This window comes from Rousettus aegyptiacus, unplaced genomic scaffold (assembly GCF_014176215.1).
Source record: "Rousettus aegyptiacus isolate mRouAeg1 unplaced genomic scaffold, mRouAeg1.p scaffold_m13_p_12, whole genome shotgun sequence".
NCBI lineage: Eukaryota > Metazoa > Chordata > Mammalia > Chiroptera > Pteropodidae > Rousettus > Rousettus aegyptiacus.
The window spans coordinates 63,816,501-63,950,522 of record NW_023416287.1 but is presented as its reverse complement, the minus strand read 5'-3'; the positions used below and the strand labels follow the sequence as shown (position 1 = coordinate 63,950,522).

The 134,022-nt window shown below is 34.1% G+C and overlaps 1 protein-coding gene and 1 non-coding gene across 4 annotated transcripts; one reads left to right on the top strand and one right to left on the bottom strand.

Annotated features, from left to right (window-relative positions):
- The first annotated feature begins 19,439 nt into the window (after positions 1-19,439).
- On the top strand, positions 19,440-96,640 carry TRAPPC8 (trafficking protein particle complex 8). 3 transcript variants are annotated; one of them, XM_016166740.2, is made up of 29 exons: positions 19,440-19,973; positions 25,838-26,032; positions 37,506-37,595; positions 38,403-38,577; positions 40,658-40,811; positions 42,935-43,028; positions 43,657-43,916; positions 44,264-44,379; positions 45,095-45,245; positions 48,718-48,818; positions 51,751-51,856; positions 57,831-57,962; positions 61,936-62,160; positions 63,127-63,235; positions 64,663-64,857; positions 65,274-65,404; positions 66,579-66,653; positions 67,128-67,254; positions 69,363-69,517; positions 75,030-75,472; positions 76,738-76,885; positions 78,019-78,115; positions 79,332-79,385; positions 79,490-79,548; positions 81,627-81,800; positions 84,663-84,764; positions 88,077-88,222; positions 94,568-94,657; positions 95,600-96,640. In XM_016166740.2, exons 1-29 carry the CDS (start codon positions 19,817-19,819, stop codon positions 95,832-95,834), a joined length of 4,296 nt encoding a protein of 1,431 aa, XP_016022226.2. In that variant the 5' UTR covers positions 19,440-19,816; the 3' UTR covers positions 95,835-96,640. The 3 variants fall into 3 exon arrangements, with proteins under 3 accessions (XP_016022226.2, XP_016022225.2, XP_016022224.2); XM_016166739.2 differs by having other exon boundaries at positions 19,441-19,973; positions 43,660-43,916; positions 79,332-79,400; XM_016166738.2 differs by having other exon boundaries at positions 19,441-19,973; positions 79,332-79,400.
- Positions 96,641-115,729: 19,089 nt separating this feature from the next.
- LOC118610135 lies at positions 115,730-115,914 on the bottom strand. The gene has a single exon (XR_004953795.1). It is a non-coding gene; the product is annotated as a U2 spliceosomal RNA (small nuclear RNA).
- Between the last annotated feature and the right edge of the window lie 18,108 nt (positions 115,915-134,022).

The following is a 134,022-nucleotide window of genomic DNA, read 5'->3' as shown; positions in this document are numbered from 1 at the left end:
AGTCAATAATATTGCACAGCTCACAAGTAAAAGGAAGACTAAAGGGATATAGAGGAGGAGTAATTGCTAAATCATACACCAGTATTAGCTAAGCAGTGTTTTTTAACTGTAGGCTGTGACATATGGATAGATTGTGCAATCAATTCAGTGGATTTAAAACTCTAGTATACATTAGAAAAAAAAGAAAGTAGACTTGAAAATATGTACAGCACATATAGAAAAGGTAAGCATTGTTTTATGAAACATTTATTTCAGTTTTACATTTACATGTATGCGTGTACTGATTTCTGATAAGAAATCTATCCCTAACCGAAGTCACAGCAAAAACAAGTTTAAAAGACATTGTCCCCAAGTATATTCTTTGGAAAAATAAGTCCTTCAAATCTTAAGAAAATGTAGAAGGTTTATGGCGTTAAAAGATAATTGAAACATAGCGAAAAGTCAAATAGTTTACTTGAGCAGAAATTGATTGGAACAAGGAAGCACCAGAAGTGGTTAAGAATGCTCAGCAAACAGCAGCCAGGGGAAAGACTTACATAGAGAGAGTGTGCAAGCAAAGAAAGGAAACTATTTAATTGGCAATAGCATAAAGCCTAGGTAGCTGTTTGTAATTGGTTTTGATTTCTTAACTCTGAGGCATTTACAAGCTTAGATTTGGTTTGCTTAGTAGGTCCCCACAGCATTTGAGCCCCATCTGATGGCTCCTTGTTTAATTAATTTAACAATGGTCAAATAAATTCAGCAAAGTCTGAAAACCAATTTGCCTTTTGTAGATTAGAAACTCATATTAGTATGTTAACAATCCTATAAAGTCTTGCAGTGAAGAAACCTGTTTAACTGAACATTTTCCTAAGATTGGCTGCAGAACTTTTTTTCTGTATTTCGAAGATAATATCTATTAACATCCTCCAGTACCAGTATTGGGAGAAGCACACTTTCATCTGTGCTGCTGCGGCCTCTGCTTACTACTGGCAAGTTGTCGTCTCTGAGAATGACGACTCCTTTCCCCGAGTTTGATCTACTTCAGTCTTACCCAGATTATTACGAACAGGGCACTATGGAGAGAAATGCAAGTCACTGACAGTAAGATAATAACAGCACATTTCAATTACTCAGCCTCAGTCTGGTACTCAGGATAAAATTGCTCCACCATGCCTTATTTTTCATTACTTAAATAAATCACAGGATTTCTTCCAGATCGGTGGCTAAGACATCTTTTCAAACTTCCTACAATCCAAACATGCTTAGATGACTAACCTGGGGCCAGAGTGTGAGATCCCAGGGCTTTCCCTCGGTAATTTCTTCTGCAGCTCCACTAAGTATTACATAAAGAGCTTGGAATTAAGAGTCAATGACGACGTCTAGTAATGACACAGTAATTAACTAGGCTGAGACATTGTAACTCTGGACAAGTTATTTAACTCTTTTGTGTCTCAGATTACCATATCTAAAATAAAGAGGTTGGACACTGATTTCAGAGATCCCATCCTGCACCAGTATTTGGGTCTTTAATCTGGTGTTCTTGATTTTAAAGTAATGATGAAATATTTTTCCTCCAATTTTTCCTCCCTTCCTCCTTTCTCGATTTATTTTCCAAGTTTTTTGAGGGTCTGTTGTTTGCCAAGCATTGTATCAACTGCTGAGGAGATGATGGTGAATAAATAAATATATATCCTGTTCCCAGCAATCACCTGCTTGGACAAAATGGTGATTTCTAACTCTGATCTCAGCCCAAGAACATTTTGAAAAGTCAGTCTTTTACTTGATTACTATCAATAGTACAGAAAACATTTCTTTAGTTCACAGAAACATCTACTGTGCTCAAAAAATAAATATGTGACTCATATTTATATTAGAAAATAGATAATGCCAGCTTCTTGTTTGGGATGCTTCCACAAATAAAACCCCCTTTTTTCCCCTTGGAGAAGAACCATGATATCAATTAGTGCTGCCCCCCTATAACAATAGCTGGCCAAGGTCTATGCTACACTCATGCTCTGAATAAGTCCTTTCTGGTGAAATTCTTTTCAGGCAAGAATCACTTCTGAGCTGCCGATAGACTGCTTTAAAATTGAGTTAAATGAAAGTGGTTACTTACTGATGCTAATGCAATTATTCCTTAGAAGGGTGGAATACCCATGGTAAGCCTAAATATCAAATACACTGAGGATATGGATACAAAATTAAATGTTCCGTAAGCCTTTAATGGTGTATTCTGCAAGTTGTCTTAAAAATACACATGTGTGGGTACACACGTACATGTGTGCTCACACACACATACGCACACCTAAACAAACAAAACATGTTGGCTTTTCATTTAATAACATCCAGGCATACTTTTGGAGTGCCTGCTACATACATGGCAGTTACTGTAAAACTTTTTTCTTTTTTTAAAATTTCTATTTGTTAAAAAAATATACTCTTCAGATGATGGAAGATAATAGTTGCATTGTACTTTGTACTGGTCAGATCACATCTGGAACACTGTGTTCAATTCTAAGCACAGAATTTTTAGAGGAACACAGACAAATGAAAGTATTTTCAGAGAAGTGAGGGGAAAATGGAGAGGGAACTTAAAATCATATAAAACAGGAACTGCAAAAGAGGGTGTATATTTTTAGACTAGAGAAGAGGAGATTATAACGGCACACAATAGCTAGTGAGCTTCTTCAAATATGTAAAAAGAGGTATCATTCTTATTATGTATTGCTCTGGAAAGCAAAACGCAGACAAAAGGTTGAATGTGTGAGGGAGCATGATTCGGCTCAACCCAATGTGTAGATAGATTATCTTTGCTTTGGTACCATATCATTAAAGGTAACCAAACAGAGGCTAAGCTACCACTTGGCTGGAATATTGTAGCTTTTACATATATTTTGCATATTAGGGTTTATGTCCTCTTTTGCCCTTTGGTCAATGTGAAACCCAGAACTTGATGAAAAATTAGGCCACATCATACAATTCTACAATGCATTTAAAATCTTCAGCTAGTACAGTTTAATACAAAACCGAAGTCTTCTTTGGAATGATGTTCCTCACAGCTCTAAACTTACTGCAACGTTGTGCCTGATCTCATTCATATTTCTGATGTATATTTCCAAGCATAAGTAGTATAAAATATCCCATGTTATGTTCTCAAGGATGTAATTTGAGGATATGAATAGCTTGCAGAGCCAGAAAGGTAGCCTTTCAGCTTTCTGAAAATTGAAATTTTAAGAGTTTTTCTTAAAATAGATTGAGCTCAACTTGCCCTGCAATTTTCCGGAAGAAAACCCGTTAGAAATTTTCAGAGAATCATCCCAGGAAGTGCTCTCTGACATTCAGAAGTAGGATGAAAATCACATCCTGTGCGTACATGTGGGTAGGGTACCTTCATAAAGGATTACTTGTGGATGCATTGCTTTGAGTGAGGGATGGGGGCATGGGTGACAGGACAGAGCCAATGAATGCATGGAGAGGGAAGAGGGAAATACATGATAGGAGGGCCGAGTTCCCCAGAAGGAGAGAGGAGGGACTGGCAATGCTACCGCAAGCAGCGGTTACTGCAGTCAGCGGAATGGTTTAGATCACGCACAGATGCATGCAAGGAGACTGCAAAGAATGAGAGTCTCCTTTCTTTTCCAGAAGGGGGCTTTAGTAGATGAAAGGAGAATTATATACTCTCAGATTTCAATCCATTGCTGTTGAAAAATAGAGAAGTCTGTAGGTTCTGATGATGATAAAAAACATGACTTTATATTTCAATGCTATATTTTTCAAAGTTCTCCACATTTTGTGGGACCAAAAACTTTAAAATGTTCTTCAAATTTCTGAATCTCGAACTTGGCTGTCAAATTCAGGGTATCAAATGGCCAGTGAGTTTAGTGGTACCAGTGATGATCTGTTATTTTACTTTTGTAGTAACTAATACAAAGATTACGTCCCATATTTTACATTCTGGCCTACTGTGTAGTTTGGAAGGTTAGAGTTAGTTTTGTGGTGCATAATATTACTCAGATGGAAATTTGACCAAGTGATTGCTCAAAAATACATGAATAGTAGGCCCATGATGCATTTTATAAGTTTATTCTGGTTTATTCTAATTAGCCGTATGTTCACATCATTTTAGGACACGTGCCAGTGACTCCTCAAACTAAAGCAGATATATTGAGTAATATTTTTCAAATTAATATTCTTTATACCTTGTGAGCTTTCTCGAAAAATACCAATTCTATTATTTCTCAAATATAATATTAAGAATTTGATTCTGACCTATTTAAAAAGTATTTATAGATGAGAAGGTCAAAATACAAGTTATAACATTATAAAGAGTCATGGCAAAAGAAGGTGCATAGCATATGATAGAAAAGACTATGGAGTCAGAGCATGACTGTCAGAGTCTGACCTTTGGTAAATACCTTGTAAGTGCCAGTTATCATTATTCAAGGATTTCTACTTGGAGTTCTAATAATTAAGCACATTTTTTTTAACAGCATATATTTTGAAATATCAGGAAAGAATTTTAGATCCTAGACCTTTTTAGAATTATACTTCTTACTGTTTATGAATTTCAAACCAATAGACAAATGTAAAAATAATAATGTTTGGATATTAAAACGAAAGAATTTCATTTAAAAAAATTAGAGAATTTACTCATATGTAGATTAAGGGGCTTTCTGGAGATGAGCAAGAGGAAGACTATATCAGGGATTCTGTCTTCTGATAATATCCAAAGCATTGCTGGAACATGCAAACTATAATCTGCAAACAAAAGCAAATAAATACCCAGAATCAACTCTAGATCGCAGATAACTGTTAACACTTTTGTGCCCTTCGGTGTTTTTTTATAAACACAGCTTTAAATGCAAGTCCAGTTAAAGTCCAGGGTGAGTTTAAATGAGTAAGGTGAGTCATCTTACCTTCTGGAAAATGTATTCATTTGCTTTTCCATGCCAGCAACCTTAAGGCAGTATCTATACATAGGCAAGGTAGAATGATTAACTGGGAAAGCAAACCATATAATTCAAACCAAATGACCCCCTTTGGTCTGAACTACCCAAATAACTATGACTAAATTGGTTGCTCTTTTTTTTGTGTGTTTGTTTGCTTCCTTTTGGAAACTGTGGGATCGGTAGGAAAGTGGATGAAGAAAGAACTAAATTATCTAAACAACTGTCTCAATTTTCTACCCAGGCACTCTCAGTGTTGACCCTTAAAATAGATAATAGGAAGTGCTGTGTAAGTGTTTTGCCTGAAAATAAGAACCCTAGCTCCTGTCATTTTACTGCTATAGCTTAACTTCTATTTCAATTTTATGTTTTTAAAGTATTGCCATTATTCATGTTTACTTTAAGTTGGTCTCAGCCAAAACCTATATTTGCAGCATCAGCAGAAAGAAAGGCTGGCACATGAATTTCAAATGCTTGTCTAGGAGGAGAAAATGGGCTCAGATGTGTGATGTGAGAGAGGACCTGATTCTAATGTGCATGACTTGGATTCAGTCTAAAATGTAAACCAGTCACCAATTGATATGAAACTAATTAAGTGAGTTCTTACATGTAGAAATGAAGTTGATGGCACAAAATCAAATACTAGTTGCCATTACCTAAAAATATTAGAAACCTCTTAAAAGTATTTGTCACTATAGTTGATGTGAACTAAACTACCTTTATCTGATGTTGACAGAGCACTACACCTAACAATTGCAGAGTTGTTCTCTTTAATTGCATCATTCAAATTTTCAAATTTCTTTTTAAGTTAATGTTGACTCAAAGATGTTAACTTATTAGAAAACATCTAATAAAAAAAATACACATGTTATTTGACTACAACAGAACTAAGGTAGAAATCGAAAACAGGATATCTTCGTGTCTTAGGCTACTCAGGCTGCTACAACAAAATATCACCGACTAGGTGGATTAAACAACAGAAATTTATTTTCTCCAAGTTCTAAAGGCTGGAAGTTTAAGATTAAGGTGCCAGCATCTTTGGTTTCTGTTGAGTGCTTTATTCCTGGTTTGCAGACAGCCATCTTTCTCCTATGTTCTCATGTGGTCTTTCCTCAATGGTGCATGAGGAGAGCAAGAGTGAGGAAGCAAACAAGAGAGATCTCTGGTGTTTCTTCTTATAAGGACACTAATCTTATTGGATCAAGGCCTCACTCTTGGTACCTTATTTAACCTTAATTACTTCCTTAGAGCTCCCATCTTCAAATGCAGTTATATTGGGGGTTAGGGCTTTAACATATGAATTTTAGGTGGACACAAACATTTAGTCCCTACTACTTGGAAAATCTCAAATGTTTAGAAGTTAGACAACAAAGTTCTAAGTAATCCGTGGGACAAATAAAAAATGACAGGGGAAATTGGAAAATATTTCAAATTGAATGACAATGAAAGTACAAGATATTCATTTGGGGGCAGGATGCAATAAGGCAGTCCTCAGAATAATTTTTAGCTTTAAATTCTTATATTAAATAGGAGAAAGGTCTAAGATAGACAATGTAAGAATTTTCCTTAAAAAGCTTTAAAAAAGAAGAGCAAAGTAAATCCCAAAATTGTAGAAGGCAGAACATAAAACTAAGAGCAGAAATTAATGTAATAGGAAACACTGAATAATAGAGAAAATTAATAGATGTAAAAGCTGATTTTTCATTATTCACTAGTTATGCTAAAATATTAGCATGAATTAGTCAAACCTAAGAAAAAATAAATAATACAGATTACCAATAACAGGAATGATACAGGAGTTATCACTACAGATCTTACAGAAATCAAAATAAGAAGATATTATTAAAACATATGCCAATAATTTGAAAAATAAGATGAAATGGAAAAGTTTTTAGAAAAATGTAACTTACCAAAATTGGCAACGTTGAAACAATATATAAATAGCCTTGTATCTATTAAATAAATAGATTATTAAATCAAAAATCTTTCCATAAAGAAAACCCCAGTCTCAATGCTGAATCCCCAAATATTTGAGGAAGAAATAAGACCAATCTTACATAAACAATCTCAGAAATAGAGAAAAAAAGAACAGTTACCAATTTATTTTATTATATTATTTGATAATATATTATAAAATATATTATAAAAATAAAACTATATACTGACATCCTCATGAACAAAGATGCAAAAATTCTTAATAAAATATCAGTAAATCAAATCCAACAATATATAAAAAGGATACTATATCACAATTAAGTAACATTTTACCCTGGAATGCAAACTGGGGTGACATTTGAAAATTGATCAGTATAATTCATCATATAAACTAAATAGAAAACAATAGAAATGTTATTTCAATAGATGCAGAAAAAATGTTTGGCAAATTTCAATATCCATTCATCGTTCAGTTAACATCTGAATCATGAACATAACCAGTAAATATTGAATGTTTTCCTAAAGTTTAGGACTAACTAAAGGACTCCCTTTTTGATTACTGTTATTCAATTTTGTAATGAAGGTCTTAGTCATTGCAGTAAGGAAAGGAAAATAAAGCATATAAATCAGAAAAGAGTAATGCTATTTCTATTTGCAGATGATGTGATTATTTATTTATAAAATGCTAGAAAACCACGGCTGTAAATAATAAACTTTTAAAGTACAAGATCAATATACAAAAGTCCATTATATTTTTATATGCTAGTAACAAATAATTAGACATTGGGAAAAGGTTTAGTTTATAATATAATTACAAAATGTAAATACCTAGAATAACTTTAACAAAAGATGTGTAATAACTCATCACTAAAAAATAGAGAATATTGCTGAGAGAAGTTAAAGACTTAAATAAATGGTGAAATACAGTATGTTTATGGATTACAACACTAAATGTTGTTAAAATTTAAATTCTTTTCAGATAGATCTATAAGTGCAACACAATCCCAATCATCATTATAGTGAGATTATTTTTGTAGAAATTGTTGAGCTGAATCTAAAGATTATTTTAACATGTGACCTAGAGTAGCCAAAGTAATTTTTAAATGTTGTTAATTCAAGAAATATTTATTGATGGGTGCTATGGAACAAAGTAATTCTAAAACAATAAGAACCACCTTGGAGTACTTAAATGATCTGATTTTAAAACTTAATATAAAGCTATAGGAATCGAGATGGTACAGTATTGGCATAAGAATAGACATAAATCAATGGAACAGAATAAAGAATCCAGAAACAGACCCTCAGATATATGGTAAATTGATTTTCTACAAAGGTGCTAAATATTCAAATTTATTGATATGAAATAGTTCCTTTCCTCATTATGCTTAATGTCTCTAGCATCTTTTCGTCCTCTTTTTCATGCCTGTATTTGTACCTTCAAACTTTTTTATTGTTAAATCTTGCTAAGGGTTAATTTTATTAAAAAATTTTAAAAAATAAACATTTTGCTTTGTTAAATTATCTCTATTGTACATTTGTTTTCTCCTTCTTTGATTTCTGATCTTATCTACATTGTTTCTTTCCTGTTTTCTTTAGATTTAATTTGCTAATTTTCTTTTAGCTTTTTTAGGTTGATGCATAACTAATTAAATTTGGCATTTTTTCTTAAATATTAACTCAAGTCTAAAATTTTCCCTCTAAGCACTACTTAGCTGAGTCCTATAACTTTGAAATGTATATTTTCATCAGCATCCAGTTCAGAATTTTTCTAACTTCATTCTGGTTTCTTATTTGGCCAAGAGCTATTTAGAAGCATGATGCTTAATTTTCAAGCATTTGTGGATTCTCTAGCTATCTTTCAGTAATTTATTTCTAGTTTAAATTCTTTGTAGTCAGAAAACAGTCTCCGTAATTGTAGTTTTTGTTGGTTAGTCTTGATGTATGACTTAACGTATAATTGATTTGAATATTTGTTCCATGTGCATTTGAAAATAATGTGTATTCTGCAGTTAAATGTACTTACTATATTTTATATAACGATTGGGCTAATTCTATTAATTGTATTATTTAAATATCAAATATCCTTATTGACTATCTTTTTCTGCTTGTTTTATCAATTATTAAAAAGATTTATCCTTTTTTTTGTTTTAATTCTTCACTTTTAGCTTGATATGTTATTAGAAAACAACTTTATTTTTATTTTATCTCTAAATTAATTTTATTTCATTTTAATGAACACTCAATGTGAAATTTACCCTCTTCACACATTTTAAGTATACAATGTATTATTATTGACTATAGGTACAATGTTGTACAGAGATATCAAGAACATATTTATCTTGCTTGACTGAAACTTTGTGCCCATGGATTAGCAACTTCCCATTTCTTTCTCCTCTCAGCCCCTGGCAACCATCATTCCACTTTTTGATGCTATAAATTTTACAGTTTTAGATACTCCATGTAAGTGGAATCATGCAGTATTTGTCTTTCTGTGATTGGCCTATTTCACTTAGCATAATGTCCTCAAGATTCATCCACGTTGTTGCATATTGCATAATTTCTTTCTTTTAAAAGCTGAATCATACTTCATTGTATGTACATACCACATTTTATTTACCCAGTTATCTGTCAATGAACATTTAGGTTGTTTTCATTTCTTGGCTATTGTGAATAGTGCTGTAATAAAATTGGAGTGCTAATATTTCTTCAAGATGCTGATTTGAATTCTTTTGAATAATTTTCCAGGGTAAGATTGTTTGATCACATGGTAGTTCTAAATTTTTGAGGAACGTCCATATTGTTTTTTTTTTTTTTATAGTAGCTGCACCATTTTGCATTCCCACCGACAATGTACAAGGGTTCCAATTTCTCCAAATCACTGCCAACCCTTGTGTTTTGTTTTCCTGATAATAACCACTTGGACAAGTGTGAGGTTGTGAGGTGTTATCTCATTATGGTTGTAATTTGCATTGTCCTGGTGACTTGTGATGTTGAGTAATTTTTCATATGCCTGTTGATTAATTGTATTTTTTTTGGAGAAATGTCTATTCAAGTCCTGAGCCTATTTTATTAGTTATTTTCTCTTTGGTTTTAGGAGTTCCTTATATATTTTTGAGATTAAGCCTTTATCAGATATATGGTTTGAAAATATTTTCTCACATTCTATATGTTGCTTTTTCATTCTACTGGTTGTTTCCTTTGCTGTGGAGGTTTGCAGCTGAAACTATTTGAAAATTTTGAAATAAATCTCCTTTTTCTGACTGAATCTCTGAGTGGCTAAGCCTTTGTAATGATTTCTCTTCCTCTGTATTATACATTTCTCTTTTTACCATCTCTTCCCTACTCGGCTTCAGAATTCTAGGGAAAGATTACACAGGAAATATTAGTGAACTAGACTTGTGTCTTGATGGGTTAGATGGTTCAGAACCATGGAGAGCAGCCCATATGGTTCAAACTACTAACAGTCATGATCTGATTATGGCAGGTCTTTGTTGGCCCTATTTTAAATCCTATATTTTAGAGCAGAGCTTAATACATAAAAAGTAATCAATAAATATTTGTTGAATGCAATGAAACGGTATAAATTCTTTGTAGTGGCATCAATCCATGCAGGACTACGAACACTTCCTCAGCCAGCTCTTGCTACATGTTACCAAATTGCTTTTCAAAAATGGGACATTAATTTACACAGACGCCAAGTAAAACTTCTTTGATTTTTATCTTTATATACTTCACTCATTTATATTTTTTATGGTAGTCGACGTATGATATTATATTAGTTTTAGGTGTACAACATAGTGATTCAACATTAAGATTCCTTACCATATGATTACCGCAATAATGCTAATAACCATCTGTCACCAGAGTTATAATAATATTGACTATTTCCTCTATGCTGTACATTACATCCAAATGACTTTTTTTTTTTTCATAATAGGTGGTTTGTACTTCTTATTCTCTGCCTTCTGGCAACCATCAATTTGTTCTCTGTATCTATGAGTCTGTTTCTGTTTTACTTGTTTATTTTTTCCTATATTTAAGTGAACAAAAAGACATTTAAGGGTCTTTTTCTCCCTGACTCACTTCACTTTGTATACCACCATTTAGGTTCATCCATGTTGTCACAAATAACAAAATTTCACTTTTTCGATGACTAATATTTAATTGTCTATATACCACCTCTTCTTCATCCATTCATCTATCAGTGGACGCCCAGGTTGCTTCCATATCTTGGTTATTGTCAATAGTGCTACAGTGAACATGGGGGTGCATATATCTTTTTGAATTAATATTTTCATTTTTTTGGATTAATATCCAGAAGTAAAATTGCTGGTTGTATGGTAGTTCTATTTTTAATTTTTTGAGAAAACTTTATACTGTTTTGCACTTCACTTGTTTATCTTATGTGAGTAATAAGATGAGTGCTTACCTCTTCACTAAAAACTTAAAATTTAAATGGGGGAAAAGATGTAAAAACAATTATATTACAATGAGATTGATTCTATATTAAGTAAGGTATGCTATGAGACTCATAGAGGAAGATCTTGTTACTAGATTTGAAGGTCAGAGAATTTTATCTCATGAGAAGGTAAAATTTGAGCTGAATATTGAAATAATAAGAATTAATTAGCAAAAAAAGGATAATGCAGAAGTAGTGGTGGAATTAAAAGAAAATTTCATATAAATTTCATTGCCTGTCTTTACCATAATACTTTTTATAGTATATGACTGTCACTGACCATTGGAACAATGATGAACACTTAAAACAACTAATCCTTTTATCTTTAACAGAGGGAATAATTTATTACATCATGTAGAACTGAGGTTTGTACATCTATTAAGTATGGTGCAAAATGAGTAAAGAGAGAAGTAAGTGTGTGTGTTCCTGAATGTGTGTAGGTGTGTGTGTGTGTGTGTGCATGTGTGTGTAAAAAAGAGAAGGGGAAGGAGGAGAAGAAGGGGAAAGAGGAGAAAAAGTCTTAGGAACAAGACTAGACTCTGTAAAAGAAAAGAGGCTGAGATGAAAAGAACAATAAGAACCCTGACTGAGGAAGGAATTTTGGTCTAACATTTCTATTTCTGTTTGCATCAAGCCCAGTTGTACTTTAATTTCTGCCCTTGGATTTTAGGAGAAGCCTGTATTGTAACACTTTACTTTCCCCTGTATTATACCTGAGTTATTTGAGGGGGTCTCAATTTTTCTGTAACTAAAGCCTTAAGGAAAATGTGTTCTAATTAAAAGGAGTTAATAGAGAGAATTAAGAAAATTTAAGTTGTTCAAATATGGTTTTCATATAAATGAAATCATATGTAGTTCTTTGTGATTAGCTTCTTTCACTTAGAATGTTTTCAAGATTCATTCTTGCTGTAGCGTGGATCAGTACTTCATTTTTTGTTCTTGCCAAATCATGACTGTATCACATTTATTTTTCCTTCATCAATTGATGAACATCTGCATTGTTTCCACTTTTTTTCACTGTTCAAGGTTTATTTGATATTTTAATTTGTATGACACTCAGATAGTTGGCTTTATTATTTATATGTAGACATTTCTTTTTACATTATATGTCAATGTACATATAGTACACAAAATAAGATCCTTTAGAATAGTAATGCACAGGATATGGAATGTTGGATTTATACATTGGATTCCAGGATGACTTGTTTTTTTTATATGCTGTGACAGAAAACTTATTTGATTTTTGTTTTGTAGAGATAATCAACTATTAAAGCACAATTTATTGCACAATCTGTCCTTCTAAATTTCTTTGTTCATGTTTCAAGTTGGTCTATCCTGCAAGTCTCTATGCTACTCCATTAGTTCCATTTGTCTACCCATCTTTTAATAACTGTATTATAACTTTAATATGTCTTGCTTATTTGTAGATAAATCCCTGCACCTTTTAAATCATTTTCAAAATTATTTTAACTATTCTTAGAACTTTTCTCTTCAGTATGGATTTTAGGATTAGTTTATCAAATTCTGTAGAATCTCTGTTGGTATTTTAATTGGAATTGCATTGAATCTCTAGATGAACTGAAGTGGAACTGAAATCGTCATGGTGCCTTTTTAGTTGAGGTTTTTTGCATGTCTACATCTAGCTGATAAAACCCAAGTCAAATAATGATGACTTAGCTATAAGAGAAGTTGAAATTTTGAGTACTACCTTCTACTTTTGGGAGGGCAATTAAAGAGAAGACAGTCACATAATATGATGAAAGTACACTATATATTTCTTATTGTATCATTTCTAAATAAGTATACAGTAGTCCCCTCTTACCCACGGTTTTACTTTCTACGGTTTCAGTTACCTGTGGTCAACTGAGGTCCAGAAATATTAAATAGAAAATTTTAGAAATAAACTATGTTTTAAGTTGTACCTGTTCTGAGTAGTTTGATAAAATCTCATGCTGTCCCGTTCTGTCTTGTCTTAGAAGTGAATCATCCTTCTGTCCAGTGTTAGTCACTTAGGAGCCCTCTGGGTTATCAGATGAACTGCGGAGGTACTGCAGTGCTTGTTCAAGTAACCCTTGCAGTCGCCTAAATCTGTGTCACAACATCTGTCATTCACCTCACTTCATCTCATCATATAAGCATTGTATCATCTCACATCATCACAAGAAGAAGGGTGAGTACAGTACAGTAAGATTTTGAGAGAGACCACATTCACATAACTTTACTATAATGTTATAATTGTTCTATTTTATTGTTAGTTACTGTTATTAATTTATCACAGTACCTAATTTATAAATTAAACTTTATATGTACAGGAAACAAAAACAGTATATACAAATATAGTATATATATAGGGTTTGGTACTATCCATGGTTTAAGGCATCCACTGGGGGATCTTGGAACATATCCCCCACCGATAACGAGGGGCTACTATAGTTTTGTTTTTCCTTTTGAAATTCCACAAATTTTCTTTTTTCTTTTTTTCCTCTAGCTGCTTTTGGAAGAGCCAGAAAAGTATTAAATAGAAATAGTAATAATGGACATCCTTGTCTCATTCTGATTTTAAAGGGAATAATACTTACATTCCACCATTAGGCATAATACTATGGATTTTTGCTACATAATCTTTATCTGGTTAAGAGTTTCCTTTTATTTATTTTTTTGAGGTATAATTAATATGACAATATTTTAGTTTCAAATGTATAAATAATAATTCAACATTTGTATATATTGTGAAATGATCACCAAAATAAATCCACTTAATATTTGAAAGTTGCTAAGAGAATAGATCTTAAAAGTTCTCATCACACACAAAAAATTGCAACTGTATGTGGTAATGATGTTAACTACACTCTGTCCATTTTTAATTGGGTTGTCCTTTTTATCATTGAGTTGTAACTGTTCTTTATATCATACTAACGTTTTCCCCCCTTATATAATTACATTTTTGGTACCCAAATCCAATTTTTGGGAGTATTTACACTTATCAGATTTTTGTGAGATTTCATTAGGTATATGATTTGCAAAAATTTTCTCCAATTCTGTGGGTTGTCTTTTCATTTACTTAATGGTGCCCTTTGAAGTAGTTTAAAAATTTTGATTATGTCCAGTTTACCTCTTTTTGTTGTTGTTTATGCTCTTGCTGTCACACCTGAGAAACCATTGCCAAATTCTAGGTCATGAAAATTTACCTCTGTTTCCTTCTAAGAATTTTGTAGTTTTAGCTCTTACATTTAAGTTTTTGACTAATTTTGAGTTAATTTTTATATATGGTGTGAAGAAGGGGCCCAACTTTATTCTTTTACATGTAGATACCCAATTGACCCAACACCATTTATTGAAAAGACTATTTTTTCCTCCTCTAATTGTCTGGCTACACTTTCAAAAATCAATTGCCCTTAAATATAAGGGTTTATTTCTGAACTTTCAATTCTATTCCATTAATCTGTATGTCTGTTATTATGCCAATAACACCCCGTCTTGGTTATTGTAGGTTTGTAGTAAGTTTGTAGATAATGTGAGTCATTCAACTTTGTTCTTTTTAAAGATAGTTTTGGCCATTCTAGGTCCCTTGAATTTTGACATGTATTTTAGGATCAGCTTGTCAATTTCTACAAGAAAGCCAGCTGGGATTTTGATATCAATTTGGGGAGTATTGCCATTTTAATTATATTAAGTCTTCTGATCCATGAACATAAGCTGTCATTCCATGCGTTCTGTAATTTCTTTTAAACTGCATATATTTTTTAACTTTAGCTTAAAAAAATGTACATAGCTTTTGGGGACTGCTATATATTTTAGCAGCTATTCTTTTTATTTTTATATAGAGAAATAATTTTTAATGTGTTAGAATTAAAAAGTACTCATTAAAACATCTATTGCCTTAAATAACATCTGAAATAAGGAGAGACAAATAAATAAAAACAAGGAAGTATAATTAAAAGTGCTTGAGACTGGAAGTCAAGAAACTGGGACTCTTTTACTAGGTATGTGCCTAACTAGGTATATAACCTTTGGAAAATTATGTTACCTGTTTCCTCAGATATAAAATGATATTGTAATTTTTCCTAAATAGAAAATCATGAGTCTCTGCTACCAACCTACAATATGGCATGTAACTATGTATTTATTTTTAGACTAAATCTTGAAGATTAAAACATTGATAAAGTTGTTTGGAGTTGAGATGTTCAATATTTCCACCACCATCCTGCCCCCATATCTTTATTTTACATATTCAAATCCAGTTTTTGGAAGCAGTATATATAATTTAAAACCAAGCAGTAATATTATCTCCAACCTTAGGTACATAAAGGAGAAAAATATTTATAAAAGATTTTTACTTGCTGTAGATTAAATGAGAAGATTTATATGGAGCTTAAATACCTATAATAAGCATAAAATAGAATTTTGAGCTTTAGAATGCAAAATTATGGTTATGATTCATCCTTAAAACAATTGAAAAATGGATGCTATCTCTTGTAGTCAGAATTTTAATGTTAATTAAGTTATTTTAAAACATTCAGTCAGAAGCTAAGGAAGGTTGGGTCTGGTTAGTATTAGGATGGGAGACCAACTAGGAAGACCGGGTGCTGTAGGCATAAAAAATAAAAAAATAAGGGATTGCGAGCTGACAAGGTCCTTGCAATCTGTGAGGTCAACCAAAGGTTGCCTTGCCTAAAACAGAAAAACAAAAAAACAAAACAAAAAATTCAGTACAATAAATAAAATTAAAAGTACTGGGCAATACATGGATTATATGTTTAAATCTTTATTTTTTTTAGTGTTTTAAAGTAATGTAACATAAAATCTTTCAGCTTAAGAAACGTTTAATGTGAAAATTTTCCGAGCATTTCTTGAACTCATGCTCTGATATATAGGTAGTTATCTCCTATGTGAGAACTACGTACTCAGGAATTAGAACTGCTTCATTCGTTTTTAAAGCCAGTACTCAATAGCACCATCTACTGTTACCATAGTGAACTTTAATAATAGTGGGAAGAATAGTAGACTTTCAGATTGCAATGAATATAAGAAACCTTTTAGTCCCAGCTTTCTAAGCTTACGGATAAAACATGTGAGGCTCAGAAAAGATAAGTAACTTGTAAAAAGTCACAGATTTCTTGCTAAAGTGATATATATTATTGCAAACTAAAATTTCTGTAGGCACTTTCAAAGCAAGAAATGTATGGAAAAGCAATTTATCCTAGTGATCAAATCTCTAGGATTAAACACCGAGCTGGCTCTGTTGCTGGCTCTAGTGCTGTGTCTTTGGGCAAGTTATTAACTGCTCTGTGGTTCAGTTTCTACATTTGAAAATTGGCGACACGTGCTTTTCAGGGTTTGCGTGAGAAGCAGTAGTAGTAGACATCTGTGTAAAGCACCATGCTTGCTCCATGGTGATTCAATAATGGTGACATTATTTTTATTCACAAGTGATGGAACTGCTTTTGAATCCAAGCCTCCCTGACTTCAGTGTTTATGTTCTTTAAATCTAATCTCACTAGCCATCAGAAGAGACTGGCCATATTATACATACAAAATAAAACAATCCATGAGTGTTTGATAACACAGTATATCAAAATGTAAGCCCACTGACATAGCATAAGTTTTACGGGAGTCTTTGACTTGGGAGAGAGAAGGAAGCTAGGTCTCATCTTTAGTACTTGGAAAAGAGGACCTTAGTTGCTTGTGGTATTATGATATTTTGTCCAGCAAGCATCCTCTCTTGGATCCTATCCTCTTGGCCTTGAGGGCAGGCACATGGCTAAGGCCTGATGGATCATAGCCCTTCATTTTTCCTGAACACCGTGAATGGTTCAGAAGACATGTGCTACCAAAAAGAAGTGTCCAGAGGAGTCATAGAAATGAGAGGTGTGATATCTTAGACTCCATGCAAATACCTTCTGCAGGGACCTCATTCTTAATAAAGTATGTTGGAGACCCTTGACTGTCATCCCATATTGACTCTCCTCCTATTCACTTAGCAACAGAATCCAAGGACCTACATTTTCCAGTCTCATGTGGAGAAAGGTGTGACCAATATACTCACTGCGGCCAGTAGGATGTGAGTAAAATTGTTGAACTCTATTTCTACCATTTGACCTTAAACCATTAGTCACATGCTTCTCAATTCTTTCTCCATTCTCACAGGCTGGAAAACAAATGTGGCAATGATTCAGCTTTAACCTTTAGGCGAGAACGACACCTTGGAAAATGAACACCTTAGACTAGGATAGACTAGAAAATATATTTTTACAGTGAAGTCACTCACTGGAACACACTGAGTGGATGTGGTGTTAGATTTTAAAGTAAATGCAAACTTCCATTTACTTAGAGGAAGATAAAAATTCATTTAGGATCAGCCTTAAAAAGGAAACTTGAATACGTTATGCTAAGTGAAAGAGTTCAGACACAAAGTCACATATTGTATGATTCCATTTAAATGAAATGCCCAGAATAGATAAATCTATAGAGACAGTAAATGAGTGTTGCCAGGGGCTGGTGTTATAGGGGGAGGGAGTGACTGCTTATGGACACCAGGCTTCTTTTGGTGAAAATGTTCAGAAATTAGACAGTAGTAATGGCTGCACAGGTAGCTGAATATACTAAAACGCAATGAATTGTATACTTTAAAGAGGTGAATTTAATGGTATGTGAATTATAGCTCAAAAAGTCCATTTAGGCTAAACTGCCCTTAAAAGTCCTTCTTAAAAAATCTAATACAGCCAGTTTTACTTTTAGTGTAATAAATAAATTGCCTTTTTAACATTTATTTTGAGTTGAGTACTAGACAAAGTAGTATGCTTGCATTTAGGAGCCTTGTTACAAAAAACTTCGGTCTACTCAGTTGCATGAGATTCTCAAAATATGACGTGCACGTATTGAAATCAGAGGTATTCAAAAGGGAATATACATACCCCTGGAGGTACAAAAAATTTCCAGGAGGCTCAGATAATTTTCCAGGTCCTCAACTTGTAAGTATTATACTTTCTAAACTGATCCGTGGCTAAAGCTGCCATGTCATTATGTCCTACTGTCATTTCCTACCTCCCATTTCTCAATTTACGAAAGGCATACCTGTCACCCATTAAGAATTCTTAACCACGGTAAAAACTTCACGGTGCTCAACAATCCAACAATTTCAGATACTGATGTTGGGAAAACCTCCTTTACATCAAGGTACATAAACTACGATAGTGTCGCATTTTTCTCTGCCTTATACTTTTGGTATATAACTCAGAAGGAATTCAAACTGTTGAGTGACACTATAATAAAATTCATTTCATTCACTTCCACTTACTTAGAGGAACAATTTATAAAAGTGAAAACTAGGAATAAAAGCCAGTTCAGGACTCCATACGCACATAATTACTGGCTTCCTTTACCTCCATCACTTAAGTGAACACCATAGCAGAGGGTAAAAAGGAAGCGGCTGAGGACAAAATGACTCGGACGTTTGCAGGCACACCCCTTCTGTGTGATCAACAAAAATGCAGTAGCGTCAGAGTTTCCCTTTACTCATGTTGATTGCAGGACACACAAGAGTCCACATTCTTGGCAGTCCGTTTCTAAAAGCATGGTTGTATTTAAACGAAATATATGACCTGTTTGGGCCAGCTCCAGGGAACCCTCCAAGCACCGGGACCAGAGGGCGGGGGCTGCACACTGTCGCCCGTGAGCTGTGCTCCTCAGCGCTCCACGAGGAGCGTGGGAAAGGCAGGACGAGGAGAGAGGGCTAGAAGCAGCGCAACAGCCACATAATTTGCTCACTGTTTCCAGGGAGAGCCTTTGGCGCTCCAGTAAAACCGCTTGGCGTGGAAGGAGAGTAGGCGTCTTCACCACTGTGACAACACGGATCTCGAGCGCCGACTCGTCCGCTAAACCTTGCGCCTCGCTTGGGCCTTACCGAATACCTGCGTGAGAACCGGACCTAAAGTCCCCCGCATGGCCCCGCCCAATACACTCGTAGCCACACCCCTGCCCCGCCCAGTGGTGGGGCCACCCATTGCACTACTTCCGGCGCTAGCCTTCCAAACTGCCTCTGTCGCTCTTCATTTCCTTCTCCTTGGCTCTCTTCTCCCGCCCCTATCGCGTTCTTTAACACCGTCACGTGAGGGGCGAGCGCGGGTGCTGTCGGGACTGGTACTGCCGGTGGGTCAGGGTTCGGCCTCAATATGGCGGTTCCGGTCGGGCAGTGAGCAAGAATTTGCCGTCCGGAGGATTAACTGGTGATTGTCGGCGTTTCCATCTATAAAGGTGGAATGTGAGGACATCGGGGAGAGCGCCGAGGAGCGGCGGTGACAGGGAGGGGTCGGTGGTGTGTGTCCCGTGAGCCGAGGCTGCGGCGTCTGTTCCTTCTCTTGGTCTCGAGGCTTCAGTGCGGGGCCCCGCCCGGCCGGGCTAGGCCGGCGGGCGGCGGCAGTAGCTGCTGCAGCTGCTGGATCAGCCTCTGAGAGTGGGCCGGACGGCGGGCGCCGCCGCTGCCTCTCCCGCGGCGATGGCCCAGTGTGTACAATCAGTGCAAGAGCTAATCCCGGACTCTTTCGTCCCCTGTGTGGCCGCGCTGTGCAGCGACGAAGCCGAGCGGCTCACTCGTCTAAATCACCTTAGCTTCGCCGAGTTGCTTAAGCCCTTCTCTCGCCTCACTTCCGAGGGTATGTAGTCTTCTCCCTTTTTCACTGAGCTCCCGCAAAGCCGGGGCCCGGAAAATAAGTTGGGGGCGGGTGAGGAAGAGAAGGGCTATGTTTACATCGCGGAGCCAGTGGAGTGGCATTTGGGGCTGGGGCTCCGCGACGTCTTCGGTGGCGGCTGGAGGAGGGACTGTGAGTGAGGTTGTCAAGACAGTGCTGCCCTAATCTCCAGTTTTTCTAGGTACTCTCTATCCCCGAACAAGCCGGACTGTTAGGTAATTATTGTAAAGAAAAACGTGAGCCCCAGAGAAAGGCATCGAGAGTGTTCTCAACGGCATAAGAAGGACATTAGGAAGTTACACGGCAGGTAACGGTAGGAAGATGCTGCCTCTTAGATCCAATACGAATCGTCTTCCTCTGGTGTTAAACTGGGCCTTCAGAGGTGTTTTGAACATTACATGCTTCTAGCAATGATGCTCATCTCTCTTTCTAAGCTTCTGTCTAGTTTAGTTTTTTCCTTGAAAATTTAAACATTAGATATATAATAATTTACTTAATCTCTCAAGAAACTAAAAAGTATTATAAAAATAATAAAACTTGCAACATCTTTTGCCTAATGGACAAGTTGTCGTTAATTTAATCTGGAGTTGTCTAGATTAATCGGAATGGAAAAGCCCTTAAATTTGATTTTTCAGATGAAAGATAAATGGACAGAACTGTCTTCTATGGAGGAGCTACCTTTTTTTTTCTAGCTTTAGATTCTTTATTAGGGAAAAATAAGTTTAAGAAAACCTCAAATATGATTTAACCGAAGTCTTTACTGGTACTTTGCAAACAGAACATAGCCAAGTATAGCTAAAGTTTTTTTAGGTCTGTATAAAATGCAGCATTTATTAAAAAGCTTTGTCAAATGAAAGACTATGTTGTTTATTTGGTTATGATTACTTCACACACACAAAAAACAACAGTGATGTGCCATAAATGTATGTATTTATATGCTTCAGGTGTGTATTCTAGAGACTAGCTCCATTGTAAGTTCACTTTAGCATTTAAAGGAGAGGGAGCTGTCCAAAAAAAAAAAATCAAAGTTTGGGAAGTCTTGGATTTTCTTCAGTTTGTACCATCACCAGCTCCTCCAGTGTTGTATTGTGTCAACAAGAACAGCAGAGTGCACTACATTCTTAAAATCTTTAAACACAAACAAAACACGAGAGCCAGTTTGACTTCGATGTGTGTGCTCTTTTTTGCTTTGTTAGTAATAATGGTAATACTTGATACCTGCTTTATGTAGCTTTCTCTTTTAGTTCTTATTGAAGCCTGAGGTAGTTACTGTTACCACCATTTTAAATTTGAAGACGTTGAGGCAAAGATATGTTAACTTGTCCACAGTCTTAAATGTAGGAAAGATTTAAAAACAGGCAATGTAACTCAAAACAAGGTATTTTTAACCAAGTCATCTCCTGGCAATGCTTAGAATTACTTGTTCACACTAGAGAGCAGCACCGTCCAATGGAAATATAATGTGAGTCACATATATAATTTTAAATTATTTAGTAGCTGTGTTATAAAAAAAAAGAAACAGGTGAAATTAGTTTCATTGATATATCTTATTTAACCCAGTATTTCCAAAATGTTACCATTTCAATATGTAATCAATATGAAAAATCTTAATGAGATATTTTACACTTTTTTGTTGCTATCTGAAATTTGGTGTGCATTTACACATATCACATCTCAATGTGGACTATACATATTTCAAGTGCTCAATAGCAACATGTGGCTGGTGCCTCCTGTATTGGATGGTGCAGTGAATAGAGGCTCAAATTAGTTTTCTTCTGATTTCCTTTTGCACATTGCAGAAGATTTAGAGGAGGAGTATAATGAGTTGATGGAAAGGAAGGAGGGTCAGTGTTTCCTGTTGAGGGGGATAAGGTTAGACTATTATGGACAAGAGGTATAAATTATGAATTATGAGTGGTTGAGAAACAGGAAAGTATCCCTATTAGTACAGAAGAATAAGGGAAGATCATAGATAAGAGAGGATCTTGAATTCTAGGAAAGAGATTTTGCCTTTCATTTCAAATGGTAACTGTGACAGTCTTAGATTCTTGAGCAAGGGTGTGAAATTTTGTGAGAGATAAGAGTTGATATAAATTTTAAAATTTAAGATGATTAGAACATGATCTATGGGTGGTGGCATTAGAAATCTGGCAAAAAGGACTTAATTTTTCATGTGGTTTAACTTTTTGCTAGTAAGTTTTGGGGCTCTTTACCATCCAGAAGAGGCTGCTTTTTTGTCTTAAACATGGGGATTCTTTGAATTATGCTGAGACTTAAAGAGTTTATATTTAACAAATTTTGTGATCCTAACACTAGTTGAGAAATTTATAGTGGCTATTTCAAAGAAAAAAAAATAGTGGTAGTGTTACTTATTCAAATCTGTTTTTGCCATTTTAGTGATAGTTCTTTGATAATTTTAAGCCGTTCTAACATACTGTTTAGACATTTATGAGATTTAAGTAAATTTCACTTAAATGCTAACTTTTGAAAGTACTTGGCTTTCATTTTTGAAAAGTATTTTAAAATTTATTGTAAAATAGTTTAAGGGATTAAAAAGATAAGAATAAAATGTAATTTTAATTTAAATCTTGAATATTTCCTGAACCATCATAAGTGGCAAATTAGACTTGGAGAATGACTTTTGAAAGATATTTAATGCCTCTAGTTTTATGTTTCTTTTAAAAAGTTAGAGATATTTCATCAGTCTTAACTACCATGTTGGTTTAACTAGGTAACTAACCTAAGGTTTTTAAGTACCGAACTTTGAGTAAAATTTAAGTCAGCTTTTCAGAATTAGATTGTTTTTGTCATTTTTGTACAAGTTTCAGCAATCGATGTTTTCTTTATATGGTAGAGTGAAAACATGAAAGATATTTTAGTTTTCAAAATATATTCCCTAGAACACCAGATATGTTATATGCTCCCTAAAAATGAATTTTGTGATCAGATAAGTTTGCTTTAATATAGCATGTGTTTGGGAGAATAACTGTCATTTTAGCACATTAAAGGGATGACCTGTTATAAAGAGACTTTAAAAACTTAATTCAATATTTCCCAAATTTTTTTGAACATGGAATCAATTTTTTAGAAACAACTCTTATCCTGAGGGAATGGTATTCCAAGGAACAGCACATACTAGGAAATATTACTTCATAATACAGTATTCAAGAAATATATGGTAACATAAATAAAAGTAAGATAATGTAGTGTTGAATTTTACTTTGAAATTGAGATGTTATATGACAAAGTCACCTTTTGTGTTGTTATAATCTTAAAGCTTTAATATAATCATTAGTTCTTAAGCTTTTGAATTTCATATATGATTTAAGAGCATTTCTCTTAATCATTCTTAGCTCTTATCTTACTCCTTATTAGATTGGTTTTGCAATTCTCCAGTGTATATTGTTGTGTAACAAATAACCCCAGTGCTTAGCACCTTAAAACAAAAGCTTTTATTATCTCTGTTTCTCAGGAATCCAGGAGTGACTTAGCTAGATGCTTCTGGCTCAGGGTCTCTTTTGAGATTGCAGTGGGGCTACAGTCATCTGGGGCTGGAGGATTCTCTTCCAAGCTCAGTCATATGGTTGTTGGCAAGTCTCACTTACTGGAATGTTGGCTGGAGACCTAAGCTCTATGCCACGTGGGCCTTTCCATAGGCTCCCTGAATATCCATCCCTATGCCATAGCAGTTAGCTTCTCCCAGATTGAGTGATCACAGAGAGAATCCAGGATAGAAGCAATACTCTTTTATAACCTTATCTCAGAAGTGTTATACCATTGCTTTTGCTTTGTTCTGTTGATTACACATATTAACCCTGGGATGTGGGAGGGGACTACACAAGGGTGTGTATAACAGGAAATGTCAGGATCATTGGGGGCCATTTCAGAGGCTGGCTGCCACACCTATTAACTAATTTCTGGATTTATTAGTCGGATTACTTAATAACTGATAACTCCAATCTGAATATAGGGCAAAACTAAAATATCCTTTTTGTGTCAACACTTATGAGTACTAAAGATAATTAGCCAATTTAAAATTTTAAGAGGTTTAATACATACATGGCTACTTATGTTATTCAACAAGTATGGACCAACTTTAAGGAAAATACTTGTGTATTTCTAAAAGGATCAAAAATGCACCAGAGTATTCATGGTTTTGGTTTCTCTGTTTAATAGACCAGCCGGAAAGTTTAATTAGGGAGAGAGTCCTGTATGTCTTTATTTAAATTAGAAAACATAAACAATTACAGAAGAATGCAGAGAATACATCCAGCTCCCTCCTACTCAGAACCAACAAATATTAACCTTCTTATCATATTTGCTTTGTATCTTTTCCTTTTAAACATCAAACATAGATGCATTTGAAAGCATCTATGAAAGATGAAAGATCTCTTTACCGTTCCTTAGTCTCATTTCCTTTCCTCCTTCATAGGCAACCATTATAATGGGATTTACATGTATTTTATCTGTACTTTTTGTACATATATTTATATTTGAAATGTAAGTACAAATACTCCATATATAGTATTTAAAAAATATTTTTGTTTTGTGTTTTTTAATTAAAAATTTAGAAATCAACAGAACACACAGGAAATTTAGGAAGACAGATTTTACAGTTGTAACTTATTTAAAATATAGGCAGTCCTAAACTTAAAACTTTGATATAAAGCATTTTCCAGTGGAAATAAGTGTCATTTTTTTAAATTGCACCCAAGGTCAGTTTTCCAAGATTGACTCTTATTTGTATATGGTGAAATAGAGTGTATTGCACCTGCTGCCTCCCATCACATCCTGAGCACTTAACTATATAGTCATCATGGTGGTGTTCAGTGCTTTACACTTATCTCATCTAACAATATCTCACCTAAATCTTTAACCCTGTGAATTAGGTATTAATTACATGTTATGGATGAGGAAATTGAAGAACAGAAAAGTTATTTAGGATAACCCAGTTAATAAGTGCTGACTTATTACTATATTAATATTACTATAGAAACTAATCATTTTATCTGATTATATGAAAAAATTGCTCAAATTTCCTACTGTGCACAGCGGATACTATCTTCTTGCTATAATCTCGTAAGAAACTATTCCTTGGACTGAAGCTCTGAACCGCTGGTTATAAATCCTATAGCCTATTGCAGGGTAGAGGCAGGAGTATTGGGGCTGGAGAAGGGATTTGAGCATTTATTTTTTCAAAATAGATTTTTGTTTTTTAGAGCAGTTTTAGGTTCACAGAAAAATTGAGTAGAAACTATGGCAAGTTTCCATACACCTTCTGTTCCAACATGCATATTATCTCCCCCACTATCAACATCTTCATCAGAGTGGGCATTGATTTTTATGATAGTGGAATAGGGGCTGAGAATGTAAACAGCACACTAGAGAAAGTAGAGGAATCCCAAATGTAGCATTTCATTCCCCTTTCTTCCCTTTTTACTGTTTTCGTTGTTAATACCACAGACTTCACACTGCCCTGGACCAGCCTTAGAGTGAAGTGAAAATTAGAGATCTGGTGGATGGTGGTTGGCTGCTGGCAACTCCAAATGAGGAAAGAAAATAAATAAATAAATAAAATGGAGACCTACTGTAGCTATGTTGTGAGCAGTAACATTGGGGGAGAAGGTCACTGTCTGGCTAGCCCTTTTGATTATAAGGGAATGTTATAAGTCAGTTGTATTTATGGAAGATTCTTCCACTTGGAATTTCTGGTTTCTGATTTGAGGATCCTTTTTGTTTGTAAACCAGTAACCCAATTTTTTATTATTGTTGGGTTGTTATGCATTGTATAGAATTAATTTCAAGTTTTTTCTTTTTCTTTTTTAAAGTTCATATGAGAGATCCTAACAATCAGCTCCACATCATTAAAAATTTGAAGATAGCAGTAAGCAACATTATCACCCAACCACCTCAGCCTGGAGCCATTCGGAAGCTTTTGAATGACGTTGTTTCTGGCAGTCAGCCTGCAGAAGGATTAGTAGCTAATGTGATTACGGCAGGAGATTATGATCTTAACATCAGTGGTATGTAACAAGGTTTATTATTATTTTTTAAATTAATTTTTCTTTTTTAGAAAAAAGTAATTCTGTGACTTGGAAATTATTCAACAAACACTTAAGTGCTTACTAAGTGATAGAGCCTGGAAATTGAATATTTGAAATAAACAGTCTTTACCTTTAGGGAGGTTACAATCAAGTGAGTAGGCAGCCATTTAGACTATGAATTACATGATTTTATATTTTCATAATGAAAACATTTTTGTAGTTCTAATTGTAAAGCTAATACAAGCTCCAAGAAGACAGGAACTTTATTTTATTCCCAGTACCTAAAGTAATACCTAGAACATGGGTATAATAAATATTTTCTCAGTGAAAGAACTAACATAAAAAATATTCTTTTGTGACATAAGTAATACTAAAATAAATAGAATTTTTATTGTATTTTTTATCTTGCTTAGTGTTAAGTAGAGAGAATGTTTATAATGTATGAATAAATCTTTTCTGAGTGCTTCTAAATCTGACTTGAATGGTAAATATTTTCATAATAAGATTGGAAGGTGAAATGATATAATATGTAAAATGAGTTAGCAGTATTTGGTGTGACTTTTTCTATATGAAAAAGACTTAGTAGAGGGACATGAGTTTGACTTTTAGAGGGATAAGATTGAAAGTACATAATCTAATTCAAAATATTTTAGCAATTAAAATCTTTTTAGGTCAGTACAATTTATAATCTAATATTTTAACACCTCTTAAATGCGTATTTAGAGATTTTCCTCTAGATACGAAGAGAACTTAAGTGATATGTTTTAGGTTATGATGTTAATTGGTTGCAACTTGTATAGTTAGAAATATATGGAGAATTATTTTATTTAAATGTTCATAATTTTTTTTATGTTAATTCCAGTAAGATAAGTTAACTTGATAATTTTAAGGTTAGAATTTTTACAAATCAAAAAAATATGAATTTAGGGCACATAAATTGAGCAGTTGTTTTTAAGATGAGGCAAAATTTGGATTTTTGAGAGAAATTTGAACTATTATTTTCCTGTCATCAATGGGAAATTCATGTTGAATTGTGAAGGGTAGTGAATCAAATGCCAAAGTGTCCCAAGTTTTTATACTACTGTAGCCGTTAAGTATAACTTAAATAAGTCACTTATTCACACTCAGTTTCATTCTTTGGAAACTAGAGAATTCTCAAGGCCTCTCCTAGCCTTTAATGCCATGATTCTATTTTATAGAGTCTTTTACATTTTTGTTATTCATGTAACAAATATTAATTGACTTCCTACTATATGCTTTGCATTGAGACATAGAGATAAATAATATATGTTGTATGAGTTCATAATCTGGTGGAGAGACAGACACTTAAATCAGTAATTATAATACATTCTAATTTACAGTACCTTTTAAATCACAATACATTCTAATAGGGATATGCCATATCCGATATGCCAAAGTGCTAATGGTACACAGAGAGGGATTTACTGTCATATTTAAAAAATAAAAAAATTTTTATACTGCAGATATCTTCCTAACCTCCAAAGCTCATAACACCTTTTATTTTTAAAACATTAATTTAGCAAAATGATTTATGCTCATAGACATAATGCTAAAAAGCTTACTATAAGGAAGAAACAACAGTGATCTGTTCTTTGTACTCCAACCCACAAGTCCTTTCAGCGGTTTTTATTTTTTGTTTCTAAGTAATATTTTCATATGGCCATCTATAGTTAGATCCGTTTAAAATTAATATATTGATTTCTCATTATAATTGATGAAGATTTAGCTTAATTATTTACCTTCCTCCTTTTCCCATCTCTCTAATGTAGTTTTTAAATTTTTGGTTCGTATTCATTGTTCACTATATTATGATTGAATATTATTCACTTCATTGCTGCACCAAATATTGGGATTTTAGTCTATTCTTACATAGCATTTTTTTTTCAAAACTTAGTCATTGCCTTTTAAAAAACAACTTAGGCAGAGTTTTTTGAATCTTTCACTAGTCTCAAACTTCACTAGCCTCTTAGTAAGATATTCTACATGCAGAGTACAGTGGAAAACCTCAGTCTTTCACCTTCTGTAAAAGGAAAACCCCAGCTCTTCCCTACTGTGTCTTTCTTTCCTGTGAGTCTCCTTTACTACTCACACAAAACATTTTACTTCTGGTCACCAAATAATTTGAGTTTTTTTTCCCACATCACCAAGCATTCTTGGACATCATCAGGGTGTTCAAGGATTCAATGCAATTCTAACACTACCTGGAGATAGCATCAGAAACCATAGGTTATGGGTTCAGTCCTACAAGATACTTTCCCCCGACACTCCACAAAAACTTCAGTTGCTAGTCACAAGCCCAGGTTATCACTTGTGCTTCTGATCAAGTGGCTATAGATTAGGGGTTCCAACGACTGCCTCCTTGGGCCTGATTAATTTGCTAGAATGGCTCATAGAACTCAGAGAAACATTTTACTTACTAGATCACTAGTTTATTATAAAAGAATATAATTCAAGAAAGCCAGATGGAAGAGATGCGTAGGGGATATGGGCAAACGATGTGGAACTTTCATGCCCTTTCTGAGCATGGCACTCTCTTAGCACCTTCACATGTTCACTAACTTGGAAACTCTCCGAATCTTACATTTTTGGGATTTTTTTATTTTTTTAATTTTATTTATTTTTAAAGTTTCAAGTATACGGTACATTGGTTAGACATCTATATAGTTCATAAAACAATTGCACCTTCCCTCCCCTGACCCTCTACCTAGCCAATGTATTAATGCTAACTGCATTCTCTATGCTGTGCTCCCCATCCCCATGACCATCCATCAGCTCCTAATTTGTACTACTTTAACCCTTCACCCCTTTCTTCACCCCCCCAAATTCCCCTCCCCTCTGTCTGACACCAAATTGTTTATTATATTTGTGAGGCTGCTTTTGATTAGTTCTTTTTATTCCTTAGGTTCCACATATAAGTGAAATCATATAGTGTTTATCTTTCTTTGTCTAACTTAAATACCTTTTAGGTCCATCAAAGCAATATCTTTTTCCATCCCCTTCCTTTTCTTATATAGGGGTCTTGTTTTCTTGTCCTTTTGGCCACTCTATCTTTTGTTTGGAGCACTCAATTCTTTTCCATTTAAGGAAATGTAGTTGATAGGAATGTAGTTGTTAACATTCTTTATTCCTGTTTTTGATACATGTTTTTTTTCTTCTTAAAGTAGTCCCTCCAACATTTCCTGTAATACTGGCTTGATGGTGACAAATTCCTTTAGCTTATTTTTTGTCTGGGAAGCTCTTTATCTGTCCTTCAACTCTAAATGATGTAGCTTTGCTGGATAAAGTATTCTTGGTTGTAGATCCTGGGTCTTCATCCTGTCGAATATTTTGTGCCAAGCCCTTCTGTCCTGCATAGTTTCTTTTGAGAAATCAGCTGTAAGTCTTATAAGTAACTATCTGTTTTCCCCTTGCTGCTTTTAATGTTCTTTCTTTGTATTTAAACTTTGGCATTTTAATTATGCTGTGTCTTGGTGTGGGCCTCTTTGGATCCCTGATTTTTGGAATTCTCTGAGTTTCCTGGGGTTTTATGTCCATTTTCTTCGCCAGGTTAGGGAAGTTTTCCATCATTTTTTCTTCAGCTGTTCAACATCTTGATTTTCTTCAGTTACACTGATCAGATGGATATTTGGACCCTTAATACTGTCCCATGTTTTCTCCTTAAATTATTTTTATAGTCTTGGCATCTTCTCTCTTGCCATTCTGATAGAGTGTTTTGGCTTTCCCATCCTCTAGATAGGGTATTTGATCCTTTATCCACTTTGTTTATTCCTTCATTTATTCCATTTAATACACTTCTCATCTCAGATAACGTGTTCTTCATTTCAGACTGGTTCCCTTTTATAATTTCCATTTCCATTTTTGTTTTTTATCTCTTTGTTAAAGTTCTCACTCAGTTTATCCATACTTCCCAAAAGTTCGTAGAGCATCTTTATAACTAGTGTTTTGAACTCTGCATCTGTTAGATTACTTAACTCCATTATTTCTGGATCTCTGTTCTCTTCTCTCACATGATTTCTGCGTCTTTGTCTTCCCATTTTGGCTGCCTTTCTGTGTCTGTTTCTATGTACAAAGCAAAGCTCCTAAGTCTCCTGGTGTTATTAGTGTGGATTTGAGTAGTAGGTGTCCAGTGGCACAGTCCTGAGAGGATTCAGCTGCAGGCCAAACTTAGCCCAAGCCTTTGCCCCTCCGGGATCGCCTGTTAAGATTCAGCAAGTAATCCACAGATGCTGTGCTTATAGTTGCCTCAAAAGGCCACACCAGAAAGTGAGGTCAACTGCCTCCAGTATGAGTCTAGGCGCTGCTCAGCAAGGAGCACCTGACTCGCTGAGGATACACCTGGATGTGGCTTGGGTAGGCCTGCAAGTTGGGGGAGGCGGGGTTTCAGGGAATCCTTTGGGTGGAGTGACCATGTTATCTTATCGTACACCATTTACAACTATGGTGGTGCCGTGTCTACGTACTGGGAAGGGGGAGGGCTCAACAGGGAACAGGATACCACTGGCATTTCTGTACAGAGAGAGTCTGGCCTCGGCCCTCACTCCGACAATGTCTCCCTGTAAGCCCCTGATGCCTCCTGTGCATAGCTGAATCGGCACTGGTGCTAAGAGCAAGCAGGTCTGTCACCCTGAAAATCTGCATGCGGTTGCGGCCCCTTGAAAAGGCCTGTGCTACTGCCATATCCTCCATCTTACTCAGCTGCTTCAGACTGGGCAACCCCACATCCTCTCCCCATCCTACCTTCTGCTATTGCAAGGTGATTTCCTAGAGTTCTCCCTAGTTGTATGGCTTCATCTAGATCCCAGGTGATTTTTCCTTATTATCATCACAACTTTGATTTGGTTGCCAGAGGGCCGAACAGAGCTTCTGTCATCTACATCATTTTTTAACTCTCCACATTTTTGGGATTTTCTGGAGGCTTCGTCTTGTAGGCATGATCAATTATTAACTCCATTTTTAACCCTTCTCCCTTCTCAAAAGAATGAGGGGTGGAGCTGAAAATTATAAGTGTCTAATAAACTTGATTTGGTCTTTCTGGGGACCATACCTCATCCAGGAGCTATCTAGGAGCCCACCCAGAGTCACCTCATTAAAACAAAGGACACTCTTATTACCAAGGGAATTTACAAGGGTTTCAGGAACTCTGTGCCAGGAACTAGGGTGCAAAGACCAATATATATTTTTTATTCTCTCACACAGACTTAATTTATCAGATAATCCATTTATCAAGATCTCCTTGAAGTCTTCTCTTTCTACTCCATGTATTTTTAATGGAGAATGATATTCTTCTGTGCGGGGAGGATATGATTCTTGGGGGCAAAAAAAACATAACTATTACAATGGTTTGTGGTTCTTTAAAGGACTATGGTACATAAATAGATACACAGTATATCTGTGGTGTTATTTTAAAGTATTTTTTGGGGGGATGGAAGGACCAGATAGGAAAGAAAAAGGCTCATGGGGGAGATAATGAAGTGAAAGTTGCAAAACACTGTTCTATTTCATCTTGGACTGAGGATTTCCTTCCCTTCACTTTTGTAGTCTCTGATTCATATCTTTTTTGTATATTTTCTTGATTTGGTGGAGGACATCTCCAGTAGTTTCCTTAGAAAGCAGGTGGAGGCACTACTGTAGCTGAATTCTTTAGGCAGATTTTAAAAATCCCAGGTGATTCGGATAGACTGCATACCAGAAGAAAAGTTTCTTCAGCTTCTTTCTCTGCTTTTTTAAGGCATCTTCCTTCAGCTCTGTTGTTCTGGGAATGTGGTATGCTAAAGCACTGAAATCATTGTAATAAAATTCTATTATAATAGTAATACTTTTTGGAGATTTAAGAGTGATTTTGTCCATTTTAAATAAGATATTCTTTATATGTCTAGAAACATGCCTCTAATTTTTGCCATTAATGTGAGTCAGCATACTTTTTACCCATTCTATTTAAGAAACAGATGTTAGATATTTACCTCATAAGCCTAGCTTAACAGTGCCATGTTTTCATCAGATCGGTCAATTAAAGCTAGTGTTCCTAGGTACAGTAATTGTAAAGACACTTTGATGGAATTGAAAGAATCCTTGTTATACATAGGTATTTTCTATGGTAGGCTCAGTTTTCCAGATTGTGCTTCCTCTACTCCTTGCCTATTATCTTTTTTTTCTACTTAGCTACTACTGTTTTGTATTTGTCCCAATTAATATGTCTAATTTTTCTAACACAGACGTTATCTGTCCTATCATCTATTTCTTATACATATTCTTGACTTACAATATTTTCTGCTAAATTGAGACATCATTTTTGAATAGGATAATTTGAGTCACATTTTGTTTTGATAAGAAGGAAGAACATGTTTTTCCCCTTTTAAGTGTATAGTATATATTTTCTGGTTGGTTTCATATTAATTGCTATTACTCTAAAATACCATGATACTTTGGAGAGTAGTCATGTGTAAATATTTTTTAGAGGATTGTTTAATCTTTAATATTTTTTCTAATTTTTACATAAGAGCTTTAAAAAATGACAATTATTTAAAATATGGCTAGTGCAGGATATAGGAACTTCATGTTATTTTTCCAGTATCTTGAAATATTTTGCTATTTTTCATCATCCTATGAATTACTTATTCTTTTACCAATCATCAGTTACTCTGAACTATAAGAAAGTGGAAGAATGATGAAATTGCATAGAAAGATGATACAGTAGTGAAATAAGTCATCACTGTTATATAATTTTTGTTTTAAATTTTGTGTTGCCCAAAGTATATTGCATCGTCTTTCAGAATGGTATAAAAGAAGTCTGGGGATCTCATCGTTGTGTTATCTTTGTTTTCATTTTTTTTTTCTTTCACCGAATACAGTTGTAAATTGAGAACTTTTTCTTTTTAGTCCATTTTTGCAAAGAAAAGAAAATTTGACAATGGAAAATAAAATTTTTCACAATTGTTAGACAAATCAGGAGATGAATGTTGTGAGACAGCAGCATTCAGGACTACCACTGTCTGGTAGAAATATGCGAGCCACTTATATAATTCTCAGTGTTCTGTAGCTACAATAAAAATGTAAAAAAAAGGTGAAATTAATTTTAATAATATATATTATTTAACCCAGTGTATATGAAATATTTCAAGTTGTGATCATTAGGAAACATTTTTTAACTGTCTTTGAAATCTTACGTGTTTTTTACACTGACAACACATCTCAGTTCAGACAAGCCTCATTTCCACTCCCCATTAGCCACATGTACTGGTGGCTGCCTACATATGGACGCTTACCTCTAGACTCTAATGACAATGGTGAAATTGATCATATATAGAAATCCCAGTTTTTAAGTCTTCAGATGACAATGTCTAATGTGAATTTTTTTTGAAACTCAAAAAACTTATTACTGAGAAATGTATTTCTAATTTAACAGGAAGGACTTCACATAATATTTTGAGACAAGAACCTAAACCATCCCATTTTGTTAAAGGACATGCGACAGTGTTCTTTTGTCTTTTATGATTTTTGTTTAACAAAATTTACTTGGTATAGTTTGTAAGTGACAAATGCTGAAGGCAGGCATGTTTATGAAAATGATTGGAAGGAATTAGATGATATAGAAATAAAAAGTTCATTGGATTGATCATTTTGTTTGCTGTTACGAAGTCTAAAAAATGAAAATGTTTTGCAATGATAGGGCAAATAAAGATGACCTTTTTCTCTTCGGCAAAATTACAAGCCATCAAATTTTTCCAAAATGTTGCACTTTGACTATGCAGGTGCAAGAAGAACCAGAAGTAATGATAAAACTAGAACTTTAATAACATATGTTTGAATCTGGACAGTATTTACATGATTGATTTCTTCCAGGTTCATGCATGACAATAAACAGCTGCATTCAAAGAATGTTGCCTAATCGAGGCATTTACGTTAAAAGCCAGGAATATATGGAGTACAATTTAAGTTTACTGTGTTTAAATTCTTACTAAAATTTCTAAAAAGTTTTTTTTTTACTGTGCCCTTATTCTTAATTCTGTAAATAATTTGTCAAGTGAATTAAAAATATGGTAAACTATCAAGGGTCAATTAGATCCAGGTGGTAAATATCAGTTACTATTTTTTTTTCCTGATATACTGAGGGTTAGAAGGAATATGGTTTAGAAAGAGGACAATTTATTTTTAAAAATCTTTTATTGTGGTGTCTGAGAGATTTTAAAATTGGGCGTAAGTAATCGTGACTCTCATCTCTTTAGAGTACTTTGATTTTTGCTGATTTTTCTGAAAACACTTGATTATAAATAGTCTAAAGAATAGTTCTCAAGGGTATTGTTAAAACACAAAGTTAGCATTTCTTAGTTCTTCATATTATATAGGATCTTTTACGATTTGCAAAATGTTCAAATTTTATATGAGTTCTGATTTTAGTTTGTAGCTTTTGTAATCTAAGATCCTCTAAATTAAACCATACTTTCTGATAACCACAAAGTTTAGTGTCAAATGTGTTTCACTTCGAGGCTGCACATCAATCAGCTTTAAGTAATTTACATCTAATTATTTAATACCTTTCCTTTCATATTTTCATTTTGATTGTATATTAAGTTTTGGTACATCTACTACTGTTTTTCTAAAGTTATAGTAATATGTGCCAACATTATTTGGAATTTATTAGTATTTCTTAATTTTTTTTAGTCTGAATAGTGACTTCTGGTACTTTCAGTTTTTGTGAATGATTAGGAAGAGAAAATATGTGATGTTTGTATTTAGGATATTCAGTTTGTTTGACCTGCAGATTTGGGGTTACTATATATTTTTGGTTTCAGTAGGATTAGGACCAGAGTTACTTTAGTTTAGCTCATTGCTATTAGCCCTTGTTAGATGTTTATTGGGAACACTAATAATACCGTGTCCCAATTTACTGGCATGAAGAAGGGAACAAAGAGGGTGGCAGATGGAGCATTATGCCCTTTTCTAGCTCTTAGCTTCCTTCCCTACTCTTCCTTACCAAGACAGAGTACATTCTGCATAGAAAAACTGGTAAGATATGTGGTTGCTCTTTCAGTTACAAAGAAAAATGGAAAGGGGTATGGGCAAAATACTGACTTTATCCTGAAATAAGTATGAGAATTTCTAAAGGAAGAGAATTTTCACTAAATGTTCACATCTTTTGTTAATATAAAACATTTAAAAACTATTATTTTTCCCACTTGGTGCGAAAATGTCATTTGAAAAAATAAAAAACAGAAAGATACTCTTGATTTATCAGCATGTAAGATAATGGAAGGAGGACTTGTTAGTACCTTAAGGAAACAAGAGGCTGAAGGAAAAACTTACCTTAACCTAAATATTGACCTACCTGAAGGATAAAATCCACTTCTGCCATACATATTTAAAAATTTTTCCTTCGTTTCCCAGTGTCTTCTTGCACCAGTATTTAGAAAGATTTATTTCAATTTAATTAAGCAGTTGTATATATGCTTTTTTCTTTTTATTTTTTAATTTTATAGACATTTGTATAGTTCCAAAGTCAAAATAAAACAAGGTGAATTCAGTGAGGTCTGGCTTTTATCCATGCCCTATTTTCTTTCTCATTTCTTCTCTTGTCTTCCTTATATGTAATGGAACTTATTAGAATTGTCCTATTATTTCCTTGACAATATGAGCAGATACATGTATGGCTCTTTATATTTTCTTACACAAAAAATGCATACTTTTCTGTCGTGTTGCCTTTTTTTCACTTAATATATGCCAGAGAGCACTTTATAGTAATATATAGAGATTTTCTCTTTTCTCTTACAGCTGCGTAGTACATCCACTTAATGGTATCCCCTCTTGATGGACTTGTGGGTTTTCTAGTCATTTATTACAGATAGTGTTGTAATGAATAGCGATTTTAGAAGACCCCATTTGTTTATTTGTAACTCCCCAGCTCACTGTGAAGCAAAACCGTTTTCATATGTCTACAGTTTATCTGTTATTTGTTAAATTTAAGCAACAAATAGAAAAATAATCAAAAGAGAAAGTCATTTCCTCATATCTATGACGATTCCTTCATATTTAACCAAAATTTTCATTATCTGTTATTTTTCTTGTCATTGGTACTAAATGAAAATATGCATTAATTTTCTAGACAGACTAATTTTGACTGACTTTGGGGGAAGATATATTTATTGGTTGGTGAGAAAATTCTTTTCATATCATAAGTAACAGACTAGTCTGTGTCTTTTATTCTCTAATTTTTCCCACTTTTCATATAGATTATAATATTTATGGGAGTGTTTTTTCTCTCCCATAACATGGAATTGTTATAGTAATAGCCCTCCTAAACAAATATAGGTTATTCTCATAAGGCATTTGTTGGAATTAATTTTTTATGTCTATGGCACCAGGTTAAATATGCTATTTAGTCAAGATGAATAGCTTTTTTCTTCAACCGTCCAAGTCCTTTAATATAATATTATAAAGTAAACAGAAAATATACTTGCTGTGTTTTCAGTGACTAAGATGAAAACAAAAAGTATATAAGGTTTGGTAATCAGTGTAAATAGCTAGGAATAGAGTATTCTTTTAGTAGAACTATAATTCAAATAGTCTGCTTAAACCTAGTGAAATGACTAAATTTAAGTTCAAATTTTAAAGATAGGATTGTAATGTAAAATGCTTAGCATGGAGCAAGAGAGATTTTACATTTTAAGAATCACGCATGTATGTATATGAAAAGTAAAAATACACATCTTTGTATTTGATTATAAGGTAAGTATGCTTTGAAATTCCAAGTAAATAGGTTTTATTTTTTACTACTATACTCAGGTAATCAAATTGTAAAGTTTGTCATTCTTGCCACTATTGACATTGTACGGAACAATTCTTTGTGGTGGGGAATTGGCCTGTTCTTTTCATTGTAAGATATTTTGTATCATTCCTAACTTCTTTCCCTCGATGCCAGTAGCATCCCCCTCTTTGTCCCTAGTTGTAACAACCTTAAGTATCGCCAGACATTGGGAAATGTTTTCTAGAGTCAAAATTACTCTCAGTTGAGAACCACTGTTCTGAAATGATATTTATGAAAAGGAGTGCCTTATGACAACATGACTAGTGGCAGGGGCACAAAACTTTAGTTCTAAAATCTTTTTACTCACACAGGTAATATTTAAAGCATTAATAGTTAAGTAAGTTTTGGGATTATTGTGTAGGTCTGAGAATAAGTCAGTTTTATCTTTGCAAATATATATATTCCCATGTATGAATATATTTGTGTATATGGCTTAATTAATATACACATATCATACATATATCTTAAAGCACAGGTGAAAATGCTTGTTATATATCTTTAAGCATAAGTGAGAAGTGTTTGCTTATTGTTAGATATTGCTATCTTTTATGCTTTTTAGGAGTTTGGCCTTGAAATTTTGTGTGTTATAAACTGTATTGAGCGATTTTAACTCTTATATGTGGTTAATTTTAGCTACTACTCCATGGTTTGAATCTTATAGAGAGACCTTTCTTCAGTCGATGCCAGCATCCGATCATGAATTTCTCAACCACTATTTAGCATGTATCCTTTGACCTTTATGTTCTCTTAAAATTAAATGTTTTGGAAGTTGTTAATCTCAGAAATAGTTGTATGAAGGCAAAATTGGTGCAAGGATATAGAGAATGGAGTTTTTTTTTTTTATTGATGATGCTTCAAATTTTCGTTATTGTTATTTTGTTAAATGGCATCCTAGATACAGGACTGGTGCAATAAATTAATTTTTGATTACAAAATAAGAATATTGAGTACTTGCTTATTGTTTTTCTTTATCGCCCAACTCCAATTTTTCATGCTTAGTAAGTTTTTAAGCCATTTTAGAAAGAGAAAGGTATACTGTCAGTGTTAAATGCTTTTGATAATTGCCTCAAAATTAATTGCTTTTGCAAAAGCTCACATTTAAAAACAGTTTACCATGTTTCTTAGTAACCCGTTTTATAGCTGTTAACCTCCTTTTTAGTTTTTTTAATGAGGTTGAAGAGAAAAGTTAAGAGGTAGGATAATTATGAAACAGTGAAATGGAATGGAGAGGAGAAGATGCAGCATTTATCTTTGTTATATTGATAGTTGTACAGTTTTGGTATTGTCTATTTTCATGGATTTCCTTATCGATATATAAATTGCCTAAAAACAACAATGCAAAATACGTTAAGATTTAGAACCTTGAATTACTTAGAAATGTTGGAGAAATTATTTTGTGCTTGTTGTGAAAACCTCTGAAAGATTTTTTTTTTTTTAGTTCAGAGAATATCTTTCTAAAGTTTATTTTATTAGGATAATATTTATCATTGAGCGATAAGTGATAATTACCTTAATAATACGGTTTACAAGGTATGTTGGTAGCATCATCTAGTGAAGCTGAACCTGTGGAACAGTTTTCAAAGTTGTCACAAGAACAACATCGAATTCAGCACAACAATGACTATTCCTACCCCAAGTGGTTTATACCAAATACACTTAAATATTATGTACTTTTACATGATGTAAGTGCAGGAGATGAACAGAGGTAAGCTTTATATTTTTAATTAACAATTATTTTTCCATTAAATTCTTTAATTTTAATTTGGGCATGGTTTATTTAAATTTTAGATATGCTTTTCATCTAAGAAAGTAAAAATATATTAATAAAACATTTAACTGTATCTTTTAATCCAGAGTTATATTTAACAGCTAAGTCTCTTTGTGTTAGATTTCATTTGCTTAACTAAACTTTTCTTTCAACTTGTATCTCCATTAGTACAATCTTTGTACAAAAATGCTTGTTATTTTACACCTTATAGGTCTAAGGTGTTAATTCTTACTTTATATAAAATTATTTCTTATTTTTTTCTCTTTTCTATCCCAGTTTTCCTCTAACATTTCACTTCCTGGCTGTTGCTTATAGGCGCTTCATTTTTCACTCTTCACTCTCTTGTCACTTTATATTTTTAGGCTTGATATTTTTCACAGTCTTAGAAACATCTAAACATTTCTTTCTTATGTCCCCTTAAATATTCATTATTAGCAATTTACTATAGTCCTTTTACCTTTGGGGTAAGTGAATAGCTTATCTTTAAAAATAAATTCTTAAAAAATAAGAACATTAAAAGCAATTTTACTTATGGCTTTGGAGTTTATTTTGACTTTTGGTTCAAGATGTGTTCTGATTAATCTCTTGTTTCAAAGAATTATTTAGGATATGAAGTTAAATAATTATTTCTCACTCTTGTTCTGAGCACCACAAACCATCATCTTTTTAAATAAATTTTACTCTATAAAACCAAATAATTATTCTGAGGATTACTAATCTTTAGGATTTTTTGAAATCATAAAGAGTCTATAGCCTGAAATCATAAACAGTCTATAGTTAAGTATACTATATAAATAGAAATAGTTGGAACTGGCTATTAAAATTAGTTTCTATCCGTTGAATATGGTGTATGTCTTCTATATTGAATGGCTGTAACTAGGATGTTTAAGAAGTAATTCACATATTAGATCAGTGGCTGTTGTGTTTAGCAGTATCATTGGTAATGCAAACAGAAGTTTAGTTGATTGTACTTGAGTGTGTCTACATACACATATATTTGTACTTACATGAATTTATAACTATTTCACTAATCTAGCCTTAATTTTATAGTGTGTAATATGATTTAATTGTTTGCTTGGATTATTATTTATATAGTATTAGCATCTGCATTTGAATATGAGATTTTTCAGGGTTTTATTTGCACCAGATAGCTGACTGATTTTTAAGAAATACCTTTTTAAACTAGATTAGCTCTAAGTACCAAAATTTCACTTTACATCACAGTGTACTATTTGCTTCTTAGGCTATTTTATCATTTGAATTCTCTCCCACCAGCTATCAAGTTTAGTTAACTTAAAATACAGAAATCAAAATGCCTTTTGTTAATCTGAAATATAGCTCATAGATATAGCTATCCATGAATGTCTATAAATTTTGCAAGAAAAAAAACGGTGAATTTTATGTAATGAATGCCTTGGTTGCTCTTCTTGAGTTTTCTTCTTTTTTTCCTCTGTATTGTGTTCCTTTGGAGACAGCAAGGGAAGGGTAAACTGTGGTAGTGGAGGATGTTTTGTAATTTTTTTGGCGCTATGCTTTTCTGTGTTAGCACATGTTTTTCAGTAAATATCTTAGAGAAGACAGAATTTCCTAGAATTAGTTCTCATAGATGCAAGAGTTACTAATCTATTAGTTTGCAGCTGTTCTTTGGAAATTCATGATACCTATTAGCAAATGGAAGGCTGAGAAGTGATATGCCGCAAATAAACTGTTTGGCTTTGTTTACTGCAATTCCCCAAACTAGTTTGACCACCAGAACTCTCTCTTTCAATAAGAGAGCAGGATTAGCTTGCAAAAATTTCCCATGGAACACAATTTAGGTAACTCTGCTTTATAACATATCTGAGCTAGCTAACTTTCAGTTAAGATCATGGTCTTAATTTTCATTTTTAAATATATTTTATTTCTAATTTTCTGCTCTACCTTGGGAGATTATTTTTGCATTTTTTGGTATTTTAATATCCTTCATTGCCTAAGATGTGCTACCCATTTACTATAAACCTTTCTCCCCTTATTTTAGAGCCGAATCCATTTATGAAGAAATGAAGCAGAAATATGGAACTCAGGGTTGCTATTTACTTAAAATTAATTCTCGAACATCTAATCGAGCATCAGATGAACAGATACCAGATCCTTGGAGTCAGTATCTCCAGAAAAATAGTATTCAAAACCAGGTATATGTAAAAAACAATGAAGCAAATCACAGAAGCTATAATTCAGTTTTATGGCATAATGGTATCACTCACTGTAGGATTTTTTTATGTCTTGGTTTAACTAGTAGAATTACTAATATTTATTTTGGAGTCTGGCTAGTTTTTATCTGTCACCATTTGAGCTCTTGAATCAGTGGTTGAGAAGCTCTTTTTAACTAATAATAATCTCTTATGTGTACTCATTTCCAGAATGTAATCTCTGTGTTAACTGATCTTTTTCTTAAAAAATGATAAACGAATTATACATTAAGAAGTGATTGTCTAGACATGTAGAGAATGGAATTTTTGACTTGTACATTTAATTCATTATGAATGCTTACAGTCAATTCTTTATTATCCACATGCTCTGGGGTTGCCTTTCTTCATTTTCAACATGCTGTTCTAATGGCCACCTTTTGGAGCTCATACTTTTTAGGTGGGTGGGCTTTTTTCTCTAACTTTCCTCTGATTTCCTTTTTTTCTGAATTTTCAGGAAGTGTTCTTTCTTCCTAATCTCCTTTTTTAACCTAGAATTCTAGACTAAGGTTAACTGTTATCTGTTGGCTGAAGCGTAAGTGGGTGTATGGTTTCACACTATCAAACTTATTATATGCCGCTTGGTAGTACTCAAATGACAAGTTTCTGTGATTAGTTCAGATAATTAAGAGTTGACTGTTTTTTTGTTTAGAAGCAGGATTTCTTAAGTAAATGGAAAATATATTTTATATAATTAAACTATATACTTTTTATGTTTTTTTAAAATATCAGTTACAAAGTTTATGTAACTTTTCTGATATAAATGATTTAATCATCTGTTTATTCACCTTATTTTTCTTATATATGTAATTTTTGATCCAGATATAGTGCTATACTGCTATACTGATAGTTTACTCACTTAAATATTGAGATGATTGCTGACCTTCTTTAAGATAATGCTGGGAAATTGAGAAAAAAATAACCAGTTGAATGTGAAGGGGCTGTATTTTTTGAAATGTTTTTTTTTTCAGGGCCACAGTCAGAATAGGAACAGTGTTGAAATATTCAGTGTAGTGTCAAGCCATCTAAGATTGGGTAAGGCCGCATAGGTCAAATTTTTCAGTTTGAGAACTTTTAACAGATAACCAGAGATATCAGCAGTTCTGTAGCTTAGAACCCTAGAAGTCCAGGATTGGAGGATAGTTTAAAGGTTATAAAATCTAACCTGTTCTAATGCTTTAATTTCCTTTAAACCTATGAATGCTGTCATCTAGTGACAGTACTCACAATTTTCTCAGGTGACCCTTCCCATGTCTGAACAGTTTGAAGTTCAACCAAAATTTTCTCCTTTTGCTTGTACTCAATCCTGCAAGGACCATATCAGTTTTCTGTTAAGATAACTTTCAAAATATAGAGAATTGACTCTTATGTCCCCTTTTATGTTTTCCAGGCTAAATTTACCCAGTTTTTAAAAATCTTTTTTTAAATGATAGTTTCAGAATGGTAGTTTCAGACCGTTTCTTGTCCAGATCACTTTCCTCTTACTAAGTTCTAGTTTATATATTTCCCTCAAAGTGTGGCACTCACAATAATACCTACTATTTAGTGGTCTACTGGAGTAGTCTGGGTATTTTTAGTTTGTTTTCTTTGTTGACTGAGAAACCAGCACCTTTGTATAAAATAAATATTTCGATATATTCAGAATGCACTTCAACCTAGTTAACACTAGGTTCATGACCAGGAGATTTCATATTATCCCTTTTTTTACCCCTGGCTTGACTCTAGTAGTTTCACTCTCTTGTCATTATTCTTTATGTAGACACATATACAGGAATTCGTATAGGCATATACCTATCACATATAGACAGATAAACTGAGATAGAGATAACTGGAATTCAGAATAATTAGGACAGTAGATTGAATGTGACAAGGGATTTAAGAAATAGTATGTGTAGACTGGAGTACTAGAAAAAGATAACATGGGAAAAGTTAAGAATTTGGAGAATTGGAAGAAAAGAGTCTTGCTGTAGCAAATAAATGAGACTTACAATTAGTAGAGCAATCATAGTTATTAATGGATTTAACATGATTAAATATAACTGCTAATGCTTTTTATTTTGTTCTGATAGGAATCTTATGAAGATGGCCCTTGTACTGTAACTTCAAATAAGAATTATGACAGTAACTTGCTTTCATTGGATGGATTAGATAATGAAGTCAAAGGTCTTGATATACTTTCTCTAAGTTTCTCTTTTGATTGAAAATATGCACTATTGTCAAAGCATGCTAATCTTTATAGATAAAAAATGGGGGAAATTTTCATAAAAAAAGATAATGGGCAAGTTAGCTTTTCATTTCTGAAGATTTTATTGAATTATTTGAGTTTTTTTGACATTTAAAATGTGCTTTATATATCAGATTTGTTTTAGAAAATTTTGTAGAAAGCAGGAGAAGATATGTACAGCATGAACTATTTCTAAAATTCACTTGATTTTAAGAGTTATTTTTGTATTTTAAATTTTAGTTTTGATGGTATGAGTAGCTTTAACATTTTTTTGTTGTAATTTTTTTTATTGCTTAGTTGTAACTATTTGAGAGTAGTTCTTTATATTATTTAAAAATTATATTTTTCTTCATTTATTTAAATGAATTTAGAATTTCTATTATGTGTAACAAGTATTAACACAAGCCCTGTAAGTTAAAGGGGAAAAAGATTAATGTTACTGTATCTTAGACTTCTAAGATATATAGAAAAATGATTCCAATATCCTTTTTTTTTCTTGAGCAATATGGTAGTAATATCACAATTTCCTATTGCATTCTGAGAGTAAAAGATATATCTCTTTTTCAGTAGATGGCCTACCAAATAACTTTAGAGCTCACCCACTTCAATTGGACCCATCCAGTGACACTTCTAACAGCATTGATGGCCCAGAGCATGTAAAATCTACTTCATCATTACACGAAACAAAGAAAGCAAATATTGGAATTATTCATGGTGCATGTTTAACCCTTACTGATCATGATAGAATTCGACAGTTTATACAAGAGTTCACATTTCGGGGCCTTTTGCCACATATAGAGAAAACAATTCGGCAATTAAATGATCAGGTAATATTTTATTTTTTGGATTAGTATTTCTAAAATTTTAGTAAGTAATGAATTTGAGACTATAGTAGTATAAGTTGTTTAAAGTATTTAAAATATTTGGAGTTCTTTTTTTATCGACAGATCAGTATTAGGATTTACAAACATTATTGTCAGTAATGAAATTCTGTTAAATCTTAGTTATTTCACTAGAGATTTTGCCATCATTAGACAATTTTCTTTAAATCATTGTTAAAATGAACATTTGCTCACTCTTCAAACTTTTTACTTATTTATAATTTTTTCTTCTGTGTGTAAAATAAAAATATTAAATTCTCGTATTCGTCCATATATTTTATCTTTTCTCTTAGCTAATATCAAGAAAAGGTTTGAGTCGATCTCTATTTTCTGCAACTAAAAAATGGTTTAGTGGCAGTAAAGTTCCAGAAAAGAGCATAAATGAGCTGAAAAATACTTCTGGATTGCTGTGAGTGAAATATTATTGTTTTTGTTTTTTCTGTATTTAACTCTGACTAATGTTTGACTATATGATGTCCTCCAAAAAATGACTGTTTCTTCACTTTCTGAGTTTAATATAGGTCAAAACTCAGGTAGATAAGAACAGTGATTAAGGTAAATTTTATTAATCAAAAAAACTTAAGTAATTGGATATCTAAAAATTAAGAAGGTAACTGGGAAAAGTCACTTTACTGTGGATCTGTTTCTTTGTTTGTAAAGAGATGGAATTAAAGTAGGTATTCATTAATAACTTTACTGAAATATTGAGGTCTTATGATTCTGAGGTATAGGCTATACTTAGAAAATTTTTAAAATATAAAATCCTGTTTTAAAAGAAAATAAAATTAACCCATTTTGGATTTTAATTTTTTCCCTGGTTGTATATAAAAGTGGAATTAACCTGGAATTAACCATTTACTTCATAATTTGACCATGGATAAAGTGCTTGCCTATGTTAATTTCTCACTATAGAGCTATAAATTATATAAATATAGATATAACCATCTGTTTCCAGATATCTTTGAGACTTGACATTCTCTCCTTGGAGGTAGAATTCTTATAAAACAAGATTAGATTTCCTCATGTTCTGGACAGTTAAGCAGCTGTTACACATTTTTATAATGTTTAATGGTTTAGGGGCCATAAGTTATAAATTACTTTCTTAACTTATTTTGTATTTATAGGTATCCACCAGAAGCACCAGAGCTTCAAATCAGGAAAATGGCTGACTTATGTTTTTTGGTGCAGCATTATGATCTGGCTTACAGTTGCTATCATACTGCAAAGAAGGATTTTCTTAATGATCAAGCAATGCTATATGCAGCTGGTGCCTTGGTTGGTATTCTACAGTATTATCATTTCTTATTTTTGCTACCATAAATAATGTAGAGTTTTCTCTTTATGAAATGTCAAACAAAATATGTAGGGATAAAGTTGTACTAAAAGAGCATACAATGCTTTATACTTTTTGAAATAATTTATTCTGAATTGATGGATCTTCCACAAAATGGTGCATTTAAACATGGTAATTAACATATGAGGAGTGATTTTTTTTTTTTTAGTTTTGATTAGTACCTTTAATTTCAGTTATATTCAAAGTATAGTTTTTTTTTAGAAGATGCTGTTAGACTTCTTGAAAAAAGTCTTTAAATTGCTTGAAATGTTTTTTTCTGATATAGGACTATATACTGGTTAAGACCATGCACTTTGGTGTAAGACAGAATGTAATGCAAATTTTTGAATGTCTTTAAGCCTCACTTTTCTTGTCTGAACATATGAATCCTAATTGCATAGGATTAGATAAGGTATAATAAGGTTAGCACACTGCTTTGTACACAATTAGCTGTCAGTAATCATTGGCTGTTTTTATAAATATATATAAACCTAGGTGTTTCAGAAAGAATTTTTTATACTTGTTGCCTTATAGTATAATCTTATAGTATTTTTGAAAAGTTATCATAAATAAATGTATTATCTGCTTTCTGTGCTTAAAAAAGAGTGAAACTGTCATTGTTACTTTCTACTTAATCTTCTTAAAAATATGTAAGCTTATAAACAAAAGTGTGAAGAACAAAAATGTGTAAGAACTCTAAATAATACTTCAATGGGTAATTATATAGACACTTGTTTAATTGCCTCATTTTGCATTTTTTTCAATCTTATGTATATGTAAAACTAAAACCAATAACTTAAAAATGTAAAGCTAAAATAGCTATTCAAGTGTTTCAAAAATTATATGACTTGTTCTTGTCTAGATGTTCTCTGGTCTTTATTATAGTCATCTAGTATAAACTAATGTGATCTCATAATACCTAGTGTTATTTCAATAATACCTTCTAACATAGGTGTAAATATAAAATTACTAAATTTTAATAATGTACTTGCAAAGTAAATGTTTGTGTATAGGTAAAGTTTTATAATAAAAGTATGGCAAAAAATTTTATGATTTTTATGGTGCTTAAGCTATTTTATTTTCATCGATAGTGTGGTAAATGCTGCATTTCAACCATTTAAGTGGTAATATTAGCAGTTATATGAGAAAGTAGTTTAGCATTGGCAAATAAGGGCATATCTGCCGTAACATGTGTGTACTTGAAAATCTTTGTAGTCTGTAAAAGTTGCCCTAAAAATAATAGGGCTTGGAGAAAAGTAGGGTTGGAACAGCCCTTTTAAAATCTATGTATCTTTGTAACCACAGCATGTACACGTGTGCACAGATACACACACACACACACACACACACATTATCTTGGGAGATAACTATCTTGGGAAATAACCTATATAATCTAATTAGGCTGAGGTCACCCCATCAGGGGTAGAAGTTACCTTAGGAAATAAAAAAAAAAACCCTCAAAACCAATATGTAAATCTTGGCTGGGAGTAGGAGTGGGGAGGAGGAGCTTCTACTCTGGAGCATGGAAGAAAGTGCAACCTGCCTTGAGTCAAGAGCTGTGTAGGGCTAGCACTGTACTTCTCTGGAGAGAGAGCCTGCGAGCCCCAGAGTGTAGGCATGTATTTTTTATTTCCTTAAAATACAGATGAAAAAAAACTTTTGCCTGGGCAACAGCTTGATTTCAAGGCTTTATCCTTTGCTGTTGAAGGTTATAATTTTGTATTTCCTATTTTTGATCCATTGCCTAAGAAACATTGTTTACGTATGAATATAAATTTTATTTGTATGATACCACTTTCCTATTTACCATTAATCTATTAGCTAATTGATAAAGTCATAATGTGTTGTAGTAGAACAGACAGTACTGCCTGCCTTTTTTAAATTATAGAAAATATTTGGTTATGGGAACTAGAAAGTTCAAATGTATACATCATGGCAAAAAGCTATAATAGGAATTCTTGAGGATGGGTTTTTTATAGTTTAATCTGTCATAACTAAGTGATGGTTGAGGTGATCGTGCCATTTCTTGATGAATATAAGAAATGATTTAATGGTTGATTATTGTAGATTGTGCAGTAACTTGGGTTGATTATTCCGAATATTTTTACTGTATCTGTAAAAATGATGTCAATTTTGTTTAAATGTATATTGACTTAATATTTCTTATAGAAATAAAATGGAAAATAACTTAGAATTTGGGACATTTTTTCTATAGGATTTTTTTCTTAGTACACTTATTTATATATGCAAATTTAGTATATATAGTTCATACATGGTAAATGTATTTTTATACAGTATTGTATACTATATATTCAATATATATTTGACATTTTTTAACAATATAGAACTGTGTGTACATTCATTGTCTATGTTAAAATATAAATTGGTTAAGAAAACATGTTTCAGAGCTGTAGAATATTTCATTGCATGGATATGACATATTTCCGTTAGGTTTATTCATTAAATTTTGGAGCAGACACTGCTGGCTGCTGGGAATACAGAGGTATTCTGAAACAGATATGGTTTATATTGTCTTGGAACTCATATTCTGTCAGGTTAAAGGCTTTCTTCATGTCCTAGTTTTTAGATAATTGTTTCTATATATTTTTCTGTTTAAAAAAATGTTGCAGAGAAATACATTTATTCATTCTTAAAATTTTTTCCTCTGAATTTCTGACGGTTCCATTTATTTCTAGTTAATGTTTTATTAAAACTGGATCTATATGAGAGCATAAATATGAACATAGTAGGACATTTTTACCAAGAAAGCCAAAACTTGTAATTTAATTTCTAAATCTTTTAGCACCATTGTATATTATTTGAATTATGAGCTAAAGTCATAGATATTGACAAGAGAATGAGTTTTGAAAATGAAAATACCTAAAAAATTGACAGTAATAAAGGTCTGAGGAATGGTCTTTGTGCCTTCTGTATGACGCAGGATATAAACGAGAATGTGAAAATAGTTGAAGATATATATAGGACAAGCTGTCATGAGCTCTTTTCATATTTTGATGCCAGCAGTTGGAAAGAGATGTATTTTATTTTGTCTCTCTCTGTGGTCCTATCATTGATCTGTTCTCTACTTAGGAACAGAGAAGAACAGGGAGGAGGTGGTAGCAGAAATCTTAAGCTAGGCTCACTTGGTAGTTGTATATATACTAACTCAGAGTGTTTACTACTAGGTCTTCTTGAAAAGCTCATTTAAATACTAAATGACAGACTTTGGAATTTGACTAGAGAATTTAAAAACTAAACGCATATAAATATATTTTTCAAATCTGCATTAGGCTTAAAATTTATACATGTGCATGCATTAAAGCAAATTTTATTCCAATTTTTAGGCTTCCTGAATGCTAAACTACAAGAGTATTTCCTCTTTTGAAATAGTGTAAATAATGTCTCTTCCTATAGGAAATGGCAGCAGTGTCAGCTTTTCTTCAGCCAGGAGCACCTAGGCCATATCCCGCACATTACATGGATACAGCAATCCAGACATACAGGGATATCTGCAAGTAGGTGACTAGAATATTTGTGTTTTATCTACTTAGCGGTAAATTTGGCATTTATATTGTTATTGGATATAACTTTTTTTGTTTTTTTGTTTTTTTTACATTGAACTTAACTCCTAAATCAAATAATAAAACACGTTTTATTACATTCTTTCCTGTTTTGTTTGGATTCGTGGTTAGGAATTTGTTATATATAATGTCGAGGTTACATGTTATATTGAGGGTGATTTGTATTGTGGTAACATCTGACCTTAACCACTGTTTAGTCTGGTATTAGCTATTTTGAATTTTCCTTGTTAAATAAGCAAAACACAAACAATTACATAATCGTCCAGGGAAGAAAATGGGAAGTTTTTTTTATACATAGTGAGTTCTCGTAGAACTCTATAGAAGTTAGAACTCATTACTTGTAATGAGACTATAAATGGTCCAGAAGTAGTCAGAGGAAGTTTCATGGGATGTTTGAGGAATAGGCCTTGAAAGAAAGGTGTTTGGGGTTTGATAGCCATGAAGACATTTCAGAAATTGTGATTGGCAGAAATAATGTTTCGATGCATCATTATTAAAGAAAGGGAATAGAACCCTGGCTTGGTTAGGGTGGTTGTGAAATGTATTGTGTGGTCAGTTTAGGAAGGTAGTTTGAGAGAAATCAGTGTGGGGAGCCTTAACTCTCATTTATGATTACTGTTTTTAAGATGTAGTTAAGAGTCATGTAGCAGTAAATGGGGAGTTACTGAATGTTTGAGTAGAGCCCTGACATAATAAAAGTGGTTTTTCAGAAATATTAATCTGACTTTTCTATGTATCATGGGTAGGTTGGAGGATAGGTTGCAATTGTCTTTTATAATGTTGAAGTATAGTATTAGTCATAGTGATATGTTTACAACACAACGCTAATAATAATAATTAACATTTATTGAGGGCTCAGCATTTGCCAATATGCCAAAGTAATTTATATACTCATTTACTCTTAAGCCTGTGAAATGGTGGGCACTGTTATTCTTATTTTACAGACGAGGAGACAAACTTAGAGTTTAACTTGTCCAAGGCATGCAACTAGTAAATGGTAGAGCCTGTATCGGATCCTACCTATTATATCTTATGTAATCTGGGAATATATTTGGAGATTCTGGCAGGTGATACAGTCTCCTGTGAAAGACAAGCCATTGAAGAGTCTGAAAGGAGAGATTCAAAAGGTAGAGGATCTAGGAGAGTGAGATATCAGGGAAGCCAGAGAAGGAAAAGAGTTTTAAGAAGTTGGAACATTCTTTCTGGACAAGATTTTTCTTGTCTGCATGAAACACAGAGCTTTTGGAGAGATGCACATAGAATAATGCAAAAAAAAAAAAAGGATAATGTCTAGTAACCTGGATAGCCAAAAACGCCTTGGCTATTCAATGTAGTCCTTTTGTCCGCAGCAGACTATGTGCTTTTTCTAAATACACTTAACTGTCACACATTTTACTTTATAATCTTCATTCTAAGTTATCATAATTGGTAAGATTTATCATCAATTTAATAGATATTTTAGGATAATTAGAAATACTACATTAATTATACATATCAATTTTAAGAAGCTTTCTGTCTCAGAAATATTAAAACGTAAATAAATTTTCTTAAAATATAGGAAATACAATGTTACTTTTGCAATGCCCTCTTCTTTGAATGCCAAGTTTCACTTTTTAACTTATGAGATTCTATCTTTAAAATATTTTTTTAAATTTCTTTTCTTTTATGAAACTATCCCTTCCTTCCTTTGTCTCCCCAGATCATAATAAAAATCAATCATAACCTGTTTATTAACTGTTTTTATATAGTTTCATCTTTTAGGTAGGGATTTTCATAGAAATATTTGAGTCCTCAGCATTTCCATTGCCTGACACAGATGATTTTTTAATGTTGCTTAAATTAACAACAAATTAATACAGTCCTGGGCTTGGTAGGTTTGTGACTTAATTACTGACCACCTGGGGAAATAAGTGAAGAATCAAACATAAATAAATTAAACAATGGTGTTAAGATTTAAGGAAATTTATGGGTTACTTAAGGAAACTCTTTAAGGACTGAGCATATTTGTGCATCAGTGAGTAGGAGTTAGTCTTTTATCTTCATTAAATCATTCTTAGATATTCATAAATACTAACCCTCTAAGAAAAACCATGATTTTATAGGAAATATGTGGCAGATCTGTAATTCTTTTTGTAATTTTTAAAAGTGTAAATTGTAACTTAAAAATATCTCTGTTCAGAATTACCTTCAAGTAAGTATTTTTTGGTTGGAATTTTAAGGTCAACTGGTAGTTTGATAAAAGAATTAGAAAGCAAAAAGAGAAAAATGTTGCTGCTATTTCCTAATAAAAGGGTTCACTTTTTAAATTTTACAGTAAGAAATTGTTTTCATTTAGTTTTCTTATTTTTAAGAAGGAATAATTCTAGATTATTGATGGTAGCAATCCACAAAGAAAAATCAACTGATTGTGTTCTCATAAAGAATTTTTGCTTAAGAATTAGGCAACACTGGTTCCATGCTCTCTCTAATTGAAACTTCTCAATGGTAATACCAGAAAGAAAATGCCTAAATATTCCTAAAAATAGCCAGTAAAATGAAACACAAATAACCAGAGTTTGCAATGAGGAAGGAGAAAGAGAGTTTTATTTAAATAGCTGCTGGTTCAAAGATACTCGTTAGGTTCTAACTTTTTGCATACAGGAAATGTGATTTTGCATTGTATTCTTGCTACAAAATTATGTGATAAAAAGTTTTGATGGGTAATGAGAGTTTTTAGGGTTTTTAAAACCTTTTTGGTAAGTAGAAAACAAGGACATGGATTTCTTTTTTCTCAAAAAACTAGACTTGGAAACTTTTATTGAACTATGATGTATTAAGATATTATTGTAGTGCTAATTATATTTTTCGTCTTTTTTTTTTTTTAAAGGAATATGGTATTGGCTGAAAGATGTGTTTTGCTTAGTGCTGAAATCTTAAAAAGCCAAAGCAAATATTCAGAGGCTGCAGCTCTCCTAATACGGTTGACCAGTGAGGTACTGAAACTGTGTAGTATTTAATCAGTATTATTTCATAATTTTTAAAAAGTGTTTCTTTTTTCTTGAGAGGGTGTGCAAAACAAAATTCGAGGGGAATCTTTCTTTGGGAATTTATAACATGGCTACTTTAGTTATTGAATTAATTTTAAATGCAGTATTTTATAAACTGATTTTACTTAGAGTTTAAGTCCACATTATTATTAACCACAAACATGTATTGTACATCTTCTATGAATTAGCTTCTGACAATATTTAAATAACATGAGTGTGCATCATTCCTAATAGAAAATTGATACTTGAAAAGAGTAATCACTCAGGATTTTTGAATCTTATTTCACTGGTATGAACTTTAAAAAAAAAATCATCTTAATCATTAAAAATATCTATATTATGATTATTTCGAAGGGAGAAAAAGGAATCCATTTATAGTTGCTGTTTAAGGTTTATGATTCATTAAGTTGCTTTGACTCCAGGCTTTGAAAGAATGGTAGTAATTCCTTGATAAGTATGGTTAAAGATACATCTTTTTGGATGAATGCTTAAGAACAAAAGAATAAAATCAAACACCTTTGTTTTGCCTTTTAAATGTTAATGTACACTACAGATTTAGTCCTTGGACTGATCGCTGTACTTTTTACTTTACATATTTTTTGGGTGATCTGTTTACATGAGTTTTTCTCTCAAATCCGTGTCCAGCTCTGACTTTTTGAGCTTTAGATTTGTACAGCCAACTGCTTTTTAGACTTATCTGCTTGGGTGTTTCCAGTGCACCTTTAAGTTGACATTTCAATAACTAGATTCATAAACTTTCTTACCTTATAGATTATGATCTTAACTTATGTCACAATTGGCTAGCTCCTCATTTGCTCCAGGCAGAACTTACTTGAGATGCTCCTATATTTTCTTGTCAGTAACATAATTTGAGGGGGTGTTGGTCAGGGTGGTTAATGTCTTCAGCATGTTTTCTCCTTATATCTCCAAATATTATACTTGTCTCGCTCTTTTTCTTTAATTCCTCTTCCTACTGTTTTGGTTCATGTCCTTAATGTCCTTTTCCTGGACTGTGTGAGACCCTTTTTCTTAGCCTAATTCACTAGTCCTGGTATCGTTCATATTCTTCAGGTAGTTGTCTGCAATACTGCAGATTTTCCTAAGTGTCTCTGTCCTGCTCTCATATAATACTTTGAGACCTGACTTATCATATTATATTGGAAGTTATATTTAAGCCGTTAGCTTTCAAGGGTAGGGAACTGTGTTGCCTTTTATATTTTTATCTCTAGTGCCTAACACTGGGCTTGGCGCATGGTATATGATTTATAAATGTTTCTTGCACTGAACCATTAAATATTCTAAAAAGAATTTTGTAAGATACAACTAATGAGGTTAAGAGATGATATTAAAAATGTTTAATAATTGATATTGTATGAACACTTACCAATACGAACAATTGCTGGACATAAACTATTTGGTAGAGCTGAATACAGGCTCTTGAGTGTGTTGATGTTCTGCATTATAATAAATAATCGTAACTTGGGTTTGAACTCTACCTAGGGTTTATCAGTGAATGTAAAAGAAATTCATGGCCTAGAGCGTGAATAAAATTTCTTTAAAGCAAATTCTTCTGTCTGTATTGTAACCTTGTTATTTTGTCATTGTTCTCTTTTCCTTTCCAACTCTTTGTTTTCACCTTTTTTCAAACCTGGATATTTTATTTTGTCATGAAAGTCGAGGAAATTTATCTTTGTCATTTACTGCTTTGGGGTAATGCGTGGAGGGAAGCAGTGGTACATTTCCCCAGAAATTGTGATTCTCAGTGGTCTTTCTGCTATATCTTTTAGATATTTCTTTGAGATAACTTACAAATAAAAACTACTAGGTATACTGTATGTATGTTAAATTTGGACTAATTTGCACTTATTGTATATGGTTCATTAACTGGAAAGGCTTTATAATATAGTGAAAAGGTCGCTCATCTTGAGGATAGTGTACTGAGTTACACTCTTGACATTCATGAATTGTATTTCCTAGATTTTTGCTGATACCGTTATAGCACAAGATAGCTGAGGCTCGAGTGAAAAGAGTTGTGCTTTTACTTGTATTTTTTGGACTGCAAATTTGTAGGCAAGTGAATCTTGTACTTGTTTTATTGTGCCCTGGGATACTCAGCAAGAAAGAGCAAACCATGATAAATGATAAAAGATGCCACATTCACCAGCATGTAGGACAGTATATCTGAATTTGGTGCTTAAGACATGATGCTTTTCCTCTACTTGTGTCTGTGTTTCTGTGTTGAATGTTTAGTCTGTGCTTATAGCTCTTTTTCTTTGTTACTGCATTTAAATACAATAGATCTACTTCTCAGGGATCGTAATAACAATTTTGAAAAGTTTCTCCAGCTTAGGACGGACTGTACCTGTGGTAAATTGATCAGCTTTATAGCACCTTTTCTGTTAACCTCACAATTATGCAAAGAAAAAAATCTTAGAGCCATCCTTGAGATTGGATTCAGTTAAGTTTGTGCAGCTGGTGCCTTTATCAATTGTGTTTTCATGGAAGGGTTTATTGAAGCCTTAGCTTAGACTGTTTTTTCTCCCTATATTTATCCTTATATTTTAAGCTTTTGATAAAATTATCTCTTGGTTGTGGGCAAAGTTCATAGGCTAGAGTTCCTGTTAAAGTGGTATCACATGTTAATTTCTTATGTCATCTATCTGTATAGATGTGGATATATGTTCATAGAGATATGAACTACCACTAAAATAAAATTTTATTCTTCAACTCATTTTGAGTCTCTGCTTTCTAGATAACACTTTCACTATGAAATTTTTCATTTTTCTACTATCAACCCTGATGGCAGTTATTCTTTTCAGGGTTATTTTTTTGTTGCAGAGCAATGTTTTTTCCTACTATAAGAGACAGGGACTAACAAAAGAACAAAACTGCAGTGAGATAAAAATGTAGGGTATTCAGATCTGCAAATTGATTCTTTCTGCAGATTAACATCTTTACTATATACAAGAATAAATTTTGCTTCAGCTAAATTAATACATGCCATGGACTTCCAGGTCTCCTGAATTGGTCAGCCCTTGAGTGTTAAATTTGAGAATGTTGAGGATTTACTGTGCTGGTTCTTAACTAGATTGTATATTAGAGTCGTTTACACACCATATGTAGGGCATATTTCTTATGTTGATCAGAATGTCCAGGGTGGCTGCCCATCCAAATCTTGCAATTTAATGAAACGTCATTGGCAATTAAATATATATATATGTATTTATGCTGTGCATGTGTGTATGCGCATGGGCATGCTAGGATAAACTTAAAAATTTATAGGAGTAAAATAAAATGTAAAACTATTGCGAAGCCTAAATAAAATTACAAAATAGAAGAAATAATTAGAGAAAATTACCTGTTCTGTATATTAAAATGTATTATAAGGCTATAGAGATTAAAACTGTTTATATTGATAAGAATAGACAATAATGGAATAAATGAGAATTTGAATACTACATATGATTAGGTGTCATTTAATTTAGTGGGAAGTATTTTGTTATTCACCAAATGGTATTGTGACATCTAACTAGCAGTTTGATTCCTTTCCTATTCATTACATGATAATATCATTACAGCTGAATGGAGTTATATTGCAAAAAATACCGCCCCCCCCAAAAAAAAAAACTGGAAGAAAGTACAGGAGAGCATTTAAAAAAATCTAGGAATGGCATCCTTTCTTAGCTTGATGCAGTATCTTGAAGCCATAAAGGCAAAGATAGTATGCTTGACTACTAAAGAATGGACTCTTTCATGTCAAAACTGGGAAATACTATTTGCAAATGTATGACAACGGCCTGATATTAAGTGCACAAAGAGCTCTTACAAAACAGATAATCACAAAAACCCATTCACAAAAGGGTATAAATAGGCAATTCATAGAAAAAGTACAAAGACCTTTAAATGTATGAAAAGATTAACAGCCTTACTATTAAAGAAATGTATGTTTAGAAACAAAGTGTTGTCTTTATTTTATTAAAGGAGTAAAAATTTAGAAAATGACTTTTCACTAAGTAGAGTGGAAAATATACACTATGTTGATAAGAATATATATTGATTTTACTTTTTTTGGTAGCAGTTTGGCTATATTAGAATTTGAAGTATGTACATAGCTTTCATTAACTTTCAGTTCTACTTCCAGAAATTTATCTAATAAAAATATTTGTATAATTATTCAAATGTTTTTAGAAAGGTGTTTATCAAAGCATTTTTTGTAGTTACAGAAATGTGAAGCAATATTAAATCAATCAGTTGGACACTATTAATAAAATATAGTACATTTATATAATGGAATACAATGTAGCTTCAAAAGAAATGAGAGATGTAGATGTCTTAGAAAGATGTCCATGATATTAAATTTAAAAAGCAAGATAAAGAATACTCTGTATAATACTACTAATGCATACAAAAGTATGTGTAGTTTTAACAACCTATGTATTTAACATATAAGCCTATATATGATATATGAGGGAAATGACACACTAACACCAGGTGGGTAATAATGGTTACCCCTGTCAAATCTGATGAGGCATGGGATGGGAAAGAAAGACGTTCACTTTTTTCCTTCAAACATTTATTCTTTAAGAAAAAAAGAGTCTTAATTTTTTTTTTTAAAGAAAGTATATTCCTAAATTAGAAGTAAACTCTCTTTAATTTTTATTAGAATTTATTTTATAAATTCTAGCTTCTTCTAGAGAATTAATTCCATTCTGATGCAAATCCTTGGTTAAGAACTGCTTGTTAATTGTACATTCCTGATTTTTGCACTTACTAGCTTTTGGATTTTATTTACCAGAAAAATGATCTGATTATTTAGTTTTTGAGGGGGTTGAAACAGATATTACCATTTACTGATTGCTTTTAGAGTGTTTCTTCAGGTTTGTTTCAGCTCTAATATAATTTTATGATTGCTAAAGAGAAAGTTATAATGATCTGTGAACACTTTTTGCTATAATTATAATTTGTTGAAATTGCTGCATTTAAAGTCAATGTTTTCTGTTTTCAACTTTCCTTGGGGAAAATAATGGCAGCAGAACACATGGAAGGGCATGGTAAGTTCAGCTTGAGAATAGCTGAAAACCTAGAGAAAGTTTGGTGAAAATGTTGTTGATACTTGATCAGCAACCTTCAGTACTTTCTCAGTTATTTTTAAAGTAATGATGACTCTTTCAGTTGAAAGGTTGTCATAATAGGTGATGATATGAATGCATTATATGTTTTTCATAGACACTGTTGTAAGATTCAGTTGAAGTGGAAACTAATTCAAGTTATACCATTTACTAATATACTAAGAGCAGGTGATAATCTTTGAAGGGGAAGCCTTTTGAACTTGTTAATAACATGTATTTTGGCCTTGAATTATAGCAAAAATTGAGAAGTTTTTAATACACTAAAACTTGATGGAAGATAAAGTAGTAGATTAGATTATTTCTTAATCTACACACATTCTGTTTTTCCTTTTTTCTTTGATGGATAGAAATATGCTCTTGGATGGATGGAAATATGGAAATCTAATTTCCAGAAGAATGAATCTATTTTTTTCTTTGCTCTGTGTTCTGGTTTACCTTTAATTAGTATACCTGCATTAAATTCCCAGTTTATATATTTTTTTGCCATTTGAAAAAGATTGTATTTCTCCAGAGAATTTTTACATGGTGCATATAACTAGACATTTGGCTTTATGAAAAGCAAAAGAAAGTATTTCATGGTAGAGAATTTTTTGAAGGATTTTTAAAAAATGTGTGCATATTGGAAGGAAGAATCATCAAGATTAGATTACCCCTTGATCTCTGCCCTCAGATACTTTTAAGTTAAACATCGAATATGCTATATATTATTTTAAGAAAGTAAATTTGTTTCACCAATTACCTTTGTACTTTTAATTTTGTGAAACTAACCTTTGCTTTTAAACATTCAATAGGATTCTGATCTTCGAAGTGCACTTCTTTTGGAACAGGCAGCACATTGCTTCATAAACATGAAGAGTCCCATGGTTAGAAAATATGCGTTTCATATGATCCTGGCAGGCCATCGCTTTAGTAAAGCAGGGCAGGTGAGTGCATTTTCTTTAAAAAGAAAATTATTTATTTATTTTAATTTTTATTAGAATTTATTTTATAAATGTGTTATTTGTTAATTTTTTTATTATTTAATATTAATCTTAAAAATGGATAGAAGTTTTATTTCAAGGTAATGTGTTATATTGGTAAAGATATGAATTTGGATTTAGATAAATCTGGGTTTAAGTCTTGATCTTTTTTGCACTAGTTGAGTTTGGTAAACTTCTCTGAGCCTCTTTTTTTTTATATATATATAAAATTTGGAATTTCGTCCCAATTTTTGTAATGTTAAACCAAACCATATATATGAAGGGCCAAGTATTCTTAACAAAGGTTGAACCTCTCCCTACCTCAGCTCTGGTCTTCTGTTTTCTATCTCTCAGAGTACCTTGTAATGCCATTTGCTAAATATTAAATAAGTAGAAATATTCTATCTCTTGTCTCTGGGAGCAGTTGAGTTGGAGAGATTTTATTAATTTAGAGAGACATCTCCATCTCCAGTTGTCCCTTTAAGTGTTAGTTGGAGGGAGCTTTGCTGGAGGCATAGACTGATAACAGTAGTGAGATGGTGGTTTATTATAAATAGATAGAAGTGTGGATTCAATAATCATCTGTATTTCAGGGAATCTATGGGTTGCTGAGCACATAACCATAAAATCAACATGATCTTGTCTCTTAAGGAGCTTTCTATCTAGTAGGGGAATATGAGGATTTTTTTAAATGTGTTACTATGAATTTTTATGAACATATTTAAATTTTTCAACGTTTGTGTTAACCAAAACATGCCAGTGGTTTTAATTGTATGTTACTTTAAAAGTACAAAGAAATGAAGGTGTTCAAAAATTATTCTCATCATAATACCCTCTAGGTCCATCCATGGTATTACAAATGGTAAGATTTCATGAAATAAGTCAGAGAAAGACAAATTTCATGTGATTTCACTTGACTGTGGAATCTAAAAATAAATGAACAAGCAAAACAGAAACAGACTCATAGATACAGAGAATAAACTGATGGTTGCCAGATGGGACAGAAGTCGGGGGGTTGTATGAAAAAGGTGAAGGGATTAAGAAGTACAAATTGACAGTTACAGAATAGACATGGGGATTTAAAGTACAGCACAGGGAATTTAGCTAGTAATATTGTCATAACTATGTATGGTGTCAGGTGGGTACTAGACTTATCAGGAGCATTACTTTGTAAATTATATAAATGTCAAACGACTGTGCTGTACACCTGAAACTAATATAATATTGAATGTCAACTGTAATTGAAAAAAATTTTAAAAATTGCTCTCAATTTCATGTGAAAATACCATGATTTTTAAGAATCAACATTTGAAGATTGAGTTCCTCCCTGTATTTTTAGTAACTGGCAAGTTAGAAAATATATAAACTAGATATGTTAAATACAAAACTAAAAATAGTTATAAAATTAAATGTTTTATTATAATAATTGATACACTTCATGAATTAGAAGTTCTCAGGCTCTAATGTGCAAAAAAATTAAAAACCATAACTGTCATTTTTAATGGCCTTTCTTCCATAGTAAGTACAAATGCATCTGAAATATGTTATCCCATTATTTATCTTTGCATAAAGTGTTCTATTCCAAAATTTACAAAACATATTAAGCATATAGTTTCCTTTGCTTAGAAGGAAAATTGTATATCCCATTAAGAATGGTCTCTTATTGCTTATTTAAAAAAAGTCATCCTTTTCCACATTTTTTTTTGTGAATGGTTTCATTTGTGAGAATGATGATGTCATTAGAACTGGAAGCAACTGCTTTTGTATTTACCTTCTGAAATTACAGGGCATATTGCTTCTAGCAAATGTATAGAAAATTAAAAATGCTACACTTGTAAAAAAAAAAAAAAACGCTATACTTGTGGTAGGATGAGATACATTTGTTATATGGCCTAGTAATCATTTCTAATTGTAGTTATGCATGGAGTTAATAATTCCAAGGTAGTTAGTTGGTTTTGCTATTTTGTGACCACTCTTTTATATACTCCAAACCCAGGAAGTTCCATTCTCAGACAATGTGTAGAAACCTGAAAGTATGACTTGGAATGCAGATCTACTGGAAAAGCAAATATGTGTTACTAAAGTTGGTCAAGAACAGTATCTTCCTTGGAAGACAGGGTACATAGAGCACACACAGTTCTGACTGAGGCCAAGTTGTTTCTTAGGAGCACCAGATTTTCATGACATTGCCATTATGAACAGGTGTGTATGTTGGCTAGCATGAGTGAGGACGACAGAGTAATGCCATTTCTCTCAGTCCTCTCTGAGAGTTTACGCTGAATTGCTTATCTTGACCCCAGAAATTTTTTATAGTTTAATTATTTTTTCATTAAGAATATCAGCAAGTAAAAGGCATTTAAAAAGTAGAATTGGTATTATAAAGATTAAAATCAATAAAAATAAAATTTAAGAAAGTGCTAGGAAGGGTGTATGTTCAGAAATGTCCTGGACAGTCTTTCTTATTTTAAAAGGTAGACTTTAAATTTTGTTACCTTTTAAATCTCATTAGATGCTTTCCACAAAATCCTTAAAAATGCACTTGAACTGGACACTTAGACATATTCAATTATTTTTCTGTATCTCTCAGATTTTAAGACTCAGTATCTGTTCCTTTACTAAATGCAAAATGGAGATTACGGTTGTTTTTTTTCAAGAAACATCACTTAAACATTATATTGAAACAGTCTCAAACTTAAAGAAAAGTTACAAATACAGTTCAGGAACTTTTGTTTACCTGAGCCGTTTGAGAATTAAGTTGTCTACCTGGTGCCTTATTACCCCCAAGTACGTTAAAATGTATTTCCTATCTCTTAGAAACAAGAACTTTTCTCCTGTATAACTGATAATACAACAATCAAAATCAAGAACTTAGTTCCAAGATAGTACTACTATCTAATCCTCAGACCCCATTTGGGTTTTGATAGTTGCCCCATAAATGTTCTCATAGCAGAAAGATCCTGTTCAGAAGGATCCTTTGACTTTTATGATCTGGAGACATTTGAAGATTACAGGCCAATTATTTTGTAGAGTGTTACTCAATGTAGGCTTCTGTGATGTTTTCTCATGATGGGTATCTGTGTAGGAATATCATAAAAGAGAGACTATGTTCTGTTTATGGTGTGCTGTCAAGGAGCAGATGATTTTGATTTGCTTTCATTTTCTCTTTATCAAGAAAACGTTTCTTAAAAAACTACAATTCTGTCTACACATGGTACAAAGTTTGTAGTCTACCCTGGGGAGGGGAATGGGTACAAGAGAACATTCTAAAGCAAAAGGTTTAGTGGAAAAAGGCCTCTTTGTTGGCTTCAAATTCCATTTTTAGGGTGGAAGTTCAGTTCAGTGGGTAGCAGTGATAATGTGATTAGCATGAGATATCTGCTCATAAGTGTGACAGGATGCAGCAGTTGGCAAAAGAAACCAATCTATCACTACCAAACAAACCAGTAGTTTAAAAATGCACATAGGCATATAAATATATTTACATAAATACACCATATACTCACACATGCAATTTTAGCACACACAGGGTATTTCCATTCTGCCCAATGCAGTGGTGTAAAAAGAGAGATGACCATAACAAAATTGAGACTTCATAAGGTAGCCCTCACTCACAGGCTAAAAACCAAGCCTCTAACTAATCTACAACTCCATATGCTACTACTTGCTTTGGAAATTCCCAGATGGCTTTTCATGAAGTAATTATTATTCCTGACATTTTAGACTTCTTGCCCTTGGACAAAGCAGCTGCTTGCCTGCTTCAGGACCTCTTGGTTTTAGTAATAATAGCAGAGAGATATTCCTAAGTGTTAATTTCATTTTCCTCATTGTTACAGTCTTGGAAGAATCAGGTACCAGTTACTTGATTGTGTGTGTATTTAGTTTTCTTGTCTAAGAGAAATTTGGATAGTAATACTTTGTTTTGTTTATTTTCTTACAGAAAAAACATGCTTTACGTTGCTATTGTCAAGCTATGCAAGTTTATAAAGGAAAAGGCTGGTCTCTCGCAGAAGATCACATTAACTTCACTATTGGGCGCCAGTCCTATACTCTTAGGCAACTGGACAACGCTGTGTCAGCTTTTAGGCATATTTTAATCAATGAAAGTAAACAATCTGCAGCTCAACAAGGGTCCTTCCTTAGAGAATATCTTTATGTTTACAAGGTGAATACTTATTTTCAGGAGTAAACGTTAACATATTTAAGTCATTTTCAATAAAAGGCACATTCAGTGCTATCTAGTAGGAGTCTAATAAAATGGTTTTAGAATATATATAGTTATCTGTCATAATAAAGTGTGGCAGGCTAGGCTTTTTGGTCATAGAGCTGAGTTGCATTTCCCTTCCACAGTTATTTAAAAGAGAATTTAACTATTTTGGTAAAGATTTGATTTGTAGCTGTTCTTGGAATCTTTAAAAAAAAAAAAGAAAGATGCCATAGACTTTCTAGGCTATTCATTGTGCTGGTTTTTTTGCTTGTGTTTTTGTTTTTTTGTTTTTTTTGTTTTGTTTTGTTTTTTTAATCATAATTGATTTTACAATAGATTATGTCCTCTTATCATTTTTTGGAAAAGCATGTTCAAAAGATGAGGAGGTATGGATCTGTGGCAAATTATTATGGTGTAACTCAGAAATATTAAAGGAAGGAAAAATATTTCCCTGAGACAGATAGATAGGAAATATAAAGCATTGTTTTATGGGAAAATTGGGAGTTATAATTTTTTTGTCAAGGCCTTTGAATAGTGACTATTGTATTTATGCTATGCAGAAAATAATTACCCTTTTATACTTGATTGGTTTGAAATTACAGGGTTATTTTGGCAGATAGGATGCTATAATGAGGCACAAGAAGTAAAATGCACACCATAATAATGTTTGGAAGTTTAATGTCCAAAGAAAGCTAACTAGCTAAGTCACCTTAGGAAGATTCTTGTGGGTCAGAATAAAGTGATATCTAAAGTTCTTCCTAGTTGTAAATTTTATGACTGACGCATTAAATAAAACTAGTAATTATTTATCTTAATATGTTAGCTTAACATGTTTTTGATACCTTGTGTATTAAAAAATGAGGAAGCAAATATGAAGAAAATGGAATTTTCTCAAATTCTTTTTTTCTTTTGTGTTTCTCCTAGAATGTAAGTCAGTTATCACCAGATGGTCCATTACCTCAGCTTCCGTTACCATATATTAACAGTTCAGCCACACGGGTTTTCTTTGGCCACGACAGACGACCTGCAGATGGTTAGTAAAGTTTTTTTTTTTAGCCTTGTTACCTAGTGACTATTTTTTTAAAGTTATTTTTCTTTCTCAATCTAAAAAATTATGTGTAGTTGTTAAAGAATATTTGAAAATAAATAATTCTGTACCATACCATCTGTCTTCCTACCACCTGAAGATAACCACAACTTCAGTATTTTATTTTTCAGTCTTAATAGCAACAAACTAGCCATAATTGTAATGGCTTTTCTCATATAATATAAAGAATGCTCGTATTATTATATAATCTTTATAAATGTTTTTAATGGCTTTAAGATATTTCTTTCAGTACATACATACAAAGTATTTTAACATTTGCTTGTTATATAGACTATTTCCATCTTTTTGCTTATATAAAATCATGTTGTAATAGACATCTTATATGTAAATCTTGTTTTCTTAACTTTTTATTATTGAAGTTTTCAAATAAATATACACAAGTAGAGAACAATTACCACTATTCTGCTGTTCTTGTTATAAGGCTTTTTAAAATATAGGATTTTTCCTCAGGGATTGAACCTTAGAATGGCAGCACTGGGCGAAAAATATAAATCTGTTAAGGCTCTCGATGCACGTTAAAGTAAACTATGTAATTATAAGTATTTTTATATTTGAATTTAATATGTTTCTTCTTGAGATCCAATTTAGTATTGTATTTATCAGGATTTTTATATTAGCATTGTTTTTAATAGCAAAATATGAAACAATAGGGTATGAATTAACAAATTTTGGTATATTAATATAATGGAGACGTGTGCACTAATTCTACTTGTTTCAACATGGATAATACCCACCATATAACATTGAGTGAACAAAATTACAGAATGATAGATCAGATATAATTTCATTTATATATTTCAAACATACAAAGCAATTCTGTGCATTGTTTATATATACACTCACATATGGCAAAGTTAAAAAAAAAAAAAAAAAGTAAGAGTGCTATACTTCAATGTTGGAGTAGCTCCGGAAAGTAAGAGATGAAGAATCAGGGAGGGTTCCAAAGAGGAAGACATCAATTCTATCTGTAAAATTTTTTTATTAAAAATATTTGGGATTATATAGCAAAAGTTGACTTTTGTTAAATTTTGATATACAAATATTTGTTATATTATTATCCATGCTTTATTCATATGTTTGAAGTATTTCCTATAAAATTATTTGTGGAAAACTAGGGAAAATGTATTCTTTCAGAGTCAGGAGGAAAAGAGGATCAGTATTATAAGCAAAGTTCCAGTTAGGTTAGAATTAATAAGAGGATATTTTTCTCTCAGATAATTGGAAATAGGTAAGTGTTGAGTATGTAGAATTATTCAGATGACTTGAATTTTTATTTAAAATACGTTTCATTTGAGGGCCAGTGTTAAAGAACATGTGTATTTAATTTTACGCCCCCCCCCCCTTTTTTTTAGGTGAAAAGCAAGCAGCTACTCATATAAGTCTTGATCAAGAATATGACTTTGAATCGTCTCAGCAGTGGGAAGAACTTGAGGAAGAAGTTGTGGCCTTGGTTAACAAAGGAGTAATTCCATCCAGTTTCCATCCCACACAATACTGTTTGAACAGTTATTCAGATAACTCGAGATTTCCTCTTGCAGTGGTAGAAGGTGTTATACTTGAATTTTTATACATTTGTTTGTTTGTTTTACTTACTGCGGATTCAAGATAATTTTCTGTATGCCAAAAATCACTGGAAGCTTGGGGTGCAAAAATAAATTAAGAACTCATAATTTAGTGAGCTGCATTTATAGAACCAAGCAATGGTGGCTCTAATACAGATAGATGCAATATGCTGTTCGTAATTGGAAGAGAGAATGCCATTCCTTAGTATAGAGAAATTGGGGAAATCTTCTAAAGAATGTAGTTTTGAAAGTGAATTTTGACTAAATGGAATTTACAAATTGGTTAAGGACAGTCTAGGCAGAAATTCAGAGCTATGAAAGCAAGGCGTGTTAAAAAATTGAAGCATAGGGTGAAGTATAAGGGTTTATTGATGTTATTCATTTAGGCATTTCTTTTATAGAACCAATAACAGTGGAAGTGGCTTTTAGAAACCCTTTGAAGGTTCCACTTTTGTTGACTGATTTGTCATTGCTCTGGAAGTTTCAACCTAAAGATTTCAGTGGAGAAGATAACGAAGAAGTTAAAGAACTAGTAAGTTATTAAAAGGTATTTGTAATAAGCATGTTTAAGTGATAGCCTAACAGATGCTATAATAATATTTCAACTTCTCTGTTCAGTAAGCTATTCTTACTCTTTCTTAAGCTGTGTTCCCTAGTTATAAAAACTATGTTATATGCTTATTGTTGAAAATTAAGAATATAGAAGAAAATAAGGAATAAAAGTAAAACTATCTTCTCAGTATTTAGAAATAACCACTTTAGCACTTTGCTGTCTTTCCAGTCATTTCCCTTTGTATTTTTTGCTCATATATAGGATTGTCTCATATTATGTATGGTGTTTTTTTCCCTTCTTTGTTGATTTTAATGCATATTTTGGTTATTAAAATATCTTAATATTTTGTTTTGTATAATATTCTATCATATGGATGTTTTTTATAAGCTGTTCTGTCTCATTAGTAGTTATGGAAGTTTTCATTTGTTTACTGTATTCATTCATTGGTGAAAATTTGGGTGCATAGTTTTTTATCCTGATTATTTCTGGGAACCCTGGTGTGGGGGTGGAAACCCTTGCTCCTCAGGAGGGACCTTCACAGCTGAGTATCCCTCCTAGTTCTCAACAGCCACCAGCTTGTTTCACATCTCTGTCCCTCCTACCAGTCTCCATGTGATTTCTTCTATGTATCTTTAGTTATAGGACTTCTGTTCAGCTAGATTTCAGGCAATTTTCTTTGTAATTTTGTAATTTTGATGTGGTCGTGAGAAGAGGCAAACACAGGATTTACCTACTTGGCCATCTTGACTGGATTCGCATTTTTCTAATATCTTATGGATACCTGGAGTACAAATTAGAAGAGTATAAACACTTTATTTTTGGGAAAAGTTTTTTTTTGCTGTCAGCTTCTTAGGTATATTAGTCTATTCAATAATTAGATTTTAATGGAGGTATATTAAAGTTAAGTGAAAATTTTTATTGTGTACAATGAAGTTATACTTTTTCCTATAAATTTTGAACTCTTTGGATTTCTTTACGAGCTTCGATCAGTGAGACTAAGATGCTGAATGGGAATGGGAAATGTAATCTTTATGTTTTTTTTGTAATCTCATGGTAGAAGTAAAACAGTGTAATTATTGTTAAGTATTGGTATATAGGAAATAATAATATACTTTATTAGAAGGTATATTTTACAAAATAAATTGTTTTTTAGGTAACAAGTGAACCCGAAATGATTGGAAGTGAAGTTATTTCAGAATTCCTAATTAATAGTGAAGAATCTAAAGTGGTAATTGATTATTTTTGTCTTAAGCCTTTCTAAAAGTAAGATGAAAACATTTTAAAAATTAGTTTATTCAGTTTGTTTTATATTCTAGTTTTCTTAAAAACTAAAATTTGGAAAATTAAGATACTGGAATTGCATAGAAGGAAATTGGTGGAAAAGGTAGGTTTGCTGTTATCTTTGGTTTGTTAATTTCCTAAGAAGCCTGATGAAAAGTTTCTGCTTTTTTCTTATGGTCAGTATGACGTTTGACCAGAATATCTTGATTTTTATTAAAAGTGTTGATGAGGATTCAGGCTTTTAATTGTCAAATTTAGAGATTTTCTTTTGAAGAAACTGCTTTCCAACAAGACATATTAATTGGTAAATTAAAAGTTTAGGTCATGAGTTTATATTTCTGCAACATTACAGAGTTTAGGTATTGCACTAATTAAAATATTATGAAAACAGATAATAAGAGTGACTTAAATATCTCCACAGGCAAGACTAAAGCTCTTTCCCCATCACATAGGGGAACTGCATATTCTGGGAGTTGTTTATAATCTTGGCACTATTCAGGGCTCCGTGACAGTAGATGGCATTGGTGGTCTTCCTGGATGTCACACAGGTAAAACTGTAGCATTGTTAAACAATTACAAAAATAATATTTAGTTCAGTCTCCGTAGAATAAAATGAATAAAAAAAGGTATTTTTTAGAATAAGTTTAATGAAACTTTAATGAAGGCATTTAGTCAGATGGAAGAATGAGCAATTTGGATTATTTTAAACTGTGCCATTGCTTCAAAAATAAACAGCTTTATTCTTTTCTAATGTATTTTCTTTTGATAATTTTTAGGTTCTACCCTACATATTTTTCTTTTGTGTTATTGATCCAAGTATAGTAAAGTCTAACCAAATATATTCTAACCATTGGTTCAAATGTCTGCTGCCAGTATAAAAGCCATCTTAGTTTTTATTTTCTGAATTTCTAATTTCTGAATATTATCTTATTTATAAAACATAATACAAATTAAAGACCAGTGTTTTCACATTATTGGATATTAAACACCTTAAAGTCTGTTATCTATCCTGTACAGAGAGTTGGATTTTAGTGTTAAGTTGATATTTTTGGTACCCCAGATGATATGTTTTATACATTTTAGAAGAGTAAAACTACAAGATACATGTTTAACATGGTTTACTTTTTTTTTTTTTTTAATTTAGGGAACCCTTCTACATCTAATATTTTTTAATTGTTATATATAGTTATTCGAGTTTAAGTTGACAAGATGTCAGGGAGTTTGCTATGAAATCCCTCAGTTTCAGCTTTTCATTTCAGAAGATAAGTCTTATTTTTTTAAAAAAATAATAGTTATTGACATACTTGAATTTAGTATTTATAAAAGCTGATTATTTTAGGAAATATTTTTGGAATTCTTGGAAAATTTGTTAGCGCATTTAGCCTTCAGTTAAATATTTCTACTTGTCTGCATTTCAGTGATGATTCAATAGTTTTTTTTTTTACAACGTAAACAGAAGTAGAATGAATTCATAAGAATTCAAAAATTTTTTTTAAATTGCACTAAAATTAAATATAGTATTCTTCATTTTAGTGTTACATTTGTAATTCTTAGTTGACAAGCACCTTAAATGTTATTGTTAAGTTGATATATTTGGTACCCCAGATAGTGTTTTGCACATTTTAGAAGAGTAAAACTACAAGATACATGTTGACAAGCAGCAGCCAAGGTTCATTAATAAATAATCTCGCTAATTTTTTGCATTTTTTAAGTAAGTTAACTGAGTGTCAAGAACTTTTTGATGCTCCTTTCCTTTCCCACTTGTACATACCTGGGATCTTAATCAGTACAGCAGTTATTGTCAGTAAAATATAGCTAATTGCTTCATTTAAGGTACCAAATATATTCATTAATACAATAATTTATATGTTTTAATACTTTAGTGAGAGAACACCTTGAATTAACTATTAAAATAAATTACATCTTGTAAGGATGCAAAATGCTAACAGGAATCTGGATATAATGAAGTATGGGAAATGCTACATTATATGTCTGGTCTGAGAATATCACAGTGACCATCAGCTCTGAGTAGCCTCTGAGTAGTCCTCTAGGAAAGATAGTTGTATTTCCTAGCATTTTTCACGACAACGTACACTGCTTGGAAGCTTTTGGGGGAAATCTCATATGAATATTAAATGAGTTTAATTTTGAGAAAGTTTGCTATATTTAATTTTCTCTGTGCAATCTATTGAGAAGATTTATAATCCAGAAAGAATTCAAATTAGTATATATATTTGAATATGAGTAAAAGTGAAAAGTTGATCTGTTTAATATTTTGGAATTTTTTTCCTTTGAAAATAGATCTATTTTCATAGCATGAATCAAAGTGTTGGTCCCAACACAGTTGTTCTTTCAGATCTTTTTGGTTAATTGCTGTTATATAGATTAAAAAAAAATTTCTATTTAGTGATACATAGTCTTTCTGCAAAGTAAATGAATCCTAATAAAATGAGAAATTCAGCAGCATAAAATAGGTGTGGTTAAACATGAAAATAAAATGTGCTTAATTCCTTACTTAACCATACTAATCAGTAATTGTCTAGAATTTTTCTAGAAATAATCTGAAATTTAGGGTATTCATCATATTTAAGCTAAATTGATATCAGTTAACATACCAAGTTATTTAGGACATCAATTGTCTTGTTTTTTATTTCAGGAAAATATTCCTTGAGTATGTCAGTTCGAGGGAGACAGGATTTAGAAATTCAAGGTCCTCGACTTAACAACACAAAGGAAGAGAAAACATCCATTAAATATGGTCCTGATCGACGTTTAGATCCTATAATTACCGAGGAAATGCCACTGTTGGAGGTATTTCATTTTTTAAGTTTCATGGACTTAATAATTTACCTGTTAGGTCAGGTGATATTTTGAGTAAATTGATTTTAGACTTTGATGTTATTGATATTACATTGAGGTGTACTTTCAAATTATTAAGCTAGGGTTTAAACAGATCTAATTTCACAAAGATAATTATGTAACTTGGCATTAAGTCATAGCCAGGTTATAAAACATAACACTTAATATTAATGGAAATTGAGAAAACACTTCTGAAAGAATACTTGTTATTAATCAAATCAATGGCGTTTTTTTTTGGTAAGATATAAAAAGATATAAAAATAATATGGGAATTAATGCTTATAAAAAACATAAGCAATTTAGATAAGTATATGAATAAAAAGCAGTCTTCCCTTCACCCTCTTTGTGTCCCACCCCATCCTAGTTTCCTGTCATATGAATTAAAGTCTTTTAACTGCAGAAGATAGAAACTAATGCTAGTTTACATAAGCCAAAAAGAGTAAATATATTATTTAATGAAAAGATGTTGGAGTATCTTATGGAAACTGAAGTATTATAGAACAGTAAGTCTCAAAAAAGAATAAGGACTCAGCAGTTCCAGGGAATGTAGCAGCAAATGTTTTTAATTTTTTAAGCCTTAGGAAATACTGCTTTTGATATGACCTTAGTCTGACAACTTCCAGTATTTGCGCCACTTTATATTACAAATTTCAAGTTTCTGGGAGAGAATTCTGGCCTCCCTTGGATTAGGTAGACGGAATGAAGCAGGTTTAGTATATGCAAGAACAGTGGAAAGTGGTCCTTCCTCTTGCATTGCGAGTTTCCCTTCAATGGAAACTCCATTGAAGTTACAAGTTTAGCTATTTACCTTCAAAAAGTGCCAGTGATACCAAATTGGTATTTCTTTGCAGACTTTTCATCATATACTTACATCTAGTTTTAGTAGTTATAGATGGAATCATACTGCACATTCGAGCCTTTGACTTTTTTGTCTTTAACAACATAATTTATTAGTCTTTTTCATTCAGTAGAAACTTTTAAAATAGTTAAATATGTTATTCCTTTATTTAGTTACATCGTAATATATTTTAAGCATTTATCTGTTGATGGGTATGGTTCTAGTTTTCATCATTACTGAGTTTTTCAGTAAACATTATGTGTATATTTTGTCCATGCTCTACTTTAGATTAGACTTTAGAAATGGAATTGCTGGGCCAAAGTATATAAATTTTAAAAATTGCAATATACTACAAAATTACAAGGCTATAATACTTTGCACTTTTCTTCAGAATGGGAGCGTCCATTTCCCCACATCTGTGCCATACTGGATATTTTCAGGGTGTTTTTTTTTTTTAACTTTTGCAAATCAGATTGGTGAAAAATGTCATTGTTTTTATAACATTTCTCTTATAACTGATAAGGTTGGTTAGTCTTTATATTTTTGTCCATATGATGTTCTTCTTTAATATGTTCATATGATCGCCTGTTGATACCCTTATAATTGGGTGTTATTCCCCTTCTCTCATTGTATGATTTTTATGGGTGCTACTCCTGTACCTTTGGTGGTGAGGGTAGGTAACATACTCATGAAAATGGTAATGTCGGTGTGTTGAGGGGAGGGTAATTGCTGAGCTGCATATATTCTGCCCCAGTTTTATACTTGTATAATTATACTGCATTTAAAGAGTTGCGTAGGGCCAATAAAAGGCTCGTAGATTGATTTCAATGTTAGTTTCTGGTTGGTAAAGGTTTTGCACATATTTTAGCTTTGATTTGGTGTGTGTTTATCATGTTAAGGTTTTTAACTTATATGAAGTCTTATCTAATAGTCTTTTACTTTGCTGCTTCTAAGTTTTATGATTACTTTCAGAGACTTCCCTAAAATAAAACTTTTAGTTTTATTTCTTAATGTCTCTGGTTTTTCAAATCCAAGGGAATGTGTACTCTTCTGAATGTCAAGGGATAGAATCAGACTTTGTTTCTAATTCCAATTACCTGTAATTCAATATTGACAACCCATGCCATCTTTCTAGTATAGTAATATTCTAAAAGTACCCATAACCTATTTTATTTTGTTTTCTTTTCGGGTGATATACCAGTTTTATTTGGCACTCTTCTTTCCTCCTTTTCTGTGTCAATACCATACTCTTGCTTTAACATTTTATTTTTAACCTGGCAAGCCAAGTCCTCATAATCTTTTATTTTTTTTCTTATACTTGTGCCATTGTTATTGTCCAAGCTTGTAAAATTCCCACAATAATGAATTAGATTTTATTAGGATTGCATTGCTATGGATAGGAGATCTAAGACCAAAATGGTATTGAAATGAGTTGGAATCCAAATGTTACTTTAGGGCTATTCACCATTATAGTTTAGAAGTTACTAACAAACATTTTGTTTGGAATTGTATATATTATTTCAGTGTTCTTCAGTTATTAAGATTATTAAAATGTACAAATGTGCAGTCCTTCTCAGATAACCTGTTATGGATAGAGCTTTACCTTTAGGCTTCTGCCTAAGTCTCATCTCTAATTATCTGATCTTGGCATTTTTCTTCGCTTATGTAATGAGGAAAGTTGAACCGATGATGTTTCATTTTTAAATTTAACAACAGTCTTTAAATTTACATTTATCTTATTTTTGATAGTGGTAGTTCCTAACTTTTCTTCATGTATACCACAGTGATTAAAAAAAAAATTAATTGTTATAGATATAGATGTAGATGGAGTTAGTTCTCCTTGAAGAGGGGTTTTTTTTGTTTTGTTTTGGTTATTTTTAGCCTCTTATTCTACATAACACAACTGGTGTTTGGTTGATTAAATGAAAATAAAAAAAACAATAGACGCACAGTCTTAACTATTTTGCCTTAATTGAAAACATATAAGTGTACATTTATTCACTATTCTGGGGATAGTGGATTTGTGTCAGGCCTTTTCTCTGAGTCCTTTGCGTTGGTGTAGTTTTCCTAATAAGAGTTAGATTTTGTCATTCATGCACTCAGCCGCATCTTTAAGTTATCATTTTAGGTTTCCAGTTTTGGTTGCTTCAGAGTGGGAATTTAAAGATAATTTTCACGTAGTTTAAGTGCAATATAGGTCTATATTTTATCGATGGATAAAAACAATACTTTCAAGTGTAAATGGAAGCAGTTTACATAATACTTAATTTTTTAAAATAAGCTTTGGAACAAATAGTGACTCTTGATTAAGGAGAAGAAGGCAGGTACAGTAGAAAGCCTGAAGCCACTAATGTTCAATTTCATAAACATTCACTATTTTCTGCTAAGATAATAGAGAAATTGGTTAATCCAATAAACGTGGTATGATGGAGGTCAGTTAAGAAACCTTTTATTATATTTGAATAAACAGTGATAGCTATTAATACTGGTAAAAAATTTTAGACCATTCCTATTACTAATATCTTATGTCAGAAATATTTTATAGAATATGAAATGTTTAAGGGAAAGTAGAAGAAGTTACCAATCTACAGTGTCTGATGAAATAATCGCTTACAATATGTATTTATCAAAGCAGGAGAGGATGAAAAATACTGAAGCTGAATGAGAAGAGATTAAAATTAAAGTCTCTTGTTTATATAACCATTTGTATAGCATACTGAAAGCAAACAGTGCGCTATGAGCTATATCCACTTACTAGAAATATTTTGTTCTTAAGTTCTATTAGAGGAAATGGTGTCATTCCAAAACTTTTTCTTCATTTATTTATTTTGCTTTTTGTTAGGAAAAATTTTAATACAGAAAAGCAGAGAGAAAAGCAGTCCCTTCAAGTTCCCACTGATTGCATAGGGTTTATGTTGTGTATATGTAGATTATTCAGTCAGACTAGCGTGATAGAGTTTGATTTGTTGTTTAGTCATTTGCTGTCACAGATGAAATCACAGTGAACTACCTTATGTATACCATTTTGTATTCACATAGATCTTTAAGATAAATAGTAGGTCTTGGTCTTCTTTTCCATTTAAATTGAAGCGTCACAAACATCAAATGTTTAAAAGGACTTTTAGCAACTGTGCATGTGAGGCCTTAAAGGCTAGATATGCTAATTCTCCTTAAAGACCCAACATAATGTATTTAGTAAAACCTTTACTCCAAAGATAGCATTACATAATATTCTACACACAGTGTATCACTGGTCTTATACCATCACCTTTCTCATTTTACCAATATTGTAGCCTTCTGAATGGTACCCAGGTGCGTCTGTATTTTAGTGTTTTTATGATACTCTCACTTGCTACTCATGCAGCTGTTTCTGATATAACATCTCGAAATTGAAATTCCTCTACAAATTTTAAATTATTTGACTGTTTATTTGACACTTCAAATCAATACATAGTTAGTGTCTTCAAAATAACACTATCTAGTTTATTTTTCCTATCTTATTAATCTGTTTTGGATTTCTACATTCTGTATTTTGTATTTCTGCACTAATCCCTTATTTTCTCATATCCATTTTTAAAGCTTCTGATTCAAATTTTAACTGATTCCTTAAGACTGTTGCCATAATGTAGTTCCATTCAAACTTAGATTAAAAAGTACAGGTATTTCTACTGGATTTTCATAAATCCTTTGGGACTGCTAGGCACAACTTTATTAGAACTTTTATCTTCATACTGTTATCTTTATATTTCTCCTTTTTTTTAGGTACCGTGTAGCTCTGACACTTAAACATAAGGATCCTTTAAATGCAAATAACTTACTGGGTGATTTTATTAGCCCATGTTTCTGCTTCTTTAGTACAGGTCCACAATCCTTTATCTGAAATCCTGAGGCAGATGTGTTTTGGAAATATTTTTTTGTCTTAATTTTGAGAAATTGTGTGTGCGTGTACATACGTGCATGTTTATATCTAAAGTGTTACTAATTCCTGTAGGGTTTGTGACAGACAGCACCTGGTTATTAGGCACATTAATATTGCTTGAGAGAATCATACGAATATCACCCTAAATGGAAAAGACTAAAAAGCCTCCATTAGTCAAGTCAGCTTTTGCTCCCATGTGAATTACTAAAAGCTTGAAGTTCTTCTGAGCTTTTGGGATTTTAAAATTATGGATATAGAATCATAGATCTGTATGTTATTCCCTTTTAAGACCTGTGATGTATCTTTTTATTTTAATGATGTATAAATTAAGTAGTTGAGCTACTTTTCAAGTTAACAGTGATAAGGACTTCTTGACTGATAATTATTTAGTTCATATAACCATGTCAAATTATGTGTAACTTTTCTTGTCCATAATCTACACAGTCATGAAAATTTTGCCAATACCCCTCTTATTATTAGCTTTTTACTTTTATAACTCCAAAATCTGATGAGTAATATTGGTCTCTGTCTTATCCTTATTTCTGGAACAGAGTTGTTAATTGCCACATAATCAGGAAGATATCAAAGAGAATTAATAAAATACTTGCTAAACTTTAAGTAAAGACTACAGCATCTTAAAGTGTTATTCATTAGGGGTTTGGAATTTTTAACAGATAATATAATAATATTTTTTCCCTCCAATGCAGGTGTTCTTTATACATTTTCCTACAGGGCTTCTCTGTGGAGAAACACGAAAAGCATATGTAGAATTTGTCAATGTCAGCAAATGTCCTCTTACTGGATTGAAGGTTGTTTCTAAACGTCCAGAGTTCTTTACTTTTGGTGGTAACACGGCCGTTCTAACACCACTAAGTCCCTCAGCTTCTGAGAACTGTAGTGCTTACAAGACTGTTGTGACAGATTCTACCTCTATGTGTACAGCACTCACATCATCAGCTTCTTCTGTTGACTTTGGCATTGGCATAGGAAGTCAGCCAGAGGTGATTCCTGTTCCCCTTCCTGACACTGTTCTTCTACCTGGAGCTTCAGTTCAGCTACCAATGTGGTTACGTGGGCCAGATGAAGAAGGTGTTCATGAAATTAATTTTCTGTTTTACTATGAAAGTGTTAAAAAGCAACCTAAAATACGGTGAGTATTATAAAACTTTTTTGATCTATGTTTAATATATGTGCACAAATTCAAATAAACGTTTTGATATTTGTTAACATGTTATTATTAATTAAGAAATTACCACCTTCCAAATTTTGCATATTTATAGCTAATGTTGGCCCTAATATAAGTTCCAAGGGGCTGGAAGTGGAAAAAATTTAAGCTACATTAATCTTTTTAGTGGCTTTTCTATCTATAAATTTGATACATGATTTTATATAGCTAAATACTCTGGGCAGAGTTATCATAATAATGAAATTCACAGGTACCATTTGTATATGAAGACAACCTGCCTACAGTCATCTTGTTTTAAGAAATTTTGTTTTACCTTTCTTTTTCCCTTGTGACCTCCCCTGCTTCCCATCCCAAGAATGTATTAAAAAAAACGTATTTGTTGATCACATGTTTTCATGAGGATCACTGAAGCAATCTAAGTTGTACTCACAAGGATCTGCGTGGCCTATTCTATTACATAGCAGAATTTTTTGTGATAATGCAGTTGTCATATTTATAAAATTAACTAGGAGTGATTGTGTTACATTTGTTTTATTTAATGGAATATTTAAATGTAAGTCTTACTGTGAGGACAAAATAATATGGTATTTGTAAGCATAAGTACATTTTAGATCCTCAATAAGTGTTAATTCTTTTCAAAGAGATCTGGCCAAGGCAATCAGGGGAGACTTTACAGAATGTAGTAGTGGTAAATAAGCTTCCAAAGAAAGTAAAGATTTCAGAATTTTGATATTTAGGGGTATAAGTAGGCAAGTGAGTAGTGGGTCTTCCAGGGTGAGGCTATATGTATGAGTGAAGATTTATAAGTTAGGAAGTATAAACTGAATGAGTTAGTTTGACCACAGTATAAAATGTGTAAAGGAAGCAAAGGGGATTGAATCTTGAAATGTAAATATATATTGTGGAGGACCTTGAATGCCAGGTGCAACTTTGGAGTTTACTTGTTAGGTGTTCAGTTTTTTGGGAACTACTGTAATAAAAGAGGCATAATCAGGACATTACTGTGTGATTATTTTCATATACTCTTAGGTGAGTTTCATGAGCATGGAAAAAGCTTAGAGTCAGGGGGACTAATAGTTTCCTTCTAGATTGAGAAGAATTGAATTGAAGTTAGACCAACTAGATAATTTTACTTTATTGTATTTTTTTTTTTTTTGGAGTAATGAGGTTTTAAAAGGTTTATTTGGAATAAGAAAATCATAACACAGGGAGAATTTTTATTTCTTCAGTCACAGAATATTAAGACACACTGCAGTTATTTGTACCAGCCGATCTTTGAATGTACGAGCCACTGTCTGCAGAAGCAATTCTCTTGAAGATGAGGAGGGCAGAGGAGGCAATATGTTACTCTTTGTGGATGTGGAAAATATCAATACTGTAAGTTGATTTAAAACTAAGTTATGTTTTTAATTATATTTAAAATGTTTCCTTTGTTTTTAGTAATGGATTTTTCCCCCCTTCACAAGACAACATGAGGTAGGAATTTAGGAATATTCATACAGAATAGAGTGTGAAAATGTCTTATTCTCCATTAGCGTTGCAATTTTAAGTCTCTCTTCAAATAAAAGCATCTGGTGGCAATAGTATGGTACATAGTCATATGATGTATGGCCCTATATTTTAGTAATTCAGCCTCAAAAAGATCTCATAAAGTGTTTTCTAGTCTCACCATAGAGAATCTATTGATGTAATTAAATTTAAGAAGTTCTCTTAGGAATTCACGTTGAGCATTAACTTGATAACCTTATACTTACACATTTACTTACACATTTCTAACAGACTATTTCCTTTATATAAAATTTCAGACATTTTACCATTCCTGTTTTATGTATTCTAAATATAAAAATAAATATTCTTGAGGAAGAGAATGTTATCTTGTGATTAAAATCAGATCTTCAGAATGATTCAGTTCAGATACTTATTTCAAATTATACTTATTCTGTAATGCCCTTCACTCTTGTAAATTTGTGAAGTCATTTCTTTTTTAGGATATTTAAAGGTCAGTGCACTAATACTTTGATCTTCCAAAAAGTTCAATATTTGTAAGAGTAAGACTATTTTAATAACTTCAAATTAGCTCTTATTCAGGAGAATAAAATTCATATACAATTTAAATAACTTTATGTACATTGACTGTATATTGGGATTCAGTTTTGAGTTTTTAATTTGTTTTTATGCCTTAATGAGAATGAGATAGCTCGGAAAGTTCAGAAGGAATAAAAAAGAAAATGATACAGGTTTGATTAAAAATTGACAACAAATAATTTTTTATCTATTAAACATTACCAGTAACTCATTAGGATAGATTTTAATAACCAAATACTTTTAGTATTTTAGAATTTGCCACTGGGAGTATATTATAAATATATTTCTTAGATGAAATATTGACTTCTCTGTTTTAAGAATGTTTAAAGAGATTTAAAAAACATTCAGTGTCTGAATGTTTTCATTGGAATACTCTAAGTTAGTGCTCCTAAATACTGAGTGATTATTTTATTTCTTTTGAACAGAGTGAAGCAGGCGTTAAGGAATTCCATATAGTACAAGTATCAAGTAGTAGCAAACACTGGAAGTTACAAAAATCTGTAAATCTCTCTGAAAACAAAGGTTTGTGCCTTTTTACCACTTCATTGTAAATTCTGACATATCTTCATTGCTTGATTTTTTTTTTCAGGATAGTACCATAACATAAGATTATTGGTACCTTTCTTATAATTAACTTCTTTAAGCATTAAATTGTGCTTTCATTAGTTTACATGACTGTAAATCAGATTACCTATTTTAATCCATTCATTTCTATATTCTCATTTTTTATTTGCATTTTTTCCTGTTTTTATTCAGTTGTAAAATTGGTGCCTGAGTATATGAGTACTGTCAAAATTTGAAACAGTACAGAAACTTATAGAGTAGAATATGGAAGTTTCTCTTTGTTTCTTTTGCCATTAAATGGCTGGATTTTCTGTGCTTAACGATACCTATGTACTGACTGGCTTTTCTGTGTATTTCTTTACCTATGTAACATTCAAACAAAAGAATATGCACACTTGTGATATATATTGACAAATTATTTTTCAGAATGTTTTTATCAGTTTGTCATCTTGCCAGTAATATGAGAGTATCTAGTGCTTATAAAAATGGAGTGAACCTGGCAAAATAATATTTGCTCTTGCTGGTAAAGAATTGTACGATCCATATTCAGAAGCTATAAAAATGTTTAAATCCTTACTAATCCTCATGATTATCCTTATTTTGGGGATTTGTACAAAGGAATTAATTTAAAATATGGGAAAATCCATATATTCAGAGCAGTTTATTGCAAGATTATATTTACTAGGGAAAAATTTAGTATGGCTTTAATGTAAATTAAGCTGCAACTGAGACAATTTTGTGGTTATTAATATATGTTCACACTTTAAAAGTGTCTGCAGTGGTGGGAAAATGCATCATAGCAAAGTATGTACATATAACTATTAGTATAAATCATAGGCATAAAGAAATACTGAAAGGAAATGAAGAAATAGTTGAGTAGTGGGATTGTGGGCTTCTTAACCCCCAAATTCTGATCTTCAAACTTTTTGTTTATCTTGTAATGTCATATACACACACACACACTCACGAACATGAAGTTTAAGAAAATTTAATTTTATCTTTTTTAAGAGCTAAGTGAGATTTACTTCATTGAGATGAAAGCAAAGACATTTTTTCACTAAACATTATTTCTAATTATGAATTATTTTCTAGTTTGAGGTGGCCTGAATAATGAATTGCTTTTACCATGTCATAAGCTGAGAAAGATCTTTGAAAATTTCTCTTTTCTTCCTAGATGCCAAACTTGCCAGTAGGGAAAAGGGAAAGTTTTGCTTCAAGGCAATACAATGTAAGGAAAAAGAAGGTAAATTTACTGTCCTTGCACACTTTCTTAATGGGCATTTTATATTTTGTGCCAGTGATATAATTAGTTTTTTTTTTCCTGTTTTTTAGTTGCTTCACAGTCCTCAGAAAAATATACCTTTGCAGATATCATCTTTGGAAATGAACAGGTATGCACATAAGCACAATAGCATTTGATTTAAAGAGTCACAGTTCTGGAATATCTGACTATTTTGGCAAAGCTATTGCTTTAGTAATCCCCAAATTCTTGCTTTGGTGGATGAACTCGTCAATTTTGTTCGGTTTTGCAACTCGACTTCAAACTCCAAAACAGATCTAAGATGCTATATGGACTATACCATTTTAATCAGTTAACTTTCTTTTGAGAGTATCACATAAGTATAATTCTTAGGATTAAAAAAAGAAATAGGATTATACAAGGGAACCTGTTAGGTTAAGTGGTCACGGTGAAACATATGGATGATAATCCTCTGGAATTTGATGTATCTTATGGTTCTGAGGCCCAAATGATAACCTCTTTTGTGATTTTCAATGCATTATTGTCTAGGGCAGTGATACTCTAACTTCATCATATGTAAGAATCACCTAGAGCAGGGATCCCCAAGCCCTGGGCTGTGGACCAGTACTGGTCCATGGCATGTTAGGAACCGGGCCATGCAGCAGGAGGTGAGTGTCAGGTGAGTGAGCAAAGCTTCCTCTGTGTTTGCATTCACTCAGCGCTAGCATCACCACCTCAGCTCCACCTCAGATCGTCAGTTATTAGATTCTCATAGGAGTACCAGTCCCTGATGCCAAACAGGTTGGGGACCACTGATAGGGTATTGGTTTTCAAACTTTCAAAAAACGTGCTTATGAGTCACCTGGGGATCTTGTTAAAATGTAAATTCTGATTCAGTAGAAGTGGGATGAGACCTCTAATATTACAGTAAGCTGCTTGGTGATAATTAAGGTTATCAATTTGCAGACTCTAATTTTGACCTAGAGAATTTCGTATAAATAAGAGCTTTGCCTCTCTATATCTAAAGCTCTGGTTCATTACCTCTTGAGTGGGGTTTGGGAATATGCATTTTTAACTAGCCCTTTAGATAATCTGAAAAGGCAGTCTGGGATCTACTTTGAAAAATACTGGACCAAGGGTGTAAAATTCCATGTAGTCGTGTGCTGTCATGGTATTATTTCTTCCTTGTGCTCTTCTTGATAATTCTCAACTTCCTTATACTTTTGTATTTCTCTTATCATTTACTTTTAACTTATCTTTGTGGCTATTTTTCGACTATTTGAGGAATCAGCTATTTAGAAGTAGCTCAGAACACAAAAGCCTAGTAATTCCAAAACAAGTATGACTTTTGGAGATACTTTATTTCCTCAATCTTTGAATTTAGCTTTCAGGACTTAAGTTGTTTATTTTGTTTGTAAATTTTAAAGCCCTGGAAACATCATCAAAACCCTTTAATTAGATTCAGGTTGTAATTTTTATTGTATTTGTTGCTAAATAATTTTGTGTGGGAGCACTGAAGAAGGCAGAAACAAAAACATTTTCCTTTTGATGAATCTCAATGGTAGAGTTAGTAGAACTTAACCAAGTGCTACAGATCAGTGAGAAAAACTTGGGGACAATTGTTTACCAGAAAAAGCTCATTCCTTCACATGGGGAAAATGTATATGTTTATTAATATTTAGTTATTAACTTGAAGCTTAGCATCTTTATAATACAGCCTATAATGCAGGGCATCATAAGTATAGAGATTTTACTATGAAACAATATTCCATTAAGAGAAATCCTATACTTCTGAATCCACTTAAAATTCTTTTCTCATGTTCTAAGTATAAGTACAAATTAATATCAGTAACACTATTTGCATTTGTTTTATTGGACTAGTGTTCTAAGTATTTGAAAGAGAAATACTCGTTATTTTAGTAGTACAAAATTTTCAGCGATTTATTATTATTTTCTTAGAGCTACCCATTCATCCTCTCTGGATACTTGGAGTGTCAAACCTAATATTACAACAGTGCAGATTATTTTGAGGTAACAGGTTTAAGATTCAGGGTAATTTGTACCAGTATTTTAGGTGTCCACATCTTTGTGTGGCCTCCCTGTATTCAATCAAATTGACAAGAAATTATTGAGTAAGCCTTTGGAGTATATATAAATTATAGAAATATAAATTTGGCAGAGTATATGTAATGGAAAACAATTATGTAGACAAGTGATTTCTTTTAACAGATAATAAGTTCAGCAAGCCCATGTGCAGACTTCTTTTATCGAAGTTTATCCTCCGAATTAAAGAAACCACAAGCCCAGTCATCAGTGCATACAGAAAAGCAGTCAATGGAGGACGCTGTCAAGTTAATTCAGAAGTGTAGTGAGGTGGATTTGAATATTGTTGTATTATGGAAGGTATGTGTTATTAAATTATTTCACCAAGCCTCGCTTATAGATACTTGATTCCGAAGCTGAAGAACAAATGTAAGGTGCTATTTATATTTTTTCTGCTTAAATTTCCGTTTCAATATTAAAGTCGTTTTATAACTTTTTAAACAGTTCCATAGTGACCTTTTCTGCCTAAGGAAAAAATTCATTCAAATTAGATGACTTTATTCAGTGTTATTGTTACTTTTAAGTGGTAATGAGAATATTATAGACTTGATAAGCTCAATGAAAGCAGGAATTGTTATTAAATCTTTATTATGGGCATTTTCAAACACTTAAAAAGGAAAAAGAGTACCAGAAATCTCTCGGTACCCATTACTTAGGCTCCAACAGCCACCAATTTGTTGCTAGTTACCTTTTATCTATTCCATTTGCTTATCTCCTTTGTTTTACTTTTACCTTTATATTTTGCCATAGTATATTTTTTATGACATTTTCTCTGTAAACGTTTCTGTATGTAGTTGTAGCAGATGAAGACTTTCTCGTTTAATATAACCCCATAGTATCATTATCTTAACCAAATTAACAATAATTCTTAATATCTCATTGTCGCTGTGTTCATTTTTTCCAGATTAGTTAAAATATCATTAAAAAAATTGTTTTTCCAGAAAATCAGATCCAAGATCCACACATGGCAGATCAGAATGAGATTGTTTAGACATTAGTCTTCCTTGAAGTTGCCTGAACTATAATACAGAAGAGGCTTGTTTTTCACAGTGTACTCTTTTGTATCTAATGCATATGTTATTATTTTTTAAAATAATTCTGTGAGATTAATGATTTTGCCCAAGAATATCCACCTGAACTATGTGAAAGCATTTGATTTTGTGTTGTCTGATACCAGGGCTTGCTTAGTAAATGATCAATTCATGTACTTGTAATTGATTCAGGTTTTCTAGAGTGTTCTTTTTACTCAATCACACATTTTTAGTAAACTTTTTTGAAACTATGCTGATACGAGTTTTGTGGAATTTTTTTTGCATGTTTCAATAAAACCGCTTTTAAGTAAATTGATACTTTCATTGATTATGGAAGATGTACTTAATATTAAAAATATAAGTTACATATTATTAACTGAAACAAAATGTTCTTGAAGCTAAGAATCAAGAGGATTCTATTTTCAGACTCAGCAGCTTTGCCCTTAATGTTAACCAACCACCATTATATAAATGTAAAATAGACACATGGCATTTGCGGCTGTCACCCCTACAGATTCCTGCCATGTAAACAGTATGTAATGTCTCTGAGACAGCATTTTGTGTAATGTATCCTCTGTACTCTACTCATTGTTAAGTCCACAGTAACCTTGATTTGAGAGGGGGAAGTGTTATCTTTCTTAAAAATGTCCCTGAATAAAAACCCACTACTAGTATTGATAATCATATGAAGAAGAAAACCAAGATTGTGGTGCTCCTTGGCTAAAACATAGACATTTGAACAGATTAACAAATGGGATATTAAGTTTGGTAGTGGCTAGTATCTATGATAAGTTTATCATTTTCTCATTTGAGAAAGTGGTATGTTTTCTTTAGTGAGGGCTCTAGATAATACAAAAATGACCCATTGAATGGGGAAAAAAAAACTTGGAAAGTCATTTAAGTTGTGGAGTGGGATGCACAGAAGCATAGGACTCTTGAATAAATGTAATTCAGTAGAAAACTAAGAGCTCAGACAACATTTTTTTGAAAAAAAAAAAAAGTTGAAAAGAGAGCATAGGGAAACTCAACCATTCTTAACCAAATATAAAGGTTTGTTTTAAAAACTTAAACCTTTGTGCTGGTAGGAGAAAACATTACCGAATTATGCATGGCTATGGGTGACATTTACATGATCCCATAAGACTACTAGAAAAGACATGACATATCTCAGGACCTTATCTGTCAGCTATCAACCTCTCTTGATTAAATGTCACACCATCAGGTGTTTAACTCTTGGATTTCTGGATCGTGCATGGATAGATACTGAGCAGGTCCTGGGCTATCCTAGGCCTTAGTTGCAGCACTACTTCAAGTGTGATCTGTGGATGGCAAACTGTCACTAGTAAGAATAAGTTACAGAAATTGGAAAGAAACATTTAGAAACTTTTAAAGCATTTTGGCTGAGTAATTTTGTCTGTTGGATCAAATAGTAAAAAAATTGGGCTTGTCAAAAAAAGTTAAGCATTTGTATTTGCGTACTATAATAACAGTATGTCAGAGCCATTTAGAGATTATATGTTCTCTTGGACAGAAGCAGTTCAAGAGGAAGAAGAGTTATATGCTGGAACAAATTTTTTGATAATAGATGAAATCAGTTCACTATATAGGAAAGAAAAGCGTTTTTTCTTAAGCTTATGTACTTATATTTAAGATATCCAGGGGCATAATGTGTCAACGTATACCACTTAGCATTGTCCTCACTGATTTAGCTCTTACTATATGATAAATATAGGAGTATTTCAGAAGCAAGCATGTAAGAATAATTCTTTTGCCTTTACATTAGCATTCCAGTAAAGAAAAAAGTTTGTGTTAATAGTACTGTTCTTTTCAACAAGTTTCTTAAGAGTTTAGAGAAAATTAGAAAAGATTTCAAGATATATCTCTTAGATATCCAAGCCAACTGTGTTATTGAGGCAAAAATAGATTTCAACAGATACTTTATATATTGAATGAATAAATGTAGAAATGCTGACAAGCTAGAGTGTTGATAATTGATAGATATTAGCCATCATATTTCTATCTTCTATCAAATATTGGTTACTTTTTTTTTTATGGTGACATTGATTAACTGTGTTGATTACTTTTAAGGTTACTGCCAAGTAGGGTAACATTTTTGTGCTGTATACCTTAGGCTTACGTAGTAGAAGACAGTAAGCAGCTTATTTTGGAAGGTCAACATCATGTTATTCTTCGCACTATAGGAAAAGAAGCCTTTTCATATCCTCAGAAACAGGTAATAACAAAATTTGGTTAGGGACTTTCTGTAAACTTGTGGGATTTTTTTTTGTTTGGTTTTTGTGTTTTTAAGGGGTTTGTTTTGTGCAGGATTTTATATTGGAATTTGAGTTGGGGGTTGGTGGCAAAAGACAGATTAAAATTACAAATGAACACAAATTGCTTTTAAAATTCTTTAGCACCTTAAAAGAGTATTAAGATGCATTTGTGATCTTGAGGTTTCCTAAAATATATTCTACATTGTCTCTAGAATTTATAGTTATAAAAAGAATTGATTTGTTTGAAAGGGAGGGAACTGTATTCCCTATATTTCTTACTTGTAACATGCCCGCATCATTGCAGAAATCCAGGGGGCATAGCATAAAATGTAAAGGATGGCCCCTGGAATTGTGCAGCAGCTGCTAATAGTGTTAAGTATGCTTTCTTATTTTCCCTAAAATAGTATTTAATCTTACCAAAAAGTTCTCATACTGCATGTGAACAAAGTTTAAGCATTTAACATTTAGTCTAGTCATTTTAATAGTTACTTTGTCTTGTATTTATAAATAATGAATCTTAATTTTCAAGCTTTTCTCCCCATTATTTTTGACACTTTTATTTTGAAATAATTTTCAAACTTACAGAAAAGCTGCAAGAATAATAGAGAGGACTCTCTTATACCTTTCACTCAGGTTACCAGTGGTTAGCGTTTTACCTTATTTGCTTTATCATTTTTCCTAGTTATGTACATACTGATTTTTGACCTTGATCATTCTCAAGTAATTAGTCCCAAGTAAAATGTAGACATCCTGCCCCTCAATCCTTAAATACATCACAAAGTATACCTAAGAACAAAGATAATCTTCCATATTCATAATAACCATGATTAAATTCAGGAAGTTTAACATTGATGCAGTATACAGTCCATATTTAAATGTCATCAGAGTTCTCAATTATATCCCGATAACTGTTTTTTCCTATCCAGGCTCCAGTCCAGGATCATACATCATATTTCCTTGTCATGTCTCTTTAGTCTCCTTTAATCTGGAAAGTTTCTGTGCCTTTTTCAGTTATGGCATTGACGTTTTTGAAGAGCATGGGCCAGCTATTTTAATGTATAATAATACCTCTTTGGATTTTTCTTGTTTTCTCATGATTATATTAAGGTTATGCATTTCTGGCAGAAATACTAAATAAGTGATGTTATGTCTTGTCATTACATATTAGTTTGTCCCATTATCAGTGATGGATCACTTGATTAAGGTAGTATCTGCCATGTTTCTCCATAGTAAAGTGATTGTTTTTCCTTTTATAGTAAGTAATTTGTGGGAAAATAATTCTAGACTATGTAAATATTTGATTTCTCAAAAAACTTAGGTCTACTAGTTTTAGCTTCCATTGGTGATTCTATAATTTGAATGAAGTTTTTATTTTGATGGTTCCTAGTGGTAATTTTCTATTAGGAATAATGAAGATACCAAATTTAACCCTAACTCTATTTCTTATAGTAAGAAAATCATTTTTTCCCTTTGAATAATACAAAAATCCTGAATTTTAGTTGTAAATGTCATTAATTTTTGATAAGTTGGAACATCTCAAACAATGGCAAACAATTAGCACTTAGAAAATGAAACAATTACTTTGTATAAAATTTAATCTTGTTATATTCTCACTTTATATACTATGTATGGCATATCCTTTTTATTTCTTTATATTTCACCTTTGACATATTTTATATTCTCTTTATAATTAACTGAGCTTGGGAGATGTGACAGTTTCATCATATTGTGAATAATAGATTTGAAGCCTAAAGACTCTCAGATTGATGACCTATTGCGAATTACTTGCATAACTTGATGAACTTTAGCTTACTACTCACTTATAAATCAAAGATAATAATACTTTACACCTTCCTCTCTTGTGGTAGAGCTGTCATCAGAATCAAATGCTTATTGTGAAACTATTGTGAATTCTTTAGCACTGAATGTTGCTACTCTTAAGCTGGGAGAGAGGGAAGCTCTTCTAAATATTCTCTCAGTAAATTAGTTTCAGGTTTTTAGTATCCTTTTTTGACCATTATTCATGTATTTTCCTCCTGATAGGTGGTATATAGAAATTTATTCAGTATAATTTAGAAGTCTCAAACAACAGCTTGTTTTCTTTGATGAGTAGAATATATTAAACAATAACACACATTTTCAACTTTTTATTAAAGTGTGACAAATATAGAAGTGAATAGTTCAATGAATTTCACAAATTGAAGAACACTTTATCTAGGATGCAGCTCAAGAAAGAAAATATAACCAGGACCCCAGAAGTTCTGCTCCTGTTCTCTTCCAATTAGAAATTTTCCCCTTTTAGAGTAAACCTCTAGTCATTTTTCTCTAATTTATGTGTTGAAAACAAATTTATCTCTTGATTTTGTAGCTACATAGATTCATGGATCAGCAAAAAAGCCAGATAGTAAATATTTTAGGCTTTGCTGGTCTGAAGGTCTTTATATAATTACTCATCTGTTGTTAGAATCCAAAAGCAAGAAAAGCAAACACAGATAGATAGGCTGTGGCTGTGTTTCAACAAGACATTCTTACAAAAACAGGAAGCAAGTTGAATTTGGTTCATTGGCTATATAGTTTGTTAGTCCTTTGTCGATCAGAATCTAATTTGATTAGCAGGAAATAAAAGAATCAGAATTTTTCTGGATGGTGAAGGAAAATGTAGGAAAAATAACCAAGAAAAAAAAGAAATGAGACATTATTTTCTGTTTTATTTAGATGATAATGATATTTATTGAAATGTTTACAGTATACTTGACACTAGCTATATTAAAACATAACATGCATGTTGACCTTTAGTTTCATAGTCGAAGCACAATAATCTATAAAATGCAGCAATCTATTTTCAAAATGAGAATTTAAGGCAATTTTAGTTCTTCACCTATTAAAACAGATGTTACACAATTGAATGTTGATAGCCTCAGTACTAAGCATTTTACCAGGTAAGAACCACAACAACTTCTGAAATTGTTATTATTATGAACCTATTTTTACATATGAGATATAAGTCTTAACGTACTAAATAACTTAATCAGGATCACAGAGCTGATATGTACAGTTGCTGGAATTCAGTTCTAACTCTAGTACATAATAAATAGGGAATGAATAAATGATTCCAGATGCTAGGTTTTATTAATCCTAGATTATAAAAATGATTTAAACTGTTTGAATAACAGCAGAAATAATATTGTTCATGCTTTATTGGTTTTAATTTATTTTGTTTATATACACTGTACCTTAACAAGGCAATGTTTTTATCGTCATTTTTTTCTCAGGAACCACCAGAAATGGAACTATTAAAATTTTTCAGGCCAGAGAACACTACAGTTTCGTCAAGACCATCAGTAGAGCAGTATTCTAATCTCATTAAAACAAGTCTTCACTATCCAGAATCATTTAATCATCCATTTCATCAAAAAAGGTTTGGTTTGTGTGTGTGTGTGTGTGTGTATGTGTTAAAATTATTATACAGTACACACATTTATTTATTTAAACAATTGCATTAACACAAATATTGAAGAAATTTAGAATACTATTTAGTCTATAGAATTGTTCTTAAGTAATTTACTCTTTACTGTGATTACTAAATGTTGCTCTTGTAGTTAAAGATGGATATTGCCTCAGCCACCTCAATTGCCAAAAGTTTTTTTTTTGATAAGCAGGTTTATCATTAAGTCAAAAATGTGAAAAATATTTTATTATTTTGTGTTTGTTTCAGACTCAGAAATTAACCCTAAGTCATGACTAAAATATAGACACATCAAAGTTCAAATTTAGACAGCGTTATTTAGTTAAGATTTATTAAACGGTAACCTTCCTGAGGACTGGTATAGTTGTAATTTTGGTAAATAACTTGATTATATAAACTTAAGATTGTCAAAATAAAAAGTCCTAAATCATATGACACTTCAAAAAGTTGCTGGTTTACAGAATAAGAAAAGATGGAAAGAAGTCTGTTAGAACCAGTCTGCAAGTGATAACTGAAGGTATGAATTTTGGAAACATCACCCTGAATAGGGGTGGGGCTGGAGTGGGATAGACTGGAGAATGGGGACTTGCAGAACAATGACAACTGAGAGAGGAGCTAAGGAAAAAGGAGTCCATGAAGAGGACCGGTTGAGGAGTAGCACTCAAATAATTAGGAAGAAAAGACCAATGAGGAGAAATTGGTGTCTCAGAGGTTGAGTGAGAACAGTTCAAGGAGAAAGAAGTTGTTAATAGTTTACAACCTTGCAGAAAAGTCAGATAATAAGTGGACCAAAAAGTTGTTCATTGGTTCTAACAATAAAGAGATGATTTTTGAGAAGAATGTTACTCTATAGTAGGGGTGGAAGTGTGACATAGTAGGTTGAGGAGAGAATGGGAGGTAAGTAGGTAAAGATGCTGGCGTAGATCACCCTTTCAAGAAACTAGGCTTTTGGGAATAGCCATTCAATACTCTTGTTTTCTTACTAGCTAAGATATGGATGTTTATATGGTCTTGAAAGAAGTGATGGCCTACAGGGAGTGCAACAGAATCCTTAGTAGATGGAAAGATATACACACCGAAGAATGACAAGATTAGCTTTGGACTGAAGAAATGTCCAGACTACTATTGAAATAGGGAGAGAAGAAAGTAGGGAGAAATTTTTAATACGTTTACACATTATAGAGTGCCTTCATTTTAGAGAGTGTTTATAGGAGCAAGATTAACTAACTAATCAAAGAAATTAGGAAATAAGAGAATAAAGGGTAGAGAATGTTTTAAAAGTGAAGTTTGAGGAGACTACTGAGAATTAAGAGAAGAAGCTGGCTAAGGTCATGCAGAAAGAGTGCTAGGCAAATTAAGACCTTGACAGAGACATAACATCAAAATATATTGAAAAAGTAACTTAAATATGCTAACCATTTTTATGCCCTTTCATTGCGAAACGTAACACAGAAAAGTGCTCAAAAATAAAAATATATGGATGCAGTGATTTTTTTTTCCCAAAAAGCTGACGGCCATTTAATCACCTCTATTTGAGAAATAGAATATTGCTAGCATCTCAGGATCCCTCAGTTTACTCCCTCCCAGTCCACCTCCAATATTAGCGACTACGTCTTTGCTTTCCTTTATATTTTTTCAACTAAGTATACATCTCTATATTTTTATTTTTGTGGGTTTTTGAACTTTATTATGTAAGTGGAATTATAGAGTATATTTTTTATGTTCAGCTTTTATTTAATATGTTAGTAATTATCAACCATTTCATGAAACTGTAGAATTTTTATTGTTATATGAATATGTTTAACATATCAGAATTAGTTTATTTACTATGGATGGACTTTTATTATTTTATTTGAACTATTTTGAACTCTGCTATGAATGTTCTTGGATATAGCTCTCCTGGTACATGTATGCTTGCCTTTTTTTGGTATATTTATCTAGGAGTTTTTCAAGTAGTTGTACCAATTTGTATATCCGCTAGTTGTGCATGAGAATTCCTTCTGCTCTATATCTTCACTCATTACTGCTGAATTTTTAAAAATTTTAGCTATTTAAGTTATTTTTTAAATAACTTTATGGTCTTAAAATTTTGTGTAGGTCTAAATTTGCTTGGTACTCATTCTGTATGCCTTTGACTGACAGATGTACTTGTGATCACCTGGGGAAATGTAAGAAATACGGCGCTTTAATCCTATTACCATAGGTTGCAATTCGATTGGACCAGTGTTGTGGGGTCTGGATATCGAGATTTCCTTAAGTTATATAAGTGATTCTAATGTGCAGCCCAAGTTGAGGGGGAAAAAAGGAAATGCTTTATCTCTGTCAAACATACTTGACTTCACATACTTTGATGGATAATTTTGATTCCATGATGTTTGATTTTAACCCACTGTTCTATTTTGTTTCTGTTTATCCAACCCATCCTACTTCATGTATTTTCTGAATATTTTAGATTCCATGGTGCTTTTTTTTTTTTTTTTAACTTTAGTGGTTAAATCATTGGCTGTACTTCAGAGGCTAGGTTATTGGAGTTCTCTGCATGATTCTCTTGAGGTTTAAAGCATCATAGAATCTGGGCAGTAGGGAAATATGTGAAGTAGGGCAGGTTTAATCAAATTAAAGTAGAGCAGTGGGTTAAAATAAAGCATCAGAGAATCAACACTGTGCATGGAGTATGTAAAAATAAAGCAGGTTCGATAAGGATAAAGTGGCAGTTTTTTACACCTTGCCTGCACAGTAGGATTACCTGAGGAATTTTTTAAAATCCTGATGCTCAGGCCAATACAGAGTCTCTGGGAATAGGACCCAGGCATCTGTTTTTTCAGATGTCCTCAGATGATACCAGAATGCATCTGTATCAGTCATTGTTGCCACGAAAATGCTTCATAACAAACCAATCCAGAATTCAGTAGCTTACCAAGCATTTATTTCTACATTCTTGGGTTCTACAGGTAAGCTGCAATTTGGCTGAAGCTCTTCTTCAGGCTGTGAGTGGGCTGGGTCATTGTCTGCACCACACATATTTTGGGCTCAGTCCAAATGGACAGCAGCTACGTACCTGGAATATGTTCTTCTCATGTCATATCTCTGGCACACAAAAAGTGAGCCATGATGTGTAGCATATTTAAGGCTTCTGTTTGCATCAAAGTTATTAATACTTTATGGGCCAAATAGCCTCACATTCACAACCAACAAGGATGATCCACAGTCAGACAATGGAAAAGTGATCAGAGTAACTGCTAAACAATAATTACAATTACCACAGTAACCAAGGTTGAGAATTATTGAAATAGAGGGGAGTGTAATTGGGCATCCTTTTGAAACTAAAGAGCGGAAGCGTAATTGAGCGAGAGAGCTGAAGAGATGGAAGGGAGATGGTGGTCAGAGAGTGAGTGACTGTTATTTCAGTAGAAGCTATTTTAGGTGATTGGAAAAAAATATGATATAGTCATGGAAGTCAGATGGCTAAATTTTTAATAATACTCATGGTTATGAAGTGACAAGTCAAGGATTTGAGAAGGAGGTTATTGAGCTATCTACCAAGACAATGAAGTTGTCTAAAAGGATGACAAGATTTGGGATTGAAAGAAAAAAATGCAAACTCATGCTGAAGCTTTTAATAAGTGAAGCCAATATGTGGTAATATGGATGAGAAGCCTAGAAGGGTGTTTCTCCTCTAGGTGGTATGCCTTTACTTGACAGATGATGTATTAGATGAATGGGAGTAGGAGGTGAAGCATTTTCCCTCATCTTTACCTCAGATATTTCAAAGTACTCATCCCTTTCCATCCCCCCAAAAGTATCTCTGTTGTGCCGAGTTACTGTCACTGGTTCTAGTTTGTCAGTATGGGTTCAGGAAAACAGAGCAAAAACCTTGGAGTACTTCTTGACAAAGTGGAGGCATTTTTATGAGATGGATAGGAGGAAAAAATCAAGAAGTGGCAATAAGAACTACATTTGTGATAGTTTCAGACCCAAGATGTGGAAGATGTTAGAAGAAAAACAGCCTCTGTTACTGAGGGCTATAGAGGAAGCTGTGTACTAAGCCAAATTTCAGATAAAATAAGATGTATAAACGTGAAGAGAAGAGTTTAGGGATCTAGAGGAGTGTTCTTAATGTAATGTAGAAATGTGTGCAGGAATGGGACATTAGTATGTTTGGTCATGGCAGTGGAACTCAGCAGTAGAGCATGAGAATATGAGAAAGAAGAGGTGACCAGAGGTAACAGAAATATGAATCATACTGGGCTTAGCAGCCATAGATTTTCAAAATAAAAAGCCATTTAGATAATGTTTATGGAGCTTTTGAACATTATTCTCAGCACTTAATATATTTGATCTTATCCAATCACCACAACAACCCAAGAGATGGGTACAATTGTTAATCCCAATTTACAGTTGAGAAAACTGAGGTACAGAGCTGTTGAGCTGATATTTGAACTATAGCAGTCTGACTCTAGTATCTAGATCTTTAATAATGACAAATTTTAGTGGTAGGGGAATAAGTGTCAGCAGTTTGAGTTCTAGGCACTCTTTGTGGCTCATCAGATTAGCATTTTAGGAAAACTATTACATAAAGCAGTGGTTTTCAAAATGTCCTAGATCAGCAAGCAGCAGCATCTTCTGGGAACTTGTTAAAAATGTATACCTCAGGCCAGATCCAGAACTACTGAATCAGAAGCTCTGGGAGTGGGGCCCAGCAGTGTTTCTTAACAAGTTCTCCAGGTGATTCTGGTGCACACTTAAGCATGAGAAACACAGATCAAACATGAGAAATACCCAGCATAAACAATGGATTGCATCATGGCATTAATTTAGAGGCTGTTGCAGGAAACCTCTTGTGACTTGAAGTTTTAAGGAAAATGAAGTTGGATTGAAGTAACCAGGTTCCAGAGATGTGTAGGGGAAATGATTGACAGAAATTTGTGAAGAATAATAGAAAATTGCTAAGGGGAAAGAGGTAAGGAGGCAGTAGGCCCCATTCACAATTGAAAGTACTTAGCATAATGCCTGAGGTTTGCTGGAATGGGTGGGGGAACTATTTAGTGACTGAGGAAGAGGTGTAATGAAGATAATGAGTTTGGTTTGGGACCAGGAAACACCCAGATGTTCACATTTCTTTTTTTACTGGAAGCATTTAGTTAAGTCCTGGAGAATTTGACATTTCAGGATCAGATGGGAACAGAATAGGAAGAGTTGCTTTGGGTTTTCTTTGGGTTACAAATTATGCAGTTGGAATTTAACTTTTAATGAAGTGCTTCAGACTGGAAACCTGCTCAGTAGTCTTGCTGCTCTCCTCTCCGTATAAGTTTGTGGAGGAGGTAAGGGCATAGCACCAGCACAGCCTAAGGATATGTTTTTATCTTAGCTTTTGTTGAGGGAAATCTGTTATTTGCAATATTGTTTAGAAAGTATTTTTCAGTAAGGGGGTGTAAAATTTCTGAAAGTATGAATATATGGACTGAGCAGAATTTTAAAGTTATTTTGTGTGAGCTTATAAGGTTACTATTTTTTCTTTTTTACTATCCCTTTGTTCTTTGTGTTTATAGAGTAAAATATAAGTGGTAGTATGTAACCAGATTTCATTTGTGCATAGGTTGTATTCGGTTGTATTATGTCTTTGGTTTGAAATCCACACCAGTCTCTTCATATGTTCTTTTCTGTTACTGCCTGTCTTTTCTCTTATGTGTTAATAATTTATTAATTATGAAGTGGTGTCAGAAACTAGGTTGCCTGAACAGATGTATCTGCTTGAAAGAGTTATTCTCATAACTTATATAGAAATGATTTTCATTTTCTCCAAAACATGATGGTTTTATGCATGTTTGATAGAGAAGCAAATGTTGGTTGTTCTAAGCCAAGTTCTCAAAATTAATTTTCAAGAAACAAAGAGAACAGGATTAGTTGTTGGCATTTTCATGATTTATGTTTTTTTCCATTGATCTTTTGCAGTTGAGATTATTTACTTTTGGTTTTCATTTTGGGAAATAATCACCTAGAAATATTTTACGATTAACTGTTTTTTAAGACTAACTATAATAAGTTGAAATAAAATGGTTTGTGAATGTATACTGATATTTATTCAGGCATTGTATTAATATATTTTACTTCTTATTTATACAATTTGGCTTAAATAATTTTGGAACTCATTTTTCCTTTAATTTGAATGATTGCTTTTAAAGATCTTATGCTCTTAGGTATTCTTAAGTGTTATTTTCTTGTTGGTTTTTAAAAAGTTGGGTTTGGGGGGTTTAAAAAATATACAGCTAATCTTTTTTTGTTTATTTTCTTCCATAGCCTTTGTTTAGTACCAGTCACCCTTTTACTTTCCAATTGTTCTAAGGCTGATGTCGATGTAATAGTTGATCTTCGGCATAAAACAACAAGGTAAAGATTTATTTAGTGCAAGATTATTTTGTAGTTTAAGATTGAGAGTCATTAAATATTTTGAAGTTATGCAAAATACATGGATAGAGAAAGATCACTCAGGCATGCCCTGATTTTTTGTCTATTGTTATAGAAGTGTTATAGAAGAATTACAGAGGATTGTCTTAATATTACAGTAGTGACAAAATAGAAAGCAATTTCTAAAAGCAGCAAATTAATTTGGCCAGAGACAAAAATTTTTATGAAAGTTTATTAGTGATAAAGAACTCTAAAATTGAAAACCAGCAAGTTTGTGATAGAAGTTTTATTTTTAGTTTTTTCCCCCCTTGATTATAAATAATACTTAATTTAAAAAAAAATACAGGTTTATACTCTCAATTTCTGATACTCCAAGACTTAGATGCTTTTTGGAATTCAGGTATTTTTGGATTTTCAGAAGAGTAATGTGAACGCCCTAAATAGGATCTGGGACAGCTCTCTGAAATCCAAATACATTTCCTGTATGCTTAGGTGTATCATAAATTAATTAACTAATGCCTTGTTGGTAGATACTGGATTGCTTTTTAATTTTTCGATACTATAAATAGTTTCAATATTATATAAGCATTCTTGTATGCACATTTATTTTTATGTACGAATAACCAAATGGTGGTTAAAAGCTCAGGTTTTAAATCACGTTCCATCATTTACTAGATGCTGTTTTGAGTGTTAAAGATAATTTACTCTTAGCATTATACTTAGAACATAGTAACTGTTGATAAATGTTAGCTATTACAGCAATAGTAGTAACAGCTGTTGCCATTATTGTTGTTTTTAACAGTTAACTTCATAAAATGATTTGTAGAACTAGGATTGCTAGATGAAAGGGATACGTTATTGGGACTTTGGGAGAAAATTTTTGAAGAAAAAATCCTCCAACTTACCTTTTTCTTCCTTCCTTAGTCCAGAAGCGTTGGAAATCCATGGATCATTTACATGGCTTGGACAAACACAATATAAACTTCAGCTTAAAAGCGAGGAGATTCACACTTTGCAGCTGAAAGCATGCTTTGTCCATACGGGTGTTTATAACCTTGGAACGCCTCGGGTATTTGCCAAGTTATCGGACCAAGTTACAGTATTTGAAACAAGTCAGCAGAACTCCATGCCTGCCTTGATCATCATCAATAATGTGTGACAGCTTGCAAAGTTATACTGAAATCCACAGGAATCCGTTTTATTTTACAGAATAGGTTTTACAGCAGCTTTTGAATTACCTAACTTGTTCTGGACGTTGGTATTGGATCACTGCAAAATACTTTTGACTTGTCAGTCTGTTGACACGCAAAGCACGTTGGACTAAGAATACTGATATTCTTTTTTTATATTTCTTTAAACCTGGTAATAATTTACATGCTCATAATACAGAATTCCAACATATCCATGCACCTTATTAAGCCCCATCTTAAAAACCAATGTCTAAGTTTGCTGTTACAACTTACCAGTGGTATATGACTATTAGATGATTTTGAGGAGGGAAAGGCCTTGTTGGCAATACTCTTTTAAGCCATTAGCCTATAAATTACAGCTTTACTGTGAAGTTCAGTAGAGTGTTAAATACAGATTTTCCTGTCTTGCTTCACAATTCTCTAAAATCAAATTTGAACTTTGGTTATAGAGTCATCATACTTAAGTATCTGGTGGTTCTTATGGCTTATACATAACTTGTAAAAAGAAAAAAAATTTTTCTGATGCTTTGAATATAGTTTTGAAAGGAGTTTGACTTTTTTTTTCCCCCTCATTCATCTCAGCGTAGACTGCACTATTTCACAATATGAGATCTTTGTCATTTAAATTATCATATTCTTTATTATGTAACTTTAACAATTGAGTTGATCTGTTTAAAATATAAATCTCAAGTTAATTAAAAATAAGCTTTTCAAAAATGTATTATATTTATAACAAATGTACTGTAAATAGAATAAAGACATGCTATTCACTGTATAGATTTATGAGAAGTTTTCTTTTCATTCTGAGAATCTAATATATTCTTTATTGAACATAAATGCCAACCATATGGCAGGTGCCAGACCAATTTCCTGAGAAAACGTTATCATCTTTGTTTCCAAAAGTGAAGTACAGTTTTTGTTCCTACAGTCCTTGGTGGCCTTGTTATACATGATCAAATGAATAATGTCTATAAATGTGTCATGTCTGACGCCCAGTTACAAATTTGGATAATCCTTTTATGTACTAGGGGAAAAGAAGATCATACTTATTGAACCTCTTGAACCATAGTGCAGACTCTGATGCTGGTAATGGCACATCAGGAAATTTAGCCTTCCTACTGAAGGAAAACGTCTGAAAAGGAAGGAAGAAAACATATTACTAAAAACAAAATGTTGTCAGTATAATCAGTTTTTAGAGGACCAAAATCTGGAAGAAAGTTCAGAGAAACGTGACCATCATTTGGACTACTTTTCCTTGGGAGCGTTTTCCCACTTAGGAAGAAGCAGCTGAGAGGCAAGCTTTACATTTGACATACTTTGAGACAAGAAGTATAGGTCAGGAGGATTAATCTGAACTGAAGCAAGAAAAGGAAAAGCATAGAAAATAGACAAAAATAATAAATAAATAAAGAGGGTCAGAGACCTACTAGGTTCAGTGAGAAAGTCTTAACTTGTTTATTTGTAGTCTTAGAAAAAGGAGAGAGAATAAGGGAGATTCAGTATTTAAAGAGAATCTTACAATTTGTCAAGATGGACATCAAGTTAGAGATTCGAGTAGATCAGTAAATCCCAAACAACAAATAGAAACATATCCAGATATATCATAGTGAAACTGCTGAAATTAAAGACAAAGAAGGAAACAATCTTGAATACAGAAGACAAAACTTGAATGGTAACAATAATTCAACACATAGCTGACTTCTCACCAAAAATAACTGGAGCCAGAAGATAGTGGGATGTCTTCAAAGGGTTGAAAGAAACTAAAAGCAAAACCAAAATTCTGAATTTAGCATGAATACCTTTCAAGAATGGAAGTGAAAGTAAGATATTTTCAGACAATTAAAACCAGAGAGTTTACTTCCAGGTGACCCTAAAGTAATAGTGTCTGCCTAAAGCGAAATCTTTACTTCTCCAAATAAGTATACAAAATAAGAAGAGCATGTGAAACTACACCTAACTTTTAGCATCACTAGACTGAGCATACTACTAACCTTGACTCTAAATAGAAAATTTAGCACTAAATTCCAGCTAGCTATCTCCAGCCTCTACTGCAAACCTTTGTGGTGGGTGAAGTGGAAGACAGGAATCCAGAAAGACTGTGGATAGAAGTTAAGAGAACAGAGGGTTAAGAATGAGTTGAAATTAAACAAAAAGTAGATCCTAACTGTAAAAGTATTAAACAAGAGACCAATAGATCAGAGCCCTGATGACAGGCAAGGCATTTGAGGCTTTGTAGTAGGGCCTTGTAGGAGCCGCAAGGAATAGGGACCATTCATCACACAGCTAAGGAAATGCCTCTTAACAGAAATCCTTTTAAATCAGCTACTTGGAAGACTATTGAGTATTTTGAGTTTTGTGCAACCCAAATAACTCAGTCTCACCTGAAACTCTTCCATTAAAGATTTGTACCCTTAGGCCTCACTCATTTCCAGAAGACAACATTAAAATGCAAATGAATTTTACCCAAGTACCCTAGTAGCATACTTGAATCTGTCTTTAAAATGTTTGGTCTGTTAGTTTAAGAGAAAGGCTTTAAATGGAATGGGACACAGGAACAGTGCCTAGCCGGGAGATAGTGCTGGTGGGATGAGCAGGAATGGGGGACAGGGCCCTAAAGGAGGAAATGGTAAGATGCTGAAGGAAAACTTGGCCCATTTTCATAATTTTTCTCAGAGTTCACCCTGTTCAGTGAAATTCCACTGTGTGTTCCCAGCATTATTAGGCTGTAGTTTTTCTCCTCATTAGAAAGTTTGTATGTCTTACCATATACTCCCCCCCTCAGCCCCTGTGTTTATGTTTTGATTATTAAGCTGTGATAGAAGAGTCGACTTCACTAACTTCACAGTTTTCCTCAGTTCCTTACTTACTCAAATTAATCGTGCTGTGCTTGGTGGCAGGAAGGGACATATCTAAGAACTGAATGCTTGTGCAAGGCAGAAACAAGTGTTCTTTTTTGCATGTGAATGGTTTGTCTTAGTTCAATAAACTTTCCACCAAGAAGTAGTATGTAAAACAATCTGAAATCTTTGGAAGAATATTAGTATCTGTCGATTAGAATGTCTGGTTTCATAATCCAATTAAAAAATGGGCAGAGGACCTGAACAGATACTTCTCCCAAAAAGACATACAAATGGCCAAAAGATATATGAAAAGATGCCCAACTTTGCTAGCTATTAGGTAAATGCAAATCAAAACCACAATGAGATACCTCCTCACACCTATAAGAATATCTGTTATCAACAAGACAAGTAATAAGTTTTAGAGAGGTTGTGGGGAAAAAGGAACCCCATATACTGCTGATGGGAATATAAATTGGTAGTCACTATGGAAAATAATGGAGGCTCCTCAAAAGATTAAAAATAGAATTACCATATGACCCAGCAATCCCTCTTCTGGATGTCTACCCAAAAAATTTGAAACATTTATCTGTAAGGACACATGCACCCCAATGTGCATTGTAACATTATTCGCAGTGGCCAAGACATGGAAACAACGAAGTGTTCTTTGATAGGTGATTGGTTGAAGAAAATGTGGTACAAATATACAAAGGTATATTACTCAGCTGTAAGAAAAGATGAAATATTGCCATTTGCAACAATATGGATAGAGCTTGAGATAATCATTCTAAATGAAATAAGAGAAAAAGCTGAAAACCATATGATTTTACTCACGTGAGATAAGAAAGTGAAAGTAAATGAACAAAACAGACAAAAACTCGTAGACACAGACAACTGTTTAGTGTTTACCAAAGGGGAGGGAAGTAGAAAAGGATAAAGAGGATCAAACGTGGTGACAGAGATTTGACTTTGAGTGAGATGCTGTATTATAGAATTGTACATTTGGAACATATATAATTTTGTTAAGCAATGTCACCCCCATTTTTTAAAAGCCTGGCTTTGAAATAACTTCTAACTAGAAAAGGGGCATTAGGCTGCAAAGGGACAATAGGGAATTTTGATGCAAAGCCCTGGTGCAGAAAGAGGAAGGCAAGGAGGGTGTTTGGAATGGAGATCTCTGTAATTGTAGGGCAGGATGTGGGGTGGGTGGAAGTGGCTTCTGAGAAGCCAGGCTCAACCAAGTTAGGAGCAGGTGGTGCCCCAGCCCTTGTGCCATTGGCAGCTGCCACAGTTGGTTCCAGTAACCTTCCAAGGGACATCTGCACAGGAGTGAAGAGAGTTCAGAATTCCTGGTTTTGCTCGTTCAAAGAGACTCAAGATCCAAAACCTGGGCCCAGAGCAACTCTTAAGAGCACAATTGCTCGTCTGCGTATCTCCCTGAAATGCTGCTCGTACTTCTAAATCTTACGTGGGTCTCTTGCTTCTCCACTCCTGCCCTGTGCTTCAGCGTGTGTGGGGCAAGGTTGTGAGGAAGGTTACATCTAAGGACACATTTCCCTCTTGGAAGCTGAGGGCCTTGGGCTTGCAAAAAAAGCCAGAGGAAGAAAGTGAGTGAGAGGGGCAGCGACAGGTCACACTACTCTGGTGCCCTGGGGCGTGTTCACACCACACAGGAGAACCCAGTGTTAAATCTTCAGGAATTCTGTGAACCGATTGTTAAACATGGCTACTAATGAAAAACTAAGTTATACAAACTTACAACTGAATACATGGCATTAAAGATAATAAATACTCAAAATTCATTACTTCCTAAATATTTTACTATTACCTACGTTCCCATGATTATTTATACCTATTGTATCTGTCAACAAAAAGAACCTGAATCATCGAAGATATCAGAAAGATTTTTATTTATGGATCTTGCTGAGAACTGTATAGCTTTAGAGCAGAGCTTCAGGAAGCCTTGAATCAGTTCTCTAACTTTGAAAAAGTGTGGGGTGGGGGTGCTTAAGCAGGCAGAGGAGTAAGCCCAAAGTACAGCTGGTGCATTAGAAGTTTCAATTAGGGCACATACAGTCCAATGGTGAACAGTTTTGCATCAAATGGAAAGAACGTATATAAAAGATTAGGTTGAGTTGCTGTGCCCCTGGTGTCAGGAAGTTTTAATTAGGGTCTGGAAACAAATTACTTGGAAACTCTTTGAGGTGATTTTTATCAGGATCCAGAAAGAACAGGCACTGGTAACCTATCATAGTTGGTCTTTAATGTTGAAACTGTGTATGTCTTGTGTCTCATTTGTTGATTGTCTCCCATGGTCTGTGCCTTCATAAGAATTTAGGAAAGCTCACTGTTTTTTCGTGGTTACCGATTAAGTCAGAAAAACTGAAACCGGTTTCCTTTCCCTGTTCTGTATGGTGGAAATACTACATAATGGTGTGCTGCCATCAATTCCCAACTCCACGTTCAGGGCCCGTGCTCAGAGAGCTTGAAATTGGCCATAGTGGGGATATTTGCTCTAGGGAGATCAGCAAATGCTACACATTACGACATGACTTACTGATTTTTGCTGTTTATTCCAGACCTAAGAAAGTGAAGAAAATATTAATAATGGTTAAACTTAAAAATGTTGCATGCCTGTAGCTGTTGCATTATGCATAGCTCAAATAGTATCTGAAATCTGTTATCCATGTCAGCGAAGGAGTTGCTCATGTCATTGATGAACAAGCGAGGGCCTAGCATGTGTCTTTTCACATTCATCTTCCTCCTTAATGTAAAGAAAAATATCAACCAACATTCATACTGGAGTTACTCTCATTTGTTAATAGTTACATAGGTTGGTTATATGAGAGCTCAGCAAAACTCAACAAAAGCTCTCTGTGAGAATCAATGAGTTATATGGAATTTACAGGAAGAGTATTGCATTTTATTATTATGTATGAATTGTATGCTGAATGGGATTTCATATCAGTTTAAAAACTTATTTCTCCCCCTGAAGAGTAATTTGATAAACCTTTATCAGCACATTTCTGGGTGTGAGCATAGACCATAAAAAAATTAGTGTTCTAACATCCATTAGCCAAGACCTAAGGTATCTGATGGAATCTTCCAGCCTTTAGGACTCCATGGGGCAGTGGTTCTTAAAACATGAGCATAATCATTGGGGTAGCTTCTAAAAATGGAATTCCAGAAGCTACCGCTCCAGCAATTTGGTCTCCCTGCCTAGATCAGTTTTGTTGGTCTAGGTTGAGTGAGGAATCTTGTTTTTGTTTTGGGGGTGTTGTTTGTTTCCTAGTGTTCTTAAGTCTTAAAATCTGTTTTGACAGTCTCTTTGCAGAAGAGGAGACCTGTACATTATACTTTGGTCAGCTTTGCCCCAGGGAGCCTGATATGTGCTATGTCCAGCTGCAGATTTTCATGAAGTTTGTTTCTATCAAGTTTTCAGGCACATCATGGAAATGTTATTATTCTTTAAAAGTTAACTGGATAGGGCAATGATTTAACCATGCCCCTAAGATGTGGCAAATTGTTCAAAGGTTAATTTTCTACTTAAGGATATTAAAATAAAAAGTGAGTTAGCAATAGCTCTTTTGCTCAATTAGTTAAACACTTAAGAAGGCTGGAGTTGACATTCAATCCCAGCTTGCTACCAATTTTATTATTTCTTGGTCTTTGATCATAAGTAACAATCTACTAGTTGTCAGTTTTGCCATTCACAATGATTTGGTTCTTAAGGCCAGATCTTTGTAGCTCTATTGGGTATACATAGCTATACATAGGATGACCGCATAAGTTTTCACCAAAAGTGAGACATTTCGAGGGTGAAAAGAGCGCTATTAACAATTACAGTGGGACAACAGGCATAAACTGGGTCTATTCCAGGCACATCAGGATGTGTGTTCATTTTAGCCTCAGCTCTCCTCCTTCTTGGGCTATCTGCTGATTGGTGTGTTATAATGAATTCTGCTACACATACAAGCACTGCACATTCATATAGCAGTCATATGGCTTATTCTTAGATGCCTAAAGAAGTCCTAGTTCCCTGCCTTTTGAGTAGAAATATTCAGTCGATGTGATGATAAATGCCAATATTCAGCTAACCTTCAGGTTGTAGTCAGGCGACAGATTCTCTGGTAATTTAGTGACTGAACCCAGGACTGCATTAGCCCCAGGCCAATAATGTCACTCCAATAGTCAAAGACTACTGGCCTAATGAGATTCTTAAACATTCTTCATGAAAGCATGGAGGAGCTTGTACAATAATTCTAGCCAATACACACACATATCTTGAACACCACTTATCTCTCTTTTATGCTGATTAACAAACTCACTAGTGCTAATTGAGACTGCCGATGTTTGAAAGGTTTTTAGTAGCTACGTCTGGATTATGGACAGACCAGTGTTTTTCAAAGGCTAAAATCACTACTTCAGGGTTAGGTACTTCAAATGTTTTTTATCTGCTCCTAAGTGATTAAAACTAATAACTTATTTATATGTCATACTGTCTTTGGTGAAATATTTAAAAGTAAGTTATTCTCAATACAACATTTGATCACATGTATTTCTCCTCGATTAATAAGAACTGCGAAAGACTTAAGTCTTTAAGCACAATATTATAAAATAGCATTTCCCAAAATGTGTTCCACTGGATAGGATGTCAGTTAGGTATTAGGTGAAAAAGAGTTCCCTAACTGAACAAAACAGGGAAATAATGGAATTAAACAAAATTAAACAGATTTCTTTATCGTTCATGTGCATTCGTGGTGAGTTCTGACACATTTGCTAGGGACCAGCCCTTCTTAGCTAACATATTTTTCAGAACTAGTAAAATGCTCATATACTAGAGGTTGGAGAACTTTTTTAGCAGAGTGGCAGATAGTGTTTTGGTCTTGCAGGTTCTTCAGCCTCTTGCAACTAACTACTCAGCTCTTCCATTAAAACACAAAAGCTGCCCTGTTTCTGTAAATTAAGTTTTATCAGCATGAACATTGAGTGACTGTCAGCATATCTTGGGAACCTACACAAGCATAGGGCGAACGGAGGCCTCCTTCCTTCCTTTCTAAGGCAGGCTTCTCTAAAACCTAGTAAGCGATTCCTTAAACCAACTATATCCACTGGAGGGCGCCAAGAATGCAGTTTTGCATCAGTGTCATCTGCACAATTTGCCTTTAAAATGTTGAAATTAGCATTTTATAATGAGGTAGCATTTAGTGGAATTGAGATTAGCATTAAACATTTTTTTTTTTGCTACAGAGAATTAGAATCAGGCAAGTTATTGTTAATTTACCACTCTAGGGCACTAAATATATTAACCTAGAAAATATTTCATAATTAAAACTGTTGCTGACTTTTTAGTAGTCTTTATCTCATCCAAAGAGTCAAGATGAATGTGTTTTCTTGAAACTTTTAATATTTTAAGACATTGTACATTTTTATTGATCAGAAAGTCATTTAATCTGTCATAATGCAATCAGAAAGTCATTTAATTTGTCATAATGCAATCTAAAATGGAGGCTAAAATAGAAAATTGTTAAATCAATAAAAACTCTGATAAAAGATGTAGGCAAGAATTCTTCAGTCCCTACTTGTTGGCTGTGGACAAACCTCTTTGTTTTCTTATAACACGGGATTTTTTTTAATGATATATTTAAGCGAGACGTGAGTTTTAAAGTGCTTGGAACATGTTTAGTGTCCAATACATACTACATCATAGCTAAACTGCAGCTTGGTTCATTCATTTGAATAGCTTTCTGAAGTACTTCAGAAAGTCAAAATCTGGAACTGTTCAGAAGTTGGCATAAATAATCTTTCAAATTTTAAAACAGAAGTTACGGTATTACAAACTAAAACATTGACTTCAAAATTAACACCATAATTGAGGTATCAAGTGTACTACTTGACAACTCTAGATCTTTAAAGGGAGGTTGTAATATTTTCTAAGTAATAAAGTAAGGACCTATGATTTGGGGCAAATGAATTTACTTGTGGATAATAGACCGTAATCTGTGCAAACGAGACTGCCTTGAAAGATCTAGTATGAATGGCTCCTAAATCAGAGTACCAAGGTTTGAATCCAAGGCGTTACTCCTTACCATAAAAATATGAGACCTTGGGAACATAAAAGTAACTTAACCACCCATCTTAGTTTTCTCATCTGTGTGGTGGCTGAGAGAGTTCCCATGTCATTGTGGTGTTGTGAGGAGCAAATGACTTAACTGCATAAATTTCTTAGTTCAATGACTGACAGGTGGTAAAGACTCAATAAATCTATTATTTTTTAAAGTTCTATAAAGCAAAATAACAGGGTAAGCAGATTTTTTAAAATTTATTTTTATTTTTCAATTACAGTCGACTTCATAAATCTATTACTTTTTAAATGATTTACTTAAATTCCATTTGAAAATGCTCTTTGTAATTTCTCTAATAGATGCAATTTCAAATAGCTGTATGAACCATAAACCCATAATTAATTCTGTTTATAGTAACCATTGAGCTATTTTAAGTTTCTGATTTTGTTCAAAATTATAGTCTTTATTTTGATTGCAGGCTTGGACTGCATATACATTGACCATGAGCTTTGCTTCCTTCATATCGTCCCTTAATACTTAGAGTGGTAAGAACACACACTAGAGATTCTTGTTGAGGTGAATGCGAGAATGGAATTGGTTAAATTGCCTGTTGTCTATTGAAAGCTGAATAAATTTTGTGACAAACAGTGCCAATGTACAATAGCTCTTTAGTAGCTTTACGATAACATATATGTAATGTTTTATAAATGACAAAGATTCATAATCCTGGCATTTAGTTAAATAAAAATGAGCTTTTAAAACTGAATTCACATACTTGTATGCGTAGGAATTCATTTTTAATAGTTATTACATTAAAAATTTTTGTTAACGACATGGGTATCCACTGTTTTTTACTATACTCGTGCTGTGTAAATCCAGTCATCTCTTGATATTTGAGGGCTCTCTTTATATGTTTTCCCTTATAAGGAAACTTTTGTTCTCATTAGAGGTTTAAACCTTGTAGTAATGTATATCAGGGAGCAAGTGATGTGGTTCTCCCATCATGCCTTTTCTCATAGCCTCAGTATGATACTTTCTTATTTTTTGGTTTCTTGCACTGTAATATAATATTTTATCTTAAAACAAGTCGATGATTTGATAATGTTATTTTGTCCAAAAAAATGGTTTCCCAAAGCATTGCAACTATTACTACCATGTTCTCTAAAATTTGAATGGATTATATCCTCCCAGCAATCATGAGTTGATTGTGGCTGCTACTTAACCACATATTTTGAAAACTGCGTGCTTTTTTAGGCCATATTTCTGGAAGATTACACTAGAATCTGATAGTGGCAGTTGTCTAAGGAATGGAAAGTTGATTCCTTTTCATTTTGTGTTCTCTGTCACTATTTATATTTCAAACCATGCAAATATATTTATTTTTAAAATTAAAGTATTAAAAACAAACAATTAAAAGCTAATTTCTAACCTTTACCCCAGATTTTTTAATTTAGCAGATCTGAGTAGGGAATCCCGAATTTATATTCAGCAACAGAAGTTTTTACTTTTTATATTTCCTCAGGAACTTGGCGTTCTTATGAATGTGATGATAGGGCTGAGAATTATCTCCTGGATGAATGCATAGTATCCATATTTACCAGTTGCTGGTAATTACTGTAGTTTTCACTTTAACTAGAGTAACAATAATCTAGTTTTTACCCTTAAGTGACCTTTTTGGATCAATTCTCCTTGCTAACAAGGAACTGGCATACTGTCAGATTTCTCAGGAATTATTTTATACCACTTGTAAAACTCATGGACAAAACACTGCCCATGTCTTCATACAGTGCCCAATTGTTTCACTCTCAAGTACCAGGGACCCACACTCCACATTTAACAGAAGCTTGAAACTTTGTTGCAAGGGAGGACTGTTGTACTGAAGCATAGCCCAACAGCAACTGAAAACTGAATAGCAGACATCCTGCACAAGTCCTTTGATGATCCCTGGCCCTGCTCACCATCTTCCACTGCACTAGGTTCCTCTCAGTGGTCTGGTGGCCAAAGGTCCCTTTGGGCTGCCTCCTGAAATGCCAAAGTAACGCCTTACTAGCTGTCAATTGGAAAGAATGGGACTCTGCAGGGTGCAGCAGAAAATGATTCTATTTTCCCTCCCGCTCCCCAATATACACAAACAAACCCAACCAGATCCACTGAAGGAAATGTCTGGAGCCATAACTCTTCCAGTCCATGTCCTCCAGTCACTTTAAATCTTAAGAACAGCCTCTATTTCAATAATTAAAATTTCCAAGCAATTTAATAACTGGCATTCTGAATTTTATGAAGCTAAAGGCTTACTTCTCTCCTGGGAAGCCTTAAATTGGGGAGGAAGGTGGCCAACTTCTTTTCCCTTTTATGTTGTGTGCTTCTCCCCTTCCATCTCGGTACACCTGGCTGCTTCCAAATCTTTACAGAATTTGGGTGAGAGAACCGAGTAGGAGAAGCAAGGATGGGACTGCAAATTGGTGCAGCCACCATGGAAAACAGCACAAAGGTTCCTCAAAAAACCAAGCATCGATCTACCATATGATCCAGCAATCTCTCTACTGGGTATTTACCCCAAAGACGTGAAAACTCATATTCGGAAAGATATTTGCACACTGATGTTCATAGCAGCATTGTTCCTAGTGGCCAGGACGTGGAAGCAATTGAAGTATCCTATGATGGATGACTGGCTAAAGAAGCTGTGGTGCATACGTACAATGGAATATTACTCAGCTATAAGAAGAGATAAAATACTGCCATTTGCGACAACATGGATGGACCTCGAAATAATCATGCTAAGAGAAATAAGCCGGACATAAAAAGTTAAAAATCACATGGTATTACTTATATGTGGGATATAAACCTAAAAGCAACAAATGAACAAGACGAACAGAAACTCATGGACATGGACAATAAACTAGTGGTTACCAGAGGACTATAGACTAGTGGTTAGTAGTGGGATGAGGGAGGAGGGAGGAGGGAGGAGGGGTAGAGGGAGTCAAATATGTGGCGATAGAAAGAAATCTAACTCCAGGAGGTCAACACACAGTGTAAACATATATATGCCTTACTGTTAAAGTATACCGCTGAAACTTATTGGATTTTGTTAACCAATGTCTCTATAAAAAAAATAAACAAATAAAAAATAAAATAAAATGGCACAAAATGGGAAAAAAAGGAAAAAAAGAAAAAAAAGAAAAAAAAGAGAAAGGTCTCAGCTCACAGGTGCTGTGGTGATCTGGCCTAACGTGTTCTCTGGGCACGCTACCTGGGAGCCTGTTAAAACCGACTCTCTATCAGGGAATGCTTTGTGGCTTTTGGGAGGCCTCCTGTCACTGGAGATCTCTCATCTAAAGTTCCTCAAGTGTGAGTGAGACCTCCTTGCTTGGCTATTTATGGCTTCTTTTTCTCTTGGGCTTCCATTTCCAACTAGGTGAAGGCCTTTTAAATCCAGCTGCAGGATGACTTTCTCTTGCTCAGGGTCCACGTCTAGCGCTTTGCCCCATAAACTTCAAAGACAGACTATTCCCAGTGCCGCTGCTATTCCTTGCTCTTCCATCAGAGTGACTAGCTACACAGTTTGTTGCCTTTAGCCTTTTCCAGGCCTGGGCCTGAACACTTACCTATTTCTCTAGTCCCCATGAGACCCAGGTCAAAGCGTTGAGAAGAAGTTCCTCTGTAGCCCAATTCTAGACAGAACACTCTTTATGACCTTGAGGCGGATGCTGAGTCAACTGGAGGCCGGTGGTCTCCTCTGTGAATCCCACGTGGGCTGTTCAGTACCTCGCTTTGAGAAACGGGACTACTTTCTACCTTTTGTTTTATTCTTGGAATTTTGGAACATTAGTGAAAATGAAAACAGAGAGTCCCATTTTAACAACCTAATTCATTTATTTTACAGAACAATTTAGGTTTCTCTGTTTCAATATTACTGTATATTGGCCTTTTCTAAAGGGTGATACAACAAAACTGACCTATTGAAGTTTTTGTGGTTGTTCTCGAGGAATTTTACTTTATTCTACTCTATTTTCTCTATTCTAATATAATTTTATTCAATTACTTATTTCCATTTTAGTTTTCTTTATTTGCTTAGTCTTGCCCCCAGTATTCCTATATTTTTAGCAGTGTTTCTTATTTGTGCTGTTTCCAAGATAGGTTTCATTTGTACCCTGGTTATAGTTTCCACTTTTTTCAAGTCACTCTCGTCATCGTGTCTTTGTGATCTTATATCTTTCTGCCTGTGCTCTTGTTATGTAGAGGGGATTGGTTCGATGTTTTTTAATGTGATGGGTATTTTTTTTTATTGTATTTTCTGCACACTCTATAAAATATTACTAAGGTGATTTTTCTGATTCTTCTTTTTCTTCTTATTCTTCCTTTTTTTTTCTTCTTGTAATATTTTCTTTATATATTCTGGGCTGGTGTATAAACTCATCTTTAAAAATAATGAGTTCCTCGGCCAACTATTTTTAAGAAGTTCATGGGAACGAGGATTGTGTATGTTTTATAATGCTGTGTTCAGCAATTTTCCTTACAATCAGTGGGTCTATATATTGAGAAATATTAGCCTTTGCTATTTTTTAGCCAACCAAGATTTATAGCTATAGAAGTTGCTGATGAATATTTCGCCTCCACTTGGCCTCATTGCAAGATTTTTTCTTCAAAAATGGCTTGTCAGTATAACTTTTCGTTCAGCCTGGCCTTCTCTGTTTTTCTTTGGATTCCAACTCAAACAAGAGAGATTCTCATCTTGACTTTCAGGACAGAACGCCCTTCTGGTTTTCCTCCAAGACCTCTGATGCTCCTTCTAAGTCTCTTTTTTAAGCTCATTTTTCTTTGTTTAACCATCAACAGTTATGCCAGATAGTTTGTCAAAGAGAAGGCTGGTTTTGGCACAGTGGGAGATTTCTGTTAAAGAGGGAGGCCTGATGTTACCCCTATTTTTTTATTTTCATACTTTCATGGAATTACTGGTTAACAATTATAGAAAATCAAAGGGAAAGGGTTTTTTTCTCCTGAATTTTGAGGGCGCATAGTCATGCATTTAAAAATTAACTGTGTTCAAGGACTAGAGGAATTAATAAAGAAGACAACAAAGAAATAACTGGAAAATAAAAACCATTCCAGAATAATAAGATAAGTGAATTTTAAAAAATATTCTTAGATAACAAATGAAAGCTAAGCCTAATGCTATTCTTTAGAAAGCTATTCTTCTACTATGAAAAACAGAATTGCAGACTCAAGAAAAGTTCATTAACATCTAGGAAATATCTGTTAGTCTAAAATGAATTGCAGTTTGAGAAGATTCGAAACTTCTTGTCAAGTTTAATATTTAAAACATTGGGACTATCTGCCTGGCAGTTACGTTTTTATGCTGCATATGTCACATTAATATATTGAATCAATCAGAAAATGGATAACTGCAACTCAGGCATAATTTGTAAAATAAATGATTATTGCTATAGTAATAATTAATGTAATAATTTCTATGTTCTTATATAGCAATTATAATTGTTTTAAAATGTAAATTTAGGCTTCCCATATAGGAACTTGGAATTGAATACTTTTCACAAACACACTTTTGTCAATTGTAATTATTTTTGAATGTAAACTTAGAACCACAATTTTCCAACCAAAATTCCTTTCTGACTCTGGGCATCTCCACTTCTGTGCCCCACATACGTTGGAACTCAGCAGTGTTTTTAGCTACCCTTCCCTTCCCAAGCCTGACGCTCCTACCAACATCCTTGGCTTACGCTACCCTTCTGCCACACATCCAGGCCAGGACACAAAGACTTGTTTCCAACTTCTTCATCACTCTCATGCTCCACACCCAATGAACTGCTGCATCCTGTTGATACTACCTCCTATCACACCAATCTGTCTACTTTTCCATTGCTTCTCCCAGACTTCCGGCTTCTGTGGTGACTAGTCTGATTTACTACCAAAGTTATCTAATGGGCCCAACCCTCAAGCGACCCATCTCCAATCCAGTTTTCAAATTACACCCAGAGAATCTCTCGAAGATGAATCTGATCAAGTTATTTTCTTGTTTGATCTTTCTTTTTCTTAATAGAATATCTAAACTCTCAGCAGATTCTTCGTCCTAAGGCTTATTTTCGACTCATCTTTCCCCATGCTTCAACCTTGTATCTATGCTATTTTTCAAAACAATGTTGGGCCTTTCCAGTGCATTGTGCTTTCTCTCGCTTCTGGGTCTTTGTATAAACTCTTTTCTCTGCTTGGAATGGACCCTCTCACACACACCTCTGAGACTATTCTAGTTGTCCTTCAGGCTTCCAGTTAGGTCTCTTCCCCGAATCTTCCCTAAGTCCCTAGAAATAGCTGCTATAGCTCCCAATGCATTGCCTACTGTATTGTGTCATATATGGCACGGTGAAGAATATTCATTCTCTCCTCCTTTCACACAGTAAAACTGTAAAAACTTATATATTTAGATGGCAATACCTTATCAGAATAAGGAATTCTTCAGTGAATAGATGTGGCCATGTGTTTAACTTTCAGCCTGGGGCATATAACTGAAGTATCATGTGTCACTTCTGGGAAGTATCCTTAAAGGCAGGGAGTATGTCTTCCTTCTTTCTTTTTATCCTCTCTAAAGGCCAGGATGCCTTCAGCCTGCAATGGCTGAAGCTGGAGCCAAAATCTTCAGCCACAAGGTGGAAGCCATGCATTGGGAATGGAGCAAGTTAGTAGAAGCCCTTGGTCCTAATGATTGTGGAGTCCACATAGTAGCCTGGGACTGTTTACCTGGAATTTTGTGAAAAAGAAATAAACTTTAATTTTATTTAAGCCATTGGTATTTTTACTGAACATAACCCTAACTAATAAAACTATATAGCCATTGCCAGGAAGGTAATGTTCAGGGTTATGTTTCTTCTAAGTGTTAATATACTTGAGGGCAGATATCCTATTTACCATTATACCTCTAGATCTTAGGACAGTTCTGGCCACAGACTATAGACCAAATATATTTGGTTAAAAATATTTGTTCAATGAGTAGATTAATCTTATATATTTATGGAGGCAGGCTGGTTTAATGTACCATATTTTATTATTTAAACCCAGTTTTGAATACAGTAGTTAATTGGGTTGAGTTTAGTACTGCTGTTGTTGACCAATTTCCCTCTAAAATCTTACGTCTCCCATCTTTTTAAAACCTAGTCTTTGACCAGGTTTCCCTCCTCATCTCCAAATACACTTATCTTACCATTTGTCCATCCCAGCTGCACTTGTCTGGACAGCTGGTGCTCTGGCATCTGAGGCCACCTCTGGCCTTTGGGCAGGTAATAGGCTTCCCCTCAGCAGCAGCTTCTCCCATGCTCGACCCCAAGGGTGGCCAATCCTTAAGGCCCCAAAGCACAGCTGATGCTGAGCTGTATCACTGAAGCAAGAATTAATGGAAGGCTTGCTGTTAAGAACACAGACTAAAGTCTGCTTTCAAAATGGAGTAAAATTGTCCACATGGCCAAATTTACTAATTGAAACAAAAGTTTAAAGTCCAGTCTTCATTGATTCATTTGACTCTGTGGGCTTCCACCGTTTGATTGGGAGACAATGTAAATTCAAGCTGCTGTTTATAAAACATTTATAACTTTTATAACAGGCTATATAAGTAAACCTGCCTGACCTTCAGAGATGTTAGCTTTGTTGTCCTGCACACTAGCTTCCAAAGCTGTTTACTGTACAAACATCCTGGAAAAGGCAGTCTGAAATCAAAGGCCAGGTAATGCTCAGGCTCGCAAGGCATGCAGAAACGCAAGGGACCCATGGAGAATCGTCTCCCTACAGAAGGCAGCTATTATGTCCCTTGAGTGTACCTTTCAATATTTAAGAAGATTTTTTGAATAATGCTAAGAGTAGCAGAAAGCTTTTAGAATGCACACCACCTGGAAAATTATCCTTAGCATGTAATCTTAAAGGAAAAAGGAAGTGTTATATCAAGGATTGCGAGCCAAGAACCAAGGACTACGAATAGCTTTGAAAACCATATTTATATCCTCTAGTATTATATGATAAATAGAAAAATTTGTGCTAGAGATTTATTTCTTGATATTACATATCAATTGTCTGATAATAGTCAGAAATTCTTTGCAGATAAAGACAATTATTGTTCAGTCTGTCCTCAAATGACTGATAGCACAATTCCAGGGTTCCCAATATTCACACAAACTTTTCTATTTACGGAGGCTGACACCTGGCCCACAGCTTGTTATTTCCTTTTTCTTATTCACCATTTTGGCTTTGCATGCATTCAAATGTTCTATATTTAGCATAACTCTTCCCCCATATGAGGCAGTGTAACACTGTAGAGAATTTTTAACTCTTGCCAGGATAAGTAGCTTTACCTTTAGTTCCTTATTTATGACAGAAATAACACAACTCTCATATTTTGTAGTATTTTTAATTCTTTCATTTTTTATGAAGTATTTTTAATTCTTTATTTTTTTTTAGTGTAATAGAATAATATGATAGGAATGATAAGATTTTAAAAAGAAAGAGACAAGCTGACTTTAACTGAACAAATTAAACTCTGAATTTTATGTCAACTTTTAACTATTTGTGACTATGGGAATTCAAATTCTATATCTTCCAATTTGTAAATTAGAAAATATCACATGTATGTGTATGCGTGATACACACTTTCTAGTTTGTAACATCAAAATACTTCTATGCATATATTTATCTAATGATTCGTAAAAGTAGCTATTTCGAAAATTAGAATTATTTGTAATGCTCAAAACAATGTTGGAACTGATGATGAGGTTTTATACAAACGAAGCCCTCTAATTCGTTGATTTAAATTAAGTTCGATTATTACCTGTTACATTTTCTTAAAGCATATGCTCTTCTACCACTGCCATTTTGAATGTTAACATATAAGCCCAAGAGCTGCAGGAGGGTGTCTGTTGACAGGTGGAGACTGGCTACTGCTCCCAAGGGTCTCCCCAAGCAGTTCACTGTCTTCAGGGGCGTGTTCGGCAGCCTTGACTTCTCATTACTTTGGCCTTGACAGAAACCTCAAAACAGATTCATTCATTTCTTGTATAGACTGAGATATGAGCACGCACGCAAACACATGTACACACACAACACACACACACACACACACACATACACACACACACTGAGGTGAATGTGTGAGGTATACCCATTTATTGATCTATAAAAAGCAACAGCACTGACAAATGGATCGGAATGCTCACGCTGTCAGATCCGTCCTTTGGCATCTTGTAGGCAAGCTACAAAGGAAGCCAAATTATAATCCAAATGTTTGAAGACTGTCGCATCAGAGCAAAGGGAGTCTTTTGGTTTGACTCTCTAGTGGCATTGGCTTATCTCAATCTCCATGAAAAAGATATATCTTGGATAGAAAATTTGGGAGTAAACTGTAAGTAAATAGTGTGTCTTAAAAGTTTGCAAATATCCAGCCCTCCAATCTAGCTGACTTTGGAACAAAGGACTGCAAAGTGATTGTAATTTAATAAGGGAGAAAGCAAATTATATGAAACCTGGTGACCAGAGAGCCGAGGCTCTCCGCGGTCAGTACCAGGCAGCACATGACTGCAGCATGCGAGCAGCAGTGGAGCCTCACCACAGACTGGGCCTTGTTCCGCAGGCCGTGGCAGAGGTGCCCTGTTGTTGCTGGTGATGTTAAGCAACTACGAGTCCATTTTATTGTGTTGGGCGTTCAGTGATGACTTCTTCATGAAGGAACAGAGATTTTAAAAAACTTGTTTCCCTTTGAGTAGAGTGCAATCCTCTCAAGGAGAGAGAGCTGCAAAGGAAAATTTATTAAAGGAATGACACTGGCCAAAGGGAACGGATGGGAAAAGAGAGAAGAGAGAATTGGCTAGTAGGGGTGGGAAGGGGGAGGAGGGTCACTGTTGCCTTTGCTCTCATCCTTTCAGTTCTTTTCCCTAATGTCAAACTCAAGACAGAAGGTGGCAGATTCTTCTCTCCAGTTTTCTCTGGAATCCTAAGATTAGGAATTTACTGTTTCTCTTTCGAATCACTTCCCTCCCCATGCTTTATAGGACAAAGTATAATTAATATAGAAAGATTTCTGGGACTTTGGTGCCTTTTGTGAGAAGATGGCTTGGGTGGGACTGGGCTTTAAGAGAAACTGATAAATAAGACCTGGAGTTTTTGTTAACATTAATCTGACTGCTCCACAGCATAAAGACAACAGTTTTTTTGTTCTCATTTAGAGATAAGAGGACAGTTGGTATTGCCCGAAGCGCTACTGCTGTGAAACAGGATTGGAGAACTAAAAATAGAAAGTTAAATTATTGAAAGAGGTTGATAGAAATTGGGCACATTTTCTGACACTGTTTAATGTGGGAGGTGGGGAGAAGGTGTCCAGATGAGCAGGGGCTGGAATATGCTTTCAGACATACATTCTGAGTTTTGATCGCATGTATCTTTTAAAATTCTATTTCCTAAGTAAGTTTCCCAGTGAAAAGATACATTTCTCATTGTAAATGTTGAAATTGGCTTTCTGTATCAAATTAGTCTTATGTGAGGTTGAATGTTGTGACCTGTTAATCCCCGGGCCTAGTCACCCCAGGATGAGATTCTGTAACTGCAGAGTAGAGGTCCAAAATCCGGAGTATTTCTGAGTAATTCTGAGATATTTCTTGACCTCTTATTTCCTCACTATTTCAGGATATAAAAACACTTTGAAAAAATCTTTTAAAAATGGACATAAGCAATATTATATAATTTGGTGCTGTATAGGCTTATCTTGCTGGTGTAATAAATGTTTCCATTTAAATGAGATAATATTTGTTGATTTGTTGTGCAAAAATTTCCAAGATGAAAAATTTTTATTTCTGATTGATCTGCAGTTGGTAGCCCCCTATGTTTCTCTGCCTCAGCCTTTTTTTTTTTTTAAAGTAATGAGTGAATCATAACACACACACACACACACACACACACACACACACACACCCCTCTGGGAGTGGGATATCATGTAGAAAATTGTAAATCCATACAAAAACCACTTAAACAAAAGGACTGTTTCTATTGATCCAAACTAAATTTAATATATGTACATCTTCTCTATCTGGCTATTTTATTTTTTATTAAACTGATAAGAACAGATACTACACATTATCTTAGCCAAAAGGTGGAGAAGCAATCTATTTGACTATTTTAAAGCAAGCTGTTATAGTTACAGTGTGATAAGAGATGACACTTTAAAACCTACCTCAGGTTGGTTTCTTAAGTGTTTTAAGCTCTATGAATTTCTGCAATCCGGATGGGCTTTCAGCTTTATAGAGTTAACAACTTGATTATGAATGCCCCATAGATATTTAGTCTTTAGTAGAAATGATTCATGTTATTTAAATTCACAAGAGTGGTATATTAATTAGAATACTAATTCATTGATTTTCGATTGGGGTATTCTTTTTTAGTGCTAGTAACATTCAAGACCACTATGCAGTAACAAATCATCTCGGATTTTTGTAGCTTAAAGCAACAATAATCAGGTATTATGCCTCCCAGTTTCTGTGGGTCAGGACTTCAAAGAATGCAGAGGGGATGGCTCATTTCTGCGTCACCATGGCCGGTACCTCAGCTGGAAGATTGAAGGCTAGGGGCTAGACTCACTAAAGGCTCTCTCTCACGGGTCTGGTGGTTGATCCTTGGATTGTCTGACACCTAAGCTAGGCTGTTGGCTGGAACATCTGTATGGACTTCTGCATTGTTTCACCACATAACAATACACCTAACAACCAGTGATAAATGGTTGTTATTCCTTTCTCCTTACAATTTTCTCTTTCCAGGACCCCTGGGACTTGGGCTTCCTTACAACATAGTGGTCAAAGAATTTAAAAAACCACCAGACTGGGCATCTGAATTATTAATCAGAATAATTCAGAGCTGCTGATCCAAGTCCTTGTGCTTACCATTTTAACAGAACAACTTTCTGTTGTTTGCTGGGACAATCCCCAGTGCCACCTAATTGGAAAAGGGGCCCATCACAGAATATGAGCACCAGCCCAGCCTAAGGGGATCTGAGGATTCCATGCACTCAAAGAGAAGACCATGATTAGTCCCGAATTTGAATTTTATTGCTTGTATGTATCAAAATCCTTTCCAGCAGTCTGGAATAGCTGTCAGGGTTACCTGAAGGAGTCTGAGAACTGTTTGGCATGTGGAATCTTCTAGCAACCAGAATCTTAGATTCTATCAATAAGAAGATGTTTCATCATGGAGATGTATAGAGAACATAGAAACCAGGATTTTTTGGATAAGTGTATGTCATTTCTGGATTATTTACCTTCTTTCTGATCGAGCATCAAATATGTCACTAGGCAAATCATATGAATTTTGGATGTTACATACATCCCCATGTTCCAAAATTTTATATGACTCGGTGTGTATTTGGCTGGGATTGAGGATTTTGCTTTTATGAGAACATGGTAAAACCCAACAGATGTAGCAGAATTATTCTAAAGCAATTAGCTGGGATGGCAAAAGCTACAAAAGAATAGTCATTATGCAAATACAAGGCCACTAAGTACCAGACTTTTGAGCATAGATAATGTCAGAACCTGCTTTAGACCCGAAAGAAGAGAGAATAGATGCATAATGTCTTCTTTCAGCAAAATTCATCCCATTCTGACTGAGCTGTCCTCATTAAATCGGTCTAACAGATTTTACTTAACAACAAAGACCAGCAGATTTCTGATGTAAATGATATCCATCTCTCATTCTGGCTTGGTTTCATTTTAATGTCTTCCTTCTCAATGTTGAAGTTTTTCTAAGTTTTCAGGGTCACAGAGATTCAAGAAAGTAAGCAAGGAAAATAATCTATAGTGTAATCCATTTCCCACCCATTTTATATCTCATGAGCTTAATGTGGTTTGCAGAGATAAAGTGTATCTGTTTTGCTTCACCACCTAACAAACAGTGATAAATGGTTGTTATTCCTCTTTCTCCTCACAATTTTCTCTTCCCAGGACCATTCAGGTTAGTGTCAACTTGCCTGAGGAATCCTTGTTAAAAGAGAAAAGAAATAAGGGCTGTAATTCTGTAGTTCAGTTTTTCCTTAATCGAAAAATCTTAAGACAAATAAAGAGTGCTTGCATCACAAAGGGCTAATAGGCAGAACAATGTTGTGAGGTTTCTAAGTATTCCCATATTCCCATAACAGTCCAGGTGCAGCACCTTGAATAACTGTGGCAAACTGGGAGGGATATAAGGGGAAGAATTTAGGAGTCAGTAGGAAAAGAGAAATGACAAGATGAGGCTTGACAAGACAGGGCAGATCTGGTGAGACAAGCATCTTGTTTTGGATGACAGTCCTACATGGGCAAGTTTCTTTGACTTGGGATCTGAAGTTCGGTTGTAGATCGGTTCTGCCACTGTCAAGCCCTTCGGTGTTGCCTGAGGGCCCTCTCAACAACTGGAATCTATCACAGCATCTTTGCTCCCTGCACAGGTGACTGTGGCAAACAAGACCCCAATGAAACCCTCTGAACTGTAAAACAGAAGCCAAATACATGGGATGGCAAAAGCGGCCCAGAAGGCTCAGGTCTGCAGTGCCTGGGCCTGAGGCAGCCTGGCATCCTCTATCTTCCTGGAGAAAGGAATGTCTGTACCTTTAATCAAGGAAGAGGGCAAGAAAGCTCTAGATTCGGGGTTGGACAGGATCATAGGAAGATCTCCAACTCAGCATACTAGATAATTGTTTGGGATAATTATCTGATATTATTCTATAAAGCTCAATTAATTTCTGTGTTAATTCCACACCACCACCCCCAAATTTACTGGAAAGCAAGAAAAGGAATAATTATATTTCTTGAGTTTATGCATCCCCACTCACCAACCCCCTCCACCCAACCCCAATCACCAAATCATCTATACTATTATTTGGGGGTGTTATAGAAATACTTAGATATTTCTAATTAATGGTGTATTCCTGTGGCCCTCGCCCTCTGGTCCAGCCAGACTGGCTGCCCCGTGATCCACCTTTGCTCCTGTTGTAGCCTGAAGACTTTGTTAACTCCCTTTACTTCTCAGACCAGCCCCTATTCCATGCAAACTCTTTTAGGACATATTGTCTTATTTCTCTTGGGTAGTGACCTGCTTTGCCTCTTCTTCACTTATTTCCTTTAACTCACAGAACTTTCCCAGCTTGCCTGATTTTTGTACTTTCCTCCTTTTTGTGCACCTATTCCGCTCATTTCCTTCTACAGAGACTTCTCAACATCAATGCTTTTCTGATCTGCATTCTCACCGAGATTTCTTTACTACTTTACTTCCTCTTGGCAGAGTAATCTGTATGAGAATAAAGGAGATGGAATCTAGCAGTCTCTTATGATGATTTGAACTGTATGATTGAAGCACTTTTTATCAGTCTCTCACATTACATCACACATCTCACATCACATTTGCTGACACCTCTCACAACACACAATCTCACAACACATCTGCTGATACGACATAAATTCTGTTGGTAAGTAATTGAGAAGAGCAAATAGTCTGTTCTCTTATAATTAAAACATATTATAGAGCATCTAATACTATAGTTCCATTTTGCAAATACAGCATAAATTCTGTGAGCACAGGCGGGAAGAGAAGCATATTCTTACCTAAAGTAAGTCACCGCGATTTCTCAGGTAACTTTCAAGGCTTATAAACCTCCAAAATCATCAGCAAGATTGACTGCAATAGACTGATCATTAAGAAATTTCTCCATTACAAATGAAGTTCATTATTAGATCCTGTGATAATCGTTATACGACATTCTGTAATTAAGCCTCACAGAGGAGGATTACATGGAGCCAATATGTTAGATGTAAATTGTTTCTTATGCACACTCCTCTAATGCCACACTGTAACAACTTCACTTGACATGAAGTTAAAAATAGACTGCAAGTTTCTTAAAAAACATAATGATCCCTAACAATGTTCACCTCTTAAGTTAGAAACTTTGATCATAGTTGTCATTGTAACCCATCAAGAAGAAAAAGAGACTCAAATAGTAGGAAGAATAAAATGGGGAAAATAAAGTAAGAATATTATATCCACACAGTGAAATCATTAGAGAAAAATCAGAATAACAGATTAAGACCAAAAAGGAAGAATTAGATATTCAAAAGGAAGTAGTAGCTGAAAGATTAAAATAGAATCAACATTGTTAATGTTGAATGAAAGCTACTTCCAAACTAAAAAAAATATTGGGGGAAATACAAAAGGTGAGATAAAAGAGAGAGAGAGTAATAATAATAGTTTAATGACTTGAAAGCCTTTCATTAGTAGATGCCATATTAGGTGCCTTACATGACCTTCTATTTCACTAATAATTTAAAACAGCATTTACAGCAAATATTACACCATTTTTCAGAAGAAAAACCAGGGGTCACTTGCCTAATGTCATATAACTTGTTAGTAGTGGAGTTAGGATTTAAACATGGATGCATCTTGTTCTAAAGCTGATGCTGCCTTTCAAGCCATGCTTCTCTTGCTCAGGCCAGCTTCCATGTCTGAAAGCATACTTTCCCTTATAAGGCTTTTCTTTTCTTCTGTTAAAAAAATAAAAGCTTATGCCCTTTACTTCTTGTGGTCTACACTGTTATGTTGTTATGTTATTATAGAAATACCTGAGCGAAGTTTTTTGCCATTAAATACAAATGCTGATGAGAAGGGAAAGAGATTTTCCAGAGTGCAGAAATACCAGGCATCATTCTACAGACAGAAGGTTAAGGTTAACAAAGCCTTATGCTGCTAAATGAACCCATAGACCTATCACATCAAGTGAAAACATAAAAATCGTCCAAATAAAACAAGATGGTTGCCTGATATGTGAAAGGAAACTTATTAGAACAAGTTTGGAAATTTTTTCTGAATGAACTGGTTTAAATTAAAGCCAGACTAATCCAGAAATCTTAAAATACAACAAATCCCTAATTTAAGTTAGAATACACACACCAAGAAAAGTGGATTTTAGTGTAATCTTTTAGGAGAACAAAACAAACGTTCTGTCCAGAAACACAAAAACTGAGAGTTTGTAGTCAGCCACTTAGGCCTCAGAGTCTTTTATTCAAAAGAAAAAAATACAGGTGATGATAGGAGAAAAGGAGTTAAAGGTAAAAAGTTGGATATGCTACATGGAATTTTACTGGGAGAAAAAAGATCTGTGGCTTTAAGAGGCATAAATTAAATAACTCTGAAGCCCATTTTGCCCTGGGACTAGGGATATTTTCAAAATTACCAGATACCTATGTTTCATGTATATGTATAATAGATGAGAGGAAATAAAAATAACTTCTGTCCCAGGAACAACGGAAGACTTCAGTCACAAAGTAGGACATAACATCAGGCTACACTGCCCATTGTAAATGAAGTCAAATGACAGGATTTCTTGGGATCAAATGGTGCATTTCGCTGTCCATCCTTCTGAAGCATTGCTACAGTGAACTGTTCCTGAATAAATCATATAACTCCCCAGCCCTCTCTAAGCTTTAGTAAAAAGAAATAAAACCTTTTCAGAGAAAGAGAAAGGAGTTTCCAATATTTCCACTATGATTAATTTTTGTAGCAATGCTTTTCATTAGAAATTTAATTGCTATGTATTCAATTAGCACTGTTAAGGGCTAGAAAGACATACTTTTCTTTTCCTTTTTTTTTCTTTTGCTTTGCTCTTCCCCTAATATTGATAATATTGATTTCTTACTTTTACCATAGCCCTCTGTCAAGATTTTGGAAATCAGGATGCTGTGAAAAACGGAATGTCCTTCCTAACATTTATTAAAGAGAGATTTCCCTCTCACTGTTCCATAAGTGAGAGAACATGTCCCTTATTTCAATCTACCCTCCACACTGGAGCCAAGATGATCATCTTCTTAACAAATCAACCACTTTACTCCCTGCTTAAATCTTTAAATGGTTTTCCACCTGAAGGATAAATGTCCCTCATAATCTGATGTCTTCCAACCCTTGGGCCAATCTGCCAACACATCTCCAAAGGCAATCTTTCTCTATTTTTTAAATATTTATTGAGGTATAATTGACAAATAAAATTATAAGGTGTTTAAAGTGCAATGCATGATGATTTGATACATGTATATCGTGACAGAATGGTGAAAGAATATACCCCCGTCAAGTTAATTTAACACATTCATTGCTTCACATATTTACTTCGGGGGGAGACGGGAAAGAGGAAGGGGAAGGAATGAGGAGAAGGGGAGAGGGGGAGGAGTTAGTGAGGTGAGGGAGGGTGAGGGCGGGAGGGTAGTGTGGCGGAGTTGGGGGGAGGTTCGGGCGTTATAGGGATGATGGTAGGATTTCTTCTTTGTTTAGTTTCTGTGGTTATTCTTTATTTCTTTGTATTTCTTTGTTTTTCTTTCTTTTTCTTTTTATGTTCTGTCTCTTCTTCTTTCTTTCTTTCTTTCTTTCTTTCTTTCTTTCTTTCCTTCTTTTTTTTTTCATGGCGAAAACATTTAAATTCTACTCTCTTAGTAAATTTCAAATATACAATCCAGTGTTATCAACTATAGTCACTGGAGATGCCTTTTATCAAGCCTGCCCTGATTACTCTGATGGGAGATCCCATAAGTCAGAAAGTTAGTGGCAGAATTAGGACTAGAATCCTCAATAATCATTCCAGATCTCCACACTGCCTCCTAATGGAAAAGGTTAAATATAAATATAAGTAAAACGGACACTTACTTTGATTCTGAAACTCTAACACTCAGCTCTTCATAGGGCAAACCCAAAAGTCAAATGTAGGTACCACCCTCCCTGCCCAATAGGACCAGGTTTTTGTATCTTACACAGTATACCCCACTTTTGGTATTAACCATATGAGTTCTTACCATGTCTCTTAATAGTAAACATCTTAAAAATAGGATCTGTGTCCTACTCACCTTTGTGACCCCACAGAAGGGCCCATCATGGAATAGGTTCTCAACAATATTTGCCAGGTAAACATTTGGATCAAAGTTTCTTTTCTAAAATTATTTTGAAACAGAGGAAAATTTAGAGAACTAACATTGCATGATATTTTTAATCAAGACTGCATGACATTTTAATTATAGAAAACAATGTTGATATCCTTTCCCTAATGAGCAATTTGTATAATTTAAAGAAACTAAACTGATTTCCAAAACAGAGTAAGTATAGTTAACCAGCATGACTTCAGTTTGGTGTTTATTTAATTAAAAATGTGTCTTTAATTAATTCCAGTACTAAACAAAATCACCAATGATGTAATATTTTATTTGTAGCACTTATAATTTTTCTCAAACCAGATTTCTAGGTCCTCCTTCCTTAGGACTGTCAAGATTTACATTTTTAACAGAATCTCTGTTTGAAAAATGAACACCATTGTGAATATGAAATGGTAAAGCTCTGAGCCTTTACTCCAGGAGAACGAGTTAATGACATTACAGGGACACATCCAGGTCCTGTATAATGGGGGAATCTGGTTACACCTTAGACCCCTGCAGGAGTGACTCTTCTCAACAAAGACATAGTTAGACTTAGAAATAGAGCAAAGAGTTAACACAGGCAAAAGAAGAGCTGTGACCCTGAGCATCCATTCCTGTGTAGTTACCGTAGTGGATAACCAGAATTTTGGAAAACACATTGGGGAGAAGCAAAGACTTCTTGGAAAAAATGAGATAAAGATTCAATTTCTAAAGTAAATGTAGGTATTTGCAGATGTCAATACAGAGAACTCTCAATACAAATTCATAATCTCTTATCTGAACTCCTTGGGGTGGTTGTGTTTCAGAATTTGGAATTGTTCAATTTTTAGAAAAGACTACAGTGAAGACCTAATTAATGGTGAACATTCCTAGCAGGATCTGCAGCAACACTTTATAAGGAAACACATTAAAACTTCTGCTATGAATGCCACATGGAGGGTTAAGGAGCGTGCATAGCCTTCCATCTGTTCAAGCACGGTTGGGCTGTCAAATTAGGTCAGGACTGGACAATTTTGCTACCAGGGTTTCATTTTCAGACTTTTTTGGACGTTGAAATTATGGATAATGGACTGTTTACCTCTGTAGTTAAGAGACCTAATACAAGAAAGTAATAAATTAGTGCAGCTGAGAGTAGCAAATGATAATGTGGGAAACAGGAAAATATTAGTAGAGCCCAAAAAAGGAACACAGACGAGAATGCAAAACTGACAACTTGCTTAGCCACTGTGGCTGAGAGTTTTTGTGATATGGAATTATTGGAAGTTGGTTTCAGAAACAGCTGCATTTCTTTAAAACTACTTTATAACAGGAATATGAAAATAAAGCCCTCTCCCACATGTTTAGGGTCCTGAGATTGACAGAATGCCAACCCCTACTTTCTTCCTCTTATAGAGTTCACCCCAAAAAGTGCCTGAGGATTTGACAGGGCACTAAAAATAGGGAAATGGTGGGGGGAATCTTATATTTTAGACCATCTGCCAGGTCTTCAATAAGCTTAAGAACGAGCACTATTAGGTGTTTGCCCTTTGAGATATTCCAAGGCAGAGTCAGGAAGGGCAAGTGGAACAGGGGAAGCTGCCTCCATTGTTTGCTGTTCACATGACTCTATCATTGGCTGAAGCAAGTGCGCGGAGTATTCTGCAAATAGGAAACATTGTATGGATTCACACTGGCATGTCTGTGAGAAGCAATGTCTGTCCTTGGGAGTGTGGGGTGTGTGTGTGTGTGTGTGTGTGTGTGTGTGTGTGTGTGTGTAAGAGATACACTTACTAGTTACCCACTGGAAGGTCTGAAAGAACGGAGAACCTTATCTGTGTCTGACACCAGTACAGAAACCACAAAGGGAACCAGATTTGAAGTGGCAAAGCCTACGGTTGATAATTCTGTGGGGATGAAAGTTGCAAAGTATACCTTTGGCTTGAGCTGCTTAAATTCTAATTCCCCAGGTCTACCTCCTCACTGGTATTACTGAAAAGTGACTAAGTTGGACTTGAGAAATCTGCTGAAGATTACTACATCCCACAGGTTGTTCTGGATGGCAGGATAGGGTTTGATGAGGAGGAGCAGGCAACATGGAGCCAGATCATCAACCTTTATTAGAATTCCTTAAAGGGGGTGGGCATTTAGGAATATTCCCTCAGAAAGGGGTGTGGACTGGAGGATAGGGGAGGGAGGTTAAGATCTGAGGGGTTTCGCAAGTGAACCTCCTCAGATGGATTTACGTCTTGCACTTTTCAATTAGACCACAGGGAAAACTTAATGGAGCTCTGGCTGGTGTGGAAGGAACAGCATCCTCCAACGGGAGACTTACTCAGGAGCTCTGAGCAATCGCCAGCAGGGATGTAAACTGTGGCCCACAGCAGGGGTGGAAGCACTGAGAAGCAGCAGAAAGCAGGAGTATGCATGAAGCAAATTTCCTCTTTCCTTAGTATTCTGGAGCAGTGCTTTGCAAACCGTAATGTGCATATGAATTGCCTGGAAATATTGTGAAAAATGTAGATTGTGAAAACACAAAGAAGCACTCCAAACGCCTTCAGCTAGCCCGTCCAGTGTCCTCCTAATTCCCAATGATGGGATCCCAAGAAACTACAGGGGCTTTCTCCAATCCTTCCTCGTCATCGGTACAGAGAACCACTCTCCAAGTTGGGAATGAATCTCTCTGTGTCCTTACTGACATCAGAGCTACACTCTGGGTGATCAACCTCACTGCAATACAGAAGTCCCTGCCTGAGAGTACTAAAATGGTACATAGAGTGGGTGTCTAATAACTTCATCAGGCTCCTGCCTCTGAATCTATCCCTTTTTGTTTGGGTCCTTTGAGAAATACCCTTTCTCCCTAATTCTTCTGCTCTTATTCATTCATTAGGCTGAGACTTCTTAGAAAAGTATCATGTTAGAATTGTTTTCTCCCAAAAGGAGGAAATAGTTCTAGAATTTGACAGTAGCCATCAAATAGCCAATCAAGTGAATTGAATGACACTTCAGCATCTCTTATTTGATCAGTTTCGATGGCACTGTAGCTGAATCTGGGAGCACGGATCGTTTGTCCCTATTGAATCAGTTACCAAACTCTTTATGGGCCAAATCTTGAATGATATTGGCAGAATCCACAGTGTACCTCCTAACAAGATTCAAATAGATCCCTCAAAATTCCTTACGAGAATCAATCGATACCTCATAAGTAAAAAAGCCCTTCAAGGAATAAAACTCATTACAGATGATTGCGAGACTCAGGGCCTCATTATCCCCTGCACTAGCCCCTCTAATACTATTTTGCCTGTGAGAAAACCCAAGGGACAAGAGTAAGAGGTCTGTCCAGGAGCAATAAACAATAAACTCTCCTACACTGCTGGTGCCAATCTAAAATGTTACAGTCACTTTGGAGAACACTTTGGCAGTTTCCTAAATAGTTCCACACGCACCTATGATCCATCTACCACTTTACTCAGGCATTTTACCAGGAGAAATGAAAGGATATGTCCATAAGAAGACTTGTTCACAAAAACTCAGCTCTTAGCTAGATACATTGCAAGAGCCAAAGTCTGGAAATGACTTAAATGTCCACCTATAGGTAGATGGATAAACAAACTGTAGTATATCCAAAAACTGGAATATACGATTCAGCAACAAGAAAAAGTGAATTATTGAGACAATCTATAACATCAACGGCTTTCAATATAATTACTCTGATTAAAAGAAGTCAGACAAAAAAGGGTGCATACTTATAATTCTATTTATATAAAGTTATAGAAAATGCAAGCCAATGTATAATAACAGACAGTAGATCAGTGATTGTCTTGGAAACAGAGGGGTTAAGGAGGAGCAGGAAGAAGAAATGACAAAGGGACAGGGAAAATCTTGGTGTAGTGGGTAAAGGGTATGTTCATTACCTTGATTCTGGTGATAGTGTCACAAGGGTTTACATATTTCAAAACTTATCAAACATACAGTTTAAATATGTGCAGTGTATTATGTGGCAATTTTACATAAATAATGCTGTTAAACTAAGATTCTAAAGAGGCCATCTTCTGTCAATGAAAGAATGCTTTATTAAAATAGAATTATCCATGTTCGAATCTATGTTCTATTTTCTAAATATGTTTGGTCTTGTGATAAAACACCAATTATGTGTGATCTTTATTATTTTTAAATGAGTAGGTTTACAAATTATCTATGAGATGTTTTAATCTACATGTATATTTTTTTGGTATAAATAAGCATTGGGATCTATAAGAGTTCTCAGAAAGTTTAGAAAATGATACTTGTTGTGCATTAAATTGTATACACCCCCCCTCAAAAAAAAATTTGATATGTTAAAGTCTTTACACCCAGGACTTAAGAATGTCACCTTATTTGAAGATAGGATTTTTACAAAGGTAATTTAGTTAAAATGAGGTTATTAGGTTGGGCCCTAATCCAACCTGACTGGTGGGTGTCCTTATAACAAGAGGAAATTTAGAATCAGATACACATACAGAAAGCCATGTGAACATTAAGGTAGCCTTCTACGAGCCAAGGAGAAAGGCATGGAACAGGTTCTTCCCTCACACCTTGATTTCTGACTTCTAATCTCCAGATCTGTGAGACGATAGGTTTTTATTATTTAAGCCACCCAGTCTGTGATACATTGTTACAGCAGCCCTGGCAAAAGCAATACACTATTTATTGTACAGCAGCGAGACAATGTTCTCGCCTGGAACGTAAGGCCAATAGTGGCATTTTTGAAAGAATCCATAAGGAAAATATAACTTGGATCGCTTGGGGTAAGAAGCTAATTGTGCCAAAAAGAATATGCTTGACTTAAGGAGATTAATAAGTCTTTAGCCAAGTTATAAAAACAAATGTCAGTGAGCAATAGCTGATCCTCTGGTTCCCATTAGAAGTTTCTTAAGAGTCTACCAGGGAAAGAGGCAGTGGAGATGGTGACTGAAGAGAACCCGCTGACAGGACTTTGAAGAAACATGTTTTTAAGGAAGTTGTGTTTTAATAATGTGAGGGTAAATATTAGGTAACAATTTCAATGTTCCCCTATGCATTTCATATATTATGTTATTTATTTACAAATAAATTGTTTAACATACATTGAACCAAAAAAACCCAAAAACCTGCCATTAAAAACTACTGATTATCAAAAATCAGATTATGTTATATTTATAGCATAAGAAAAGTCAGAGAAATAATCAAAACAAAATTGAAAAGTACAAACATGGCATCTATATCCATGATTGTATTAATTTTGCTCATTGATCTTTAAATAATTAGAAGAGTTAAAATAATAAAAACAACACAGATGAGGATAATAAGTGCATTATAAATAGGGAGCTTTGTGGCCGCTGACTTTTAAAAGAAAAGTTCTACTCTGTTTTTATCCCACTTTCAGAGGTGCCTGGGAGCTGTCTGAATGCTAATCATAGCTCTTGATGAAACAAAAAATTCCGCCTCACGGAAGTCTCTACACCAGAAAATCTATCAGGTAGCTCAAGACAGTAGCCATTACATTTATGAGACACTTAATGTAACTTTTCTCCCAGATATTTCTATGCATCTCATTTTCTCTGTATTGTAGTCAATGACTTTTGTTTGAAAAATGCAACGAAACATTTCAAAGCGCTTGTCACTTCCACCCACCCCCCCAAACAGTTTATCTCTGTTCTTGGAATATCGTGCCGCAAGGCAACAGATGAAACCAGAAAGCAGCCAGTCACTTCTTTAAATCAAGTGGCCACTTTAGTCTCTCCCCACACTCATGGGGATATTGAAACAATAAATAAAGAAATGAAATGGAAGGAAGGAAGGAAGGAAGAAAAGAAAGTGAACGTTTCTAATCTCACATCTCCACTAATCATCCCAAGTGTCTAGTATAGTCTGGGCTCAGCTTGGACTTTTCAAGAAATTCGAATGCCATAGGGTTTGATTACAGCGTGAGGGCAGGTGGGAGAGGACGACTGAATTCCAAGGCCGAGAGTCATTGTGTGTAGTGGTGACTCATGACAATCAATGGCGACAAGGAAGATATGGAGAGGCGACGTAGTCAACAGAGAGAGGTCGGTAGAGAAGGCTGGTCTAAGGAGAGCTGGTTTCTTTGGGCCCCACAGAGTGGTGTTCCTAAAGTGAGGGCACAGTGGAGGGAGGGTGGCGTGGACTGAATTGCATCCCCCAAAATTCGCGTTGAAGCCGTAACACTCAACATGACTGTATTTAGAGATGGAGCCTTTAAAAAGTTAATGAGGTTTCAGTGAGGTCATCAGGTAGGGCCTAATCTAATATGGCTAATGTCCTTACAAAAAGAGGAAGAGACGCCATGGATGCACACTCAGAGGAAGGAAATGTGAGGACACAGCAAAAAGATGGCTGTCTACAGGCCAGGAAGAGAAATCGAACCTGCCAACACCTTCATCTTGGACCACCCAGCCTCCGAAACTGTGAGCAAATAATATTCTGTCATCTAAGCCACCTAGTCTGTGGGCTTTTCCGTGGGAGCCCAAGGGGTCTCATACAGAAGCTACAGCCCAGGATCTCGCTCTCCATTCTGAAGGACCAAACATCTGATTTTCTCATGTACGCATTAGATAATCATTTAAGGGCTGACTCAAATGTACCAAACTCATAAAAGGTTGCTGTATGAACCAGAACATATCGACTAATAAAGCAAAAATAAGGCCTGCGGGACAGCTGGAATCCACACCGCTGCTAGCAGCGCTTTCTCTCTCTCTTGGAAAGTATTTAGGAAGCTAAATCACTATTTGAAGGACACTTGGTGAGCACAGTTTTAGAAGAAAGAGAAGTGGAAAGTATTAAAAGACGCTGCTGCGACTCATGTTGCCAGTGACATGGGTCTGCGACCCGAGAAAGGGCTTTAACCCTCTTTGTCTATTCAGTTTATTATGCACTCTAACGCCCACCGGCTTCTTCCTTCCAAGTCCCTTCCGAGCGACTTTCGGCCAGCTGCCCCTCATGCTGACCACTCTGATGCTTCCACTCTGTCTTCTGCTTGGGGATCCCGTTGCCACTAATTGCCCAGAGAATAGCTGAGACCAGACAGTGACTTTTATTAATTTAAGTAAAGTAAGAGCACAGAAAATAACGCAGAGATTACTGTATGACCTTAAGAATCCCTGAGCTTGCCACAGACTGCCACAGTGCAGGAAACGGCTTCACCACCCACCTGCTCCCAGGCATTTAGTCACCCCACAAATTGAGTTTAGACCAAAGTGGACCTCAAAGGATGCCCTCTCCCCTTCCCCAACCTACCTCAGGATGATTGACATGTATTCTTTTTGCAGGGAGAAATCCTCAAAAGCAGTATGAGCTCTATGGCTCCGACGGGACGATTGCAATGGTCAGCAGTCCTCTAAGTCTAAAACCTTCCTTTCTAGATGGCCCCACTCTCTGATGATGCCATATATACGGATGTGACTGTGAGACACCCCCACTAATTTTTAAGAAAGAGATTCCATATTAGCCCCTGAGTGAAAAACCAGTAAATTAAAACAACAGACGTGATTCATTCTGTTCAAAGTTGCCTTAGTGGTTAGAATTTCTCCCAGGCCACAAATAGCAAGGAAGCAGAAGAAAAGCAAGTGATGCTTGACGAGATCCAAAAGGAGACTAGCTTATCTGAAGAGAGAATAGGTGAGCAGAGAATGCTGTCTGCATGAAAGGTAATAAAGGATTTTGGATGATGAGGAGGGATTCATTAGGGTTCAGCCAGGAAGAAGAAACATGGAATACAAGAAATTCTGTCACCAGAAAGTACTTTTTTGAAAGCTGTAGTTTACAGAGAAGCAGAGATGAAAGCTGGGAGAGCAGAGTGAAGCTGCTTCCTCATTTCCCAGATGGGCCCCACCTTTCCTCTCCTTGGGGTGTGGCTCTAATTAAATTAATTAAACAAGGAGGCCATTAGACAGAGGTGACTCTGATGTCCTGGCAGCCTGCTTAAATAAACCAAAACCGAAGCACATAAACGTCCCGAGGCTATGAAATCAAACCACTAAAGACATCTAATGACAAACTGCCACCTAACCTTTAAGCTATACCCAATCAAATAATTTCCTTTCTTTGCTTCTGCATTTCTCTATATAAGCCTTTTCTTTGGCTCCTGTCAGTGGAGTGCTCTGAACCACTTCCGGTCTGGCACTGTCCTATTCCAATAGATTTTTGGCTCAAACTTTTCAAATTTTTAATATGCCTCAGTTTATCTTTTAACCCTCTTGAGAAGGTAGCCCTGCCTACAACAGCATGCTGAGGCCTTTCCCTAGTACATTCACTGCTGGCTGTTCAGAGCTCACCAGTGTAGTGAGAGAGAAATGGAGAACCTGAAGGAAGACTGAGAAAAAAGAACCATGCTTGAGCCCATTCTTTGCCCCTCACTATCGCCAAGCAGGTATGTCTCTCCTTGTTTTAAGGCAAGCAGGGAGTTCGAGGCAGGGAGGAGAGGACTGAAACATTTTTTCTGTACTTTTCTTTCCTTTTTAGGGAAATAAGAGCAGTATGACAATAAGCATTCCCATTCCCCCAACTGCACACAGATCTTCTGTGTAAAAGGAGTCATTTCTGCAAATTAATCTCTTTTAAATTTAAGTGATGAGAAGATAATAAATCTAAACTCTGTTTAGCATTTTCAAGGAATCTTGAAAAGTTGTTGCATGTAGTGGAAATGTATACAGAGATATACAAAATAAGTCATTAAGTAAAAATTATCCTATGAAGCATAAGATTCCTATGATGGGGTGAAGGCCATTTGAGAAGAGAGGTCTAAAAAGGGTCAGCACCATTTATAAAGGCTGTAGACTCTGTATTAGAGAAAGAGTGAGGACCACGTGGAGATCACCACTTGTAGTTAGAGGTTTCAAACTATGTTCAGATGGTCTTTATTTTTAACTATAATTTTTAAAGTTTGAGATTAAGAAATTCTCCATTTCATAACAGAGATAAGTCATAATGAAATAATTTCTACTTTGATTTTTCATGCTGAGGAACAGGCCATTTTGCTAATTTCATAATCACATCAACAAACAAACAAATTGGTGCTTATTTGATTTATTAGAAAATTTGGGATCTCACTTGAGCAGCTGGCTGTTTTTGCCTGCCAAATTAATTACAATGAATTATCTAATTTCTTAAGTAAATCGATTTGAAAAACTCCTAGATTAAATGGATTTGTGACTAATTGGCAGAATTCTTAGGTTACCCTGTTTTGGGTACCTGAGAAATATCCCATTTTGGGGTCTAAAGCTCTATTAACAAATTTCATTTTATAATGAGCCTTTCTTTGATCATCATTCAGTCCCCAAAATTAGCCAGATGAAACAACTTGACTATAACATAGCAGTTTGAATTTGAGAGCCAATACCACATTTGATTAGTAAACATGGAACTGGATTTTCAGTTCCTATTTTTAAAGGGTTGGAGTATTTGTCATATCCTGGCAGCTCAGGCCCCCGATGCCTGGCCTGTCTACTTCTGATCATAACTAGCTGTCCCCATAAATACAGAAGCTCAGCGGCCTATCTTTCTGCGACACCCTGTGGTAATAAGAATGTGGTAATAAGAAGGTAGCCCTAGTATGTGCTACCTTCAGATCTCACTTTCTGAAAAACCTGAGTTTATTTACATGCGAAACAGAAAAAGATATCAAAAGAGCTATTTTTAATAATGATGTTATAAAAAAGACTATCTGATGTCACTAATGATCAGAGTCTTATGACCCTCCCTTTGGGGCCAGATTCACTAATAGTTCTAAATCTGCAAGTCCCACAGGCTTTTATGGGCATGTGCTGCTCCAGACAGATTCTGCAGGCATGAGCCCTTCAGTGAGTTTCACAGAGACATAAAAACCTTTCCCAGGCTTGTATCACTCACAGGTGGTCTGCAGAATACCTTCCAACCGGAGGCCTCTCTGTGTCTCGCACACAGCAGCAACTCCTTCCACAGTTCTCAAGGTGTATGAAAATGGAGCTTTAACATCTCTTTGCTGTTCTGGCCAATACCTAGTTATTTGAGGTGAGAATGAACTGCCATTCCATCAAGAGACTTCTAAAAACTGTTACTGGATAAAATGGCAGTGTTAACAGATGATTAAATAGACATCTTTCTCATGACCACTGAAAATCCCCAAAGAAGGAATAACAGGGCAGAAAAAATTATACCAGGGCCCAAGCTAACAAAGTTCTCAACCGCAGACGATAAACTACAAAGAGACTCTTCCAGATGAAGTACGATTTAAACTAAAATGAAAGAATACTCCAGGGGTACATTGCTGTGTGGTAGGGGGTGTCAGGGTAATACTGAAGTTTGGCTTAGAGGAGCAAGGGCTGGATGCATGGCTAGATTTTCACAAAGATACAAAATCCTCTAAAGTATTATTCTTCATGAAAGATTGCCAGGAGTGGCAAGGCTGGAGGGTAATTTTTTCCAGTTTCATTGAAGTTAATTGACAAATAAAATTTTAATATGTGTTAATGTGTACAATGCAATGATTTGATATTCAAACACATTGTGAAAACATTTGGAGGGTAAATTTGTCCACCAAGCAGTGTTGGGAGTAAAAAGGGCTCCTCAGCCAAGCAGTGCCATTTGTTTTTTATCCTTTAAACCAAGGAAGCAGTCAGAAAGAAATGCCCGAAGACTTCAGGCATACCGATCGAGGCCAGAACCTAATGAAGCAAGGTGTGGTACTGTCCCTCTGGGCCCATCTGGTACACATAGCACGGAGTCTTCTGCAGGGGAGGGATGGAGTGAGGGGAGGAGAGAGCAGGGCTTCGTGCAGGGAGACACTGAGCTATGTGATGTCTGAGCAAATCCCACCAGCTGCCAATACCCCTGGACCTCTTTTGGTGGTTTTCAAACTCAGCAGCGCATAAGAATCCTCTGGAGAACTTGTTTAAAATACATGTTCCTGGCCCCCACACCAAGAGGATCTTGATCAACAATGAAGCCCTAGAAATGCGTTTCTCTTTCTTTCTTTTTTAACCAAGCACTTGATACTTCACTAGCTATACTTGGGAAACACTTGAATATTTATTTATTAAAACGGACACTAAATGGAAAATAATGAGATATTTGAGCTGGGTTAGCAAATGGAGGAAATGAAGGTAGAAATAGAAAATTAGAGAAAATGGCCACCAGTGAACCAATTTTAGAATCTAGAAAATGAACAGTAGAAGAACATTTTAAAAGAAAAGTAAAAGTTCATTAATTAGGAAGTAAAGCTGCGCATGTGAGCGTACATACACACACACACACACACACAAACTATAAAACCATGGGTTTAATAATTAAACAATATGCAGGCATCATATTAAGAGC

Bases quoted from the DNA above. Each gene is read 5' to 3' on its own strand.
- TRAPPC8 (XM_016166738.2), top strand. From the start codon at position 19,817: ATGGCCCAGTGTGTACAATCAGTGCAAGAGCTAATCCCGGACTCTTTC. The intron at 38,578-40,657 runs GTAAGCTTTATA...CCCTTATTTTAG, and splicing joins AGTGCAGGAGATGAACAGAG to AGCCGAATCCATTTATGAAG. The intron at 40,812-42,934 runs GTATATGTAAAA...TTGTTCTGATAG, and splicing joins AAAATAGTATTCAAAACCAG to GAATCTTATGAAGATGGCCC.